Source organism: Anolis sagrei, chromosome 2, assembly GCF_037176765.1.
Source record: "Anolis sagrei isolate rAnoSag1 chromosome 2, rAnoSag1.mat, whole genome shotgun sequence".
Classification (NCBI taxonomy): Eukaryota; Metazoa; Chordata; class Lepidosauria; order Squamata; family Dactyloidae; genus Anolis; species Anolis sagrei.
In genome coordinates, this window is record NC_090022.1 from 193,322,402 (window position 1) to 193,453,613 (window position 131,212).

A 131,212-nucleotide genomic window follows, 5' to 3' on the forward strand; every position below is an offset into this window, starting at 1 on the left:
TCTGTATCAGATACTAAAGGTGATGTGGTCTATCCAATGCAATTTTCTGAATCAGTACCCCAAATAACCAAACCGAAAACTGATTCATAACCCTTTTGATACTAATGTTGGAGAGTGGACCCTGGTCAAAAAAAGGTTGGGAACAACTGGTTTTAAAAAATTGAGGACCCCTACTGTAAGCCTTAGAGGAGAGCTTTAACAAGGGCTGTTCTGTGTTGGTCTACAGGCAGACAGGGACAAGTGAAAAAGGCTGGAGAGTAATCATTTCTCTCTCCTTAGCAACAGCCAAAGACCTTTCTACTTTTGCCAAGGTCTCAGGTTGTGGACACAGCACTCCACCCTTCCCTTGTCCCTTGGTGGATATAATAAAGGACCACTGCCTTTTGCAAACGTTTATTGACTCAATTACTTCTGTTATCAGTTCTGACCTACGGTCTCCGCCCATTCACATCTCCCCCCCACCCCCACAAGCCAACCAGGGCAAGGCCTCCTGGTGCTTAGAAGACCACGTGGGAGCATTTCTTGTTATGAGCCCTCTCCTCAAATAGGATGAGAACGGGTGCAGCCTCCTCCCCACACCAGTGAGTGACGGAGGGAGAGGGAGAGGTGGTGGTGCAGGAGGCAAAACACAACACAACTAACATTAACTGGAAAAGGACAAGATGGGAGGTGGGGGTTAAGGCGCCTCAAGAACATGACATAACCGCGAGGTCTAAGGGGACATAGGGAAGGGGCCACACAGAAGCGAAGGATTTCCCACGCTCTGATGAACACAAAAAAGGGGTGGGGAGGCGGAGCATCCTAAAGGGGTACAAAACGTTATTCATGTTTTGAGTCACTTTAACCGTGACAGGAGGGGGAAGGAGGCGGGCCCTCCCCCCGCACTAACAGTCCGTGGCAGGCAGGTGAGTGGTGCTGGCAAGGAGACAGCTAGCGGATGGTGTAGCGCACATAGGGCACCTCTGTGTCGTCCCCACTGTCGTCGTTGCAGCACAACTCAAAGACCAGGGCTTTCACGTGGCGGCCAATCTTCTTCTTTGAAACTCTGGTAACTATCTCGGTCATCCTGCAGCAAAAGAGGATCAAAAAGAGCAGTGGTCAGGAAAAGGTGGGATATGTGGAGTCTCTCCTACACTCTGAGCCCTCCCCCACAAAACCCCAGAAACCTACGGCTGGTCGTGACGCTCCTTCAGCTTGGCGGGCTGCATAAAGAATGAATAAAGCATGGAGACACCCTGGGACAGCATTGTTATCTCCAGCTTGTGCTCCTTCTATGAAAGAAAAACAAGGATTAGAAGAACTTCTGCATCTTTTAAATAACCTGTGCCTATTTCTCCACTCCTAAAACTTGCAGCAGATGGTGGCTCTTGGCCTGCTGAGGTATGCTTTACCTTGAAATATGCCAGGAACTCACGTAGCGTCATCTCCTGTCCATCAGCTTGGATGCCCTGAACCTCAAAACGGTCCCACAAAGTCCATTCAGTGTTATAATACTGAGGAAGAGAAAATGAGGAATACAGGCATCAATTACAGAGGTATTTCTCAGGTTCCCTGGGAGGTGTCAAACCCATTTTCAAATCAGCCTTATGCACAGAGAATCTGTGGGTACAGGTGGCCAATTCTATATTTCTTAACTTAGTGGTGGGTGCTTTTTAGTTTTTACCTAATTTGGGTCCTCTGATGTTATTGAAGAACAACTCCCACCACTTTTGGTTATATCTGCCATGTAAACGGGAGAATGGGAATTGCCGTCCTACAGCATTTGTGGCTCTCAGGTTGGGGAAAGGTTATGGGACATTTTAACATCAGACATTTTAACCTTGTATCTAAATCCAAGAGCCACTATCCTGAGTAAGCAGAACTGCAGCCTGCCACATGACTGTATCCCAGCTCCCATCCGAAATATTCATGATGTCTAAGAATGAGGAATATAGGAGTTGAAATCCAGAATCTGGAGAGCAACACAAAATTACATGGCAAACTGGATTTGGCCCACAGGCTTTGAGCTTGACACATGTGCTGTATGTCCAAGTTAAATCCAAAGATATAGCACCTAAGTTGACACAGTGTGGAAGATCCTTTTCGTGTATGGTTTCCCCACCCGCATAGCAGAAAATACTTCAACAGTGACCTCAGTTGCACAATGGAATCCTATTGGGCTGTTACAAATGTGTAAACATCATGGTGACTGCAGTGACTACTGTCCTGACCCTCCGACCTCTGCAATTGCTCTCCAGTCCCTGGGCAACAGCTGCTGCCCTCAACAGTGGTCTACTCCCGTCAAACAGGAAGTAGCTGCCAGTCCCACCCTCTCCCATTGGTGATTTTTCTTGGATCACGCAGAAGCAGAGTCTCTCTTGCATTCTGGTTCACAGGGCATGAGAGTGGGAATGTCAGGCAGCTGCTTCCCATTCGGGACAGACCCCTAATGAGTGCAGTGGCTGTTGCTTGAGAAAGTGAGGACTGAGAGAACCACAGAGTTGGGAGAGACTACAAGCACCATCCAGTTCAATTCCTGGCCATGATGGAACACCCAATCAAGGCATTCCTGATAAATGGCTGTCTGGCCTCTGCTTAAAAACCTCCAAAGGAGGAGACTCTCATCACATTCCAAGACAGCATATTCCACTCCAGAACAGCTCTTACTTCCAGGAGGTTCCTATGTATCTGCTAAACTAAGTGCTATGTAGGGTTTACAAATACAAGACATTCCAAATACTTAACTATAAGTATAAGTATTTGGAGTTATAGTTAAGTATTTCAAAGTATTTCAAATACTTAACTATAGCTCACACATTTATTTTTAATATAATTTTTTATTTACAGTCTAAACAGAACTCAAAACAATGAACTTTTTACAAACACATAACCTCACCACCAAGGCCTGAACAAGTATAATTTCTTTTGCCACAAACAGTAAACAACCAGTAAACAAATACCATATCCAAAAGATTGTATTGTTTTTCCTTATCACACTCTAAAATATATTTAATGAAAACTGACCAGTATGAATCAAATTCTGATCTTTTAATCCCTCCCCCCAGAACACCCTAATTTCCATTGATAGTTTGTCATTGAAGGCTACGTTCCATACCTCCCCGTAGAGTAAGATTGATTACTATTTTCTAATTCCTTGCAATTATAAGTCTTGCCACCAGTTTTTTTTTTTTACCTTTCTAAGTTCAACTTTGTGGCACCCATTAGTAATGCTAACATAGCATCCGGGATGAGGGTTAGTTCTATAGTGTTCCCTGTTTCCTTAAATTGCATGAATAATAGATTTCTGGCTGTGACTTCTAAAATGTATATTCATGAACAAATATTTCTAATTTCCTGACTTTTCTGCAAAATGGGATTGAAGCAACTTTCAATAAATTTAAAAATCTGCCCTTCCATACTTAATTTCTAAGATACCACCACCACAATTCCAGACGAAACTTGCATGGAAAAAAAAGAATGCCTTCCTCAAATGAGCAGAACTAGTAAAGTAAGAACCAAAAAGGATGACATGCCAGAGCATCTAAGCGTGTTGCTGCACTGAGCTCACAACCAGGCATGGGGTACTGGAAAGTAATCTACATCAGAGAACTTTAGAGTCCTAATTGCCATTTGTCTTTCTAGCCATTTCCCTTTTCCAAACTAATAGGAAAAAAGATGAGAGGAAAAGGAAAATATTTTATCACACTTACCTTGTTTTTGGGGCAAGAAATAGGCTCAGAGAAACCAAAGAAAGGCAATGCCAGGTTGAGGAAGCCATTCTTAAAGGACTCCAGTCGTTTGTGACCCTGTATTATTTTATATAACTCCAGACACACCAAGCCGACTACAGCCGCCGTCGTTGTAGCGATAGCGGGGATGATTTTTCCTGCAATCAGCTTGCTCTAAACAAAAAAGGGGGAATGTGAGCCTCCTGGTTGGAAGAATTTCCACTCTCCCATTGAGCTCCCATCCTCCACAGCTAACAGGAGAAACCCTACCTTATGTCTGTCAGCAGGAGGAATATCGTAATTCTCCGCCCGCAAATTGGATGCAGCAACAATGAAATCCATGTGGAAATTTGTGTCATCATCCTAAAATTTAATCCAAGTAAAATAGATCTAATTAGATCAGTAGTATTCCCAACAGAATCAGACTTCTTCCAAAGACTTTGCATGTGAGCACCTTTGAACAGGTAAACATTCCCATACCACAAAAAAGAAGAGCAACATAAAATATTTCAACGAATTTTATTATTGTTTCAAAACTAATAGTCTGAAATGAAATACCAGGTGAGGGAAGAATGGAATCTGAGTTCTGTTGTTGTTGTTATACATCATCAGTAAAATTTAGCAATAAATTAATAAATTAACATGCCAGTAAAACCAAGCCGAGCCAGGAGAATCCATATCGCAAAATCCTAATTTCCTTTTCCTATTGATTGGCAAGAACCACATCTGGGCTCTGTTGTTGTTGTTATTATTATTATTATTATTAAAATCCTGTATAATAAGGAGATTATTTATCAGAGGTTTTTATTAAGAAATGCCTATATTTTTCAGTCACTCTCACTCTGTCCAACTATAATGAAGGAAAAAAGATGTGTTTGTGCTCAATTTATAGTGGATTTTACCACTTAACTTATAGCCGATTTCCTAGAGTATTCTTGAAGAAATGGGTTTGTCCTTTCCTTCCTCTGAAATATATCCTACAGTATTTGTTAACATTCCCCCACTCAAGCACTAACTGAAACTGGCCTGGCTTAGCTTCCAAGATCAGGTGCCTTAGAGTATTCAGGCCTCTGCACTTATTAATTTATTTTTAAAACATCCTTACCTTTTCAAAATCAACAGGAAACATCCTGAACTCTTGCAGTTGTTGGGGCCCTGGGAGTGAGGATTTTAATTCCTCTAGTCGACTATCATCTGGGGAATAGAAGAGCTTAGTTTTTAAAATGGCAACTATAACCTCCAGCCACCGTCCCCTTGACATCCTGTGGTGCCCAACTCACTGGAAATCCACTGGATTGGTTTGAGGCTCTAAAACTCAAACTATATTTCACCACCAATCTTTGGAAAGCTTGGAAAGAAAGCTTGGAAAGAAGCCTACTTGCTCGTAATATTCCACCAAGATAGGTAGACATTCCCCCCAATTTGAGGAAAGCACTGAATTCAAAACTAGACTGGATGATAGTGAAAGAAATTCTAAGAATCATTCACTTCTATGGATTAGGAATTACACAAGGTCCTCTAATCAGGCGGCCTTAATTTCCTTTTTCCCAACAAGATCTTCCAAGGAAGCTCATAGGATCTGGGGCAGATGTAACATCAGGGGCTTTGTTAGGACCTATGTATGAGTGTGCTGGAGGTCAAATGACAGCTGGAGCTGGGGTATGCAGAGCTACATAACAGTTTGCAATGGAACTTAGGCAAAAGTTTGTTACTTGCCACCCCTATTCTTTAGCAGCCCGAAATAGCCCCTTCAGTTAAGAACAGAAAGACCTTCCCTTCTGCAACCCTGTTTTTCACCCAGCTCCAGCAGGCCTTACCAACTGAGGCGTTGGCATTCTGCAGCTCCTGGTCGGAGATGTGGATACGAACACCAGACTTGGGAGTGAACTCTGGGATTTGTACTTGGCGCAGGAGCTCTGCTACAGCTGTTCTGTCCCTGGTGCCTGTGATCCCATACGTCTGTGCAAACAAGTTTGCAGCTGCCATCACATAATCCATGTGCAAGGACTGGGGAGGTAAACAGAAAATTAAGTGAGGCAGGCATATTTGAGTAAAACAGTATACGAACCGGTTACTGATCAATTATGATTGTCAAGTCTCAAGTTATAGGACCAAGGAGACCAGAACCAAGATTTGGGAATGTTTCTGCTTTGTGTTCAAATTCAGGTAGTCATCTTCCTATATCAGAGGGGGGCATTCGTCCAGGTGCAGCTTTTTGGGCAAGTGAGCCCTCTTCATAAATGTACAACAGAGCAAATTATTAGCAACAGTATGACCCAGCACCAGTAGCCAACAGTAATAAAAAGAACAAAAACACATAGACCAATGTTATCTTTTCCATAGGAGGCTTTTCTTTGTAGTAAAACAATATGGTTGCACTATTTACAAGAATAAGATTTCCATAACACAAATAAAGTTCTTTACACTTCCTTCTTTGCTTCCATGCTGGCCTTCTTTCTCATGCAGTTAAACAGCTTTGCTCTCAGAGCTTCTTCTCACACAAAAGTTGCACAGGAGCTTCACACAGTAGCTTTTTACACACAGCAGCCTTCACACTGGAGTTTCATCACTGAAGGCCTTCAACCTAGGGTTCCTTTTACAGAAGCTTCTCACACCAGGCCTTATACTGAGGCCTACCTCATACTGAGGGCTCTCTCAAACTGACGCCTCTCCCACACTGAGGCCTTTTCATACTGAGGGCTCTCTGAAACTGAGACAAACTAACACTGAGTTCTTCTCGGTACTGAGGCCTACTAATACCCTGAGGCCCTTCTCCTACAGATATCTTTCACAGACTGAGGGCTACTAAGCTACAGACACACCTGCTTACATTGAATTATGGCTTTTGCTGAGTCATTGCATCCCATTTAACCTTTTCGGTGCTTGACTTCCATTTTTGTAATTAAAAATACTTAGTTAATTTTTAATATTTCTGACACAGCTCACTAGACAAATTGCTAGGAGAAAGATCCACTAATGCTTGAAACTTGTTTAGGGGGTGTGGGTTTAAATTTAGAAATCCAAGCTAAATGTTAGTGAGTCTTTCCCATAGCAGTATCTCCAACTTCACCTGGAGGAATGCCCCCCTCTGACTAGGACGACAGCTATCAGACCTCAAACATAAAGCAGAAACATTTCCAAATATTTATCCAAGGTCTCCTTGGCTCTATCACTTCAGCCCTGAAAAACCGCAATTTGTAAGTAAGTAGTTAAGATCTGCAATTAATACGCTAAACATTTTTTTAAAAGTTTCTCATGAAGGTTTGCCCAGCTAATGGATTTCTATATCTCCCCAAGGTCCTTAAAGCCCTGTTCTTTTCCTTCAGAGCCTCCAGTTAATAGAACCGGATGTAGCCAACACCTTTTCAACAACAGACAGAGATAGAAACTAGTTCTTCTCCCTACTACCTGCTATCCAAATAGCAGTGCCAGCACTGTAATCTCTTTTTCATTGACACCATCCCAGTGCTTACATTGTTGCTATCAAAGGTGAGTGGGTGAGGGCATCGCTTTGGACCCGACCAGAAGAGGGTCCCTGAATTCGTTTTCTGAAAGAAAAAGGGAGGAGGTTACAACAAGGATAGCAGAACATTTTCCACTTTATCATCACAAGAAAGGGCCTTAGCCATCATATACTGATCTTTGCTGGGTCACCTGGTTGGGGGGAAAGTTATGCAGCAGCTGACGGATATTGTTACTGTATTGGGTGTGCCAGTGATTACAGGCCCAGGTTACGCAGTCAGCCCAGGACTTAGGTCGATCTGTCACCAAACTCTTGAAGACAGCTTCCAATACTTCCAAAGGCTGAGTGCCAGGCAGCTTCTGGGTCCGCTCCATGAACTTGGGGTCTCTAGAAAACAATGAGAACTGATTCAGTCCATTTCCTCTGCATTAAAACATTCCAAATTATTCCAGAATCAGCACAAATCAAAAACCCATGCCCCAAGCTACCTCTGTGGACCTGGGTGTATGGTATCACAGTCAATTCCACCAAAAGTAGCAATTATCAGCAAGTGTCAACCACAATACATATTCTATTGATGGACACAGCTAGACCCTGGTGAACTCTCAATGCAGGAGTTTACTTACGTGATGTACTGGTTGACATTCTCTGCGGGTTGTTTGAAAAGGCCTTCAAATTCATCACGGGCCCACTGACCACAAAGAGAAAATAGAAAGGATTTCAGCCACAAGACAGGGCAGCAGACTGTAGGTTTTGCAACAAATAGCTACAGCTGAATTGGTTGGTACCAAAAAGAAATAGACAGAAAAAGGGAACTGACAGCAGAACTGATAAATAGACACAGCATCATAATCTGCAAAGATGAAAAAGAGTATCTAGTTTGTTCCTTAGTAAAAGAGGAGGAAGGGATGGGTAACAGAGGAAAACAAAACCTGATCATGTCAAGACTGCTCAGACAAGAACCCACAAAGTGTCCTGATTTCTAGGTGTTACCACACCACCCCAAATTAATAAGGCAACCCAATCCTACACTGACCTGCAGGGTGTGCTCAATGGCATTGGGGAAGTTCTTAAGGGTGCAGATGGGGATGGATTTTTCTGGTGGGTCTTGGCTGGAGCTGTAGGACTCTGTAAGGAAGGGGATCACCACCTGGATGTTCCCTTTGGTCCCCAATGTCCCTGATTCCAGCAGGGGCTTACGGTAATAGACACAGCGGCGGTCCATGTACATCCCTAGCATACAAGAAAACAAGAGAGGATTAGGCAAGAGAACTGGAAACGGTCATCAGGTATAAGAGAACCAGAAGCCAAGAGCAGCCAGGCAGGAAACTGAATGCCTGACTATCCAGGTATATGAAGCAATGCCACTCTCAACAGAGAGGAGTAAGTTGACTAAAGGAATATCTCTGATCCAAAACTACAGAGAGCTATTCACAAACTACTTATAACAATATTTTCACTGTGTATCTTTGAGGAAAGAAGTCTATTTTAATCTTTTATTATTCTGTTTATCAAAATTTGAAAAACATTTGCTCTTGGTTTGAAAGTGTTATTTTCTGTTTAATTGTGTTATACTCCAGAAACTTTGTTTTTGTGGCTGCCAGAAACTATATTGGCAGATACTCACTAGCATCCACATTATCTAGTGCATTTGCCACTCCATCAAGGCTTTCAAAGAAGTCATCATCATAAACACGCTCGGTGTCTGGGCCAACACGGTCTTGGTGGCTTGTGATGTGGATGTTTGGGTTCATTTCCTTCACTGCTGCTGCTGCTGTGTCCGATTTCATTTTCTGGAGAGATAGAGGAGGGACATCACTCTCATGGGGAGAGAACTACAACATTGCAGCTACAAGCCTCGGTCCCATTACTGTTTTGTACTAAAGTTCACTTATAACGGCTGAAGAATCTCGCCAAACCCAAAACTATTTTTTGCAGGACTTACAGTAGGTTGATTAACTAGGAACTAGGAAGAGGCCAACATGTAAGGGCAGACAACTTCATACCATTATGCAGTCATTCCCAGAAAAGGCAAGTGTAGTTAATAGAACTAACCGTAACATCCCAAGGCCGGAAAAGAAACTGCCGGTTGAGGTTGGATTTCTCAATCGTGTCCATGTCAGTCACAATCACCTCTCCACCTGACCCACATCCAAGACCAATCATGGCAAAGTTCTTCAGCAGCTCACAGCCAATGGCACCAGCCCCAACCTGAGAGCAGAAAGGAGCAGGGATGTTAGCAGGATGCTGAGGTAGATATGCATGGAAAAAAGATGAATGGTGCTAGAACTCACCAGAAAGTACTTCTGCTGTCCCAGCTTAGCCTGCAGGTCACTGCCAAAGACTGCAATCTGCCCATCATAGCGACAGTGTTTCTGTGCATCATGAGAGAACACAGACCACAAGCTTTAGGCACCTCTACTTGTTAAAAGCACCTTGTTTGCCGTCCGCAAAGCAACTCCTACACAGTTTATATGGGTTCTTTATTCTTCTATATGATGGACAATACATTTTGTTTATCGTGGACAATAACGCAATTTGAATTTTTAAGCAAGAAAGTTGGCTTATGTGTAAAAAATAAAAATACTACTATCAGAAGCCCAACAGTGTAGTCAGTGGCTCAAATGCTACAATCTTGGTAAAGTGAAATTGAGATTGATCCTGAGCTGAAATTCTGTTTCAATTGCTTTACCAAGTTAAAGGTTAAGCTCTCCCTTGACATTAAGTCCAATCAAGTCCGACTCTAGGGGTGTGTGTGTGTGTGTGTGTGTGTGTGCTCATCTCCATTTCTAAGCCAAAGAGCTGATGTTGTCCACAGATACCTCCAAGGTCATGTGGCTGCCCTGGCTGCCATTACCTTCCTGCCAAAGCGGTACCTATTGATCTACTCACAGTTGCATGTTTTTGTACTGCTAGGTTGTCAGAAGCTGGGCTTAACAGCAGGAGCTCACCCCGCTCCCCGGATTCAAACCAACCTTTTGGTCAGCAGGTTAAGCAGCTCAGCAGTTTAACCCTCTGAGCCACCAGGGGTGCTTAGACAGCTAAATGTCTTTTCTCTGACTTAAATGGTAATAAAGGGGAGAAATGGGGGAGGGCATGTGTAATGGATGATACACATCTAAGGAATATATAAAGTGTTATTTAAAGTAAAGTAGCTTTTGGAATAATGTATATCGAGTTAAGACTTGTATGGCAAAAATCTGTCACCCCCCCCCCCCCATGCAATAAAGAGCATTTTATTGGGCACAGCAAAATGTAAAATATTAGAATTAAATGTAATTAAATGTATATATATAAACAATACAGCCCATGGCCACTCCAGCTTCTCCAATTCCATAGTGCTGTACTTCAATCACAGACAAACTGCACTATAAACTCTTCATTCATCATTCCTGAACAGCATACTTTTCTGCTAGTTCTAGCATGCATCTCAAATTGCACAAAAACTACTCACAGGGCTACAATTCTCCTCAGTCAGGGCATCCTTGTTTTCCTCAGGCAGGCATTCCAGTGCATCGAAGTAGAGCCACTGAGTGATGGGCATGAATTTACCTGAACATGCCTGAAGGAGAAAATGTGGAAGGAAAATTTCATACATTGTATGTTTTCACTGTTCAGCGTTTCCTTTCATTTGAAAATTGGAAGGATCACATTGCAAGCTAAGCCCATTAAGAGGCCCAACTCCTCTGTTACAGAGATAAGGACCCATCTTGGATTTGAATGGCCAAATCCAAAACTTCTGGTTGAGAGGAGAAAATAGTAACTTTATAGAATAGTATAACTTTATTGTAATTGTGCATCGTAAAACAAAATTAAAGGTCATCCCCAATCACATTACGTATTTATAAATTATGAAACAAAGCACCATCTTTCCACAGTGTAATCACTATTGCACAAGCCCTAATGCCACATCTGTGTGAAGCCAGAGTTCAATATTGTCACAGTTCTAGCATAAAAGCTCCGCCTATTTGTTCTTGTTTATACCAGCCTATACTGTCTGCCAGATGATAATATTTCAAAAAAAGAATATCTGGGTGAGATGGATCCTTAAGAATATTTTGAGCTTTCCTACAGCAGTGGGAATTATACAGTTCTTCCAAAGAGGGAAGAGGGCAATCAAAAATTATCTGGGCAACAGTGATATCCCTCTGAAATGCCTTCCTATCTACCACTGTGCAATTAGCAAACAATATGCACATGCAATAGATTAGAATACTCTCTACAGCACAGCGGAAGCTGACAGAGGAAAGAAAATTTGTACCCAAATTACAAGAGGAGATAAGAGTAACAGTTGCCACTTCTAGCTCCCGTTTAACCAGTTATTATTCCAAATATTCTGAAGAAACTCTGGTCTCACCTTCATAACTTCTTGTGCAGCTAATCCTCCAATGAAGGCATTGACGGGTGCCAGGTCTCCAGTGGCTTGGAAGGCCAATTCTTTGATGACATCCTCACTCAACTGCTCTTGCTTGAGGGGAGGTTTTGCTTGCTCATTCAGCTCTTTGACCAAAGTTAATACTTCATTAGCATCTGCCTGAGGAGGAAAGGAGAACAGGTCAGAAAAAGGACAGCAGAGAGTCTCATCAGATACAATGCTGAGGGAAGGGGCATATAAATGTCCTCAAAGGCATCCACACAGTTGTGGACTGGCATCTAAGATCAATGCATCAGTATCTATAGAAGACTCCAGCAATTGACAAAGAGAATTAACTCGTAAATTTCTGACAAAGAATACTGTATATACCGACCCGAATACAAGTCGAGGCACTTAATTTTACCACAAAAAACTGGGAAAACGTATTAAATCAAGTATAAGCCGAGGGTGGGAGATGCAGCAGCTACTGGTAAATTTCAAAATAAAAATAGATACCAATACAATTATATTAATTGAGGCATCAGTAGGTTAAATGTTTTTGAATATTAATATAAAACTGCAATTTAAGATAAGACTGTCCAACTCCATTTGAACCATTATTCTAACCTCCTTCAATGTAAATGTGCTTCCGTATCCTTCCAATAATAATAAAGAGTAAAATACTAAATGTAATAATAATAGAGTAAAACAATGAATGCAATAATAATAATAATAATAATAATAATAATAATGTAAAGTAATGCAATAATCTATATAAATAAAAATGTAATGTTTGTTTGTGGGATTAACATAACTCAAAAACCACTGGGCGAATTGACACAAGACACCTATCAGGACACAATTTGGACACAAGACACCTATCAGGCCAACAAGTGACCATCACTCATAAAAACACTGAAAAACACAGCAGAAGCCAAAAAACAAGGCTTTTTACAATGCATGCGCAAAACCCACATATACACACAAATATACAAATACACACACACACATATATACACACAAAACACATACACAGCACTGGGCCACAGCAACACATGGCAGGGAATGGCTAGTAATAAGTAGAGTAAAATAATAAATGTTATAATAATAACCCAGTAAAATAATAAATAACTTTGACTAGAGTATAAATTGAGGGGGCTTTTTCAGCCTTAAAAAAGTGCTGGAAAACTCGGCTTATACTCAAGTATATACAGTATGTTTGAAAGAAATGTGGGAGGGATGGTTTCACATTTTTACGGCTATAATCGTACACTTGATTTTGTGTGGGCAGTTCTCTTTAAGTCTCTAAGAGTGAGCAAGAGGTTCAAGTTCATGGCATAGTACTACAGTGTTTCTTCAGAGGACTTAGTCACACCCCATGAATAACAAAGCAAGGATTTTTGAATAATAATAATGATTATGATGTTCCTCATTCAGTGTGAAAAATTCTATTTTTCTAGATAAGGAAACTGAATTGGACACATAGCACCAAATCATATTTTTTTTCTTCTAATATTGGTACCTTAGTTGTGCTGTTACCCAGTTATCTCTCTGCCCTTATACTATCTTTTGGCTAATAGAAACAGAAGTGTTACAGTCAAACCAGATATAACTATCAGCATACACCATTTAAAGTATAATTAACACGTGCTATGGATGGGGGTGAAAATGATAGTGATTACAGTAGGAAGGGAATATGGCTTCATTGTTTTCCTATCATTTTATGATTTTGATGGCAGTCTACTTCTCCAAAGCTAATCACTTGTGAAAAGGGGAGCATTCATTCCAGTATAAACAGCAGCTTTGGGGGGGGGGGGATCATTTGGTTTGGAGAATGGTAAGAATGAAATAAATCTTTCCTCCCTTTGTGCTGGAGTTCTCATTATTCATTCTCTCTTCTTCCCTTTATCTCCCCTCATTTTCCACTTCCACCCATAATATAACTGCTATGTACATTTTTTTAAAAACGTTCAGGTTAAATGGAGAGGAAAATTTAACAACTACATTACATGTACCATTTGTTACTCCCTTTTCAAATTAAATCTGAATTGACTGCATTGTACAAGATCTATTTATTTACACAAACATCTGTATTATGTATACCAAAGTATGAAAAGGCTGCAGCTGTAAAGAGACCCCAAACAGGGGGGAAATCCTCAAAAGAAGCCAAACAGATGAAGAAAAACTTGCCTGATTACGGGGCTTAGGAAACCGTCCATGCTTCTTATGGAATTCCTGCAATCCCTGGAAACCTAAGTGCAGTTGAGCTGGTCGGTCAAACTTGCCAAAATCAGTGATAATGAATTCTGGCTCGGGCAGGGAGGAGCGCAGAGATTTCTGCAACAGAAGAGAAGTTGAGACAAAGACCCTTAATTATTGACATTCCCCAAAAAGCACAAAGATGCTTCATATAGTTTATATAGGTCACGGAGATCAGAACTGCCCCATTCACTATGATCAGCTGCTACTTTCTACCTAAGGCAATATTTTGTGCAACTGGGCCATGTGATGTAGTGTAGGGCATGTCTGAAGCTTCCATTTTATTCACATAAGATTGGATAGTTTCCTAAGTTGAAATGTAAAAGTTTCATAAAGGGCCAGTTCCAACATTTGTGCATGACAGGTTGTCCAGCCAAGACAAAAACTACCAAAGACACTTACAAAGCTAATCTTCTTTGGCATCTTGACCTGGGTGACAATACCACCACGCACATAGTCTGAAAAGTTGGAAGTATCACCAATGCTGAAAGTGTAGGGACCTAGAAAAGAAAACGAACACATACATACACCTATTAGATCTACAGCCAAAAGCTAGAAACAATACAGAAAAAGAAATGGTAGTGCAAAACTGTGCTATTAAGTTTGGACCGGGCTACACCGATTATCATCTTAATATTTGAAAATTTTGCGATGTCTGATTTGTCAACAGTCACAAAGACAGATATGAGAGGAAACCATTTGTTTGATATTTTCAAACGAGGCTGTGAAATTGTGCTTCTTCAGATAGTTATGTATTGCAATTCTCAAATTCTATCATCATTAGTTATGTTTCCTGGGCCTGATGGGAACTTAATAATAATAATAATAATAATAATAATAATAATAGTAGTAGTAGTAGTAGTAGTTGTAGTAGTAATAAGCTATATTTTTATCCTGTCCCATCTCCCTCTAAGGATTCGGGACAGCTTACAACAAAAATGGCAGCCATTCAATGCCAAAAAGTACATTATAAACTATTTATTTATTTATTTTATGCCCCACTTTATCTCTCCTACAGGAGATTCAAAGTGGATTAACATAAAAGCATTAGCATACAATTTAAAATATACAAATATGTAAACATCAAAACAGGATTAAATATAAACATTACTTAAAATACCCCAGTTAAAAACCATATATATAGCCCCAAGAGAACTGCAGGTCCACATATCTCACCTCCGTGCCCCCAAAATGGGAATGAATGAATTACTGATGACTAGGGAAAGAGACAAAGGGGGAATGCTGTGCCGCACATTGCAGAGAAATCATGGGGCAAGAACTGGAGAGAAGAATACTAAATGAACGGAGGAATTTTGTTTTTCAGCATTGAATTGTAATTCTAATTTCTTTCAGGATGCAGACAGAAGCCTAAGTGACAGAAGGAAGTTAAATTTTTATAGTAATTTGGGAACAGAACAAAGGAAAACGGGGAATATGCTGGTTACGAGCTTGCACTGGGATTAGGAAGGGGCTCTCATGGTGAGTGATGAAAGTCAATGGAAGAGTGGGCAGTGGTGATAAACAGCATTGACTGATTTCAAAATAATTGGTTTCTACCATGTTTGGCTCTACTGTAACCCATTCAGCATCTCTGGAACAGGGCTGGCTGCAATTCGAAATGAAAATATTTGATATTTGACATTCTCTCTGGATTCATGAAAAAATTACATCAAGCCATCACTATCAATACAGTCTTTCCAGACACTGTAAGGGGCCATATCCTAACAGACATCCTATTCTAGTAGCCTCCAAATTTTGCTCAAAATAGTTAAGGCACCATAGAAGTCTCACCAAGCACTTTGATTTCCATGGGTTCACAGCTGTTCAGCTCACTCATGCCTTCAACCTCAGTGAAGGAAACAAAATCCCCACTCTCAAAGCCATGTCTGGCCTCATCTAGACAGGTTACTTCTCCAGGGATTCCCTGTATGGAAAAAGCAGGATCTGTTAAAAAACACTGTAGGAGATAGTGTATCTCACATTAAGGAAAGCAGGGAATCATACCACAGGGATACATATTCCCGAGTCCAGACCCTCCAAAACATATTACCTTTGTAACCATAGAAACCATTGCACTGAGTGGCTGCTCCCCGTTGGTGTCCGTCACCACCATGTCATCACCAAAATCACAGAATAACTGGCTGTAAGGGGGGGAAAATAAGATGAGGGTACCACAATGAAGATCCTTCTACTCCCCCAGGAAGATATGCTGTTCTCAAGCCCCTTCAGCACAAATAGGTAGTGTAGAATATGTGTACTGGAATTATGAAGCAGGTAACACTATCAGACATAGAGTGAGAGCTTTCAAAGGAGATCCTATTGGAGAAGATGGGGAGACAAGGCTTTCACAGCATAGATAAGAGATGGAACCTCCTCTTACCCAAAGAGTCCTTTGGTATCTGCCACTACCAGCTTGATGTCCTGACTGTGGCAGAAGTCACCAATGCGCAATTGCTCCTCCAACGAGCAATTGGTGAGAACAACTACCTGTAAGGGAAAAGGAAATTCTGGAGTATTTGTTGTTGTTTATTCGTTTAGTCACTTCTCACTCTTCGTGACCTTCCAAAGGGAATCAGAGCAGTTTCCAACATGTAAGGCAAACATTCAATTTCCGGAAAGAAACCACACAGACAATTACATCAAGATAAACACATTAGACAATATAACACAATCTAATAAAACTTAAAATAACAACCAAAAGCATCAATAAAAATACAAAAAATATTCTGCAACACACCAAAGATAAAAAATATTAAAAATCCATTTCACTGTAACTCCATCAGTAGAGGTTCAACAAAACCAATGCCCAGGGTTACAAATGGACGTGACCAACTATAAAAAGTCTGGACATGGGATAGTGCGAATAGGAGATTCACAGGAATTTTTACGTTTTCCACTGCAGTGCTGCTTCAGAACTTTCTAAATGCCTAGGTAAGGGAATCACAGCTGGTCCCTTAAGTTGGCACTGATGCTTTCCCCTCTGCACGAAATGACCGACAACTTATCTACATGTCACACCAAAATTCATAATTTTGGCTCCAAAATCTACTCTCGACCTATACGTAAGTTATATATGGTACATACGCTCTGTAGAATTAAGCCCAGTCTAGCAGTAAGTTTGACAGAGTATAAAAGAAAATAAGAAGTAAAAGTTATGGACAAAATCCACTCGCAATGAGGTGCCATCTTGCTTTAAGGTACCTGGAAGTTGCTGAGGAAGTCCTCACTGAGAGGCCCAGTGTAGGCGGTGACAGGCACATAGGAGTTGAGCTCCATCAGTCGGGGTTGGGATAACTCAGCACGATTTTTCCCCAGGTCCTCTTCACGCAGGTAAAACTGAAGGAAAAGATGGCATCAGAGCCATGAGTTAGCAAGGCAACATAACGAACAAAGGACATACATCTAGGGTCACCTGAGGGAATGGAGAAGCATCCTACCTGGGAAGAGAGATCGGACCATTCAGCCACACCTTGATCATGGATCGTGACAGACTTGACGCCACCCAAGATGATGTTCTTGGCAATCTCCACCCCCAGTCCTCGCAAGCCGGATACCAGAATGTTGGCATTTTGCATTCGTTTCATGGCCTCATGACCCAACACGTATCTATTCAGGAAAAGTGGGAGAATCCCCAACACCAATGGGTTAATTTCTGAGTCTCAGAAACTGCTGACATTCCACAGCCACAGAAAAAGAACCACCATTACTCACTCTAGCCCACATGATGCTAATATTGGCTGACAGCCTTTCAACATAAGAGTATCTTCTTACACACCCCCACCACACAACCAATCATTCCTTCCTCTAGTACTTACAGTTGCCTTGAGTAAAGACCCTCATCAATGTCTGCTTCATTTCCATTCTTGGCCATACCCTGATAGAAAGAAACAGAAAGGAAGTTTACTAAAGTTTAAAAAAGGAGCCCTACCTCACAGATCTCTGACTACACCATGCTGAATGAGGAAAACAGGAAACGTACACAATGCAAGGGTTACTGTAGCTTATCTCAAGTCTGAGCATTACTTTAAAAATATACAAACTCATATTATTACAGTTCTCTGCTGTTAGCCACTAACAACAGAGGACCCACAGTCATTTTGAACAGAGATCCAATTAAAGCTGCTCATGGTCAGGGTGGAGTGTGATCAACTTAACCCCATTTATGGACCTTTCACTACTGAACTGTGCTTATCAATGCCTGAAAAGTTCATAAAACATCCTTCTGATTCTTTCAACAAATGGGACTGAAATGTTGTATGACCAGGCACTCAATCTGAATAATTTACCCCAAGTATGGAATTCTGGCTCTCCAGTTACACAATCTGTAGTTTTTCCAGCTCAAAAGGAAACCTCAGCTAGAAACAAAGGCAGATAAAAGCCATACAACTGCTATCTTCTGTCTTTGATTGACTAAAGAACAGTATTCTACTGGGCAATATTTCCCTGTTTGCTTTTTAAAAGCGCACTTGAAGGCCCCAGTAGAATAAAAGCAGATTGCCTAATTGATTAACTCCAATTTACTATGTCGCCAGAGACTGTCAGTTCCCTCGGAGCTTCTGCATACTTCTTGGGACATGAATTCATGTATATGCTATCTGAAATGTTTGTTTTCAGCTGATTCTCAGTGGGTCTTGGCACATTCTAGAAGGATGGGGAGGACAAACTATAAGTGCCAAGTCCATTAGAAACTGTAAGCAGAATAAAAGGCCTAGGAAAAGTGAGGGATTTGTGCCCACTAGGTGTCACTGAATTGCAACTCCCATCAACCCCCTGCAAAATAGCCAATGGAGTTGCAGCTCCATGATATCTGAAAGGTCAACGTAACCTCCACCTCTAGCCCAGAAACAGATTAGACCTATTCACAAGTGTTCATGTGCATTCTTTTAATTTCTACCAATGGCTGGCATTTTCTTCTTTGCACTGGGAAACAAGATAGCAACTGTGTTGTTGCGGGTTTTCCAGGCTGTATGGCCATGTTCCAGAAACATTCTCTCCTGACATTTGGCCCACACTGCAGAGGTTGTGAGGTCTGTTGAAAACTAGACAAATTGGATTTATTTATTTGTAGAAGGTCCAGGGTGGGAGAAAGAACTCTTGTCTGTTGGAACATTCAAGTGTGAATGTTGCAATTGATCACCTTGATTAGCATTGAATGGCCTTGCAATTTCAAGGCCTGGCTGATTCCTTCCTGGGGAAATCTTGTGTTGTGAGATGTTAGCTGGTCCTGATTGTTTCATGTCTGGAATTTCCCCATTTTCAGAGTGTTGTTTTTTATTTACTGTCCTGATTTTAGATTTTTTAAAAATACTATTAGTCAGATTTTATTCCTTTTCATGGTTTTTTCCTTTCTGTTGAAATTGTCCACATGCTTATGGATTTCAATGGCTTCTCTGTGTAGTATGACATTCTCTGATGTTGCCTAGTTTTCATCTGTGAAATGTTGGAGGGTATGGAATCAACTCCCAATCTCTTTTTGTCCTGTATTTCTGGATATACATTGCTGTCTCAACCAGTGTTTTAATTTTTTAATTCTATTACAATTGGCCTTGCCCATAGTGTTTGACTTCTGTGTCTAAACGTTGTGATTTTACATTGTTGATGTGTTATTTATAATTGGTTTTGTATTGTATTTTTATTTTTTATGATTTACTGCTGTGTTCTGTTATATTGATGTATTGTATTGCTGGGCTTGGCCTCATGTAAGCCGCCCTGAGTCCTCTTGGGAAGATGGTGGCGGGGTATAAATAAAGGTTATTATTATTATTATTATTATTATTATTATTATTATTAGGTTCTTGTGGGTTTTTTCGGGCTATAGAGCCATGTTCTAGAGGCATTTCTCCTGACGTTTCGCCTGCATCTATGGCAAGCATCCTCAGAGGTAGTGAGGTCTGTTGGAATTAGGACAATGGGTTTATATATCTGTGGAATAGCTGGGGTGGGGCAAAGAGCTCTTCTCTGCTGTAGTTAGGTGTGAATGTTTCAGCTGATCACCTTCATTAGCATTTGAAGGCCTGGCTGAGCCTGGGAAAATCTCTTGCTGAGAGGTGTTAAGATGTGCCTGGTTGTTTTCTCTCTGTTGTTTTGCTGTTGTAATTTTAGTTTTTTTAATACTGGTAGCCAGATTTTGTTCATTTTCATGGTCTCTTCCTTTCTGTTGAAATTGTCCACATGCTTGTGGATTTCAATGGCTTCTCTGTGTAGTCTGACATGGTGGTTGTTGGTGTGGTCCAGCATTTCCGTGTTCTCAAATAATATGCTGTGTCCAGGCTGGTTCATCAGGTGCTCTGCTATGGCTGACTTCTCTGGTTGAAGTAGTCTGCAGTGCCTTTCATGTTCCTTGATTTGTGTTTGGGCAATGCTGCATTTGGTGGTCCCTATGTAATCTTCTCCACAGCTGCATGGTATACGGTAGACTCGTGCAGAGGTGAGACGATCCCTCTTGTCCTTTGCTGAATGTAGATTTGTTGGATTTTCCTAGTGGGTCTGTAGTTAGTTTGTAGGTTGTTTCTTCATCAGCTTTTCTATGCAGTCAGTGGATCCCTTGATGTACAGTAAGAACACTTTTCCTCTGGGTGGATCTTCATCTTTACTCTCGTGGTTTGTTCTTGGTCTTGCAGTTCTTCTAATGTCTGTGGTGGAGTATCCATTGGCCTGTAGAGTCCAGTTTAGGTGGTTCAGTTCACACTTCACTTGGTGTGTTGGGGCCATGATCTTTACCCATTGCTCCTACATCAACATGATGCTAGAAGAGAGCCAGGTCCAGCTCATAGTTTGTAGGTTGTTTTTCATCAGCTTCCCTAGGCGGTCAGTGGTTCCCTTGATGTATGGTAATCAACCGAACTGTGGACAAGTCTACATAGGGACAGCCATGAATGCCTTCGACAACACGAGATAGCAACGACTTCATTTCTCCCTCTACCCATGGGATGACACAAAAAAAAGAGCAAGGGACTACACTGTATGCACAGTCTACAAGGGTCCCTGCAATATATATGCCTTTTTTGTCTCAACTTTCATTAAACAAGGTTCTTCGCTAATACCAAAATTAAGGCTTCTAGCATCAGGTCAGCTTCTCTTTTAAATTGATTTGTTTTACAATATTAAAAACAAGATCAGGGTTTAGCAGTATGCCCCACCAATCAAACCACGGGGTCTTACGTTGGCAGGCGCTTCGCGCAGGTCAGTCTGTACGGACTTGCCAGAGGAGCAGTTTGAACCCGTCTTCGTCTCTGATTCAGACAAGCGACGCTTCTTGGACAACGGCGAGCTGGACATCTGAATGCAGAAATGGCAAAACAGAATTGTAAGAATACAAAATCCAGTGACACAAATCCACAATTTGCTCATCTTGCTGTAGAATTTTGGTACCCGTGAAATATAAAAAACCTGTCATTTTATGTTAAGACTATTGGAGGTGGGGGGAAGGGGATCACAAAAAACATTGACTATGCCTCAAAACGGACCATGGTAACCGATCCTCCCTCCACTTATATTTCTTGTAACTAGACTTGTGCTGCCAAATGGGTTACAGAGCCTCTTCACTTCAAAGCAATACTGATAATGCTGATTTCTTGGGATTATTCATTGTTGTGTCAAAAGACTGAGTCATAATAGTTAACTTGATGTAATAGCAAGAAAACTAAAGTGATCAGCCTCATTTTAAAGCACAGGTCTCTTACATGTAACTTTTATCTGTTCACAAAAGAAATGCAGATTCTTTCATAGCCTTTTTGCTGTCTAAGGAAACCGAGGAAGTGCTAATCTGCTACTTCTCCATTGTACCTAAGTAGATGAAATTCCCTCCTTCCAATCCCTGCTTCACTGCTATGCCCATGGAGGCAGAGAGGAAACAAAGCTGGATCTAATCCCTCTCTTCCTACTGTCGTGTGCCATGTCCTACTTAGATTGTAAACTTGAGGGCAAAGAACTGCTAAAATAACAATTTGCAAACCACTCTAGAAGCCTTTCTGACTGAAGTAGGGTACAAATGCTCTAAAGAAATAACTAGTAACACTGCCTATTGTTTCTAAGAAGGGAATTTAATGTGCAAATGTTGTAAACTGTTGCATCAGAATATCACCGCTAAGAAGGTGACTCCCTACTGCATCTGAACCAGATGACCTCATGATTGGGTGTTCCTTCCCAGCAGGAGTTTTCCAGCTTGCTACAGAAAGAATCGAAAGTCAAGTAAGGAAGGGCTGGGCATGAGTCAGGCAGGAAATAGTCAGTCTGAGCTGGCAGGAGTTCGATTGCTGGGGACTTCCAAGTAATGGAGTAGTACACCGCGATGCCATTCAATCTAATTATGGATCTAAGGAGCTCTTCACAGTTCCCAAGGGAGATGTCTGTAAACCAGGGAGAGGAAAGGATGGTTCCAACTCCATTTTTGTGACCTCTCCAACAAAGGCCCTTCAATCTCCATTTCTTTTGTTCTGACTGAACCTTTCCCCTATTTTTTATTCTGTAGGAACACCAGAATCGTCACAAAATTCCCACCTCAACCCTGAAAGAAAATCTCAACCAATTCAGAAGTTGAATCAGAAGTGGTTCACAGCTGAAAATGGATCATTACAGAATGATCAGTTGACTGTTGCCCACCTTTACTATAGGAACTTGGTAGGATGACATGGAGATCATTAAGGACAGTGAATTTCAAATGGAAGATCAGGTCTTTGTTAAAATAAATCACATCTTCTGTGACATCAGATATGGGAAAGCTTGATCTAAACATATAGATATTCCGAAAGGCACTTTCCCCACCTATCTCAGTTACTCCCTAGGACAGGTCTGAGTAATATTGGATGGCACCCGGAACTAGTTTCCTACAGCAGTGGATTGTATGCTTCTGTCAGACAATAGGCTATGCTTATAGCAACAATGCTTCTGGTAGGATCTCCCATGACAGACAGACTTTTGCTCAGGGATAGGGTAAAATGTACCAAATAACTACTGGACAGCAGCACATGAGTGGTGGAGGATCCCCCAGAAAAAATGGCAGTGGCACTATAGTTAATACTGTGCAGGAGAGGTCCAATAAACCTCGTTTCTGCACAAAACTGTTTATAGGAACAGGAAATGTAAGCAAGGGGAGCTAGAAATAGTTAAACAATAAATGAAACATATAAACATTGCAATATTTGGTGTGAGTGTGCTAATGTGGACACAAATGGAACATTATCAGTCACACAGTTTTACCCAGGAAATTATAATCTAAGAAGAAATGGGGTGGCATCAATAGTAGGGGAGAGATGTAGCACAATCAAAGGCTATAATACAAAGTCCAACTGAGTAATATCAATCAGAACTCAGGAAAAAAATCATCAATATATCCAATTTCATGCTCTAGCTACAGAAGCAGAAAATGAAGTTATACAGAATAGGCAATTGGAATACAGAAGCATACAGAAGCATGAAACAGAGCATGAATACAGAAGCATGAAACAGAGCATGACTGGTTAGTGGTTTCAGGGCTCAAAAAAACCTAAATAAATACAAGTAAAAAGTAAATACAATCTAATACTACTACTAATAATATGATATTATAATTATATATTTTATGTCAAATGTAATATTACTAATAATATTACAGTGCAATGTTATAGTACAATGTAATATATAATATTAATATTAAGCTATTTACTTTTTACTTGTAAGCCACTCTGACTCCCCTTCAGGGTGAGAAGGACGGAATATAAATGTCATAAATAAATAAGTTACTCTAAACTAGCTCCACTGCCTCTGATCTGTTTTCCAGCACCAGTTACTGTGCTGATTTTGACCTATTATGATCTATAAAGCCTTATGTGGCCTAAGCTCCGGCCATCTGACAACTATCTCCCAATGTGAGCTATTTAACTTTTTTTAAAAAATGTGTGTTTAAATATCATTAATAGTTTAATTAGGTGTTACTGTTTTGCATTTTTATCATTGTAATCTTCTAAAGGTGTAAACTGACTTCAGTTCCAGTTTTGAGGAAAAAGCGGGATTTCAACACGATTATCACTACCATCACAACAGACAGGCGCTGTTTTATCTAGTGGACTAGTCCTTTTGTGAATTGTAGTAATTCAACCAGGCAGTAGCATGGACAGGTGAGGAAAAATCCCTGCTGTGTGGCCCCACAAAATAAGTGCTATGGTAAGAAAAGTAAACTTTATTTCTGACCATAAAACAGATCCACCATTCTGTATCAAAGCCAGTTGGTTGATTTACACACTGTTTGTTTAAACCCATCCACAAGTGCTGCATTCCTCCTTGGGATCTGAGACAAAGACAGATGGGAGAGCAGCCTGGATCCCAAACCTCCAGTGTCAGTCCTGCTCTTGCCCTCCCACAGCACAAACAACTGCCTGCATTCCTGCAGGGCTAATACAAACCCCTTTGCCTCACAAACTCAAGAAATGCGCATCCGTTTTGACAGCACCCGGCTGCTTTGCCATATGCTGAGTTTAAAATTAACTAGCATCTCTTTTCCTTGTGGAGCTAGCCAACGGTGACACAGCATGTTGGTGACAAGTGATTGCATTTCCTAAGCAAGGATGAAACTAAAATCTGAAAGACGTGTCAGCAAGATGCCAGCTTGAAGCACTGCCACTAGCTTCATGCAGCAAAGTAACCTAAAATCAGTCTTGCCTTGAGATAACAGGAAAGAGAAGGAGAGCAGTGTGTCTGGGTTCAGGGCACGCATGGCACTGAGGCTTAACCATCACATCTCAAGGTTTTGGATACAGCTAGAACCTTTTAAAAAAGACTCTGCTAAAGAAAAAGGCAAGTATCTGCCTCACATTAGGACTGGAAGAAGCTTCAGCTGGTATAGTTGAATGCTAAGAATGTTCACAAGCTCCAAACCAGCTGTACCGAAAAATTCAGTATGCCATAGTTGACCTCAGCTATCTGTGGAATCATATATCCTGTCTACGATAATGGCCTTGCAATAAAGATTACCATTTATTTATTTACTCCATTTATACTCCACCCTTCTCACCCTGAACAGTACTCAAAGTGGCTTACAAACTATGGCAAAAATTCAACATGGAATGGCGTCTGTCTTGATGACCCCTATTATTTCTGCATCACATACTTTCACAGTATAAATTTTTAAGTAGGCATTCATAAACCATTTGGGCTAACAATTCACCTTGCTTGTCATTGCCATCTTGCAATGTATGTGGAATTCATTCAACTTGAGAACATGGTAGGCTTAAACTAAACTAGGGCATTATGACTACATAGGAGCTTCATCACAGGGCTCCTTATACCAAGCAGGCTCACATGAATGAAGAAATGAACCCACAGCCTCTAGTCCATTTCTGTACACACACTGCCCCACTAAATCTACTTATGTAGTCATACAGGAAAGAAATATCTCAGGACACAATACATACTTACTGCTAGGAAGAGTTAGAATTATTTCAAATCATGAAGTAAAACACACATTGCCTAGAATCCTATTAGTGACATATACAAGCACAAGTCTATCCTTGCATGAACTGCCATTCTGTAGTTGAAGGACAGCATGAGGAATAGAAGGCCAGTGGCATCAAGCCTCAACAGATCTTGGTGGAAGATGCCACCAGTCTCTGCCTCCAATGGAGCATAACCAGATGCTTCTCTGGTCCTCCACTTTCTACCAGCAATTGAAATGACTACTGACCCAAAATTTGAGTATTACAGACTGTTAGTGAGGATTCTGCCTGTGAAACCCTTATGCCAAACTAGACAAATGTAAGTTCTTGGCAGCAATGTTCTAACTGTAAAGGCATACACCATGCTAGAAGCCAGTGCAAACTTAAACAAGGCTTGGCTGAGCTCATTTGGGATAAATAATTGGTACTGGAGTAATCAAACATCACCTAAAACTGTTTCAGTTCTGAATTACTTCTCAGATCATGTAGTGATAATGCAAGTATATCACCATTTGTACGTGACAGGTGAAGCCAGGCAAGTGTCTCTAAATGCTGGATGAAATTGGCAAAGATGTGTTGGTCTATATGACTTATTTACCCATTCAAGGTGGCAACTACCATGTTGTTTAATAAATATTCTCACCCTTTTCCTGAAAAATAAAAAGATGTGAGAATAAAGAGAAACCTTTCAGAAACTCTTCAGCAAGAATTTATTTATTATTTACTATATTTATATTCCACTCTTCTAAATCCTGAAGTTCTATAGAAAACTGAAGAAAGAATGTCTGCCAGCAATATCAAGAGAAGCCTACTCAATGGCCAAAGTATTAACCTACTTTATTGTTATTTTTAAGGATTTCCACACAGAATCAGTCAAACAGAACTAATAGGATTCATTTTACTAATCAAGCTATGGACTTTCAGTAGTGCACTACAAGAGCAATGAAGAAGACCAACGAAAGTGACATAAAGTATCTCTAGTTATCATGTTTTTGGGACATAGTGAAACATATTCACACATTCAGAAACATTCAATATACCATCAAGCAGGTCAAGACTTATTCTTCAAGCAGGCATTTGGAGAAAGTTAAGGGCCACGTTGCTGGGGAGGCTGTGGGTGGGAGGGATTGTGTGTTTTAAAATGAATTTTAATTGTATTTATTGTATTTTAACTGTATTTTAACCAAACACACACAGAACTGTTCGTAGGGGTTTTTTAATTTTTTGTATTTACTTTATTTTAAATGGATCAATGCGTGTGGCTGTTAGCTGCCTTGAGCCTCCTTGGGGTGAAAGGAGGGGTATAAATAATAATAATAATAATAATAATAATAATAATAATAATAATAACTGATGGGATATAACTCCCATGAGCCCCAGCTAGCATATCAAATATTGTGGGATGATGGGAGGTATAAGTGAAAAACTGCTGTAAAAGTTTTGAATTGTTCTTTATCCTGGTGGCTCCTGGTAATTCATGGATAGATAACGTTTCAATTAACAATACTAGCTAAATCACACCGCTTGATAATATACAGAAGGTCATTTGTACTAATAGCAAATACAGTAACTGGAAACTAAGAGAACTAGCTCTAAAAATCCTGATAAAATTAAAATTAGCATCAAAACGTTTTATTTACAAAAGGGCCATAGATTAAACTGAAAAAAACCCTTCTATCTATCCAGAAATTACTCTACAATATGAATTGTCTAAAAGAATTTGCCTTTAATTGGATCCGTGGTTCATCGTCACGATATGCCCAGGGTTACAATGGTGATGAGTGTGTGACAAGGACATAGCCCATTCCATTACTGCAAAGTTAAACCATCCTTTATGCAGGGACAATTGCAGCAAAACCACTGTTGTCAGCTTTTTGGTTAATAAAAACAGGTAAGTGGTGGGCTCAGCAATTTGTGGCTCAACCATTGTTTAAGAAGGAAACATCTCCAATGAGAATAGTTTGGCTAGCTGCATGCAGTGAAGTAAATGGATAAATTAATCCTTTAGTCGAGAACCAAAAAGGAAGCATTCACCTATTATAGGTTGAATACCCCTTATCTGAAATATTTGAGACCAGGAGAGTTTGGGATTTTTTTGGAAGGGTAGGGTTCTGTATACATGCACACACACCACAGTTCAAGTCTAAACAAACTAAACCTATATTGATGTTTCATATATACCTAATACATATAGCCTGAAGGTAATTTGACAAAATGTTTTTTAATAATTGTGTGCAAGAAACAAAGCAAAGGTATCACTACCATAACCATCCACGTGATCATTTTTTTTAGTAATTTGGATTTCACATTTCTGGATAAGGAATGCTCAATCTGTACTTTGCCAACTAACAGTGTATTTCTAGCAGGGCATTGAGAGGTGGAAGTAATTTAAAGAAAGTAAGAAATAATGCAGAAAGTTGCGACGTTTGGGGATTTTTGTCTTGCATCCTAAACAGTCTAACTGGTTAAGTAGTTTACCTATGAACCTTTGACACTAATAATAATAAGATTCCTTGATTTAAAAAAAAAACTGCAAAGAGGAACACATTCCTGACCAACTGCATGTCATTACTGATCTTCTATAGTAATTGAGAGTCACTGGGTGGTGTTAATCATATCTTAAAATATGACCAAAGGGAAGGTATGTGATTAATTCCACCGTACTGTATTAAGCATACAAGCCTTACTATCCCAAAACTCATGTTCTGGGAAGGCAGTCCTGTCAGTAGACTAAGCAGGCATTTTAAAAGCAGCTAAGAAAAATATGCGAAAACATGGCTACATTTGCTTGAACAGCCAGAGAAACGTTTACAGAATAGATGTTGTGTATGCTACCACTTTCACTGAAGGACATCACAGTCATTCTGCAGGAAAGCATTCCCAGTTCCCCATAGTATTTCATTCCCAGAAACTATTACCAGATAAATTCTAGCTAAGTGAAAATGCACGAGTTACAACAGCACAGTGTTGAACCCATACGTGTATATCAAAGTTTAGATGTTGAATGATCCTCTGACTCTAAACCAAGGTTTCTCTGAGTATATGTGGAGCCTAGAACTGAAGTTTTTATGTGGATACTTAAATTTACTGTCACGCTGAATTATTCTATTACTATGGATCTTCAAATTGACTCTGCCTTATAGTGATCCTATCATAGGTTTTCTTGGCCAGATTTATTTGGAAGTTTGCCATTGCCTTTCTCATAGGTTGAGAAAACATGACTTGCCTAACGTCCACTGATTTTCCTTGGAGAAATGACAATGTGGGCCTAGTCTCCAGAATCCTAAACCAACACTCAAGACAACACCAGACATGACTCTTATCCAGAATGAAGGTTTAGCAAAATGATTCCTGTGGAGGGCTGTGAGTTTACCTCATTTGGGTACACCTACTATCCAAGAAAAACAGAGTAAGAATAGCCCGGAAAACTCACAGCAACCCAGAGTAAGAATTTTCTTTGTAACAGTTGTAACCTAAGCAAATGTTTTGAAAAGGTAAGCAAAGAAAGAGGTTCAACTAGAACAAACTCCACTACTACACATACACCAAGACAGAATGAGATTACTGTAAATTCATCCCATGGTATATGGAGGATGTTTCCTGGCAACATGAATACCCAATCCTTAGAGGTCCAACACACCCAGTATATGTGTGACATTGGAAACTAGTGCATGAAAATTACTTGTTAACGCAAAGTAAAATTACCAATTAATGTGTGTAGTAATCAAAACACAAATTAAGTTCAGAATGGTAGAAATGGGCATGTATGAAAGGCATGTAGTAACAAATATTCATTTGAGTGTTACATAGAGACTTACTTTTCTTAAGATCAAGTTCTAAGCCAACTATCTGACAATTCAAAAGTGAAAAAGAAAGTCACTTAAGAAATGAGTCATGTAGATCAAGAAGGTTTGGGCATGCCACTCCAAGGCAGCACAAAAGGATCTTATAAAAGGAATTGAAAAATGGTAGAAACTTATTATGGAAGTGCTCTCTGAATATATCATACTCGATTATTAATAAAGCAATACATCAATCAGACCATAATCTTATGGCACAGATTGAGAATGGAAGTGCTATTATAACACAAAAATGATACACGTAATATTTGCTAAAATTAACATCGATATTTTTGAAGGAAAAATAAAACAAATGGCAACAGCAGAATGAATCATCCAACAGTATTAGTAGTTCTTGGACTTTCAGTGGTGTCCTTTAACAAAAGCCTGGGCAGTTGATCAGGGACAATTTCTTTAAAAGATTTCTAGGAGCTGAATTTCTGAACACAGGTTGGAAGCCATATATGTTTGTAGTAACATTTTAATTACTGGTAATCTACAAAAAAAGAAAACAAATACAGGAAAGCAAAGTACACTGGGATTTGGATATAGGCGAGAATATGCAGGAGTCATGTATCTTCCACTTTGAGGATTAAGGCCCCTTTCACATAGCTGCATAAAATCCCACATTATCTGTCTTAATATTCTGGGTTATTATGGCTGTGTGGAAGGGCCCTAAGAAATCAGCTAGTTTGTAACCCTTTGACCTATATTAAACACTGAATAAAATACCAAATTATTTATTTATGGCATTATCTGCTTTGAGCTAGAATATATGGGAGTGTGGATAACCCAGTTCAAAGCAGATATTGTGGGATTTTCTGCCTTGATATTCTGGATTATATGAATGTGTGGAAGGGCCCTGAGATATGAAAGAAAATGGAAGATGCTACACACTTGGAAGGCATATCTTAAATGGTTTGGATGTCCTCAAAAGGAAAACCATGGGGAGTGAAATCAGACAAGCAATTGTGAGCAGAGACCAGTTCTACAGGTTTATCAGTCTCTGCAATAAAATTCTAAATAGCAACTATCAATCTATGACCTTTGTTGCTTTATCACCCCCCCCCCCCCCAAACAACATCCCTGGCTATATGCACATAAGCAATTCCAGCTGAGATCAGCCAGAAGAACCATTAAATAATGTATAGAAAACTGCCAAGGAAGACAGACTTGAATTTGAGATACACGACAGAACCAAAATATTGGAGCCAGAAGCCACACCCAACCAGCTGCTGCCATCCTGAACACAAGAACAACTGCTGGCAAAAAGGGTTCACTTTGAACAGGACACTTTTCTAGTTAACCTCTTAGCAACCCAAGCAAGCCACAATTCCTTTCAGGCTGTATTAAAGCTATTCTGTGTCAGACAAACTGGGAATTTTCCTTGTATTTAACTGCTAGATTATTATTTTAAAAGGATAATGGCCAAATGGATAACACGCACTGATGGGAAGCACCTATGAGGAATTTTACCAGTTTTCAGACATTTTAATGTATCTTAAGAGCTGAAACAGTTTCTCATTTATAATATTGAATGGGACTTTTAAATTATCCTTATTTCACCCATTCTTCTTTCATAGAAGAATAGAAAAAATAAAGAGCCAATCCTGCAAATTCTCATGCCTTGAGCCTTAAAAGAGTTAGTTTCAACCCCCTACCAGTAAAGCTGGTTTCTAAAACAGATGCCCATTTACAGCATCTGTTCTTTCAGATCACAAATTCTTGAAAACAGCAAACTCCTGACAACACTATTACATAGGCCTGAATTTCTTTGTTGGGGCAGTTTAACAAGAAAAGTTGCTGGTCAGGTTTGTGAAACTTGTTATGTTTTAGGGACAGGAAATCCAAGGTAATTACTCTCCCTCATAATGCCGAGAGCCTGAAATACTGATCAATATGTCTTTACTGAACAAGGCTGGCTCACAGACCCAGCCATCAAAGAAAACAACTTTGTATGAAAGATGTATCAGCCTTATTAATGTTTTGTCAAAAGGGTTGAGAACTGACAATCCTCTGCCTCCTTTGGGTTTTTTTCATTCCTCCTTTCATAGGCCCCTTCCAAAGCAAGATGCCCCCCCCCCCCAGTCGTAACCAGTCATACCCCTTTATATGTTTTATTGTTGACCATGTTTTTAAATGTACATTTATTTCATTTATTTATATCCCGCCCTCCTCCCCACAAGGGGGACTCAGCGCGGTACATGTTAAGTGTCTTTGATTAGTACAATGCTGTTATTATTCCATATTATGTTTATTGCTGTAATGTTTTAGAATATGTCGGGCACTGAATATTGAATAAACCACCCTGAGTCCCCTGGGGGAGATAGGAAGGTCTAAACATAAAAGTTTATTATTATTAGTGCTAACATCCTTAACCTAAAATTGTCAGCACCCATGTTCCCAGTCTCGCCTTGCTCTGGAAAAAAAATATAGGAGGGAGGGTTATAGAAGCAAGGTATTCTGAGGACACGCCAAAGCAAACGCATATGAGGAGAATTGAGGCAGGAAGGCCGATTCTCCTTTGTTGGATGATGAAATGTGGCCAGCACTCCAAGGCTGCATCTAATCTAATAATAAATTTCATTTATTATTCCACTCTCCTCATACCTGAAGGTGGGGTTGGCACATCACAGTTTAAAACGTACAAATAAAACAGAATGTCATTAAAATAAAAATACATGGTAACATAAATGCAATTTGACACCATTTCCATTGCTATGGATTCCTGGAAGTTGTGGTTTGAGGAGGCATCCACATTCTTAGGCAGAGAAGGCTGAAGGCCTAGGCCCCTTCCACACAGCTGAATAAAATCCACATTGAACTGGATTATATGACAGTCTAGACTCAGGGCCCTTCAACACAGCCATATAACCCAGAATATCCAGACAGAAAATCCCACAATATCTGCTTTGAACTGGGTTATCCACACTCCCATATATTCTAGTTCAAAGCAGATAATGTCACAAATAAATAAATAATGTGGGATTTCATTTTATTCAGCTTTGTGGAAGTGGCCTTGGTGTTTAATATAGGTCAAAGAGTTATAAGCTGGCTGATTTCTCAGGGCCCTTCCACACAGCCATATAACAATATCCAGGCAGAAAATCCCACGTTTTCTGCTTTGAGCTGGATTATCTGAGTCCACACTGACATATATTCCAGTTCAAAGCAGAAAACTTGGGGTTTTCTACCTGGATATTCTGTGTTATATGGCAGTGTGGAAGGGCCCTGGGTTAACTAAGTCCACAATGCCATATAAACCAGTTCAGTGTGGATTTTAACCCAGTTCAAAGTAGATATTGTGGATTATCTGCTTTGATATTTTGGGTTATATGGCTGTGCGGAAGGGCTCCTTGTTGAACCTTGGCCGTTAAAGTGGTGTCAGGCACAGTGTAGATAATGGCACCAGGAAAGAAAGAAAAGAAAAAAAAACAATGGAGGGCAGTAGAGCAAAGCAAACAGAAGAGGTCAATATTTGGCAAAGAGAGATACACTCAATTGACAGGAAAGGGGAAGGACAATCCCTGCGAGGGACTAATTATATTATAATTTTTTAAAAAATCGAGCTCGCAATAATACCACGGAAGAGGGAGTCTACCAAGCAAGGAGAGGCAGCTCTATAAACTGGGTCTGAAGGCCAACACCACGACGCGGAGAGTCAGCGCGAGAAGCCTAGGCCCGAGGCGGTGGGCACAAGAAGGAAGAAGCAGGAAAGGCGGAAGAGGGGGGGCTGTTTCTATGGAGATAGAACCACCCATGGAAAGGTTCCCTAGTTTCTATGGAAACGCGAGGCGAGAGGGAAAGGAAGGCCCTGGCGGTTACCAATGAGGCTGTGTCAGGCCCCGCCGCGGCCGCTGCCGAGTCACTGCTCTGCGCTGCTGCTGCTGCTGCTTTGGCCGCTTCCTCCTCCGACCCGCACTGACACAAGATGGCGGCGGCCGGGCCCGGAACAAAAACCTCCTCAGCGCCGATCCGCTCCCAGCCAGGCTGCGGCTAACTCCGCCCCTCCCTCGGCGCCACCCTATTGGATTCGCCCACGTCCGTCACACCGCCGCTCGCTCGGATAGGCTGAGGGGATGGGGCGGGCCCGGCGGAGTCTCCACCCACTGACCTCGACGCCGGCTCCCCCCTCCCTTCCTCCCTCCCTCCACTTCATTCCCCGGCTTTACCAGGAAACCCTGACGTAGGGAAGCCACGCCCACCCCTCCTTATAGTGTGTACAAGGGGGCGGGGCTTGCTTGTGGCCACGCCCATTTCGAATTTCTTTCTGCTCTTCAGTAATTAGACTGAGGGCCCTTCCACACAGCCCTATATCCCAGAATACAAAGGCAGAAAATCCCACATTATCTGAGTGTGGACTCAGATAACCCAGTTCAAAGCTGATATTGTGGGATTTTCTGCCTTGATATTCTGGGTTATATGTCTGTGTGGAAGCCTTCCTTAGGGGCCTTCCACACAAACATATAACCCAGAATATTAAGGCAGAAAATCCCACAATATCACCTTTGAACTGGGTTATCTGAGTCCACACTGCCATATAATCCAGTTCAATGTGGATTTTATATTGCTCTGTGGAAGGGGCCTCAGTTTCCCTGAAGCTAGCTGGTGCATCTGCAGCGCAGAATTTTTTTAATATATATATTTTGTTTTATTGAAAGTACATATATAATACCATAATAACAAGGAAAGTGGGGGAATATTTTAGAGAAGACAGAAAAGTAGGAAATAAGGAAATCTACAGTGCAGAATTAATATATTTCGACACCACTTTAACTGCTATGGCTCAATGCTATGTAATAACTGAAGTTGTCTTTTTATAAGGTCTCTACCCTTCTAGGGGCCCTTCCAAACAGTCCTATATCTCATAATATTAAGGCAGAAAATCCCACAATATCTGCTTTGTGGAATATATGGCAGTGTGGACTCAGATAAGCCAGTCCAAAGCAGGCCTCTGAGCGTTCCAGCTGAAGGTCAGCTGTGACCAGCAGTGCTGCAGAATTTGAAGAGGCACGAACGGAGAGCGAAAGAGAGAAACATGCCAAGAGGAAGGCACGTCAAGCCAACCCCAACCAGGACCACCTTCCACCTGGAAACCAATGCTCTCACTGTGGGAGACGATGCAGATCAAGAATAGGGATCCATAGTCACCTACGGACCCACCATGGAGGATTATCCTACTCGGACAACAAGGGATCGCCTAACTAACCAACTACAACTACCCTTCTAGAGGCCCTTCCACACAGACCTATATCCCAGAATATCAAGGCAGAAAATCCCACAATATCTGCTTTGAACTGGAATATATGGCAGTGTGGACTCCGATAACTCAGTTCAAAGCAGATATTGTGAGATTTCTGCCTTGATATTCTGGGATATAGGGCTACTTGGAAGGGAGCCTCAACAAACTATAACTCCCATGATTTCATAACATTCAGCTGTAACAGTTAAAAGTGGCGTCAATCTGAACTAACTCTACAGTGTAGATGAACCCCAAGACTTCTGGGACCAACTCCGTCTTGGGCTCAACATATCCAAGTATTAACAAGATAACAATTCCTTATGATCAAATTCACTACCACTGGCCCAACAAGTCTAAATATAACAATTTTAGTGCCTCATATTTTTAGGTCAGCGTCTACCAGGTCCATACGCACCTTAATACAATCACAGGAAGCCTAGCAAGATCACAGGTATCACATAATCCATGCTTCTGAAAACTGATACCCCAAAGCACAAAACCATTCGTCGCACTTCATTCAGATTCTAGTATATTACACACAAAGGGTTAACAGATCCCTTCCCAGAGAGGCCTACGCACTGCAAGAGACAACTCATTAAAAGAAACTAGCATAGCATTTCCCTCCAAATCTGTAAAGCTAAGTCATAAGACACTGTAATCTGCATCAATTCTTTAGCACAGGAGCCCTCAAACTTTTTAAACAGAGGGCCAGATCACGGTCCCTCAAACTGTTGGAGGGCCGGATTATAATTTGAAAAAATCATGAATTAATTCCTATGCACATGGCACATATTTTATTTGTAGTGCAAAAAACACTTAACAACAATACAATAATTAAAATGAAGAACAATTTTTAACAAATATAAGCTTATTAATATTTCAATGGGAAGTGTGGGCCTGCTTTTGGCTGCTGAGATAGGGTTGTTGTTGTTGCTGTATGCTTTCAAGTCGTTTCAGACTTAGGTTGATCCTGAGCAAGGGCCAGCTAAATGACCTTGGAGGGCTGTATCTGGCCCCCGGGCCTTAGTTTGAGGACCCCTGCTTTAACGGGACATAAATCTACTAAAGTCAAGCCATGGGGTTCAGTCAACCAATCTTATTCAAAGGCATTACCCATTCTGTGATCAAACTGCAAACTATGCATTTTTAAACAAATACAGTTTCAAACCAGTACAAGTGCTGTTACGTTAATTCTTAGTTTTTTTAAAATTAATTAATATTAAGTACGTTCACACTGCCAGGCTTGCAAAAGCTAATTAATAGGACTGTAACGCAAATATGAAAGAGAAAGTTAAGACAGGATCAGCATTATACAGGCAGCCCCTGGGTTACAAACAAAATATAAAGCAGGGCAAAAATAAATAAGGTGGGTTCCATAGGCTTGTTCTTAAGCTGAATTTATATGTAAGTCAGAAAGTACAACTTCAGCCAATTTTTAAAGATTTGGAAAGCACAGGGAAGGGCTAACCGCCCTGAATCATTTATTTTGCTGTCTGTGTCCCTAATCAGAGGATTTCACTCCACTTTCTGTCCCTGTGATAACTGGATTTTTAATTTTTTTGCTCATTGTAGAAACAAGGATTGGTGAGAAAGCTTCAGAGAAGACTCCCTTTCCCAATAATAACTCTTTCAGGAGTGAATTTCCCTTCCTAGGAGAAGATTGCTCCCACTTCCTGTTGTCTTACGTATTTGTAACTAGGAGTCAATGTAAGTCTAATGTCTGCAACTTGTAGTGTATATCCAAATTTTCAAGTCATGTTGAGTGCTTAAAAGGGGAAAAATGAGGCACTGATTTCTGTGGACTAAGTATCTTTTTTAAAATTAGGTTTCTAGTCCTCATAGATGGGAAGATAGGCTTGAACACTCCAAGGCAACACTTAGTAAAAGAGTCTGTCTCAAACCAAGCTAGCAGACTGGTTCATTGGTGTCAATTTTATGGACATGTTTGAATTTCCCAAGAAGGCCACCATAAATGCCATAGCTACCTTTTGAAATTCCACTGTCGTGTTACATGTCAGCTAGGACAGGAGTAAGGACAGCAATGGGAAAGAAAATGTATAGCAAAGTTTCCCCGGTGTTTACCTGCTATAACTACAGGTATCTCCAGCTAAAAAGAAAAAAAAAAGCTAATCAATTACAAAAGCCACGGGTCAGGAAAACAGGGCCCTTCCACACAGCCATATAACCCAGAATATCAAGGTAGGAAATCCCACAATAGCTGCTTTGCACTGGGTTGTCTGAATCCACACTGCCACATATTCCAGTTCAAAGCAGATAATGTGGGGTATTATTCAGCTATGGAAGGTGCCTCAGACATGGCCCTTGTACCAGCAAGAAAACACTGGGCTACATTTCAGAGCTGTTGTATTACATGTGAAACACATTGCTGAGTTAGCAGAGTTTTTCTTAAGCAATGTTTTAATAGCAAATGCAATGCAACCTGAGCCCTGCTACATGCACAATAGAAGACCTTCTTATAGTAACACCAGAGGCACTCCAAGTGGCCAGCTACTGGTCAAAGGACATCTAACCAACTACCAAGCTTGCAAACTTTGTGCTTTGTTTGTTTGTTTGTTAAAAATGTAATACAACTGTTTGGTTTGCTCCTGACACGATAAATAAATACTAGCAAATGGTTCTTCTGTAACTGGAATGTGAGACACAGATAATTTAAACATTTCTTTTTCCAAATTGTTATTCCTCTAATTCTTCCGGTATCATGGCCACACCAGCTAGAGAATTCAGAGTATTATAATACCAAAAGGGACATTTTCCAAACTGTAGTCAGATCATGCAAAATGTTCGACAGGATGGCTACAAAAGGGGAAGTAAAATCAATTTTCTATTTCCTGCACTTCAGTGCCCCCTTGTGCCAGGCTGGGGCATTACCTTCAACAGGTTTCCCTTTAACAGTTTTTTTTTTTTGCTTGCTTTTAGTTTTCTGGCTGTATGGCCATGTTCTAGAAGCATTCTCTCCTGACTATACATGGTCATACAGCCCGGAAAACTCGCAGCAACCCAATGATTCCGGCCATGAAAGCCTTTGACAACACTTTTGTTTTTTTCTTCCCCAAAATTTTCAATCCTGATGCAAACCTAAAAGTTCAGAAGCATCCTTTTCACTGAGACTCAAGAGAAGAGATATCATTGTGTATGAATGGTATAGATATGAACATTATGGCAATAGCTAGGCTGGAGGAATACGGTATTTTACGGAGAGTATTGTGAACAGTCTGAAAATAACTCTAGTCCCTCTCAACAAAATAACACTATGAAACAAAATTTGAAAAATGTTATGTTCTTGGTTTGAAAGTGTTATTTCCTGTTTAGTCGTGCAGTTCTTTGAAAGTTGTTGTTATACTGCAGAAACTTCATTTTTGTGGCACAAACTATGCTGAATTAGTTGAGACTTTATGAGATATTGATTGAAAAACTATAGCAAAATGTGCTGCAGTATGTCCTGCAAAAACAATGTTTTTACAGTTTAATAAACTTTCCCCCCATGTTTTTAATAACAGAACCAATTAGGAAATTACATTTATAACCCAGGAACAAAAATTGTGTTACATAGGGCCCTTCCACACAGCCACATATCCCAGAATATCAAGGCAGAAAATCCAACAATATCTGCTTTGAACTGGGTTATCTCAGTCCACACTCAGATAATGTGGGATTTTCTGCCTTGATATTTTGGGATATATGGCTGTGTGGAAGGGCTCACAGTGTAATATGATGAAGGTTTTTCTGATACTTCTATTTTGACATTTTAGGACCCTTTGATACTACACAATCATAGATCCATGGTTCCACTTTAACTATTATGGTAACATAATAGGCCATCAAATGCAAACCCTGCTCAGTGCAGGATCTCTTACTCCTACCAGGATAGTCATCCAGCCTCTTTCTGAAGGCTCACAAAAAAGGGGACCCTGCTCTTGGCAATTGGCTCCACTGCCAAGACATCTTAGTGCCAATAAGCTCCTTCTAATGTTCAATCTAAATGTACCCTCCTGCATCTTGAAACCTTTAGACTTGCTCCTACCCTCTGGAACAGCAGAGAACAAACCTGATCCCTCTTCTTTATGGCAACCTTTGGTGTATTTAAAGAGTGCAACCACATTACCCCTTCATCTTCTCTAAACTAAACATGATGTATCGGCGGATAATGCATGCAGATCCCAGTAAGGTGGCCTTTTGAAGCTGGCAGATGGTAATCTTGTCAGCGTCAATTGTGTTTAAGTGCAGGCCAAGGTCTTTAGGCACTGCACCCAGTGTGCCGATCACCACTGGGACCGCCTTGACTGGCTTGTGCCAGAGTCTTTGCAGTTCGACCCTTAAATCCTCGTATAGTGTCAGCTTTTCCAGATGTTTCTCTTCAATCCTGCTGTCACCTGGGACTGCAACATCGACAATCCACACTTTGTTTTTTAACACGATTGTGAGGTCAGGAGTATTGTGCTCCAAAACTCGTGTCAGTCTGAATTTGGAAGTCTCAGAGGAGTTTGACGCGTTCATTCTCTGTAACTTTTACCGGCTTGTGTTCCCACCAGTTCTTTGTTGCAGGCAGATGGTATTTGTGGCACAAGTTCCAATGAATCATCTGAGCAACGGTGTTATGCCTCTGCTTGTAGTCTGTCTGCGCAATCTTCTTGCAGCAGCTGAGGATGTGATCTATTGTTTCATCTGCTTCCTTGCAGAGTCTACATTTGGGATCTGTTGTCGACTTCTGGCTTTGATGGCATTTGTTCTAATGGCTTCTATTTCTTCCTCTTCTTTCTCTTCTTCTTCTTATGTTTATATAAACCCCACTTTCTCTCTCCACAGGGAGATCCCCAGCAGCTCCTTCCCACAGCCTCCAAACACCCAATGTGCTCTTCTGGGTGGCAGCCATACCTGGGGCCAGAGTCATGTAGAAAACCAGGCTCAGTAAAATATCCCAAAATTCAATTCTGCTATCTTTTCCCATGATTCTCTTGCTAGATGGGAACCATGTTTTCTTGACAAATACAACTTAGCTGTATCATCCAAGCCCAGTTTTTGGCTAATAATGGCCACCAGAGTGGTAATTCTTAGTAGATTTTAATTGTATTGTTTTAAAGTTTTTAACTATTTATAATTATTGACTATTTGTTTTTATTATGTATATATTGAGGCATCAAATTGCTGCCAATTGGAAGCCGCCCTGAGTCCCCCCCCCCCCAGGGGGTTGAGAAGGGTGGGGTACAAATATTAGAAATAAATAAATAAAATATCACCTCTATATATGAGCTACATCAAAGCATAACTGTGTCAACAGCTTGTCTACAGGTAGGTAGCTCCCTCCATCTCTCAAAGAGATATTACACCTTGATAAGAGTGGGATCATCTTACAGCGCAGCACTTCAGCATAATACCTAGAGAGGATATTTGATCGTTGCTGGGTTTCTATACACACAGCAAGCCAGGCACTGGGAAAGGCAGTTGGAGAGAAATAGTTCTTTACATGAAATTGTTTCAGAACATAAGCTGCAAGAGTGCTTCTGGATGAGACTAGGGGCCCTTCCACACTGCCACATAACCCAGAATGTCAAGGCAGACAATCCACAATACGTTTTTTGAACTGGAATATCTGAGTCCCCACTGCCAAATGTCCTAGTTCAAAGCAGACGTGGGATTGTATTCAGCTATGTGGAAGGGGGCTACAAGTTACAAGAGGCAATATAACACTGTGTAACAGAATTCTTGTTCCTGGGTTATAAATGTCACTTTCTAATTGGTTCTATAATAAAAACACGGGAAAAGTTTATTAAACTGGAAAAAATTGTTTTTGCAGGACATTGTGCAGCACATGTTGCTATCGTTTTTCAATGAATATCTCAAAGAGTCTCAACCAATTCAACACAGTTTGTGGAAGCCACAAAAAACAAATTTTCAGGAGCTGAACAACTACTCCCCCCCCAAACCGGTGGCACAGTGGCACAGTGGGATCGAAAAGCTGCAGGTTCGAATCCGGGGAGTGGTGTGAGCTCCCACTGTCAGCCCCAGCTTGTGCAATCTATAAGTTCGAAAACATGCAAATGTGAATAGATCAATAGGTACTGCTCCACTGGGAGGGTAACAGCGCTCCATGCAGTCATGCCGGCCACATGACCTTGGAGGTGTCTATGGACAACGCCGGCTCTTCGACTTAGAAATGGAGATGAGCACTAACCTCCAGAGTTGGACACAACCTTTACATTTACTCTAGAACAACTAATTTCAAAGTAAGTATCACACAATTAAACAGGAAGTAAGTAGCACTTTCAAATTAGGAACATTTTTTTTTCATATTTTGTTAAATAGTGTAAACCCTTCTTATTTAGACAAGCATATAGCAAAGGATCATTTCTCTGTAGCATAAGATACGGATTTACTTTCCGTAGCAAGGTACATAAGCTAAAATAAAGGCAAACAACTCCTGCCATGAACTTAGGTGGCCTTAATCTAGCTACTGATATATCTATAGCGTATCTATGCTACTCAGAAACAATTCCAATAGAAGAAAACCCATTCCACCATGGAGACCCACTGGGTGACTTTGGCCAAGTCACCTTCTCTCCAAGGAAGGCAAAAAAACATCCCCTCCGAACAAATTTTTCCAAGAATATGCTATGATAACGTCACCTTGGATTGCGACAAGTTGAAGACGACTTCAAGGCACACAACAACAGTGCAGAACAAATTAGCAGCCTGATAGACTGACATTTAGTCATAGGAAGACACCCCAAGAAACTAGGACAAGAAGAAAAAGGGATCTGGCTGGACATAATAAAATAGTGTAAGACGCAGCTTCTTAGGCAGAGACTTTGTAAACTGAGGTAGGCCAGTAAATATAAATCTAGCTATATACATATATATCGAAGTCAAAGTATGTATGTATGCATGTATGTATGCTTGTTTGTCTGTTTGTGCCACAGAGGATGTGGCTAGGTGAAGTGGCCCTCTGTGATGTTGCTGGATTTTCTGTTGCTAGGTTTTGTTGTTTTCTTTTTGTGTGTCAGGAGCAACTTGAGAAACTGCAAGTCATTTCTGGTGTGAGAGAATTGTCCGTCTGCAAGGATGTTGCCTAGGGGACGTCAGATGTTTTCCCATCCTGTGGGAGGCTTCTCGCATGCAAAGATGTGAAGGATTTGCTTTTGCCCTCTATTAAGTCACTGGGAAAGAAAGGCAACACTTATATGTGCGTATTTCATAGACTCAATGCAGAAGAAGAAGGGAAAGAAAAGAAAGGAGAAGGGAGGGAGGGGAACAAAACTAAAAAGAGTGAAGAAAGGAAAGAAAAGAAAAGGGGTAAAAGCAGAGGGGAGAAAGAAGGGAGGAGAAATGAAGGGATGAAGGGAGGGAGATAATAGAGAAAATGAAGGGAAGAGGAAGGAAGGAAGGAAGGAAGGGAGGGGGGAAGGAGGGAGGGAGGAAGGAAGGGAGGGAGGGAGGAAGGAAGGAAGGAAGGAAGTGAAAGGTGCATATGAGAAAGCATGGGAATAAGAAAAAGAGAAAAAGAGAGAGGGAGAAGGTTATGAGGGAAATGAAGGAAGGAAAGAAAGGGTCACAAAGGGCCCACCATTGCCAGAGTGTTATCATTGAAACATAGTGAGGTAGGCCCTTTCAAAGCTGGAGAAAGGAGAAAGAAGGCGGCTGATGGCTCCTCTGACACCCAAGCAACATTGCGTATATATGCTAGGAATCTAATAAAAATAAAATCCTATTTTTCCACCCTTGCTACTTGCCCACCCTTCAAGGTCTTTTGTATGTTTGTTTGTTTGTTCTGTCAAAAATGTAATACAACTATTCGGTTGCCTGACACGATAAATAAATAAATAAATAAATAAATAAAAATACCCTTCAAGGAAAGGTTAACAGCCTTTCCGCAGCTCTAAAATGACACAATGGAATGACACAATGATTTCAGACACAACTGGAACTTATCCAACAACTCCAGAGTCTTTGATGAACAATGTCTAGAGACAGTCTACAATGCTCTGGGATCCCACTTATTCACCTAATACTTAAAAATCCCCAACAGCTAGGAAAAATTTGAGCATGAGCACTCTTTATCCAAAATTACAAAACCTAAATACTCCGAAATCCAAGATTGTCCATATGGGTGGGTGAGATAGTGGAAACTTTTGCTTTCGGATGGATCCATGTACACAACCTGTTTCATGCATAAATTTATGAAAAAAATATTGCACCAATTTACCTCTAAACTATGTATATAAGCTATATATAAAACATACATTAATTTTGTTGTTCACAAATGGGAATCATCTACAAGGCAACCCATTCTGTACATGAAAATATAGGCTTTATACATTCTGAAAAATAATAATCCAAAAACGCATTTTGGATACAGCATACCCACTCTATACTTGAAAAACTAAATCTTAATTTCTGTGTGGAAAATGTCATAAGCAAATGCACTTTTGTGCAGGGAGGAATCGGCCAGAGTGGGGGATTTGGCTCCTTTAGCAGTTCTTATGGCTCCTTGCTCACTAACAAAGGGAACACTGTGTGCAGGATCTTTGTTAAGTTTTGTTACAGCCTCAACAAAGTCTGAGCTGATGGAATTTGATGAGGACTTTTCCTCGTGAACTAAAACAATTTTGTGGGGAAACCTCCCAGGTCAGAGTAGGGATATTTATTTTTTGAAAGAACATATTGGTTTGAGGCGAGAAAAACTGTATAAGAAATTTAGTACAAAATAGATCAACAACTTGCAGGGCAGCAAAAGAGCTGCCGAAGATTTTCCTGAGACAGAAAAGGGTAATATGTCCCTGAAGTAGCAGGTGCAAGCAAAGAAAAACACTTTGTACTGGTCTGTATCTCAGTCTTGCTATGGAATTTGGAGAGAAGACGGGAGAACAAAAAGTCATTGGAAAGTGCATCTACATTATAGAATTAACGCAGTTTGTCACCACTTGAACTGCCACGGCTCAATAGTTTAGTGAGGTACCTGCACTCATTGTCAGAGAATGCTAAAGACCTTCTAAAAGAGCGTTTCTCAACCTGGGGATCGGGACCCCCAGGGAGGTCACGAGGGGGTATCAGAGGGTCACCAAAGACCATCAGGAAACAGTATTTTCTGTTGGTCATGGGAGTCCTGTGTGCCAAGTTTGGTTTAATCCCATTGTTGGTGGGGTTCAGAATGCTCTTTGATAGTAGGTGAACTATAAATCCCAGCAATTACAACTCCCAAATGTCAAGGTCAATTTTCCCCAAACTCCACTGGTGTTCACATTTGGGGATATTGAGTATCCATGCCAAATTTGATCAGATCCATAACTGTTTGAGTCCACAGTGCTCTCTAGATGTAGGTGAACTACAACTCCAAAACTCAAGGTCAATGTCCACCAAACCCTTCCAGTATTTTCTGTTGGTTGTGGGAGTTCTGTGTGCCAAGTTTGGTTCAATTCCATCATTGGTGAAGTTCAGAATGCTCTTTGATTGTAGGTAAATCCCAGCAACCATAACAACCATATAAATCCCAGCAACCATAACAACCATATAAATCCCAACAACCATATAAATCCCAGCAACCATAATTCCCAAAGAACAAAACGAATCCTCCCCCCATCCCCACCAGTATTCAAATGTGGGCATATCGGGGATTTGTGCCAAATCTGGTCCAGTGAATGAGAATACATCCTGCATCTCAGATATTTACATGATGATTCATAACAGTAGCAAAATGACAGTTATGAAGTAGCAACGAAAATAATGTTATGGTTGAGGGTCACCACAACAGGAGGAACTGTATTCAGGGGTCACAGCATTAGGAAGGCTGAGAAACATTGTTCTTCTTTGGAGTCCTTTAAACAGAGGCTGGATGGCCATCTGTCGGGGGTGCTTTGAATGCAATTTTCCTGCTTCATGGCAGGGGGTTGGACTGGATTACCCATGAGGTCTTTTCCAACTCTAGGATTCTAACTCCCATAATCTATAGCACTGAGTCATAGCAATTAAAGTGGTTTAAAAACTAATTTTAAATGTATCTGACTGGCAGCCACTTTCTACTGAAATATGCTCTGAAAAGGGAACGGGATGAGGAGCCAAAAGTTCAGCCCCATATTCCTTTCTAGGTTTGCAAATGGGGAAGCCAGGAGATAGTTCCACAGGGATGAATATTTAATTCAGGGGACGACGTACGTACATAGCCAAGCTGTACCCTTGGGGCATATGCAATGTTTTCTGACCGAGCGCAGATGGCACTCTGAAGGTATTTCGACACACCTGAGCAGCTCAGTCACAGCTGTAACAAACAACCTGTGCTAACCTGCTCCAACAGAACTTGTCAAGTGGGTCAGTTGCAAAAAAGGAAAGAGAATCAAGTGAACACGAGAGGAAAGCGAACCCAAGAAGGCGTTCAGAGGCTGTGTCACCTTCTCAGACCAGCTGCAGCTTTACGACTTTGCCTGAGGCACAGTTTGCAACTCTGTACCCACACTTTCTTGACCCACATATATTCACTTTTATACAACTTAGATCTTTAGAATCTTCTGGATCTTTATTCTTGCAATACAAGGACCTCCCATACCTGTATGACTGGTACCTATGCTTTTACCTATCTGCATCCGACTAAAAGATTCCCTGTTTAGGAATTTTCTACATCTTCCAGGCAATCCTATGGTATGCTTCTGCTGGAAGTTGACCCGAGAGTTGTATGAGATGACCTAGCAGATTCCTATAATGCAGTGGTTCTCAATCTGTGGGTCCCCAGATGTTTTGGCCTTCAACTTCCAGAAATCCTAACAGATTGTAAACTGGCTGGGGTTTCTGGGAGTTTATTAATTTGTTTATTTAGTATATTTATATACCGCCCCTCACAGCCTTCCGGCGACTTGAAGCGGTTTACAAGGCAAAAAATCAATGCCATCAAAAACATAGGTACAATATACAGTTTAAAAGGTCAACAACAATAAAATCATCACATTATAATAAAACATACTTCAATCGATATTCATTAAAACACTGTCCAGTCCAGTCATGTAGTTGTTCCCGTTATGATATCCATTACTCAGTATTCGCAAATGCCTGCTCAAATAGCCATGTCTTAAGATTCTTCCGAAATGATAGGAGCGAAGAAACCGATTTAATCTCCCTAGGAAGGGCGTTCCATAGCCGAGGGCCCACCACTGAGAAGGCCCTGTCTTTTGTCCCCGCCAGCCGCACTTCTGATGGTGGCGGGACCGAGAGCAGGGCCTCTCCGATGATCTTAAAGTCCTCACAGGTTCGTAAGGGGAGATTCATTTGGACAAGTAAGTTGGACCAGAACCATTTAGGGCCTTATAGGCTAAGGCCAGCACTTTGAATTGTGCCCAGTAGCAGACTGGCAGCCAGTGGAGTTGGCGCAACAGGGGAGTTGTATGCTCCTTGCGAGCCGCTCCAGTTAGCAACCTGGCAATTAGTCCATTGGACTAATTGAAGCTTCTGGACAGTCTTCAAAGGCAACCCCACGTAGAGAGCGTTGCAGTACTCTATACGGGGTGTTCCAACAGCATGGACTACCATGGCCAAGATAGATTTCCCAAGGTATAGGCGCAGCTGGCGCACAAGCTTTAACTGTGCAAATTCCAAAACACCTGGGGATCCACAGGTTGAGAACCGCTGCTATAAGGCATTTTTACTGAGGGCCACATCAGCCTTATGGTTGCCTTCAAAGGGCTGTTGAATCCATGGACGGAGAATCCATGGGCAGAGAGGGCCAACTATCTTTTTTTTTTTATAGTGGTCAGTGCTCTTTAGTTTTTATCCAGTTTGGGTCCTCAGATATTATTGAACAACAACTCCATCACTTTTTATTATTCGCCATGTGGATTGGTGATAATGGGAATTGCAACCCAACAACACTTGAGGATCTTGAGGTTGGGGAAAGGTTAAAGGACATTTTAAAGTGAGACAGCATATCCACAAGCCTTGTTCCTAAATTCAAACACCAGTATCCTGACTAAACAGAACTGCAACCATCCTGATGTATCACAGCTCCCATCAGCTCTAATCATGATGTCTAATTATGAGGAGCCTCACTCCAGTATTTGAGAGGGCCACATAAAATGACACGGTGAACTGGATTTGGGCCTTAAGTTTGACACAAAGGGGATACCTCTATAGGAATGTTCTTGGTCCTCCAACCCAGAAATATATCCCCTCACAGATACAGGGGTTGCGGTGCATACACACAATAATAAAAGTTCCTAGTCGATTCCATTTTGATTCCTTCCTGCAACATTTTGGCTGGCAATCTATGAACTACAACGGCGTGAGTTGGACTTAACTGCAAGTTTAGTTGTTCCCAGAGTCAGAATGCTGTTCTGACCCCTCAACAACCCAAATCCTCTCCACCCCCTATAAATCACACAACCCATCCCCAACACAGCCATATTAATGATGATGGAGAGCAGGGAGAAACAGCAGAGATATATCCAGCTGTGTTTTCTGTACATAGATATGTTGCAAGGATATCATCTGCAAGCCCCCGGTGGCACAATGGGTTAAACCCAAGGTCAGCAATTTGAATTGAGGGAGTGGGTGAGCTCCCATCTGTCAGCTCCAGCATCCCATGTGGGGGCATGAGAGAAGCCTCCCACAGGATGGTAAAACATCCAGACGTTCCCTTGGCAATGTCCTTGCAGACGGCAAATTCTCTCACACCAGAGGCGACTTGCAGTTTCTTAAGTCACTCCTTCACAAATAAAAAATAAATAAAAATCATCTGTTGGGATCTCCCTATATAAGCCTGCCAAGCATCTTCAGCTACCAAAAAATAGTTAGACATGTCCCTGCTTATCCCCCTTCTCCAACAGCATGGAAACAGCCATGTTAGGAAAGCTGCACTACTTACAAAATGAGTTGGGGAAGAGTAAGGAAGATATAGCTATGGACGTCATAAAATCTTAGAACTGGAAGAACACATCTAATCCAACCACATCATGCACGAATGCAGAATTAAAGCAATCCTAAAAGATACACATACAACTTCAGTTTAAAGCTCTGAAGACTGAGTGTGGACTCAGATAACCCAGTTCAAAGCAGATATTGTGGGATATTCTGCCTTGATATTCTGGGATATAGGGCTGTATGGAAGGGCCCTGGGAGTCCACCATCCTTCAAGGCAATCCATTACACTAGCAAACAATTCTTACACTAAATAAAGTTCTTCCTAATGTGTAGATGGAATATCTTGTAATGTGGATCCTTTGGTTCATGCTCTGGAGCAACAGTAAACAAACTGGCTCCATCTTCTATATCAGGGGTCCTTAAACTATGGCCGGGGCTGGATACGGCCCTCCAAGGTCATTTACCCAGCCCTTGCTCAGGGTCAACCTGAGTCTGAAACTACTTGAAAGCACACAACAACAACAACAATCCTGATGCATCAGCCAAAAGCAGGCCCACACTTCCCACTGAAATACTAATAAGTTTATATTTGTTAAATTGTTCTTCATTTTAATTATTGTATTGTTTTTAAGTGGGGTTTTTTTTGCACTACAGATAAGATATTTGCAGTGTGCCTAGGAATTCATTCATACTTTTTTCAAATTATAATCTGGCCCTCCAACAGTTTGAGGGACTGTGACCTGGCCCCTCTGTTCAAAATGTTTGAGGACCCCTGTTCTATATGGCATCCCGTCCGATATGTAAAGATATAGCCATGTGATACACATACATCTCCTAACGCATTATCTGGACTGCAAGCTCTAATTGATCAGCTACTGGAAACTAATCGTGTAATTATTCGTGTGTAAGCTTGAGAATGAAGGACACACAAGTTTGCTTTCCTTGGAAGCTACTGGGACTGACAGTGGGAAGTCCGCAGTTGAAGTAAGATCTCAGTCACAAAATTACCAAAGGGGTTTAGGTGAGCTATTGCTTCTTTCAGGTCCCTTTCCACACAGCTGAATAAAACCCACATTATCTGTTTTGAACTGGGATATATGGCAGTGTGGACTCAGATAACCCAGTTCAAAGCAGATATTGTAGGATTTTCTGACTTGATATTCTGGGTTATGTGGCTGTGTGGAAGGGCCCTCAGATTCATGCATTTCCCAACCATCTGCAATACAATAGTGGCAATATTAACGTACATACACAAAACAGCTTGTTGTAAAGGTAATGTTTGTGAAATGTTTCAAACATTATATATAGCCTGTGCACGTTTTAAGTATCATTATCATTGTAAGAGAATTTAAAAGAGGAAATTTTCACAATAGTCTTGCATTCTAAGCGTGGCCATGATTGCCCTTTGTAATTTCCAAATTGACATCTCCGTTTAGTAAAATGTTAATGGGGCTGACTTTATGGTTTTCAACTAGCTGCTATTGTGTGCCTTCAAGTTGTTTCTCACTCATGGCATGTTCAGGAGGGGTTTCCCATTGCCCTTCCTCTTGAGGCTGAAAGTGTATAATTTGATTAAAATCACCCTCTGGGCTGCTATGGCAGAACCCTGGTTTCTCAGATCACATGGTGTCTGATCTTGGAAGCTAAGCAACAAATACCAGATGCCCTGGGCAAAACCACATCTGAGAATTCCTTGCTCTTATGAACCTTATGAAATTCATGGGGTCAACATCATTATTGAACGGTTATTGTAGTAATTGTTTATTAATTGTGTAATGTGTTAGGTAGTTAACTGTTTTATATTGTAGCGCTGAATTTTTGCTGTTCTTATTTGTTATAAACCGCTGAGAGTTGCCTTCGGGCTGAAAACAGCGGTATATAAGCAGAGTAAATAAATAAATTATAGGCAAAGTATAAGTGTTTTGATGGTGGTGGGGGGGGAGTGTCATATGTCAAAGCTGACAGGCTGGATTTACACTGTGCTATAATCCAGATTATCAAAACAGATAATCCAGATTATCTGATTTGTATTATGAGTCTACACTGCCATATAATCCAATTCAAACCAGATAATCTGGATTTTATATGGCAGTGTAGATGGGGCACATACACAAACACACAAAACACTTATTTGCAACGACTATGCTACCCTTCACTTCAACGTTTACCACAATACTGATAATCACTCCCTGTGATTTTATTTATTCCCAGTTGTGTGTTTACATTTATCATGGAGTGCCTGTTTTATTTTCTAGTGTATGTTCCGGATAAAAAAGCATTCCCTAAGATTTTCCTTGACATAGAGAACACCTTTTAAAAAGGAGGAAACCGCGAAAATGAACAAAATCTGTCTACCAGTATTTAAAAGATTCTTAAAGTCAGGACAGTAAATAAAGAGCAACACCCAAATAGGGAAATTCCAAACAAGAATAAATCAGGGCCAGCTAACACCTCCCAACAAAGGATCCCCAGGCAGCAATCAGCCAGGCTTTAAAGCTGAAAGGCCATTATATGCTAACCAAGGTGGCCAATTGCAACATTCACACTTGCCTCAAGCAGACAAGAGTTCTTTCTCCCATCCTGGACATTATTCCACAGATATATAAACCTCACTTGCCTAGTTTCCCATAGATCTCACAACCTCTGAGGATGCCTGCCATAGATGTGTGTGAAACGTCAGGAGAGAATGCTTCTGAAACATGGTCATACAGCCCAGAAAACTCACAGCAACTCAGTGATTCCGGCCATGAAAGCCTTTGTGAACGCCTTTTAAAAATGTCCGCAGACATCAATACATTCCAGCCCTCCTCTGCATATTGTTACATCACTAGTCAAAACAAGTCCTACTGAGGTCCCTTCTACTATCCACTATCTGCTTTAAACTGGATTAAATAATAATAATAATAATAATACTTTATTTATACCACGCCACCATCTCCTCGAAGAGACTTGGGGCAGCTTACACGAGGCCAAGCCCATCAAATACAAATACAACAATACATCAACAAGCAAGCAAATAAAACAATATAAATATAAAGCCCCTTCTACACTGTCATATAAAATCCAGATTACCTGGTTTGAACTGGATTATATGACAGTGTAGACTCATATAATCCAGTACAAAGCAGATAATGTGGATTTTATATGACAGTGTAGGAGGGGCTTGAGTTTAAGGACACGAGTGTCAAGGTAAAACAGAACAAAACAAAAAGGAACTTTGTCCAGGGGACAGCCCGATTCGGAAGCTCTTCTTACAAAAAGAAGGAAACATTCAAAATGGGAAAGCAAAGAGTCAGTTTCTAGCCTCCTACATCCTGATTTATGTTTTCACAATGAAACAAAGTTGATAGAAATTATTTGAGTCACAAGCTCAAAATTCAGGGAGAAAAGGCACGCTTAGCCTTGAGTCACACAGCTCTGCCGTATCACTTTTCTCCAACTTCAGCAAGGCCCTCGTGGTCTCTTGAGATTACAAGTCAAGGAAACAGAGGCCCTGGGAAAGGATAATCTCATATTGATCATGAAAGCCTCACTCATTCAAGCAATAAACTCAAGTCTGTCCCACTTCAGTCAGAAACAGAACACCAATGCATGTCTATGGCGGAAAATGTCTATGACCAGCCACTGCCAGAAGGGACAGAGAGTTTCATCTATGCTGATGATCGTGCCATCACCGCTCAAGCAGGGAGCTTTGAGATGGTTGAACAGAAGCTCTCCGAAGCTCTAGGTGCTCTTACTGCCTATTACAGGGAAAACCAGCTGATCCCTAATCCATCTAAAACACAGACATATGCTTTCCACCTTAAGAACAGACAAGCATCATGAGTTCTGAGGATTACCTGGGAAGGAATCCCACTGGAGCATTGCAGCGCACCCAAATACCTGGGAGTCACTCTGGACCGTTCTCTGACCTACAAGAAGCACTGCCTGAACATCAAGCAAAAAGTGGGTGCTAGAAACAATATCATATGAAAGCTGACTGGCACAACCTGGGGATCACAACCAGACACAGTGAAGACATCTGCCCTTGCACTGTGCTGCTCTGCTGCTGAGTATGCATGCCCAGTGTGGAACGCATTTCACCACGCTAAAACAATAGATGTAGCTCTTAATGAGACATGCCGCATTATCACGTGGTGTCTGCGCCCTACACCACTGGAGAAATTACACTGTTTAGCCGGTATTGCACCACCTGACATCTGCCAGGAAGTAGCAACCAATAGTGAAAGGACCAAGGCAGTGATATCTCCAGCTCGTACCGTGTTTGGATATCAGCCACCACATCAACGACTTAAATCAAGAAATAGTTTTCTAAGATCTTCAGAAACACTCGCTGGAACACCCCAGCAAGCAAGAGTCCAAAAGTGGCAAGGTCAAACCCAGAACCTCAATCAATGGCTGATACCAAATGAGAGACTCCCCCCTGGGCACACAGAAGCAACAGGGCAACTTGGAAGGCGCTGAACAGACTGCGCTCTGGCACAAGATGCAGAGCCAACCTTAAGAAATGGGGCTACAAAGTGGAATCCACAACATACGAGTATGGAGAAAAACAAACCACAGACCAACTGCTGTAATGCAACCTGAGCCCTGCCATATGCACAATGGAGGACCTCCTTGCGGTAACACCAGAGGCACTCCAAGTGGCCAGATACTGGTCAAAGGACATTTATTCAACTACCAAACTTGCAAACTTTGTGTTTTGTTTGTTTGTCTGTTTGTTTGTTTAAAAATGCAATATAATTGTTTGGTTTGCTCCTGATGAAGTTCAACAGTGACAAATGCAAGATACTCCACTTTGGCAGAAAAAATGAGATGCAAAGATACAGAATGGGGGACACCTGGCTCGAGAGCAGTACGTGTGAAAGAGATCTTGGAGTCCTCGTGGACAACAAGTTGAACATGAGCCAGCAATGTGATGTGGCGGCAAAAAAAGCCAATGGGATTTTGGCCTGCATCAATAGGAGCATAGTGTCTAGATCTAAGGAAGTAATGCTACCCCTCTATTCTGCTTTGGTTAGACCACATCTGGAATATTGTGTCCAATTCTGGGCACCACAATTCAAGAGAGATATTGACAAGCTGGAAAGTGTCCAGAGGAGGGCGACTAAAATGATCAAGGGTCTGGAGAACAAGCCCTATGAGGAGCGGCTTAGGGAACTGGGCATGTTTAGCCTGAAGAAGAGAAGGCTGAGAGGAGATATGATAGCCATGTATAAATATGTGAGAGGAAGCCACAGGGAGGAGGGAGCTAGCTTGTTTTCTGCTTCCTTGGAGACTAGGACACGGAACAATGGCTTCAAACTACAAGAAAGGAGATTCCATCTGAACATTAGGAAGAACTTCCTGACTGTGAGAGCCGTTCAGCAGTGGAACTCTCTGCCCCGGAGTGTGGTGGAGGCTCCTTCCTTGGAAGCTTTTAAACAGAGGCTGGATGGCCATCTGTCAGGGGTGATTTGAATGCAATATTCCTGCTTCTTGGCAGGGGGTTGGACTGGATGGCCCATGAGGTCTCTTCCAACTCTTTGATTCTATGATTCTATGATACGATAAATAAATAAATATGGCAGAAAATGCCACGGCATTGATGTCCTATGCAGACCTAAAGTCCTGACTCCTAATCCTACCAGATACACAATCCAAGGCTAGGCAAATTTCAGCATCAGTGACAGGCATTCGGAAACAAAGGACAAGTGCGCATACAGTGAAACCCACAGCTTTTCCTGCTTCTCCAATAGCTCAATTTGTGCTGCCATTCTAGGGGCTGAGTAAACAAGAGGAAAACCACAGCAAGAATTTGGGGGAAAGGGGAGTTATAGGCACTTCAATGCATAGCTAGGCATGTCTCCGATCTTTTAGTATAGGTTTATGAAACTGACTAGGGTTTCTGGGAGGAAAATATTAAAAATAACTAATTTATGGTCTTCTTAAATTAGATGACTCAAATTAAGGAAGCTTAAGTGCATCGACACTATATAAGTAATGCAGTTTGATACTACTTTAACTGTCATGGTGTAGCTTCCGGTGGCGGAATGGGTTAAACCCTTGCGCCAGCAGGACTGAAGATCGACAGGTCAGAAGTTTGAATCTGGGGAGAGCATGGATGAGCTCCCTCTGTCAGCTCCAGCTCCCCATGCGGGGACATGAGCGAAGCCTCCCATAAGGATGGTAAACATCAAACAGCCAGGCGTTCCCTGGGCAACGTCCTAGCAGATAGCCAATTCTTTCACAACAGAAGCAACATTTCTCAAGGCGCTCCTGACATGGGGAAAAAATCTGTCATGGTTCACTACTATGGAATCCTGGGAGTTGTAGTTTGATAGGGCACCAGCACTTTTGGGAAGAGAAGAGATTGTGTAAAACTGTAACTCTCACGATTCCATAACATTGAGCCGTGGCAGTTGAATTGGTGTCAAAATGCATTCACTCTACAGTATAGATCAGGGGTCCTCGAACTAAGGCCTGAGGGCCGGATACGATCCTCCAAGGTCATTTACTCGGCCCTCGTTCAGGGTCAACCTAAGTCTGAAATGACTTGAAAGCACACAATAACAACAACAATCCTATCTCACCAGCCAAAAGCAGGCCCACACTTCCCATTGAAATACTAATAAGTTTATATTTGTTTAAAATGTTCATCATTTTAATTATTGTAGTTTTTAGATTTTTTTTTGCACTACAAATAAGATATGTGCAGTGTCCATAGGAATTCATTTATGTTTTTTTTTTCCTTTCAAATTACATATATTAGAAACCAACATTTTCTCATTACTTTATTTTCCAGATCACCCGACTGGGCCACAGCAATGCGTGGCACGGGACAGCTAGTAATTTATATAGATATATTACATATATATTACATGTATATAGATGATATTACAATATAATGGTATATAGTGCAGTTTGACTTGAATAGTCATGGCTCAATGATAGTGAATCATCGGAGTTGTTGTTTTACAAGGTCTTCAGCCTTCTCCGCCAAAGAGGACTGGTGCCTTTCCAAACTACAATTCCCAGGATCCCATAGCTCTTAAAGTAATGTCAGGCTGCATTAATTCTACAGTACAGATACACTCCAAACTACAGATTTTGAGGTGTGCAGTTGCACGCGTAGTGGTTGACTCTCCCTTATGTCTTCCTGAATGTCAAAATTGCCTTCAGGCAGCTCAGTAGAGACAGACACCCTTTGTTTTCTTTGCAAAGTGTCATGAAAATCCAAGGAGACCCCTATAAAGAACTCCAAGAATGATTCCTTATTCCAAATCATTCACAAAAGAGATGACACAACCTCTGAGGATGCTTGCCATAGATGCAGGCAAAACGTCAGGAGAACATGCCTCTAGAACATGGCCATATAGCCCGAAAAAACTTACAACAACCCAGTGATTCCGGCCATGAAAGCCTTCAACAATACATTGGCACAGGATCCTTCCACACAGCCCTATATCCCAAAATATGAAGGCAGAAAATCCCGCAATGTCTGCTTTGAACTGGGTTTCTGGGGCCTTTTCACACAGCCCTATATTCTAGAATATCAGGGCAAATAATCCCACATTACTGGAATGAAATCCCACATTTTCTGCATTGAACTGGAATATATGTCAGTGTGGACTCAAATAACCCAGTTTAAAGCAGATATAGTAGGATTATCTGCCTTGATATTCTGGGATATAGGGCTTTGTGGAAGGACCCATAGTAGACTCTCAGGGCGCTTCCAGACAGGCCCCATATCACAGGATCTGATCTCAGGTTTTGTTTATCTCAGATTATCTGGCAGTGTGGACTCATAATCCAGTTTAAAATCTGGGATCAGATCCTGGGACATAAGGGGTCCTTCCACGCAGACATATAGCTCAGAATATCAAGGCAGAAAATCCCACAATATCTACTTTGAACTGGGTTATCTGAGTCCACACTGACATATATTCCAGTTCAATTCAGAAAATGTGGGATTTTATTCAACTGCGTGGAAGGGCCCCTGGTTAACTGATACTTGGTTATGCCAGATCAATGAAGATTCTGGTTGCTTGAGAGTTATTATTAAAAACAGGCCAAACTATTGTTATTTATTTTATTATTTAGTATATTTATATCCCACCTTTCCTGACCCCGAAGAAAGGTGGCTTACAGCATGCCTTAAATACAATATACATCCAAACTGTATAAATAAAAATGTAATGTTCATTTGTGGGATTAACATAACTCAAAAACCACTGGACGAATTGACACCAAATTTGGACACAAGACACCTGTCAGGCCAATGAGTGACCATCACTCATAAAAACACTGAAAAGCACAGCAGAAGAGACTTTAAAAAACAAAAAATACATTACAACGCATGCGCAAAACCACATATACGCAAACACACATATACAAAAATATATACACACATAAAGCATATATACACAGACTGGGCCACAGCAACGCGTAGCAAGAGATGGTTAGTATACAAATAAATTAACATTTCAATTAAAATTTTAAAAAACAAGATTAGAAAACATTACAATTACTACTATAAACCATCCTATCTGCAAGAACAGTCCAGGCTGTTCCAATAGTCACTGCACATAATTCCATCTATTGCACTGTATTATTCACCAAAGGCTTGATCCTAAAGCCATGTTTTCACTCTTTTTCAGACTATGTCATAAACTCTGTATCGACATGATAGTAATATTGAAATACAGCCATGAAAATGAAACAGAGAGAAATAAAAAACCAAATGAACTTAAACAGACATTCCTACTAAAAACTGATTTTCTGGTTGCTTGAGAGTTTCAGTTAACAGAGTCTACTTCCCCTATCAGGTCCAAAGGAATGGCGTGGAATTCCTTACCTAGAATAATCAGCACTCCAAACATAACACACATATGTATTGTTGAAGGCTTTCATGGCCGAAATCACTGGGTTGTTGTGAGTTTTCCAGGCTGTATTGACCATGGGCCCTTCCACACAGCCCTGTATCCCAGAATATCAAGGAAATCCTACAATATCTGCTTTGAACTGGGTTATCTGAGTCCACACTCAGATAATGTGGGATCTTCTGCCTTGATATCCTGTGTGGAAGGACCCCCAGTTTCAGAAGCATTCTCTCCTGAAGTTTCGCCTGCATCTATGACGGGCATCCTCAGAGGTTGTGAGTTCTGTTGGAAACTAGGAAAATTGGGTTTATATCTGTAGAAAGTCCAGGGTGGGAGAAAGAACTCTTGCCTATTGGAGCTAGGTGTGAACATTTCAATTGACCAGCTTGATTAGTATTTAATGGATAAATGAACAAAATCTGCCTACTAGTATTTAAAAAAAAAACTCTTAAAATCATAGCAGTAAATAAAGAACAACACTAAAAAAGGGGGAATTCCTGACAAGAAACAATCAGGGCCAGCTAATCACCTTCTAAGACAGAATTACCCCAGGTAGTAAGAAGCCAGACCTTGAAACTGCAAGGCCATTCAATGCTAATCAAGGTGGCCAAGAGCAAACCACAGACCACCTACTGCAATGTAACCTGAGCCATGAGAAGCCTCCCACAAGGATGATAAAAACAACAAATCATCCGGGCGTCCCCTGGGCAACATCCTTGCAGACGGCCAATTCTCTCACACCAGAAGCGACTTGCAGTTTCTCAAGTCACTCCTGACACGACCAAAAAAATACAAACCTGAGCCCTGCCACATGCACAATGGAGGACCTTCTTGCAGCAACACCAGAGGCTACCCAAGTGGCCAGCTACTGGTCAAAGGACATTTAATAGAATACAAAGTCTGCAAACTTTGCGTTTTGTTTGTTTGTTTGTGTTTAATGCAATACAACTGTTTTGGTTCGCTCCAAACACGATAAATAAATGAAAGTGGACCATTGAAACCTGGACACTGACCTCAAGCAGACAAGAGTTGATTCTTCCACTCTGGACCTTCCACCGATATATAATAATAATAATTTATTTATCTGACCAGCCATATGACTATTTCAAAATACAACACGAATAAAAGACAGATATATAAACCTCTAGGACAGTGGTTCTCAGTCTGTGGGTCCCCAGATGTTTTGGCCTTCAACTCCCAGAAATCCTTACAGCTGGTAAACTGGCTGGGATTTCTGGCAGTTGTAGGCCAAAACACCTGGGGACCCACAAGTTGAGAAACACTGCTCTAGGAGCCCCCGGTGGGTAGGAGCCACCGGTGGTGCAGTGGGTTAAAGCACCGAGCTGCTGAGCTTGTTGACTGAAAGGTTGCAGGTTCAAATTCGGGGAGTGGCATGCGCTTCCGCTGTCAGCCCCAGCTCCTGCCAACCTAGCAGTTTGAAAACATGCAAATGTGAGTAGATCAATAGGTACCACTCTGGTGGGAAGGTAACGACGCTTCATGCAGTCATGCTGGCCACATGACCTTGGAAGTGTCTATGGACAACGCCGGCTCTTCGGCTTAGAAATGGAAATGAGCACCACACTCCAGAGTCGGACACAACTGGACTTCACGTCAGGGGAAAACCTTTACTTTTTACCAATATAAACCTCACTTGCCTAGTTTCCAACAGACCTCACAACCTCTGAGGATGCCTGCCGTGGATGTGGGTGAAACGTCAGGAGAGAATGCTTCTGGAACATGACCATACAGCCTGGAAAACTCACAGCAACCCAACAATGCACAGACCTCACAACCTCTGAGGATGCCTGATGTGGGTGAAACGTCAGGAGAGAATGCTTCTGGAACATGGCCATACAGCCTGGAAAACTCACAGCAACCCAACAATGCACAGACCTCACAACCTCTGAGGATGCCTGCTGTGGATGTGGGAGAAACGTCAGGAGAGAATGCTTCTGGAACATGGCCATACAGCCTGGAAAACTCACAGCAACCCAACAATGCACAGATCTCACCACCTCTGAGGATGCCTGCTGTGGATGTGGGCGAAACGTCAGGAGAGAATGCTTCTGGAACATGGCCATACAGCCCGGAAAACTCACAGCAACCCAACAATGCACATAGTGTGTGCATGCAGATAGATGCTCCTAAAATCAAGTCCTTTGGGGAATTCCAAAATCAAATATGGATTTCCCAAAATTAAATTAATTAAATATGCAAAAATTAAATATGCAAAATATGTCCCTTGTTCCACCCACTCGAGAAAGTGGGGTGGGGGGTGGGGAAAGGAACCCACACAATCCATCAATGAATGCATCTTTGTGGGTGCTCCTCTCCCATGACCCCCTACACCCCCATTCCCAAAATGCCCTTCCCCCTCCCCCTCCCCAGCCCCGCCCCTTCTTTCCAGGCAGGGAGGGGGCTGCTCCCTCTGCGCTCCCTCCCCCTCCCTTCCTCATCACCCCCTCCCATTCAGAGCAGCACCCCCTCCGGGTCTCTCTCACCCCCCCTCTGTGAGCCGCCTGCGTTCCAACTGGGGGTCCTTCTCCCGCTTCTCTGCCTGCCTGCCTCTCCTGTTGGGCTGCTTCTGCGGGCCCCGGCCGCCGCCTGCTGCTGCTGCTGCTGCGAGGAGAGGGTCGGGCGCAACCATTCCCCCACAGAGGGGTGTCCGCTCTTCTTGGGCTCCCCCTTGCAGCGCCGCGCTCTGCCTCCCCGCTAGAGAAAACCCTTCCCGTGCACTTGAGGACCACGCCGGCCCCTTTTGACCCCCACCATCCTTTGTCGGGAAGAGGTCCCCGGGAAGCAGAACGGGACGACTCAGAATACGACCTCCCCCCTTCGTCGAGCGGGAATGGTACGGCTCGGCTACCTGGGAAATGTAGTCGGCGGGCGGCTGGACCTGGAAGGGAGCACGTGGCTTCTGATGCGTGGGGAAGAGGCAGAGGCGTAAACACGTGGCTGGAGGCACACGCAGGGGGCGCCGATCGGGCCCAAAGCGGGTCTGGGAGCCCCCTTCAGGTTGGGGGTGCATTGATAAAAAACTCACATTATCTGCTTTGAACCGGGTTATAGGACAGTGTGGACTCGGATAACCCAGTTCAAAGCCGATATTGTGGGATTTTCTGCCTTGATATTCTGGGTTATATGGCTGTAGGGAAGGGCCCTGAAGTCCCATCTATACTGCCATATAAAATCCCACATTATCTGCTTTGAACCGGGTTATATGACAGTGTGGACTCGGATAACCCTGTTCAAAGCCGATATTGTGGGATTTTCTGCCTTGATATTAAGGGTTATATAGCAGTGGAGAAGGGTCCTGAAGTCCCATCTATACTGCCATGTAAAATCCCACATCTGCTTTGAACCGGGTTATATGACAGTGTGGACTCAGATAACCCAGTTCAAAGCCAATACTGTAGATTATCTGCCTTGATATTCTGGGTTATATGGCTGTGTGGAAGGGCCCTGAGGTCTCCTCTACCCTGCTATATAAAATCCACATTATTTGCTTTGAACCGGGTTATATGACAGTGTGGACTCAGATAACCCAGTTCAAAACAGATATTGTGGGATTTTCTGCCTTTATATTCTGGGATATATCTGCCTTGATATTCAGGATTAGCTGTGTGGGAGGGCCCTGAGGTCCCATCTACATTGCAATATATTATCTGCTTTGGGTTATAGGGCTGTGGGGAAGGGTCCTGAAGTCTTATCTACACTTCCGTATAAAATCCCACATTATCTGCTTTGAACCAGGTTATATGACAATGTGGACTGGGATAACCCAGGTCAAAGCCGATATTGTGGATCATCTGCCTTGATATTCAGGGTTAGATAGCTGTGTGGAAGGGCCCTGAGGTCCCATCTACATTGCCATATATTATCTGCTTTGAACTGGATTATATGAGTCTCGACTGCCATATCCAGTTCAAAGCAGACAATCTGGATTTTATGTGGCAGTGTAGATGAGGCCTAAAGGTGCATCTACATTAGAATTGATGCTGTTTTGCCCCATTTTAACTCCTGCCACTCAATGCTGTGGATTTATGGGAGTTGTAGTTTGGGAGGCACCAACATTCTTTGGCAGAGAAAACCGAAGGCTATATCTGCCAGTGTCTTGAGTCTATAACTTTCAGCCATGACAGTTTAAATGGGGACAAATTTACTTAATTCGACAGGATGCGTCTTTAATCTAAGAAAGTACGCTACCAGTTTATTTCCCTGTTAGGGTTCATCTACGTTGTAAAATGAATGCAGTTTGACACCACTTTAAGAGCCAGGGACCAGTGCTATGGCATAATAGGAACTATAGTTTTACAAGGTCTGATGCATTTTCTGTCAAGGAGTGCTGGTGCCTCACCAGACTATAAATCCCAGGATCCCATAGTATTGAGCCATGGCAGTTAAAGTGGCCCTAAATTGCATTCCAGTTCAGACATATCCTTAGACTAAATATCATTATTATTATTAATTATGCATTGTCTCCATGCTGCGCAGTCCTGGGAGTCATAGTTTTCCAAGGTCGATACCCTTCTCTTGGTGCATCTACACTGTGAAATTAATGCAGTTGGACCTTACTTTAAATGCCATGTCTCCATGACTTGCTCTTGGGAATTGCAGTTTCCCAAGGTCCATGAACCTTCTCTGGATGCATCTACACCAATGGTTCTCAACCTGTGGGTCCCAGAAACCCTAACAGCTGATAAACTGGCTGGGATTTCTGAGAGTTGTAGGCCAAAACACCTGGGGACCCACAGGTTGAGAACCACTGATCTACACCATGAAATGAATGCAGCTGGACCTTACTTTAAATACCATAGCTCTATATTATGCAGTCCTGGGAGTTATAGTTTTCCAAGGTCAACCCTTCTCTTGGTGCATCTACACTGTTGAATGAATGCAGTTGAATCTTATTTTCAATTCCATAGCTCCATATTATGCAGTCCTGAGAGTTATAGTTTTCCAAGGTCAGTGCCCTTCTCTTGGTGCATATACACTTTGAAATGAATGCAGTTGGATCTTACTTTCAATACCATAGCTCCATATTATGCAGTCCTGGCAGTTATAGTTTTCCAAGGTCTACACCCTTCTCTGTGGGGCAGCTGAGAGGACATTGCCACATTCCCCCCCCCCCCTGCTTCCGAAATTGAAGACACGTAACAGCTGACATTTCAAAGAGAGGAGGGATGGTGAGCAGTGCCTAGTGATTACAGTGTGATGGCAAATCTACTGAAAAAATGCTGAGTACAACTGAGTAACACGGATACATTTTACAGTGTGATGAAAGTAGGGAAATCATCAGTTTCATTTCAAAACTGAGTCAGACTGAGCTCTTCCAAACACTTCCTTGCTTCAGTGTGATGAAGTCCACAGTTTTTATTATTGCCAGTGCTGATGAGTCCCTCTGAACATTCGCAGCAAGTTATACTTCCATTAATTAGCCAACATTCTTCAGATCCAACTTCAAAGTACTTTGAAATCCCCAAGAGCCTAAACAGCTTGGATGAACAAGTGCCAGCCATTCAGATTTGCTGGTGAAATGTGGAGCTGGAGAACCTATCTGCTGACCCAGTTGGCATCAACAATTGCATTTTGGCTTCTTGGTAAGATTTTGTCCTATTGAAGCATACGATTTCTGTGTGTTCACTGTACTCTGTCCCCAAATCCTCTGCTTTTTGGCAAAGAGCACATTTTTATCACAAAATCAACCAATTAAACTATCAAAAACCTTTAAAAGTGCCATGCTAGAGAAGATCAAAGGGTCATCTTGGTCAACAGTGGCTAACCAAAGCCTCCCATGGGACGTCTGCCAGCTATTATAGCAAACGTACATAAATGTGTTATCTGGAGGGCAGCCCTGTACAGTAGAAGCACTCAGTTCATTTGGTCCTGACTGTTTGCTTCAGGCAAATTCAGGTTTCAGAGAGAGAGAAACATATTGGCATAAGGAATCAGCAAGAATTACTTTGAGTTGCGAATCAATATTACGGTAATCACTTTTCATTAAAGGATTAATGAAATCTACGCCCTACACCACTGGAGAAATTACATTGTTTAGCCAGTATTGCACCACCTGACATCCGCCAGGAAGTAGCAAGCAATAGTGAAAGGACCAAGGCAGTGACATCTCCAGCTCTTCCCCTGTTTGGGTATCAGCCAGCACATTAACCACTTAAATCAAGAAATAGTTTTCTGAGATCTACAGACACACTCGCTGGAACACCCCAGCAAGCGAGAGTCCAAAAGTGGCAGGCTCAAACCCAGAATCTCAATCAATGGCTGATACCAAATGAGAGACTCCCCCCTGGGCACACAGAAAACTGGGCGACTTGGAAGGCGCTGAACAAACTGCACTCTGGCACCACGAGATGAACAAGAATGATGAGTCGGCTTTGTTATCAGAAATCTTATTTGTCTTATTTATTGTTTTTGTTGTAGTTCAGCCTGTAATTTTGTTTCAGGATCAGGGTGCTTTGGATGTGGGGAATGATGTAAATGAGGTTCTGTCCTGGGCCCGGTCCTGTTCAACATCTTTATTAATGACTTAGATGAAGGGTTAGAAGGCAGGATCATCAAGTTTGCAGATGACACCAAATTGGGAAGGATAGCCAATACTCCAGAGGACAAGAGCAGGATTCAAAACGATCTTGACAGATTAGAGAGATGGGCCAAAACTAACAAAATGAAGTTCAATGTGGACAAATGCAAGATACTCCACTTTGGCAGGAAAAACGAAATGCAAAGATACAGAATGGGGGACAATGCCTGGCTCGAGAGCAGTACGTGTGAAAAAGATCTTGGAGTCCTCGTGGACAACAAGTTAAACATGAGCCAACAATGTGATGTGGCGGCAAAAAAAGCCAATGGGATTTTGGCCTGCATCAATAGGAGCATAGTGTCTAGATCTAGGGAAGTAATGCTACCCCTCTATTCTGCTTTGGTTAGACCACACCTGGAATACTGTGTTCAATTCTGGGCACCACAATTCAAGAGAGATATTGACAAGCTGGAATGTTTCCAGAGGAGAGCGACTAAAATGATAAAAGGTCTGGAGAACAAGCCCTATGAGGAGCGGCTTAAGGAGCTGGACATGTTTAGCCTGAAGAAGAGAAGACTGAGAGGGGATATGATAGCCATGTATAAATATGTGAGAGGAAGCCACAGGGAGGAGGGAGCAAGCTTGTTTTCTGCTTCCCTGGAGACTAGGACGTGGAACAATGGCTTCAAACTACAAGAGAGGAGATTCCATCTGAACATGAGGAAGAACTTCCTGACTGTGAGAGCCGTTCAGCAGTGGAACTCTCTGCCCCGGAGTGTGGTGGAGGCTCCTTCTTTGGAGGCTTTTAAACAGAGGCTGGATGGCCATCTGTCAGGGGTGATTTGAATGCAATGTTACTGCTTCTTGGCAGGGGGTTGGACTGGATGGCCCATGAGGTCTCTTCCAACTCTTTGATTCTATGATTCTAAGATGGCAATGGTTTGGTCAGTGATATTGATGCAGAGAATGACAGAGAGACACAAAGTGTAGTTTCCCATGAGAATGTTCTTATAGGGTATAGGGCTGATGATTTACTCCCTGAATTGCTCCCAGAGAGTTCCCAGGATTTGGGGCTTGAAAACAACTCGGCACCTGCAATAACTAATTAGCATATAGATAGACGGGTGGAAATTAGTCAAAACAGACGGGCTGAGCAATGCCTTCAGCATTCTGCCAGGCTTCAACAGAAAAATATAAGGGCCGCTCAAGGAAAGCGAAACCAGTTTCTGAGTGCTTGGAAAGGCTTAAAAGTTCTAAGCATGGAGAATACAGTCAGATGAACCATAGTTTAGAATCATGCTACGTTCTTGTCCTCATCTTATAGAAGCCTTGCTTGGAAGATTCATGCTTAAGATTTCTTGTTTCCTGGTTTGGTTTTTTGTCTCTTGTGATTACCTACCCATGCTTTGGATCAACGATTCCTGGTTCATTAGAGAAGTGTGGACTTTGTTTTTGGACTTTGCTGAACTTTACCTTGGACTAATTTTGTTCCTGCTTATCTTCTTACCTAATTGGATTTACCTATTCCTTTAAAGTGCCTTTTTTACTTTGCTGCTTTTACTTATCTCCAATAAAAGGATAGTTTTCCATACTCAATATGTGGTGTTTTAAAGTCAGAAGGTTATTCCTGTCCTGGAGTGCAACAGTTTTTGACTTGATTTGTTGTTTGTCTGTTTGTGGCATTGAATGTTTGTCATTTTGTTACTTGCTGGAAACCGCCCTGAGTCCCCTTGGGGAAATAGGGCAGATTACAAATGAAATATTACTATTATTATTTGATACACAACAAGATTAGTACACAGCAAACAAGATCACTATGCTGGCTTTTGTATTGAATCACATGTTGGACACTTCCCAAGTGTCTAGGACTGTGTGATGTATCAGCGAATGATAATGATGATGATGATGATGATGATGATGATGATTAAATGATCTGTCTGAAGCACCCATCGGAATTAGTGAATTACTCTCATCCCTCCAAATTAATCTTGCTGAAATCCAGGAGACAACTATAATAAGAGACTGTGCATCAACACTCCATACTGACAAAGAGAGAGGAAGAGTGGATATGATCTTCACTGCACGACAGCTCCAAGAAAAATGCAGGCAACAAAATCAACCTCTAGTTGGCATTCGTTGACCTTGCAAAGGCATTCATCACAGTGAATTGCAATGCGCTGTGGACCATCCCCTTAAAAATTGGATAACTTTATCAAATTTGTGAACATCCTGTGGCTCCTCCATGATAACATGATGGCAACAGTCCTGGAGAGTAACAGCTCCCAAAGTGACCCATTTAAGGTGGAATCAAGTGTCAAACAGGGATGTGTTACTGCCTTAACCTTATTTTCTATTTTCATCACCATGATTCTACATCTTGTTGACGGGAAGCCTCCCACCGGTGTAGAAATCACCTATTGGACAGATGATAAACTTGTATTTAACCTCAGCAAGTCAAAACTAAAGTTGCAACCACTTCTGTTATAGAACTCAAATATGCTGATGATAATTTACTCAATGGTCATTGAGAGGAAGACCTACAAGCTACTCTAAACATGCTGTAATTCTGTCAGTGATTGTACCTAATGCCAACGAGGAAGTAGATGTGGATGATGGGATTTCTGGGCCTGCTGAACCTGCGAGCCTGCAAGAGATTTTAAGTCCTGAAATTGAGCATTCTGTGTCTCCTGTAGTTAGTGAAGGCCACATTCCAGAGAGGGGCCCTGCTTTCTTTAGGGAAGTGAATTCAGAAGATGGAGAGGCTAATGAGCCAAAAGATAGGAGGCACAGCTTTAGTAAACTCTGAGCCGATTCTCAGACTCGCCAAAGGTCAATGTGCTTGTTATAGAAAAGGCTGTTACCTGTTTACAAGGGTAAACAGAATGACTTCATGGCCTTATTAGAGACACGAAAAGGATTTTTCAGCAGTTTGGTCAATGTTGGATTTTAAGCAACATCTTGGGTTGAGCTCTAGCCAAACTTTTCAAGGGACTTCTACTTTCATGTCTTCAGCTGTTCAAGTTTAAAGGATTATTCTGATATATATGTTGTATCCTGATATATATATATATATAATCATTCCTGGTTTTTGGTTCAACTTTTTATACCTTGGATTTTATGGACTATTCAATACTTTTGGACTTACTATTTTGTTTCTTACTATTTTGCTGCTATACTTTTTATATATTCTACAATAAACTGCTTTGCTGATTTATACTGTACTGGCATGTGGTGGTTAAGTACAGAGGTGCTCCTGCCTAGGAGTACAACGAAACGCCTTTGTAGAAGCATGTGAAAAGCTTGGCCTTTCACTGAACATGGAGAAATCCAAAGTGTTCTACCCGCAGGCACCAAACAATCCCTCTGTGATGCCAGTAATAAAGCTTAATGGTGTAACACTAGAAATGTTGACCATTTACTTTACCTAGGCAGCCACTTCTCCACAAAGGTTGACATTGACTCCAAAATACAATCAGAGCTCTGTGAGTGCAGCATTTTTTTCCGAATGGAGCAGAGAGTGTTTTGGGATCAGGACATTAATAGATACCAAGGTGCTTGTTTATAAAGCTACTGTTCTTCCAACTCTATTGTATCCCTGCAAAACATGGACTGTCTATGATCGTCACTCTCGACTTCTGGAACGATTCCATCAATGTTGTGGAAGAAGTAAAGACCACCAGCACTGAAACAATGATCCTCTACTATCAACTTTGCTGGACTGACCACATTGTCGAAATGTCCAATCATCATCTTCCAAAGCAGTGACTTTATTCTCAGCTCAAAAACAGAAACCAGAATGTTGGTGGACAGCAAAAGAGATTTAAAGATGGGAATAAAAAAATGTGGAATAAACACCAAGAACTGGGAAGCCCTGGCTCTCAAGCATTCTAACTGGAGGTCAGCTGTGACCAACAGTGCTGTGAAATTTGAAGAGGCACAAATGGAGGGAGAAAGAGGAATGTGTCAAGAGGAAGGCATATCAAGCAAACTCTTGTTGTGACTGCCTTATATCTGGAAATACAAAAGACCATGCAGATCCAGAATAGGTCTCTACAGTCATTTGTGGACCCCCCACTAAGACTCTTTCCTTGGAAAGCAATCATACTTGACCACCAGGGATCACCTATGTGTATGTAGGGTTCTGTCCATCACATAAATTAATTCTGTGCAACAATGCAAATGGATCCACAAAGTGTCAGGCCTGGATCAGTTGAAAACGGAGCAGGATATAGTGAGTTAAATGCTTAGTGTAGCGTTTTGTTGTGTGCTTTCAGTGATTTCTGACTTATGGTGACCGTAAGGTGAACCTATCATGGGGTTTTCTTGGCAAGATTTTTCCAGAGAGGAATTTCAATTGTCTTCCACTGAGGCTGAAAATGATTTGTCCTTGTTCACCCTGCGGTTTCTATGGCTGAGAAGGGATTTGAACATTAGTCTCCTAGAGTCCTAGTCTAACACTTAAACTAGAGTAGACCCAATGTATCAATTGAATTTACTTGTGTATTGATTTACTAAGTCCACTCATATTTTCTGTGGCTGCATCTACACAGCAGAATTAATGCAGTTTGACACCACTTTAACTGCCCTGTCTCAGTGCCATGGGCAAGAGCACTCTTTTGCAGAGAAGGCTGAGGAGCTTATGAAAATACAACTGACATGAGTCCACAGCCTTGAGCCACGGCAGTGAAAGTGGTGTCAAACAGCATTAATTATGCGGTATAGATGTAGCCTATTTAGGACTAACAATTGGATTAAGATCACTGCAGAGACATGGCAGGCCATTCTACAATATTCTATTAACTTGATTTGAGGAAAGGAGTAGATTTACAATGATGGTCAAGATGACTTCTATATTTGAAGCCAGAAGGATCCCACACAGACAGTGGAACTATGCCAAGGTGAACTCTTACCTGAAGGGTAGGAGCTGCTGTGGTGCAATGGGTTACACCCTTGTTCCAGCTGAACTGCTGACCTGAAGGTTGGCGGTTTGAATCCGCAAGGTGGGGTGAGCTCTCATTTGTCAGCTTGAGCTTCCCATGTGTTACCCACATGACAGTGAAGAATGGGCCTAATCCTGATCTAAAATGCTTGGAGCACCATGGCTCCAAGCATTTTAGATGTGAAAAGGATATCAAAGTATGTCCCTGTTTTAAATGCAGCTTGACTTAAACAATAATATTATCACCAGCACATGCACACAAAATTAATAGCCAGTAACCAGAGAAAGACCCTGTTTATTTTATTTCCCAGAGCTGCCCCGGGAGAGGGAAAGACAGCACCGGGGAGGGGCAGCTGGGAGGTTTCTGTATTAAAATAGCATCTTCATAAAACATGCAGCTGGCCTGGGCATGCATCCCTCTTACCCCATCCCTCCCTCCACAGTCCAGCAGCTGAGGTTGGGATCCAAACCAGCAGGGCAGCGATCCACCGCCAGAGTGAAACTCTCTCCAAACTGCCCTGCCATTACTGAACGTGAAAGATGGAGCTGCGCATAGTGGGGCAGAACAAGGCTAGAAAATGGATCTCCAATTCCTAGAGTGGACTCTCATCTGACTCATGCCTCCTTCTCTGGGAACAGCGCTCCATGGCTTTGTCTTTGTAATGTGTGCGATGGCTCCAATGCAGGAATGCTGGGCTCCCGAGGGAGAGGACGCTTTCCACTTCATGACTCAACCTCTATATTGTTTTGTGAGGGAGGGAGTTGTGGACGAAAGCCCCCTATGCCCCTGTGAAGCCACAGGAACAGAGGGCATGTCTAGTGTTGGTCAGTGGGCTTGTTGCTCAGCAAAGGGTGTTTGTCTGCATTGAGGCAAAGTGATCCTATATGGCAAAGAGCACAGATTGTGCTGGCTTTTAGGGAAAGGCCTAAAAAGGACTCCCACGTTCCTGCTAAAGAGTTAGGTGCATTCTCCGTTGCAGGGTTAAGGGCTGTACAATTGACAACTACCTATTCTTTGTTATCATGCTTTCTGTTTGCTTTGAGGGTATGGTTCTGTGTGCCTATACCTTTTTTTCATGGCCTTGGGCTTGTACAATAAACTCAAGATACATATCCTATCCTGCCTTTAATCCTCAATCCCTCCTTCCTAGATAGAATATCTCTCTCTATGTGGTTGATCAGTCCTTCTTTTCCACTTGCCTGTCCATCCACACCAGGCAGCTCCTGCTCCTGGCCCATGGCAGGGATCGGGGAAAGGGGTCAACACTGCTGTGGATCTCCCACATACCTTGCCTAAGCTGCTGCTCCACAGAGCCCTCCTCTTGCAAAGACAGGGCCTGTGGATTCAGCAGAGAAGGCTTCAAAATATTGGGTCGAGCGGGGGGAAGCATGAGCCATTATTCTGCCTTTTCAGCAGCTCCCTCTGTCTTGCTTGTCTTTTGTTCTTCCTCCTCCAGCGGGCACGGCGTCTCCAAACATTCAGCCGACCTGGGTGCTTCAATGGTGACTTCGTGAGCAACACTCATGGAGGAGCGGGGAGTGACAGGGAGGCGGCCGCTAACATCCGTGGCCCGGAGACGTTGCATGAAAGTAGTGACCCGGATGGCTTTCTGGAAGGAGATAGGTAATGTCAGAAGTTGTCAGTGGCTATGTAACCTAATCGTGGGTCTGGTAAACAAGACCAAGTGCTCATTGCTTAAATGTTTAAAGAAAAGGTAAAGGTTTCCCCTTGACATTAAGTCTAGTTGTGTCCGACTCTGGGGGGCAGTGCTCATTGCCATTTTTAAGCTGAAGAGTCGGCACTGCCTGTAGACACCTCCAAGGTCATGTGGCCAATATGACTGCATTAAGTGCCATTACCTTCCCGCCGGAGCAATACCTATTGATCTCACATTTGTATGCCTTCAAACTGCTGGGTTGGCAGAAACTGGGGCTAACCCTGCTTTCTAGATTTGAACCACCAATAGTTCGGTCAACAAGTTCAGCAGCTCAGAGGTTTAACCAGCTGTGCCACTGTTCAGATGTTTAAAAAATGAAACACAAATTTTGGCCCATAAGCCCCGCTGGAGCCATTGGGTCCAAGTGGCCCATAGAACTTAACACAATTGGAGTATAGTAATGCACTGGGGAAGGCAATGGCAAACCACCCCAGTATTCTTGCCAAGAAAACTAAATGGACCAGTACAACCAGAGACTGTCAGTATGCCATTGGAAGATGGGATTCCCAGGTCAGAAGATGGCCAACATGCTACTGGAGAGGAGCAGAGAATAAGATCAACTAGCCCCAGATGTGATGACACAGCTAGCTCAAAGCCGAAGGAAGGCTAGCGGAGGTGAACGATGAATCCGATGCTCTAAAGATCAACACACCATAGAAACCTGGAATGTAAGATCTATGAGCCAGGACAAATTGGATGTTGTTATTTGTGAGATGTCAAGACTAAAGATAGACATTCTGGGGGTCAGCGAACTGAAATGGACCGGAATGGGCCACTTCACATCAGATGACCACCAGATCTACTACTGCGGACAAGAGGAACACCGAAGAAATGGAGTAGCCTTCATAATTAATAAGAAAGTTGCTAAAGCAGTGCTTTGATACAACCTCCCAAAAAATGACAGAATGATCTCAATTTGAGTGCAAGGAAAGCCTTTCAAAAGCTTTAAAAACACTGCCATAGAACTCTCCTTAGTACCCAAAATGTGTGCAGGTGTTCTCAACAGTAGCAGGGAGAGTAACTGACAGTTTCTTGTGACAGATTTCCTGGAAGATACAGAGTTTGGAATTATTTCTACAAGTGCCTTAGGCTCCACTTACGGTGTACATTATTGCTGTCAAGTCAGTTTTGGCTCTTGGTAACCCCATAAATGAGAGACCTCCAAAACAACCTACTCAAATGTTGCAAACTCACTGCTTCCTTGGTTAACTCTGCCCTCCTCTTGTACGAATTCCACATCACCAAGCGTGATCATATTTTCTAAAAAGTCATGTCATCTCATGATATGTCCAACCTATGACAGCCTCAGGTTTCCCATTATGAGCAGAGTTCAGGCTTAATTTTCTCCAGGACCCAACCATCCCTCTCTTTTTTACAGTATCCACAGAACACTCTTTCAGCATCATGCTACAACTATGTGTATGCATTTGTCAAATGTTTTGATATGGCCAATGGGTAATCAGATTATTTGAGTCTCTTTCTTTTTCACCTTCTATTCTTCACACTCATACATCAAAACTGGAAATATGTCTATGGATGATCATGACTTTGGTATTCAATCACACATCTTTACACTAGATAAGGATCGTATCAAATTTCTCAATATTTGTCCTTCCAAGTCCTAGTTTCCTGATTTCCTGACTGTAGTCTGCACTGTTATTTATGACTGATGAAGGATATAGACATTCTGATCATTTTAATGTTTTCAACATCCACTTTTAACACTATCTAAAATGATTAATGTGGCCATTGTTTGTGTTTTCTTAATGTTCAACTGTAACTTTGCTTTTGGACTTTCTTTCTTAATATTCCTCAATAGTTCTTTCAAGTCTTTATAATTTTCTGCTAATAGTGTGGTGCTTTCTGCAAAGGTACCGTAATACCATACCACTGCCGTTATTCCCCGAACCACAGTGCCATTTTGGTGGAATAGGACTCACCCTCCACTTGGCCTTGGCGAAATTCTTCTCAATCTGGGCGCAGACCCCTTCCTTGAGGTTCTTTTCAGAAGCAATGTTTCCAGATATCCTAGTGGGAAAGACAATATAAAATAAGGGGTGAGAGTTCAGGAAGTGGGGGTGGAGGTGGAGAATTCTATAAATCAAGTAGAAACATTTTAGTGGTGTTTTTGTTTTAATGAATTGTTTTGCTTTTTTGTCTGTTGGACTTTCTGTCCCATATGTAAGCCGGCCTTCAGGGAGATGGTGGTGGAGTATAAGAATAAAGTAGTGGTAGTAGTAGTAGAAGTTGTTGTTGTTGTTTGAAACACATTATTATTGTTGTCGTTGTTAATATTATTATAAATAATAGGAGCAGTTTTCCAATAATGGAGAGAAAATTCAATATTTCTGCTATCTGATTTTGCTAGTCTTCATAGGTGAGAGTCTGGGGGAAAAAAGGGCTTGGGGATGGCAAGATGAATTTTGGAAGAGAAAGGTAAATTAGAAAAGGAGTCTGGATTGGGGATGAAGGAGCCCCTTCAGTGAAAAGATGGAAAAACAGGCTATCTATAATCCTTTGAACAGTTATCTAGACAGGAAATCAGATTCATAGCCATTACATGTACCCAGTCTCTGTTTTCAAATAACACTATGTAACAAAATTTGGAAAAAAAATCTGTTCCTGGTTTGAATGTGTTATTTCCTGTTTATCTGTGCTGTACTTAGTTTAATAGGACGACTGACCACTGTAGTTTTATATTTAGTGTATTTTAAAGTTGATGTGTAATTTGTGATATATGATATTTTAATGAATGTGTATGTTTTTATGGTTGTAAACCGGGCTGAGTCCCTCAACGAGGTTGAGAAGCTCGGTATACAAAACTCTGAAATAAATAAATAAATAAATAAAGTAGTTATTATACTTCAAACACTTCATTTTTGTGGATGTCACAAACTATATTGAATTGGTTGAGACTCAGTGAAATATTCATTGAAAAACTATTGCAAAATGTGCTGCAGGATGTTTCACAAAAACCAAAGTTTTTGCAGTTTAATAAATCTTTTTCATGTTTTTTTGATAGAACCAAGTAGGAAATGACATTTATAACTCAGGAACAAAAATCATGTCACAGGCTGTTAGCAGGCTGTTAGGAATTTCGGGAACTGAAGTCCAAAACACCTGGAGGGCCGAAGTTTCGCCATGCCTGATTATATAGAAGTAGAGCATAACTGCAGAAATATGAAACTATAACTTGACATATAAAGTAATTCAATTGGCAAGTCAGCCGGGGATTGAGGTATGAGCAGAAATAAGGAAATGTGTTTATTTACCCAAGGTCACTTGCTATTCTAACAATATAATATAATATATTGTATATACATATAATATTTATAATATTATAATGTAATGCAATATAATAATAATAATAATAATAATTAATAATAATAATAATTGTAGAGAAATGTTTATTATAGAGTGTTTATTATACTGTATTTAAACTGTATTTATGTATTACATTTATTGCCATGGCCTAACTGTGAGGGATAGGTTGCCATGGTAACACAGCCTCAGAGGAGGTGGGCGGAGTTTAAGGAATAAAAGGTTTGAAAGCGTCAGTTAATATTCAGTCCGGTGGATGAGACCCGGAGAAGAGCAGAGCCAGTTAAGGGCTCTGGGAAATAGCAGAGTCAAGAAAGGACTCTGGGGAAAGTAGTTTAGTCCGGTGGATGAGACCCGGGGAAGAGGAGAGCCAGTTAGGGCTCTGTTGTGAAGCTGTGAGAATTCAGTAGTTCTTAGAATTTGTGAATATTTCTTCAGCAAGAGAGCTGAAGGTGTTACCTTGTTAGATTGCTTAGGTTAAAAGAATCTAACAGAGGGGGTTTTAAGGATTGCCAGTAAGGAAAGACTGGTGATCAGTGGTTTGTTCCGAGTATAGGGCAAACAGTGTGGATATTCACAATAGGGAACTCTGAAGTAGTATAAGCACTTCACTAAGAAGGAGTTTGTAGAATTGTAACATCAGAAGCATGTATCTCAAACCAGCCATTTTGTAACATCAAGCCTTGTGCCAAGTTCAAATTCTCAAAACTGCAACAATTACGTTCTGTTAACAATAAAACTTGTTCTCTTTGTATTTCAAACCTGCCTCCTCCATTGCTTTTATGCTTGGTGCATTCCACACTACCAAAGTCACCTCACAACACAACTAAAGATAAACAGAGACATAAACCAGCGTCTCTAAACATATCGGTGGCAGCTTAATTGATATTGAAAAGAAGGTTCCTCACAGAATATTGGTGGCATTAAAGAAGATTAATACTTCTTCACATAATTTTGGTGGCATCTAGTGAGATTAGCGCTTCTTCACAATAATAATAATATGATATTATAAATATATATTTATATTACATGTAATATTACTAATAATATTACGATATAGTGGTATGGTGCAATATAGCAATGGTTAATGCTGATATGGTACTATGCTAATAATATATATTGTATGTAAAATATACCTTGTAAGCTGCTCGGAGTCCCCTTCAGGATGAGAAGGGCGGCATATAAATGTCGTAAATAAATAAAAAATAAGCAGGAAATCTAAGGCCTCTTCTACACTGTTTTATTAAATCCAGATTATATGCTTTGAACTGGATTATATAGCAGTGCAGACTCATATAATCCAGTTCAAAGCAGATAATCTGGATTATTTTATTTGATAACCTGGATTATATGGCAGTGAAGTATGGGCCTAATCCTGATCTCTAAAGCAGAAGTTAAATGCTCACACTTTTGTACCATATTGTCTGGCTTTTACACAACCGGATTAGATTAAAAATAGGTTCTAAAATGTTACAGGAAGACTTGTATCCAAGAGCCTTCTGGTGTGATTTTCTCTGCAGCATTCTTTGTTACTAGAGAGCAACAAAGTAGGACACGCTTCAGATTGTTCCCAACAGGAGTCCAAAAAATATATTTTTAGATCAGCTAAAGCTTGTTTAAGAACCTCTACTCTGAGGTGGAGAAGCTTCAGCATCCCAAGACTTTTGAACTCCAACTCCCTGCAATCCCAGTCAGCATGATCAACTCCCAGTCAACTCCCAGTCAACTCCATCATCTGTTTTTGCATGCCTGGAATCCATGTATCTGGCTAATGCAAGTGCAGAGCTAGTTTTCAGAAGACATAGAATCATAGAATCATAGAATCATAGAATCAAAGAGTTGGAAGAGACACGTTCCTCCAAGTAACTCAGAGCAGAATTTCCTCTTTACCCAGCCTGTCATTTTAGCCATATAACAATCGGGAAAATAGAGAAGAGTGATAGTAGTTCATCCCATATAATCCAGTGTATCATGGCTAAGAAGGGCTTTGATGCCAACCTCAGTACTCTTTCCACTACAGTACCAATGGGAGACTAATAAATTGCCCATTCCCCCCTTTCAGGAGGAATCCCTCTTACCAGATGTGTCCTAAAGCCTCTTGAGCTGTGATCCGTTGGTCCTGATCAACTTCCATAAGCCGTGACACCAGCTTTTTGGCTGAAAGGAAAAAAATACATTTACAAAAGACATAATTTGTTATTTCTTAGCCATATTTTCTTATTTGTTTTCTTATTTTCTATTTCTTTAGAGGACACAAGAGATTTATATTTAGATTCCATCATTCCTCTAATGAGCCCAAGTTGCATACACGGCCCTTCTTGCAAGCACTATGTCCATGCAACAACCCTGTAAGGTTGGTTAGTCTGAGAAAAAGCTGATGGGTTCAAGATCACCCAATGTGTTTCTTGGCTTATTGGGAAACTTGCACGTAGATTGTCCAAGCCCCAATTTACAACTAGCCATGATGTTCAATTCATTGGCTAGAGACCTGTTCTTGATGTGATCAATCAAACAAATTGGTAGAATTTGGTGTGTTAGAAGAGGACCAGTTAACACCTCCCAACGAAAGATTCCCTCCGACAGGAAGCAGCCAGGCTTTGAAGCTGCAAGGCCATTCAATACTAATCGAGGCGGCCAATTGCAACATTCACACTTGCCTCAAACAGACAAGAGTTCTTTCTCTTACCTTGGACATTCCACAGATATATAAACCCCACTTGCCAGTTTCCAACAGACCTCACAACCTCAGAGGGTGCCCGCCATAGAAGTGGGTGAAATATCAGGAGAGAATGCTGCATGGCCGTACAGTCCAGAAAACTCACAGCAACCCAGAAGAGGATATTGTTTATTGAATTTGAGAAATGTATGGGATAACTATAAGTCGATAGGTGACTTAAAGGCACACACATTATTATTAATCAGTTATTTCAATAAAAAGAAAGGCAAAGCTAAAGGGCGATTTGGGTCAGTGCTTTGTTTTTCTTACCAGCAGGAGAGATTTCATCCCAATAGGGGGAGTCAAAGTCATAATCCCCAGCCAGGATTTTACGGAAGATGCGGCGGTTGTGACTGTCACTGTTGTCATCATCTGCGTCGTCATAGAAAGGTGGATTCCCAGACAGGCTGTTTGGGTGTTAGAAGGGAAGCAGGTCAGCAGCAGAAAGCATTGACCCAAGTCACCCTGAACAGAACATATGATCCCTAATGCATGCCTAAGCCTAACTTTGCCTGAGATCTGACATCAATGTGTATATAATAATGATAATAATGATGATGATGATGATGATGATAATAATAATAATACTTTATTTTTACCCCGCCACCATCTCCCCAAGGGGACTCAGGGCGGCTTACATGACGCCAAGCCCAGCAATACAATACATCAATATAAAAGAACACAGCAGTAAATCATAAAAAATAAAAATACAATACAAAACCAATTATAAATAACACATCAACAATGTAAAATCATGATGTTTAGACACAGAAGTCAAACACTATGGGCAGGGCCAATTGTAATGGAATTAAAAAAATAAAACACTGGTTGAGACAGCAATGTATATCCAGAAATACGGGGGGGGGGGGGGGGGAGAGAGATTGGGAGTTGATTCCATACCCTCCAACATTTCACAGATGAAAACTAGGCAACAACAGAGAATGGTCAATGTTGTTAATGAGGAGGAACATACAAGCTAAAAAACGCTGCAGCAGTTTGCTTTTGCTCGACCCTAGAGGGAAAGGCAAGAACCTGGCCCCTTCTTTCCTCACTGCTGAGATAATCGAGTGCTAACTACCTTTGCACTTTGAACTCGGTTTGCAGGGGGAAAGTGCGAAGCGAAACTGGGACGTTTTAAAAGCAGCTGGAAAAGTTGGTGACAGAGGATTAATTGGGGCTCTCCTGCCACATTGGGACAATGAAAAGCTTTGTGATTCTGACCACAGAGAAGCAGCTTGGTTGAAATGAGGATGTATTCTCAAATGGAGCGCACCCATCTTTTCCTCTCAGGGTTCAAATGCTGCTCTGAGGGCCCTTCCAGACAGGCCCTATATTGCAGGATCTGATCCCAGATTTTCTGTTTATCCCAGATTACCTGGCAGTGCAGATACATATAATGCAGTTTAAAGCAGAAAACGTAGGATCAGATCCTGGGATAGAGTGCTGTCTGGAAGGACCCTGAGTGGCAGGTTTTGGAGCAGATCGCCAGTGCAAGAGAGCAGCCCTCTGTGCTCAATCCAAAAGGGGACTTACATGGATGTGAATAGAAGTAATGTTGGCTTTGCCACATTTACTCTATGGACTCCCCTTTGTATTTCTTTCCCCACCTCTCCCCAACAAAAGCAGACACACACGCAATAGAGAAACTTACAGAATAAACATGATAACTCCAACAGCCCAGCAATCGACAGGACGCCCATAGCGCTGCCGTGCAACCACCTCAGGAGCTGTAGGGGGAGAGACTTATGAGTCAGGCAATGTTATAGGACATTTCATTCAAGAGGCAGGCTATTATTTTTCTGCCACAGATCCTGTGCTTTTAATAACTGGCTGGGAGGTAGAAATTCAATAGATAATGCTTTATTTCATGGGTCCTCAAACTAAGGCCCGGCGGATACGGGCACTCCAAGGTCATTTACGGCACTCCAAGGTCATTTACCTGGCCCTCACTCAGGGTCAACCTAAGTCTGAAATTACTTGAAAGCACACAACAACAACAACAATAGTCCTATCTTATCAGCCAAAAGCAGGCCCACATTTCCCATTGAATTACTAAGTTTATATTTGCTAAAATTGCTCTTCATTTTAATTATATTGTTTTTAAGTGTTGTTTTTTTTTTTTTGCACTACAAATAAGATATGTGGAGGAATTCATTCATGTTTTTTTTTCAAATTATAATCCGGCCCTTCAACAGTTTGAGGGACTGTGACCTGGCCCTCTGTATAAAAAGTTTGAGGACCCCTGCTTTATTTGGTGCATCAACACTGTAGAATGAATGAAGCTTGGCACCACTTTAACTGCTGTGGTTCATTACTATTCAATCACAAGAGTTGTAGTTTGGTGAGCCACCTCTTTGGCAGAGATGGCTAAAGACCATGTAAAACAACAACTCCCATGATTCCATAGCTTTGAGCTATGGTAGTAAAGAGCTGGGTATGTTTAGCCAGCAGAAAAGAAGGCGGAAAGGAGACATGATGAGGGCCATGTATAAATATGTGAGGGGAAGTCATAGGGAGGAGGGAGCAGGCTTGTTTTCTGCTTCCCTAGAGACTAGGACGCCGAACAATAGCTTCAAACTACAGGAAAGGAGATTCCACCTGAACATGAAAGAGAACTTCCTGACTGTGAGAGCTGTTCAGCAGTGGAACTCTCTGCCCCGGTGTGTGGTGGAGGCTCCTCCTTTGGAGGCTTTTAAACAGAGGCTGGACGGCCATCTGTTGGGGTGTTTGAATGTGATTTTCCTGTTTCTTGGCAAATTGGGGTTGGACTGAATGGCCTACAAGGTCTCTTCCAACTCTAGGATTCTATGATTCTAGTTAAAGTGGTGTCAAACTGTGTTCATTTTATTAGAGGAAGAACTATTCCCCTTTTATCTTGGACTTTTGTGCAAGGGCATAGAATCTTTGCCAGGATAAAAAAATTTTCACGTCTACCAAGTTCCCAGTTTCTGTGGAGAGGTCATGACATCAATTTAGAGCAGTGCAGATAGAAGAAACTGAAACTATTGGGCTTCATTCCAGCACTGGGAACAGAAGCACATACATACCCAAATATTCAGGGGTCCCGCAGGGTTCGGTAATGGCACCGTTCTCAAAACGTGAAAGATAAAAGTCCCGCAACACCACCTTGGAGCGGTTGTTCTGGTTGTAATACATGAGATTTTCCAGCTGGAGGAAGCAGCAGCAGCAGGGAGGGAGGGAGGGAGGGAGGGAGGAAGGAAGGAAGGAAGGAAGGAAGGAAGGAAGGAAGGAAGGAAGGAAGGAAGGAAGGAAGGAAAGAAACCCAATATTAGGCACTAATCATTGCACACAAACAATAGCAAGACTCATTCGAGCATCACTGAAAGAGTGCTATCCCACACAGAAGCACGAGGGGGCAGAGTTGCCCTGAATATTTTCCACTTGGGATCCAGGATGCCTTCCTTACCTTGAGGTTGCGGTGAACAATGTGCAGGTTATGCAGGTAAGCTAATGCCTCCAACACCTGCCGGATGACATTGCTGGCATCTTTCTCTGTGTAGTAACCCTGATCGAGGATCCAGTCGAAAACATCTCCACCAGTAGCCCTGCAAGGGGACACAGCTTTAAATGTGGAATGAACTAGGAAAAGGTTAGTATACCCCATTTCTCCATTGGCATTACTGTACTTCAGTGGTTCTCAACCTGTGGGTCCCCAGGTGTTTTGGTCTACAACTCCCAGAAATCCCAGCCAGTTTACCGGCTGTTAGGATTTCTGGGAGTTGAAGGCCAAAACATCTGGGGACTCACAGGTTGAGAAGCACTGCTATAGTTGAAAGGTCTAGGCCTGAGTGACTCCAGAGCCCACATTTTGCTTTACGATGACATTCAAATCAAGGCTTTGTGACGTTATTTGGCTTATGGGCAAGGAGTGAGTGATTTTCTGAACCAGATATCTGATCTTCAGCAAATCTATTTGATTGTTTTAGCTCTGGAAAAAGGCAATGAGGTGGTAGAAGAGTGTTTGTGCATTGAAGGGGCAGCAGAGAGGTGGAGAATCTTGTCATTATTTTATGTACTTTCAAGTTGTTTCTGATCTATGACGACACTAAGGCAAACCTATCACAAATTTTGCCTAGGGTTTCCTGGGCAAGATTTGTTCAGAAGAGGTTTGCCATTCTCTGAGGCTGAGAAAGCGTGACTGATCTCCGATCACTTAGCAGGTTTCCATGGCCAAGTGGGGATCTGCACCCTGGTCTTCAGAGATGTGAGTCCAGTGCTCAAGCCACTACACCACACTGACTCATATTGTTGAACTATAACTAGGACTGGGGAAAATAGAAGGAAAAAGGAAGAGGGCAAGGGCAAGGGCAAGATGGATGGATGTTATCCTTGAAGTGACTGACTTGACTTTGGAAGAGCTGGGGGTGGCAGCCAACGGGGAACTCTGGCGTGGGCTGGTCCATGAGGTCACAAAAAGTCAGAAATGACTGAATGAATAAACAACAAAAAACTAGGCCAACTCAAAACTTGAGTCTAAAACACCTGGGAGGCCAAACGCTCCCAAATCCGTATTTGCATTGTACATGCATAAGGATTTGTGTCTGGAGGCCAAATTGGAAAGAGAAATAAATATTGCATGGCATACATGTCACACCCTTGAACTATCACCCTCAGTGCCTTTCTGAGTATGTTTAACTCACTGTTAAATTTAAGACAGTAATAAAAGTAGCAGTTGCTGCAAGCTTTAGGTACAGAAATGGAACTGGAAGAAGAAGAAAACATCTGATTTGAGACACAAAGAAGACAAACTCCAAAAAGTCAGCCACATTCCACACACAATACCATATTAGATACTCAAAAGCAGAGCTTACAAATTTCACTTTTATGGAACTATAACCAACACTTTAGGAGGAGCAATGATAGCTGGCATTTTTTGTTATTATAGGAACTGCAGTCCAAAAGTCACTTTCCCCAGCTTTGTCAAAGCAAGTAGCCCAGTTAATGAGACTGGCCAGGACTTGGCACAGGGAGAATGATCTTTTATTGCGAGTGGCTTGAAAGCATGAGGTGGGAGTGACCAGAAGGAACAAGGAACAGAAGTCCCCTAGCTGTAACAACTGTGAGAAAGAAGGAATGTCAACAGTTTTATTGTGCATAACATCTTACAATGCTGAGATTCCATTTTCCAAACAACCTCTACGGCTGTGCATTAATGCAGTTTGAGAGCACCTTCACTGCCATGGCTCAATGCTATAGTATCATGGGAGTTGTGGTTTTACAAGGTATTCAGCCTTCTTTGCCAATTTACTGGTGCGAATTACAGGGAGCGGTCTACCCCCCTGTTTAAAGAGCTCCATTGGCTGCCGTTTATTTTCTGATCCCGATTCAAGGTACAGGTTCGCCCTACAAAGCCCTGAACGATTTGGGACCCGTCTATGTTCATGACCACATCTCCTTTTATGAACCTACACAATCCCTTAGATCCTGTGGAGAGGCCCTTCTCTCGCTCCCATCCCCATCGCAAGTGCGACTTGGGATGAGGGAGAGGGCCTTCTCCGTGGTGGCCCCCCAGCTCTAGAAATTAGAGAAATTAGGCAAGCCCCCATCCTGGCAGTCTTTAGGAAGAGTTTGAAAACATGGCTATTCCAGAGTGCCTTCAATGAATGAACAATAATCCCTGATCTTGATCAAACCCTGCATAAATGTCTTCGGAAGCACTTTACTCTGTCTTCTAGTTCAATTAACCCCATTCCTTTGATCCTCTTGATCCACTACATGGCCTGCTTACCCAGTGTTTTAAACTTTTAATCCTTGCAATCCATCCTGCCCAATTACTGTGATTTTATATAGTGTGTGGTGTGTTCATTTATATTGTTTTTGTATTATTTTTATTTTCATTATATTTTACTGTTTGTATTTTATGTTGCATATTTGCTGTACTGTTGGGCTTGGCATCATGTAAGCCACCCTGAGTCCCCTTGGGGAGATGGTGGCAGGCTATAAATAAAGTATTATTTATTTATTTGCATTATTTCTACCCCGCTCATATCAGTCCGGAGGCGACTCTTATTATTATTATTATTATTATTATTATTATTATTATTATTCCTACCAAACAATAACTCCTATAACATTGGGCTACGGTGTTAAAGTGGTCTCAAACTGCATTAATTCTGTAATGCAAATGCACCCTAAGATGCAGGAGCCCTGTCCTCTTTTGCATACAATTACATCAGCTGAAACGGTGTTGGAATCAGTTTGGAAGGCAGCACCAAATGACAACTCCCAGGATTCAGTAGCATCAATGCAATCTGAGCTCTGCCACATACACAATGGAGGACCTTCTCACAGCAACACCAGAGGCACTCCAAGTGGCCAGCTTTCGGTCAAAGGAAATTTAGTATAATGCCAAGTTTTTAACTTTGTGGGGTTATTTTATATAAATTCTAACTGCATTCTCAATTTGCTTCTGACACAATAAATAAAGAAGTAGTATCGAGCCATGGCAAACCGCAGTTATTCAAACTACAGCAATTCAAATACAACCACATTAGCTGAGATGGGATGGACATCCGTTTGGGAGAAGGCACTGTTTGCTTGCCACCTTTTCCCTGGAGATGTGCCTATTTTTATCTTGGCCTATCCAGGCCTTGGCAAAATTGAAACTAATCCATCCTACATCCAGGATATAATTCCAACTGGACACATTCCCAGCTCACACACAGAGTAGGAAGCGGCACAAAACCACAGCAGGTTAATCTTATTGGTGGATTTTAAAGCGTACTCCCGCTGAAGTACAAAAGGTCTCACAACACAAAGACGCTGCTCTGGCTGAGAAATTGTTATATAAAAATGTGATGGTTGCTGTTCTCTTTATCACATATATGTGATTTTCTCCTTCTCTCCATCTCAGCCAGATAAGATGGATGGTTCTTGGCTCAATGTGGAGCTAAAAGGTACTTCTGTCTTCTATATTGTACTAATCCAACCAAACTGACACTTATATAGTCAGATGAGAATAAGGAAGACCTGGGTTCAAAGCTCTATTTAGCCATGAAGATGAGTAAGCAATCTTGTGCCAGTTATTATATTTCGGATAAATCTACATCACAAGGTTGTTGTGAAGATAAAATGCAGCAGGGGGAGAGATGATAATGCATGCCACCTTAAGATAAATGCTTAGATGGTTGGATGAAAGTATAATAAAATGAGCCTGTGTGATGTAGTCATTTGAGAATTGGACTATGATTCTACAGAACAAGGTTCAAATTCCTTCTCGGCTACGGAAACTCACTGGGTGTACCCATGGGCAAGTCACATACTCTCTGAAAATCACAATATAACGTCACCATGGGTCGAAAACCACTTGAAGTCACACAACAAAGCATAATTCAGACTAACAAAATGAATTTTAATGGGGAGAAATGTACAGTGCTACACATAGGCAATGAACAATAAAAATAAAACACACATATAGAATAGGTTATACTCATACTTGGATTGAAAACAGGAATCTAGGAAGGATGTGAAAGGGATCATGGAGTCTCAAGCCCCTTCCATTCAGCTGTAAGAAATCCACATTGAATTGGATCATATGGCAGTGTGGATTCAGAAAACCCAGTTCAAAGCAGATATTGTGGATTATCTGCCTTGATATTCTGGGTTATATGGCTGTATGGAAAGGCCCTTAGAAGACCATAAGATGAACATGAGTCAACAGTATGATTTGGCAGCTAAAAATACCAATACGATTCTGGGCTGCATCAAGAGGAACACAGTTTATAGATCGAGGGAAATCACAGTCCTATTCTATTCTGCCTTGGTCAGACCTCACTGTGTTCACTTCTGGGCCCCACAATTTAAGAAGGATATGGACAAGCTGAAAAGTGTTCAAGAAAGGGCAACCAAAATGATCAAAGGTTTGGAAACCAAGCCCTATGAGGAATGGGCAGGAGATGTTTAGCTTGGAGAAAAGAAGGCTGAGAGGGGACATGAGAGCCATGTTGAAATATTTGAAAGGATGTCACATTGAGGAGAGGCCAAACTTTTTTTCTGCTGCTCTGGAAACTAGAACATGGAACAAAAAAATTACCCTAAACATTAAGAAGAGCTTCCTGACAGGAAGAGCTGCTCGCTAGTGAAATATGCTGCTGCCTGGGAATGTGGTGGCCTCTCATTCTCCAGAGAACCACCACATTGAAGCAGAGGCTGGATGGCCATCTGTCAGGGGTGCTTTGACTGTGTATTTTTCATGGCAGGAGGGGATTAGTCTGGATGGCTTTTGCAGTCTCTTCCAACACCATGATTCTATGAAATAATAAAGCCTTTTTTTTCAATCACTGAAAATATTCCTGATCTGTCCATATTTGGGGTAAATGAGAAAATATTATATAATTATTGCTTCAGTAAAATAGAGTTGTGTTACATTATGTTTGATGCACAGTTTGCATTCCCGATCAGGCTTTTATGAAGACATCCAATTGCTTCTTGGATGCGTTTCCGACTGACACAATTGTAATACCTCCATCTCCTGGTGACACTTACAGCTCTTGGATGATGTAAAATTCCTTTCTTGTCTCAAATGTGTCAATCAGTTGCAGAATATTGGGGTGACTCACCCTGGAAAAAGAAGGCGAAGATGGGTTAGTTCTCCCTCCTCCCACTGGCCCCACGGCACCAGCCTGACCATAAATCTTCCCTCTCTCAGTGGCTCTGCCCGGTCCTTGATTCCTGCCTCCTTCTTCTCCCATGTGGAGTTCTTTCTCGCGTCGCCTGTCACCTACGAGTCTGGCTCTGTTCTTTGCACCCGGGGGACCATTTCTGCAAAGAACGAGTCAGCAGAAACCCCTGCCTGCCCCTAAGGCTTTCTCAATTATTCATGTCTGGCCTTTAAATCTTTAAAGAGGCTAAAAACAGCATTTATGATGTGGGGCAGATGAGGTGCCTGGCTTTGAAGGTAAGCAGTGTCACTTGCAATTTAGAAGATGCTATCTCCCTTTTGCCTTTTTTTAAAATAAAAAACCTCCAACAACTTTGTCCTTAACCTTTCAAAAGGCAGCTGTCTGGTTTACAGAAGTTGAAACCAAATTAAAGTGGGGGGAAAATATCAATGTCTTCTTTTCTTCTTGTAAGCACTTCTATGACAGGAGGATAGTTTTTGTGAGCTTCACAATCTTTATGCAATTGCTAAGAGAGACTAGGGATATTAGAGTTTATTAAAAGGTCTGGTAGTTATCAGTAAAGCTGTCTTGAAGAAGTGTGAAACCTTTCAATGTAATTTGACAAAATTAAAAATCAAAGCAGAGTTACAATCTCTGATTGGCCTCTAGGGATAGAAAAACAATCTGTCCTAAAAATTGCAGCTTCATATTTTTCAATATTTCACAGATGAATATTGGGACATGTATAGCTGAGTAACCGGGCTGGTAGCACAGCTGGTTAATCACTAGCAGCAATAAATCACTGCTGACTGAAAGGTGGCAAGTTTGAAGCCCGAGTCAGGGTTGAACTCTCAACTTAAATAGCCCAGCTTACTGTTTACCTAAGCAGTTGGAAAATAGCTGTGCTGTGAGTAGAGAAATTAGGGACCGCTTAAAGTGGGGAGGTTAATTTATGACACCATAAAAATGCCAGAGAGCAAAGAGGAAATACTATGATCAAAAGGCTTGGCATCATAGTGGATGAAGCGACATCTCCCCCTGTGGCCAGAATTGAGCAACCTCCAGGATCTGAACTAAAAGTGGAAAAACTGCTGAGTGACCTCTATCTGTCTGGATGTCTTGCATGTAAAAAAAAAAGGCATTGAATGTTTGCCGTGTATGTGTGCATTGTAATCCGCCCTGAGTCCCCTTTGGGGTGAGAAAGGCGGCATATAAATGCTATGTATTGTCGAAGGCTTTCATGGCCGGAATCACTGGATTGTTATAGGTTTTTTCGGGCTATATGGCCATGTTCTAGAGGCATTCTCTCCTGACGTTTCGCCTGCATCTATGGCAAGCAGCCTCACAACCTCTGAGGATGCTTGCCATAGATGCAGGCGAAACGTCAGGAGAGAATGCCTCTAGAACATGGCCATATAGCCCGAAAAAACCTACAAGAACCCAATAAAAATACTGTAAATAAATAAATAAATAAATGTCAGGATGTGGTCAGAAGAGCCAGGTGACAAGAGGGAACAAATTACCAGGGAACATTTGCAGATTTGACAAAAAATGTCCTGCCTCAATAGTGGAGGCTCCTTCTTTGGAAGCTTTTCAACAGAGGCTTGATGGCCATCTGTTGGGGGTTCTAGGTACTCCAGCAGAAAATGTAGTCCTTGTTGACCTGGGCAACGACCAATCCAGTATAAAATTTCTTTTTGTTGTCATCACCATGGTTTTGGGTTGTTTTTGTTATTGTTGTTGTTATTATATTTATATTTAAACCCCACTTTATCTCCCCAAAAGGAATTCAATGCTGCTTGACATAAAAGCATTCATATACAATTTAAAATATACAAAAATGCAAACATTAAAATTAGAATTAAACATAAACAGCACTAAAAAATTCATAGTTAAAATCCATCAAATACAGTTAAAAACCATGAGCAGTGTTCTCTCATGTAAAAATATTGTGCAGATTTTTAAAATTTGCATTTTTCCCATTGTTGCGCGGGTCCTGTGACCTTAATCCCAGCGAATGTAGAAGTATGACTGTAATCTCACTTATACTGCTCCACTGGTTTTTATTTCTATGGTTTCTATTTCAGCCCCATTTCCAGAAGAAAAGAGTGGCCCAGAATAATTGGGGCATTGACAATTTTGCAAATTTGAGTTATTCCTGAGTAATCTGAATATAGCTTCCTTGGATGGCCTATATTGTGATGAACTGTGGAGCTGGCACTGTCATTAAGCAAAGTGAGGTGGTTCTCTCTGGCAACAAATAGAAAGAATAGACATGTTGGATGACTTAAATATGTGTGCCAGACATCTTTACATGGTGGGTGGAGGTTGCCATCTTGTTTTTCACACAGATAGTGAAATGATTTGGGCTGGCCCTGGAGGATTGTCACATTTCTCCCCTCACCCTCCATAAACTGGAGCTTTTAATAGGAGAGAATTTCCCCATCAGGCAATGAAGATGAAAGCTTTTATTTGAAGATTCATTTCCATCTCATTGCAGAGTTACATAAGGGCACACCAGCCTTTGCCAGGAAACAAAATGTAGAGGCGGTAATCTTATGTTATTGTTAATTGCCATCAAATCAACTTCAAGGTATAGCAACCTTATGAATAATATACTGCTAAAACACCCCCTGTTACTAACATCCCTGCCAATGTCTTGCAGCTCAGGACCATAGCTTCCTTGAGCCTCTGTGAAATGTTTTCATGTGCCATATTTCATCGCATAATAGTTGCATTTTTTGTTGGAAAAAGGGGATGCGACTATTATGTGATGGAAAAAAATCTGTCTTTAATTAGTTTCAGGTTTGTTTGTTTTTTAAACCTGCCTTATGTCTGAGGCAGGAGGAGGAGGATCCCAGCCTCAAACAAAGAGTTCTGTTTTTGTTTTGCCTTGTTTTTGGAGAAAGGAGGAAGGAGGAGGGAAGGGAAAACCTGAGCTCTAAAGAGCTCCATTAAAAAAATTAACAACCTTGCCTTTGGAGTTTCTCCAAAGGGAAGGAGGATCCGAGCCCCAAGCAGCTGTGTTAATTACAATATTACATGCGACAATTACGTGAGGAAAGGAAAAGTATTGATTTTAGGACCCCAACAAAGGGGTGCAACTATTATGCAGTAGCAACTATTAGTCAGTGAAATACAGTACCTTCTGTATTTCTCAGGTAACCCATCTCTTCCTCCACCAGCTCTATGTTGCCGTGATTGCAAACTGAACATTTAGCTGCAAGGTGAACCATGCTTTTGTGACCATGAACCTGTTGTATGTCCTACCAGTTTGTTAACTACTGAAAAGAGACTTCAGGGAGTGTTATTATTTACAGAAGCACAACCTGATTCCTCAACATGCCAAAGAAACGCATGCATTTTCATGCAGGCAAAGGGAAGTAGTGGGCACACACTGGTGTAATGTGCACCACCACAACACATTGTGGGATACTTGCTCACATTTCATGGTGAGGGAGCCCAACATCAAATCATCTCAATTGTCAACTTCCCTTCCATTCAAACAGCAAGCAAAAATGAGAGCCATTTTAAAAAGATTCTGGCAATGCCCTGGAGATGCAATTCAAAAAGATATCTTGCATTTAATTTAAAATGGCGGCTCTCATAAGAGCCTGGAGCAAGCATCAGTGGATTCTGTTGAAAGTGCTGAGTGTGTATTCTTTCTCTCCCCCCCCCTCTCTCTCTCTCTGACACACATTCAGATGCACATGGTACTTACAGCTTCAGGATGAGGATTTCATTCTTGGCTGCCCTTCGCACCTTGCGCCCATCTTTCTTGAGAAACTTCTTGCAGATGTACAGCCTGTCCGTCTGGCGTTCGCGGGCCACACAGATCTCGCAGAACTCTTTCCTGTGGAACAGTAGAAGATAAAAAGAAACCCACTGTTACTTTAGAGACTATGTTATCACTAGAGCAAAAATCAAGCTAGCAGAATTTGTTGTTCCACAGTGGGACATCCAACTATTTGGTGAAACCAAGATGTCTATCTCCTTGTCCCATAACCAGAAATATAGTAATTTTGAATTCAGAGGGGTTGTTTGGTTATCATAATAGACTTCATAAACCTGCATATTGAGAAAAAGTAAGAAAGTGACAGTGGGGTCCAGCTCTTTCTAAACCTGTGAAAATCTGGATTTAAATACCACTCAGCTAAAAGGATGGGATTATTGGGTGACCTTGGGCTACTTGCTGTTGTGGAAATAAAGTCTGTCTCTTGGTGTGTCTACTGATGAGGAGAGCGATGTATGTTACCTTGTGCAGGACAACAGTAGAATGAATAAATAAAGACAAAACGCCACGGCAAAGTTAGAAAACCAGCAGTGTTGCATTAGGAATGGCAATTAGGCTGGCCTACATCACAGCCAACAGGGAATAGAGCTGGCTGTTCCATGACAGAATGAGATGACTGCCTCAGGCGACAGATTTTGGATACCACAAAAGGGCAATGAACAGAGAGAGCCAGCATGGTGTAGTGTGGTTTGAACGTTGGGCTTTGACTCTGGAGACCAAAATTTAATTCATGCTTGGCAATTTAAACCTATTTGATGATACTGGGCAGGTCACATTTCCTTGCAAAGGCAAACCCTCTCTGAATAAATCTGCCCAAGAAAACCCCAAGATAGGTTCACCTTAGAGTTGTCATATATCAGAAATGACTTGAAGGCAGACAACAACAACAAATGAACAGATAACTATTTAGCCAGTCAGCAAGCTGTCTTGGCCAGAGATATTAGATGCCCAACATGGAAATGCTGTGATGTGGTGCTTTTATTTCTCAGCTGCCAGGAGGCCTTTCCTTGCTTCCCAACTCTGCCTGGACATTTTGCAGCTCGTCCTTTTGTCAGCTGTTTGTCAGGCAAATTGGCTGACTAGGCAAAGACTGAAATGAGAACAGTCTCTAGCACCACTGCGACATGTTCATTGAGCACAGTGTGTCTGGTGCCATGGAGAGAGCCACTATAAGACAAGCAAGGGGTCAGAAGCAAGAGCAGTGGAAGAGCAGCCATAAAGGAGGTGCTGCAGAGGGTGTTGTGGCAAAAAGCAAAAGTGTGGAGTCACCAGCACTCCAACCTTACAGCATGGGGAAAACCCATTCAAAGCTGGAAAATCAACAAATGGTGATACATTATGACCAGCATATCTACAGGGGTTATGTTCCTAGATCCTCCGTGAATACTTGAAACTGTGGATAATAGCAAATCTTACATTTCAACTATACTTGGGTCAGAAGCATACCATAGAAATGAACTGTGACCTAGGCACCTTCTACACTGCCCTATATACCAGGATCTGATCCAAGATTATCTGCTTTGAACTGAATTATATGAGTCTACACTGCCAGATAATCTGCAATAATCAGATAATCGGTGATCAGAAACTGGGATATAGGGCAGTGTAGAAGGGACCCTAGAGAAGCTCACAAACACTATCAGGAGATATTTTTTGGAGTATGGGTACATGAAATCATGGATGGTGAATCTGTGAATAAGAGGTTATGCTGTATAATGAAAAGAAACTTCAGGAGAACTTCAGAATGTCATATTCAACCACAGGGTTCCCCTCAGAGAGGCACATAAGACCCTGAGCTCTGTTTTGTTGTCAAGCATAAAACCTGGATGCGCCTAACACTGAGCAAGGATCAACCTAGAGCTCTTTGAACATGGCATAGTATAACACTGGGAAGAGCATTTGGCACTGGCAGAGTTTGAAAGTCACCTTTTAAAATAATTGTAAGGACCCAAAATTTTGTTAGCTACCAATCCCCTAGAACTATAATTTTTGAATTCACTTTTTTTGACTCCCCCACCCTATCCACCGCCACCCTCATGTTACTTTGCAGTTGCTTGAAAAAGCAGCAAAAGGAATACACTGCCATCTCTGGGCAATATTTGTCCTCCCCTTTAGTGAAGCTTTACTCCAACAACCTCTAAACAGGTAAGATGAATGTGCCACATTAATTACACCTTTCTTATTGGCGAAAGAAGCAAATTTCAAGTTAATTCTTAGTTCTAAATGGTTTACTTCAAAACTCTAGGAAATAAATGTCACATGAATGGTTATGTCTAACTCTGGGAACGCTAAAGCATAGTTAGTTTGTTGATGTTTGGATACTGTAGCAGGGCATCCCAAACAGCTGGAGGAGAAATAATCAAGAGCTTGGATTTGTTACAATCTTGAACTTCATTTCCCAGAACATCCCACTCAGGATGTTCTGCACAAAGCATGGAGGCTGGAATATTTCAGGAGTTCAAGAACAAAAAGCAATTTTTCCAAACTCTGGATGCATTTCCCAAATAGTGTTATTATTCAGTTGTTTGCAGAATATTGGTGCATCTACACTGTAGAATTAATACACTACTTTAACTGCCGTGGTTTAGTGCTTTGTAATCATGGGAATTGTACTTTCACAAGGTATTTAGCCTTTTCTGTCGAAGAGTGCTGCCTCCCAGTTGTTGTAGGTTTGTTTGGGCTATATGGCCATGTTCTAGAGGCATTCTCTCCTGACGTTTTGCCTGCATCTATGGCAAACATCCTCAAAGGTTGTGAGTGCTGCCCCCCTTCCCAAACTACAGCTCCTAGGATTCCTCAGTATTGAGCCATGGCAGTTAAAGTAGTGTCAAACTGCATTAAATCAACAGTTTAGATGCGCTCTATGATGTTGCTCCCTGTGGGTGGCTTCAGAGACCATAGGAACAGTGGTAGTGGTTTCATGTGCGCCGCCTACTTACGCCCGCAGCAGTTGCCCGATTTCATACTTGTCAGTGATATCGGAGAGGCTGTTGTAGCTCTTTTCATCCCGTAGTCCAATGCAGCCAAACGGCATCCTGGGAGAAAGCAGAAAGAAAGATTATGATTTCTAGTCTAATAATTTTCCTGAGTCATTTTACCCACTCTTTGTGGGCAATGGGAGTGTATTTACGTTCTACAAATCTGCCTGAAACTTGGCCAACATCACTAAATTTCAGCTAGGTTGCTTTAAAAACAGTTCGGGCCCCACCTATCTTCGCGATCGCATCTCCCTCTATGAACCGGCACGAACTTTAAGATCTTCTGGGGAGGTCCTCCTCTCGCTCCCACCACCATCACAAGCATGGTTGGTGGGGACGAGAGAGAGGGCCTTCTCAGTGGTGGCACCCCACCTCTGGAGCGCCCTTCCTAGAGAAATAAGACAGGTCCCATCCCTCCCCTCCTTTCATAAGAGCTTGAAGACCCGGTGGTTTAAACAAAGTTTGAGAATGACTAGTTCTAGCTCAGCCCCAGATACTGTTGGATATGGCCATATCTTTTTCTACCAATTATCCATGTTACTTCCACCTATCAGGCCCTGGAAATAAACAGCCATAGACTCTACCTAATTTCCTGGGCCCTCTACAAATGGCACTTGCCTCGGCCCGGCCTTTTAAATTGCCTTGAACAGGCAGGATTATTTTAAATATATATGTGCTATTGTGATTATTTATGCTTATATTGTCTTGTCAATTTTATGTTTATGTTGTTTACTTTGTATGTATTGATAGTGCTACTTGGAAACAGGGAGATAGAGAGGTATATAAATAAAGTTTTGTTGTTGTTGTTTAAAAAGGTAAGCAGGTCTCTGTTCCTTATGTCTTTGAGTGACACCTAAACACCAGACTCCAAAAAAAAAAAAAAAACAAGTGGAAGGAATTAGCAGATTTTCTTCTTAATCAAAGGGTTGGATCCCCCATGTGCAGAATATGATGATATAAAGTTTTAGAGTTCTTTGAGCTCTGGGTCCTATGTTCCCTTTCTATACAGTTCCTGATGCTCCACGGAAACTTGAGACTAACAGGAGAGAGAAACTGGGTCTGTCGTGTAAGCGAGGTGCTCATTGCATTCATGACCCTTTCTCCTTTGAAAATTCCCTTCATGCCTCGTTAGCATGGCCTTCACACTCCAGAGACAGGGAACAGTTAGAGCGGAAGAATAAGCAATCTCCTTGAGGGGATGGGGACAAAACCCTTGAGTCCTGCCTCAACCCACCCCCACCCTGAAACTGCCCCTATCATATTCTTCCCTGATCCAGGAAATTTCCAGACTTTGCCAAGGTTGAAGGGGGAACGCAGAATCCTGAGGTTCCTTCATTCAGCAGCAGGAAACCTGACCATGTTTCGGCACAATTACCATACCTTCCCTTCTGGTATAGATTTAAGGGCGTTCTAAAAGGACAAAGACCACCAGCATTGAAAGAATGATCCTCCATCAGCAACTTCACTAGACTGGCCATGTTGTCCACATGCCCAATCACCACCTCCCAAAGTAGTTACTTTATTCTCAGCTCAAGAACGGAAAACAGTATGTCGGAAGACAGCAAAAGTGATTTAAAGGTGGGCTTAAAGCTAACCTTTAAAATGTGGCATCAACACCAAGAACTGAGAAGCTCTTGCTCTTAAGTATGCTCACTGGAGATCAGCTGTTACCAGCAGCAGCATATATTTTGAATTGATATGAATATAGCAGTGGTTGTCAACCTGTGGGTCCTCAGGTGTTTTGGCCTGTAACTCCCAGAAATCCCAGCCAGTATACCAGCTGTTAGGATTTCTGGGAGTTGATAGCCAAAACATCTAGGGACCCACAGGTTGAGAACCACTGGAATCTTCTTCTTCTTAGGCAATCTCTCGTTGTCCAAGTAGGATTGTCTTCCAAGATTGGTGTACTGGCGGTGAGTCCATAGGTGACTGTGGAGCCCTATTCTTGATCTACATCTTCTCCCACAGTAAGGGCATTGGTTTCTAGGTGGAAGGCGGTCCCGGTTGGGGTTGGCTTGATGCACCTTCCTCTTGGCCTTTTCAAATTCTACAGCACTGCTGGTCACAGCTGACCTCCAGCTGGAGCACACAAGGACTAGGGCTTCCCAGTTCTCAGTGTCTATGCCAGAATTTTTAAGATTGGCTTTGAGCCCGTCTTTAAATCTCTTTTCCTGCCTACCAACATTCCGTTTTCCGCTCTTGAGTTCAGAGTAGAGAAACTGTTTTGGGAGACGGTGGTTGGGCATCCGGACAACATGGCCGGCCCAATTGAGTTGATGGCGGAGGACCATCGTTTCAATGCTGGTGGTTGTTGCTTCTTCCAGCACACTGATGTTTGTCCGCTTGTCTTCCCAAGAGATTTGCAGGATTTTTCGGAGGCAACGCTGATGGAATCATTCCGGGAGTTGCATGTGACGTCTGTAGATAGTCCACGTCTCGCAGGCATATAGCAAGGTTGGGATGACAATAGCTTTATAAACAAGCACCTTGGTATCCCAAGGATGTCCCAGTCCTCAAACATTCTGTGCTTCACTTGGAAAAATACTGCACTTGCAGAGATCAGGCAGTGTTGTATTTCAGTGTCAATGTTGACTTTCGTGGGAGGTGGCTGCCAAGGGAGCGGAAATGGTCAACATTTTCTAATGTTACACCATTAAGCTGTATTTCTGGCATTGGAGAGGGATTAGCTGGTGACTGCTGGAAGAGCACTTTGGTTTTCTCGATGTTCAATGACATTGAACCACTGGAATAGGGGGAGAAGCATGCCAGGAGGAAGGCGTGTCGAGCAAACCCTTGTCAGGACTGGCTTCCACCTGAAAAATCAATGTCCTCAAAGTGAATCCAGACAATGTGGCTACAGAATAGGTCTTCATGGTCATTTATGGATCCACTACCAAGACTATACTTCTTGAAGATGATCATACTTGCCATGAGGGAAAACCCATGGAGAGATATGTAAGGGTGTAATTACTTTGAAGGCACCAGAATCCAGCTGATCTTGGAAGCTAAGTGGAATCAGCCCTATTAAGTACATCGATGGGAGAGCGCCAATGAAAACCATGCACTGCAAGCTATATTTCAGAGGAAGAAACTAGGAAAACCATCTCTGAGCATTCCTTGCCTAAGAAAATCCGATGAAATTCATGTCAACCATAAAGTAACAGGCAACTTGAGGACATCTATGCAGAAAAATATAGAATTGGAAGAGAAATACATCCCCCTATTGCACGCTTGACAGGAATCTCAGTTCAGAGAGACCTTATTCCAGAGATGTCATATTGAAATTAATGAGGCTTAAGTCAAGAGTAACATAACCCAATGGTTCCACTGATAAGTCAGTCTATTTAATATAGGAAATAGGGGCAAAGCAATGTCAGTTCTGGTAAGTACGTGGACAAGGATATTAATTAGATTTCTATGACAGGTGAATTGAAAGTTCACACATCAAGCCAACCAGAACCAGAACATGAAACAAAATGATACGATATGTAGTCTTATATAAAAGTCTTCTCCTTATGAAATATTTTGAGGAAAATAAATATAGGAACACACTTAATTAAAGTAGTTTATTCAGTACCACTATGTAACACGATTTTTATTCATGGGTTATAAATGTAATTTCTTAATTGGTTCTATCATAAAACATTGAAAATGTTTATTAAACTGCAAAAACTTTGCTTTTACGGGACATCCTGCAGCACATTTTGCTCTAGTTTTTCAATGAATATCTCATAAGAGTCTCAACCTTGTTTGTGTCAGCCACAAAAACGAAATTTCTGGAGTAGAACAACTACTTTCAATGCAAGTACCGCACAATTAAACAGGAATAACACTTTCAAACCAGAAACAGCATTTTCCAAATTTTGTTACATAGTGTATTTTTAAGAGGACATATAACTATTTTTTTCCATTTTTCTACAAAAAAAGATAAAATAGCTTTTCCTCCTGAAATTAACAGACAAGCCAAAGAGGAGTGTTAAATGACATATCATCCCCGTTAAGCCAAAAAGTCTCCATTTTGACCTTGTGTGCCATGGCTCTACAACATGGATCAGACTGCATCTCCAGTAAGATTGCTCTGTTCATAGATGGGCATTAAACAGATTAGGAGCCCCCAGTGGAGCAATGTGTTAAATCCTTGTACCAGTATGATTGCTGACCGATAGGTCAGTGGTTTGGATCCGGGAATTGCAGGTTGAGCTTCCTCTGTCAGCTTCAGCTCCACATGCAGGGACATGAGAGAAGCCTCCCACAAGGATGGTAAAATATAAAACATCCAGGTGTCCCCTGGGCAACGTCCTTGCAGACGGTCAATTCTCTCACACCAGAAGCGACTTGCAGTTTCTCAAGTCGCTTCTGACATGAAAAAAAAAAAGATTGGATAAGATTGTCATCTAATCTCTCTCTTTTTTACCTTGTTCAAAGAAATATAAAAAACTGTGGCTGTATTCCCACGGCCCATTATGGAATCTCAGGAACAGATTCACAGAATTCTGGCTCCAAACTTAAATAACCAGATATAATATCTGGCAGCAGCTGCATATTACCCTAGAGTAAAATGTTCCTGTTTTCTTTCATGGATGCGGTCTATTGAAATTCCTCCAAAGAAAACCAACTCCTGCCTGAAGCCTTTATTTGTTTACCTGCTTGTTTTATTCTCCTGGCTCTTTATTTTACGAAATGTGATATCATGTAGGCATATATTCATCGGTACAAAATTGGTAGCAAAATTTAGAAGGTGGAAAAGGGAAGAGATCCATGTTTACGCTCAATAGCAACCCACTTGTCATTTGCCAGATTTTTTTTAAAGAGGCCATGGCTACATCAGCCCTATGTTTTGGCAGCTTTTGTATTTTTGTTCCCCCCCCCCCCCCCCCCGTAATGAGCATTCTGCAGGCTATTAAGTAGAGTCCTAGAGATAGAGGAGTCTCCACGGGGCCATCAATTCCACCTCTCTGTTCAACGTAAGATCTCCAGCTACAGCATCCCCAGCAGGGAGCTGTCAAGCCATTTTTAAGGCATCCTGAGAAGAAAACTTCACCAGTTCTCTAAACAATTGGTTGCATTGCCACACCATTTTTATTGTCAGAAAGTTTCTTCCAGTGTTCATTCAAAATCTAGTATCCTATAGCTTCAGACCATTAGATCTGTTCTTACCCTTGAGGCAGTAGGAATAGGTCTGCCCCGTTCCTCTCTGTGACAGCCTTTGAAGTCTTTTAAAAAGTGCAATTATGTCATTCCTCCGCCTTCTTTTCACCAAGCTAAACATGCCCACTTCTGCCAACCTTTCCTTATATGCTTTGTTCTCCATATCATCCTCCTTCCTTCTCTGACCCATCCCCAGCTTGTCTATATCCTTATCCTTCTTAAAATCAGTGTCGCAGAACTAAATGCAGAACTCCAGATGAGGCCTGATCTGCGCAGAATATATTACGTTCCTCAATTTTTATTAATGCAGGGTAAAATAACATTCATCTTCTTTAGCACAGGATCATACTGCTGGCTCAAGTTCAAATTATGATCAGCAATAATCCCAAGGTCCTTTTCTTACACAGTACTGTTGAGCTGTGGGCTAAAAGCATCACATCCCACTTGATCTTGGAAGCTAGGAATGGTCAACCCTGGTGAGTACTTGGATTAAGAATACCAGTTAATACCAGGTGCTGCTTAGGACTTGTAGGAACATATACACACATACAGAACTGAGATATGGATCTTCCATCCTATATCTGTCCATATGGTTTTTATTGCCTGAATATAGAATTTAATTTTATTATTGGGTTTTTGTAGGTTTTTCGGGCAATATAGCCATGTTCTAGAAGCATTCTCTCCTGACATTTCACCTGCATCTATGGCAGGCATCCTCAGACGTTGTGGGGATGCCTGAAATAGATGCAGGTGAACCTCACAACTTCTGAGGATGCCTGCCATAGATGCAGGCGAAACATCAGGAAAGAATCCTAGAACATGGCTATATAGCTCAAAACACCTACAAAATCCCAGTGATTCCAGCCATGAAAGCCTTTGATAATTTTATTATTATTTTTCCAATTATCTAGTTTACATAGGTCCTTTCAAATTCTGTTTCTATTTTCCAAAGAGTTTGCCGCCTCTCCTACTTTTATGTTATTTGCAAAATTGTCCTTATCAAGTTTGCAGGATTGATAAGGAAAATAATTTCTTGAACAATAACAGCTTTTGGACAGACTTCTGAGGTGCTCCACTTGAGATCTCCTCCCAGTTTGAAGTGCAGCCAATAGCTATTGATGACTATTCTTTGAGCATAGTTTTCCAACCAGCTATGGATCCAACTGACAGTGCTTTAATCTGTTCCACATTTCATCAGTTTGCTAATCAAAATCTTATGGGAGACCTTATAAAATACTTTGCTGAAATCCAGATAAATGACATCCACAGCATTCTCATCATGAACTGAACTTGTGACCTGACTGAAAAAAAAGATATAAGATTAGTTTGGTAGGATTTGTTTTTGACAAGCCCATCTTGGCTCCTACCGATCACTGAGCTTTCATCAAGATACTTGCAGACAAACTCCCGTCTAATCTGTTCTAATTTTTCCGTGGTATTGAGGTTAGGCTGACCGCTCTGGAGTTTCCTGGATCTTCTTTTTTGTCTTTTTTGAAGAGAGGACAATATTTTCTCTTATCTGGTCCTTTGGAAGTTCACTCGCTCTCCAAAATGTCTCAAAAATAATGGCAAGTGGTTCAGAGTACATCAGCAAGTTGCTCCTTTCTTGTTTTGCCATTGTCAGCTCATTTTGAGCTTTAGCTTTCCTTATGTCATTCCTGCAACATACCTGTACTCTTCCTTGGTGATTTGTCTTTCCTTCCATTCAATATACATAGGTCCTTTTGTTTTCACTTCCATAGATATCTGAAGTTTTGTTTATTCTCACTTACTAATTTACTGTCACTTTTTATGTTGATCCCCATTTTCTCTCTCAGCTTCTCCTCTAGAATTCACATTCAGCTTAACTTTAGGCTGATATTTAAGCTATCATCTCCAACCCATCAAAATTTAATTTAAAAGCTTGATCAGATTTGAGATTTTACTACCAAATACATTCTTCCAAGCGTTAATGAGGCACAGCCCTTGTGTAGCCAGTGGTCCTCTCAGAGGTGAAGCCCATGGGACAAAAAGCAAAACTTCTCCTGTCTACACCATCTACAGACTTTTACTATTCCCCTGTCCCTGTGTAGTCCTCTACCTTTAGCTGGCAGAATGGATAAAAATAGGACCTGTGTCTCAGACCCACCAGTTCCTGACAGAAGCTTCATAATCAGAGGTGATATGCTCAAAGGTGGGTTTAAAATTCATTTAAAAAACTAAACATATTAGGACCAGAGAAACACAATGGAAAATATCGACCAAATGGTACAGAACCCCACTTAAATTAGCCCATATAACTAAATCAGTAGTTCCCAATCTTTTTTGACCAGGGACCACTTTGACTAGCGACTACTCCCCAACATTAGTATCTAACGGATTACAAAGCAGTTTTTGGTCAACTTTAGAATCAGTTTTATTATTTGGGGTGCTGATTCAGAAAATTGCATTGGATAAACCACATGAGCTCTAGTTTCTAATACAAAAAATATGCCATCCAGCAGTCGCCATCTGCTCGTCCACAGAAAACCATATTTAATTAGCCTCGGTACTATAATAGGGATTTGTGAGACCAGTCACTCTTGTTGCAACGATGTAGTAATGATGAAGCCACAGACCATATTATAGTTCTTTCGGACCACTGGTGGTCCACGGACTACAGGTTAGGAACCACTGAACTAAATCATTGTCAAATCTATGTTGGTACAAATGCAGCTAAATTGACTCTTTTATGCATATGTGGTGGGACTGTGACAAGATACAAAAATTGTAATAAAATAAAGATATGGATGAACAAATAGGGCAAAATGTAGAGATGAATAAAAGAGTATTTTACATTCAGAAAATTGAGGGCAAGAGCAGCACTAACAAATGGGCAGATATCATAAAGCATATGATAGAAGTGGCTTGGCCCAGAAAGAGCAGGAAAAATCGGAATTTAAAAAATGGTTTGAATGTTTACCAGACTGTATGCTCCAGGATTATATTTTTGAAAGGAGGATGAAATACACGACAGGCTGTTGTAAGAAGAATTGGAACTCGAAATGGGGAACTCTGATAACTACAGTAAAAGGAAAAATAAAATCTAAAGAACTAAATCACACTCTTCATGATTCTTAAAAATAACTCTTGGATAGGACTGAAATATCAATTCAAATAATACTTGAATTGGAGATACAACTGTTCCTGGTGGGCCGGAGGGGGAGGGATTGCTGGACACCGCTGGTTGATAAATTTGGAATTGGGATTGGTAAGGTTAAGTAAATAAGATACATTATATTGAGTGAAAATGTAAGTGGAATTTCATTTTTGAGATTGGTATTACTCTAGTTGTGTCTACAATTTTACACACACACACATATATGCTGAAAGGTGTTCTTGGTGGTAGTGGTCCTCACAGTAAAAAAGAGAAAGGATACTTGACAATGTTCTTCATTACTTTTGGCAGTTATAAGTGCACCAGAAATATAGCACACTTACTGATTCATCTTGTCTCTAAACTCCTGGTCTCCAACCAGCAGCATCTTTACTTTCTTCTTATTAAAAACTCTTCATTGACCCCAGCTTCCCCACCTTCCAGTGTATGGCTGAGTGGTTAGGCATTATGAAATATTTAAAAGCAAAACTGTTTAGGGGAAAACAATCAGCAAGGAAGTGCTCATGAACATGGTTTCTAGTGGGGGCATAAAAGGTTGGTTTTTATCTAGCAAAACAAACCTAAGTATAGAAACAAAGTGTGTGCTGTGTGGGCCGAAAAACTCAGGAAGAGATCCGGATCCGAGAGAGAAGTGGGTGCAGATGGTAAGGACGCTCAAGGCAAAAGGACTAAAATTAGTGGTGAGAGCTGGCAGTGGGTCACAAAAAGGAATCTATAGGATGGAAGGAGATTTTTTTTAAAAAAATAACTTAAATTACAGCAAGTGAAATAAGCTGAGGACAAAAGAAGTGGAAAGACAAAAAAAAAGAAAATGGGACATCTTAAAAGCACCTGAAGAAGTGGGACAACAGAGGATTGATCAAGACTTGAAGAGTGTCCTGTGAGTAAGAGCTGCTGAGAAAATGATTTAGTCCAAGGTAGTCTTGGAGCATCCAGCAGAAAGAAGAGATGAGAAACGAGATGAAGAGAGAAGCAATAGAGTGGCCCTCAGTTGGTCTAGAGGTTGTTCAGCAAGTCAGAAGTCCAAATAAACAACAAAAAAGGAAGAAGTAAAACAGAATTATAAATCATAGCAAGTTGAATGTCAGGAAAGCATCAAAGCCTCAAAATACAGCTAGTTGTCAATAAGAAAAGTTGAAAGTAATTAATCTGCCAGGGAATAGCTGAGAGCTTTATAGGTAGGTGACTCTGAAGACCCTTTTATAGAGTCACCTTGAGGTCACCATACGTTGGAAACAACTTGAAGCCACACAACAACAAGAACAAGAACAGCAACAGGTATCTTATTAAGTCAGCATCTCCTACTTAACCACCTCTGGGAAAAGTGTACACAGCCTCCTGCTGGGGGAGCAGGGTCCTTTGCCTCAACACTGGGGTTCTCAAACTCAGAAAGACCATCCTTATCAGACAATGCAGATTTCTAGCAATCTGTCTCCTCCTCTCTGTTTGACAAGGCTAAGTCATGGTAGAGGGTATGGAAAGTTACTATTTAGACTGAGGAATAATTTTTGCAATAGCATGCAAAGGCCATATTCAGTGTTGAATAATGCACTGGGTCATCCTACTCAGTTGAGAATGGTTTCAACACATCACTACATTCTCTTGTCTTAAGAGTGACTCTGAGTGCTCTGTTCCACCAAATGAAGATTGTGCTTAGTAGTGTCTCTAATTTTAGAGAAAGGAATGGGCAAAACCATCTCTAAGTACTCCTTGCCTAAGGAAACATTGAAATTCATGGGGTCATCACAAGTTGACAGGTGGGTTGTTGTAGTTGACAGGTGACTTAAGGCACATACACACAGATGGAGAGGGAGAATCATAGCTACTGATGCATACATTCTAACAGTCCTTATTAATCCTCTGTTACCCTACTTTTTCAGATGCTTTTTAAATGTCCCACTTTTCCTCTTTGTCCTCTGCTACTTACTTAAACACTATTTAATATCATGCTATGGGATGACTTAAATATCCTGGAGGCAACAGATCTCTCTAAGCATGGTCAGCCCCTGTTAGCATTCGGATGAGTTACCAGGTGCAGGTAGCTAGCTTAAAGGAAGCAACTTGCAAAACCACCTCATAGTATTACTTTCCTAAGAAAAACCTTATGAAATGAATGGGGTTGGCATAATTCGACAGGGGACCTGAAGGCACGTAAGCGTGCACACACAAGTTCAGCTCTAAGTAGCTATTAAGCTTCAGGAACTTTCTGTTCTTTTGCATCTGGTCATCTGGGGAGTAGAAATAGATGAGGTTCACCAACATTTGAGTAGGGGGAAAATAAGATAAAAACAGAATAGTCGGATGGGAGTGTGGCAGTGTGCTTTTGCGGGGCTAATTCAAAAAGGTTTGTCAGGGGTCTGGACTTTCTTCTCCCATCCTCAGAGTATACAGCAATCTTAGAGTGAGAGTGTCGCATTGAAAGGTGTGCAAGTGTATGCTTAATTTGCCATATTTAGTGTTCTTATGTGAATTATGGACTCACTAAAGCTGTAGTCAATGTCAGCTTAATGACATAACCATGGCCCATCCCTTGCGGCATCATAATGGTCACTGTGGGAGATATCAGAATGTTATCTGATAAGCCATGGTAACCGCCCAAAAGATTTATAGTTCACCAAGAGCTCACAAATATATATATATCCGGAAGCTCAGAGTTGCACAAGTTCAAGGCTTCAGAAGATTAAGAACAGACCCATCAGCAGCTGTACCCTCCTAAACTATATCTTATCTACTTTATGATTTCTTAAAATAATTTTTATTGAAAGAGTAAGATAATTTAAAATATATATATTAAAATGTGGGCCTACTTTATGATTTTTGTGTAACTTGCATCTTTCAGCTGTGTGCTGTATCTATTTCTTATATGAAATGTATCTAAACTGCTTTATAGAAATATATCCAAATATAGCCCAGGGAGAGCTCCTCCTATGTAGCCCTGCAGAAACAATCCCCTGAGAATAGAAAGGTTAGGCAAATCCCTCTGACTATTTCCCAAGCCAGATAACCATCAGGATTCATTGTGTGTATGTATAGATAGGTGATTTCCCTTGCCAACCAGAAAAGCAAAATGTTTGTGTAATTCACCTGAGGCTGATAGCCTGGTGCACCCTCACGGAAATAGTGGCTTGGAGTATGTTCATTTGTTAACTCTTTTATTGACAGCGAAGCCCTTGATTGCCCAAAATTGGCAACATTGTCCTTGGAAGGCCCATCCAGACAACACCTCAGTAAAAGTAAATTAATTCAGGAGAAAGCATGTAAACTCTGCTTTCTCCCAAACTATATTGATACCCCATTAGACCTGGGCCTAATGTAATGGGGTATTGGGCCTGTGGGGATGACTACTGGGTAGTCCTGGGACTACCCAGGGGTCAGTCCGCACAGCCCTCTTGTTTTCTGTGCTCCATGAGAAGGCATCCCCACCACACACCCCAAACCAGCCTTAAAATTAAAGAAAACTTACCAGGCCACCATTCCGCTGCTCTGGCAGTCTTCCTGACACATAGAAAGGATGCGCCAGGAGGCAGGGGGTGGGGAAGGAGCAAAATTGCACAGTCCTTGGTGGAAAGGTACTTTTCAAAGCCAGAATCCCATGGCCAACAACCTAGCCTCAACATTGTATTGAAGATTAAACAGAGCACCATTCTGTGTATATGTGGGAAGACACATGCTCTTTGGCATTTTCTTCCTTGTGTCTGGATCAGGATATTTTATTGCCTTAGGCAGAATAACAAATGGCAACCCACCAGAACAAGGTACATTGTACTAACAAAGCCAGCCAAGTCATTTTGGCACAAGAGGTAGGAAATCCCACACCACTTCTTCCCATCTCTGGCAAGAAAAATAATAACAAATGATATACTTATTTGGCACACTTTCAAATCTACTGCCTGTGATATTCACACCACTTTACTGAAGGAGGAGCAGCAGATATAGGCCTATATTTTTGTTGGGAAAGAGGGAGTTTGGAAAGACGGGTATGTGAGCCAGGGACACAGTAGAGACCATTTGGGAACAGCTGAAGGAGTAAACTTAATTGGAACTATCTCCAGTGGGCTAGTAGAGGTTGACAAATGTTCCTTTAAAAAAAGACTACAGCTCCTATGATATACCATCACTCTAGAGGATTCTGGGACCTATGGTCCAAAAATAGAATTTTCCCCAAGCTCTGGTTGCCAGCATGGATCGCTGATTAGCACTGCAACTTAGAGGTGCATTCAGTGTAATGTATAAAGCCTTATCTCTACATTGAATGAGCCCAGTTCCTAAATAGAAATACAAGCTATGATAAAGAGTACTAATAAAGAATGGCATTTTAGAGACTTGCTGTGATCTTAGTGAATATCCCTCATCCAAGGCTGCTATTTGCTTGAGGGATACTAAAGTCAGAAGAAGCTGTGCATTGCTGGATGGAAGAAGAAGCAGTTGAAAGGGCAATGAGAAGACAAAGATGAAAGAGGTAAAGAGAAAGCAGAGGGAATGAGAAAGGAGCAGAGAAAAATAGGGGCAATAAGAAGGCAAAGATGAAAGAGGTAAAGAGAAAGAGCAGAGGGAATGAGAAAGGAGCAGAGAAAAATAGGTATAGTGGTTTGACTGTTGGACTGGGAGACCAGTACTTGAATCCCCATTCAGTTATGGAAACCAACTCAATGACTTTGGGTAAGTAACACTCAATGCCAAACCTCCTCTGACTAACAAATTTTGCCAAGAGAGAGTGGTTCTGAGTTAGCTTTAAGATATACTACCACCATCACCTTTCACATAAGATTTGGGTACATAAGGTTTCGTTTTCAGTTAGGGATTTGATCAGTAAAGCAGATCTTATCTGTGAGTCAGAGGAGAGAGCTCGGTTTTTCCCTCTCCCAGTGTTTTTCTACCTGCAGCAGCAAGTCAATACTTTGATCTCCATGTAGAGTCAGTGTTTGACAGGAATGAAGAACTTTGGCCCTCCAGATATTGCTGAACTGAAAATGCCATTGTATTTCAGCATCAGCTGGGGCTGATGGGAATAAGAGTCCAATACCTCAGCAGAGCCAGAGATTTCATTGCTCTGCCATAGAAAGTGCTTTCCTTTTTTGTAGCTTAACTCCCAGAATCCCCCAGCCAGGGTGGTTGGTAGTTCTAAGCTCTGATTACAAAACCTTTCTTTCTTTTTAACATCTTCTTTCAATTTTGACAGAACTACAGCCATACATGATAAAATAGTCTGCACAGCCAACAGCATTAAACCAGGCTGTATTCCCCAAGTGGTCGTAATGCACTAAAAATCAATACAAAATGATTCTCTCACTGAGCATGTTGAAATTAATAAAGCAGGAGGAAAACAAACACCGTTAAGTGACTTGCAAAATAAGAAGATAGGATGGAAGAAGGGGATCTAAAACACTTTTATCAATTTTGTCAGATTCCCTGGGGTACATTAACAGCCCAATCTTATCATGCATGTTTACTTAGCACTCAGTCCCACTGGGCTCAACGAAATTGGCTTTTCCTTAACAAGTGCTCTCAGTATGGTAGCCAACAGGCCTTATCCAGATACAAAGAACCTGGGCTCAGGCATTAGTCCTATGCATGTTTCCCAAATGAGCAGATAAGCCTTATTTCTGAATAATTGGGATTTTACTGCAAGGTTCAACAAAATCAGGGCATTTTTTTTCGCAATCACATCTTCCACTGGCTTTACTGAGGTGCAGCTATGGAGAGGAATGAAGGCTTGCTGCCCAAGAAGAATTCTGCCCCCCCAAATATCCCAAACAGGTAGCATTGCCATTATTTAAAACTGAGCGTTTCGAATGAGAATTTATGCATCCAAATAAAAATATCAGGCAAACTTGTCAAGGGGATTTGATTACAGCAAAGTTTCAAGGTGTATACCATTCGTCATTGTCCCATTCTCCGAAATGCTACAAATTTTTGGAGAGAAAGGAAACGTCATTCATTAAGGCAAAATTCTCATTTGGATAGGCAGTGCTCTCATTTTGTACCACTTCCCTGGGCTTATTTCTGCATGAAGATTCCTGGATGGATGATGTAAGTCTCACTGACCTCTAAATATGTTATTCCTAAAGTGAGGGGATTTATCATACCCTCCACATGTGGCTGGACTACAGTTCCCACTTTGCAGACAATTCCAACTAGTTGGCCCACCACAAGGGTCTTCCTCCAGGGGCAAACCAAGAATGGGCAACCTGGAATTCCCTGAACAGACTCAGAAGTGGAGTTTAGCAGATCAAAAGACAACCTGGAAGAATTTTAGAAAGCTACAGACAAAGCAGTTGCTGTTGCCCTGGTCTAAAACTATCTAGCAGCTTGTGATCCCTTTATTTTATCAGTTTTAGATAAACTATTTTATGTAATGCTTTTGACATGAAATAAATAATTATAATTGAGCTTGGATGCTGAGAGTTGCCATCTAACAACAGCTGAGGAAGATTCACATGCACCTATCTCTGCCCTAGAAAGCGAATTTATAACTTTAGCCTCAATCTTTTAGCTGGATTATGTATCCTCCAACATTTCATAGGTAAAAATCAGTTACTGTTTCTACCACACACACAAGCACACTGACTTTTTCATACAAGTATAAATTATTTAACAAAGTAGTACCTACTTTGGCATTACTTCTTTAACATAAAATGTATCAGAGGCAGAAATAACATAGAACAGCGCTAGATTCCTAAACTTAAAAAAATAGAATAGTTCAACATGTTTCTAGCAATTTTTAAATCCAAAACTAACAATATACATGTCAAATGAAACAACCAGGACAAGTAAACCTTATATAACAAGACAAAATTATTGCAAACCTTCTGGATACTGCTTGAAAGCGTCTTCCAAAATACACTAAACTGCACCTTTCAAACCATTTCTGGCTTGTCAACACTAAGCCAAACCTATCATAGGTTTTTCTTGGCAAGATGTAATCAGAGGGAGTTTGCTTTTGCCTTCCTCAAAGGATAAGAACTTGTGACATGCCCAAGTTTGCCCAATGGGTTTCTATGGCTAAGTAGGGATTTGAACCTGATAGTCTCCAGAGCTGTAGTCTAACGCTCAAACTACTACATCATGCTGGCTCAAGGAGGTTTTATTTGCTTTCCCATTTTCCTCTGTTTTGTTCTTATTGCATGCTCAATAAGGGGTTTGGGAGGCACCTGCTATTTAACTTGCCTGTTGTAGACAGACACTCCCATCTAGAATAAAATTACTACATTAAAATGATGTGTTCACTTATCTCAAGTTTAATTGCATTGTTTTCTTCTGACAGGCTGTTTTGTCAGATGCTTTGTTAACTAGGTTATGTTTGTGCATCGAGAATCATTGGCTGAGATTCCCAACCCCCAGAAGATACATCACTATGCCTTGCCAAATGTTTTAGTCTGCCTACTATATTAATCTAATCTGTAGCAGCCTGTTCTCAACCAGTTTGTCATTTAAGTTATTATAGAAATGTGAGGAAAAAATGTAGGGTTAGATCCAGATTTCTATCAATGGATCTACTTTAAATATCATTAACTTTGGAGTGAACCTGTGGGTTTTAAAGTGCTGCAACACTTTTTTTTTTGCTGTTGTTGACAATTTTGGGAAAGTAATAGCAGCACAAAACACAGGAAGCAACAGCAGTGTGTGAAACATAAGTGGAGCAGAGGAAAGATGGTTATGTCCTACATATTCCTTTACTTTTGGAACATGCAAAAATATGTACATGAATACGTACTGAGGTATGGCATATATTTTTTAACTGCTGCAAAACACACAGTGCATGCCTACCCCTTCAATAGAACTTTCTGGTAACCGTTTACAAGGCAGGAGTAGAGAACCTATAGGTATTGTTGGGTCCTGTTTCCCATCAGCCTCATCATAATGTCAGTGATTTTTGGAATTATAAAACTTTATTTATATCCTGCACCTATTTCCCCGAGGGGACTCAGGGCAGCTGTACAGTAACAACTTTTAGGGGAATCACTGGTTTTCTATGGGTGTAGCTACAATGTAAAATAAATGCAGTTTGACACCACTTCACTACCGTGGCTCAGTGCTACGGAAATCCTGGAAGTTGTATTTTTATGAATTTAGCATTATCTGCCAAAGAGTGTTGGTGCTTCACCAGACTAGAAATCCCAAGGATCTATGGCATTATAACATGGCAGTTAAAGATGTGCCAAACATCATTCCTTTTAAAGTGAAGATGCATCCCATGAAGATGCATGGCCTAACCTCTAGGTGTTGTGCAAGACAACTCTCATTATCTCCAGCCAACAGGTATGTTCAGAAGCCACCAGGCTATTCTTGTGACAGAGGGAAATGAACCCTGGAAAAGGTTAATTCATCTGTCTTGCCATGTTCATGCTGGCTGAGGAATTATGGGTGCCATCATTAAACAAAGTATTTTTTCTAAACGCTGCAAGATAAGAACTATCCCCAATAATCAGGAAATATCAAGCCACAATGGGACATGATTATTGCATCCAAGTACTGATAATTCTACTGAATTAGAGAAGTTTTTCATAGCTAATAGATTATATGTTGCTTTACATTTTTGGATTGCAGCTCCCATCAATGCTTGCAAGTATGGTCAACCCTAGAGGGCCACATATTCTTCACATGCGCCCTACCATAGCTGCAAAATGACTTTTTAAAAAAGTACACAGAAATCAGAATATTGATGACTTAAGTACTTGATCCTTCTTTGGATATATAATAACTATGTTTCCTTTGTGCCCACAAAGCAAGAACAGGTGATGGCTCATTCCCATTTTTAGAATGACAAGCTGATATTTCCAGTATTATGGGTGAATTTATTGGATCGACATCCTGGCAGCAACATACTATGTGACGTGGGACAACATCCCTCTCTTCAATATAGGCAATGTACACTTTGACTTAACACTGGCCATTGTGAATGAAATAATCCCTCTTTTAAAACTAGGACAAGAAGCATTATTTTGGGTGCCACCAACACTGAAGGAAAAATTAACTTGTACTAAAAACAGGGCTGAGTGGGTTGGGATGAACTGAGGTTTAGGGCTCTGCTTTTATGAAATTCCTTCCAGAATTAAATTTATCAGATCCAGCACTGTTGATCCCTTTAGAACGGTACTGAAGATGTTCTCCGAAGGGACAGCAGAGCGAGATCTGAAAAGAAGAGTCGTCTGTAATTATTGGACTGTTGGGAGACACTAATTCATTCCAGATATTGCCTTTTTTTTTCTTTGATGCTTATTTTTATAGTTGCCTTGTTTTGGTTTCTTTTATTGGCTTTGTTCAGTGTTTATTGTTGTTTTTATATGGCCCAAACTTCACTGAGAGTTTTGATGGGCAGAAAACAAAGCATATGTGTATTACCAGATATAAAATAAACTAGCTTTTTCTGTTCGGGGTCAAAACTAATCTAGAGATGAACGTTTATTCTCCCTAAGCAAGTCCGCCTCTGAGTATTCCTTAAGAAAACCCTATGGAACTCGTGGGGTTGCCATAAGTTGACAAGCAAATTGAATGCGCATACATACAGAAGCAAGTCAGTATTACATAATGGAAGCAACAAAAAAAAATCCAGATGAAAGAAGCTGCAGAATAGAGGCCTTTTTAGTGAGAACACTGATATGAATTGTTTTGTTAAGGAATGCATGATAAGCAGAAATTTAGTGGATAAAGAGTTTCTTAACATGTAATGAAGGGAAGCGGGTAGAGTGGCTTGAGCACTGGACTCTGCAAATCAGGGTTCAGTTCTCAACCTGCCCATGGAAACCCTCTGGGTGACACTGGGCAAGTTATACTCGCTCAGCCCTGGAAAAGTCTGTAGTAGGTTCACCTTAAGGTTGCCATTAATTCAGAAACGACTTGGGAGCACACAATAACAATGAAGGGGAGCACTTTAACAAACATTAATGAACTGTGTTTTCTTTAAGTGAAACAATTGTGGAAGGGATCACTTCTTAAAAGAAAAGGAGAATCAGCTGATTTTTTCCTGTGTTTTGCTAAGACAACGTTGCCTCCAGATACCCAGGCAAGTTAGTGTATAGCTGCACTTAATCGAAATCTACTCTGTAAAGTCAAGTGAGAATAAGAGCAGCTCCTGTACCTTTAATCATTCTGTAGGAGAGGGATTTTAGCAAGCTGTCTGTTACCTGGTAGCACAACAACCAATACTTGCTGAAATTTCCTATTCTACAGAGTCATTAAGAGTAAAGGAGCCATCTCCTCCAGTTTCCAACCAGGCAATCCTACATTAAAGTACCATGTATACTGGTGGTTAATAAAACTGGGGAAGGGGGGGGGGGGAAGGCAGAGATAGTGGCTGGATATGTACCCATCTGTAGATGACAAGAAAATAGTGTTGCTGTGTGTGTAAGGGTGTATCTACACTGTAGTATTAATGCCATTAGACACTAATTGCGTTGCTATGAGTCAAGGCTAAGAATCCTGGGAGTTGCATCTTCATAAGGTCTTCTGCAGAGAAGACTTTGTGAAGCTGCAACTTCCAGGATTTCATAGCCTTGAGCCTTGGCAATGCAAATAGGGCAGGTGCCTCACCAAATTACAATTCCCATGAATCTATAGCCTTGAGCCACAGCAGTTAAAGTGGTGTCAAATTGCATTAATTCTACAATGTAAATGCATATTAAAGAGAGAAATTGGGAGAAGGAAAAGATAGAAATGTTTTCACCCCTCAAGGCCAAAATGAACAGGTGTAAAGGGGTGGGGATGAGACTTTTTCTCTCTGAAATAAGAATTCTGCCTGAAATGAAATTTTCATCCAGACCTCAAATGTCTAGCATTGCAGAGAGACATTTTGCAAAATAATGGCTTCAAACTACAGGAAAGGAGATTCCACCTGAACATGAGGAAGAACTTTCTGACGGTAGAACCCTCTGCTCCGGTGTGTGGTGGAGGCTCCTTTGGAGGCTGGATGGCCATCTGTCGGGGGTGCTTTGAAGGCAATTTTCCTACTTCTTGGCAGGGGGCTGGACTGGATGGGCCATGAGGTCTCTTCCAACTCTATGATTCTATTTGCTATTGCTGTTTGTTATCTCCCCCTACCTACACGTTTTCTTTGGACACCTGAACTGCATTTCTTAATGGTCATCTGACAGTTTAAGTCATTCCAGTGCTAGAAATTTTGGACGGAAGTTAACTTTCATTTTTGAGGAGAAGGATTCCTATTTGGAAGGTCAATGCCTTCCTGTGTTCTTCTTACAGCTACACACTTGCTGAAACGACCAGGAGACAGAGAAAGACGGACAGCCTCGGGGCACCATGGCAGCAAAGTGTCAGGTTGTCAGTTTTGGTTTCTTGCTTGTTTTAAACTAAAGGGAGAAGAGGGAGACCTTTGGTTTGTTAGCCTACAAAATAGAAAAGTCTTCGGCCAGTAGGAGCAGAAGCAGCAACAACAACAAGGCAGTCTTGAAAGTGTCAAAGATTGCTTGTATAGGAAATGTTAGAATACAGGCTGTCCTCAAGTTACAAACAAGATAGGTTCTGTAGAATTGTTCATAAGTTGAATTTGTTTGTAATCCTGATCAGGTCCTTTTCAAGGTGTAACTCCAGTAAAACACACACATGCCTGTTTTGGATAACATAGGGAAGGGTCTGTGCCCCTGTTCAGAAGATTGCGCCTCATTTTCTGTACCTGCAATCATTGGATTTTGAAAAAAAAAATGGCTTGTTGTAGAAACAAGGATTGGTGATATAGCTTAAGTGGAAACACCTTTTCCCCATGACAACTCTTTCAGGAGTGAATTTTCCTTCTGAGGGGTAGATTTCTCACACTTCCTGTTGTCTCACCCCCGTTCTCAACTATAAATCATTTGTAAGCCAGATGTTTGTAACTCAGGGACTGCCTGTATTTGAGTATTTGGAAATATTTCATTTGCCTGACAGGCATGGCTGCATTGACCATGGTAGACCCTTTATGGCAGCGGTTCTCAGCCTGTGGGTCCCCAGATGTTTTGGCCTACAAGACAGCCCAGAAATTTCAATTGGTACAATGGGCAGCAGCCAGGCTCCTAACTAAAGCAAACTATAGGGAGAATACAATGCCCCTATTAAAACAGCTTCATTAGCTGCCGGTAAGTTGCCGAGCCAAATTCAAAATGCAGGTGATAACCTATAAAACCCTAAATGGTTCAGGCCCCGCCTATCTTCGCGATCGCATCTCCTTCTATGAACCAGTGCAAACTCTAAGATCCACCGAGGAGGCCCATCTCTTGCTCCCACCACTGTCACAAGTATGGTTGGTGGGGATGAGAGAGAGGGCCTTCTCAGAGGTGGCCCCCTGCCTCTGGAATGCCCTCCCCAGGGAAAGAAGAGAGGCCACATGCCTCTCCTCTTTTTGTAAGAGCTTGAAGACTTGGTGGTTTCACCAGTCCTTTGAGAATGACCAGTACTAGCTCCAGCCCCTAGCTACTGTTCAGAATCTGGCCCTTCACCCCCACCTATTACCCCGGACAGTTCCCCAATAGCCCCAGGAAATGAGCAGCCACAGGCCTCACTATTACTATGGTTGGGCCCGGTTATTACCCTTTACCCATTCCCCTGGCCCCCCATGTCTTGCTTTGCACTAGCCAGGCCATCTCAAATCGTCTAGGCCCTTTCTGAAATTCCGGCCCTAACAGTTAATCTTGGCATGAAATAATAGGGTAGGATTTGTTTTAATGTACATGTTCTGTGTTGATAATTTTGTGCCTATGTTTTGCTTACTCTGTATGTTTTTTGTGTTTTTGCTATTTGGTAACTGCCCTGAGTCCCCTAGAGGAGATGGAGCAGTATATAAATAAAGCTTTATTTATTACTAGCTGTACCCACCATACGTTGTTATGGCCAATCTCCGTCCCTCTTTCTCTCTCTCTTTCTTTCTTTCTCTCCTTCCTTCCCTCCTTCCTTCCCTTTTTCCTTCTCTCCTTCCTTCTCTACCTCATTCCTTCCTTCCCCTCCTTTTTTCTTTCTCTCCTTTCTTCCTCCTCTACCTATTCTTAGACTGTAACTCCCATCAGTCGTCCTGATTGATCTGTCTACCTACTATCTATCTCTTATCTAATCTATATATCTTACCTATCTGGAGGATTGCTCGGAGTTGCAGTCCAGGAATAGGAAATAGGAAATATGTATGGATTGAGATGCTCTCAAAGAAATCCAAGAAGAAGCAAATTTGCAGCTTGGAAGCAGAGCATTTGGAGCATCCTCCTCTCCTAAAGGGGATGCTGGTAGCTGTCATTTTTGCATATGCGATGTATTGTCATTTAGCTTTTTGGGGGTTTTAAGTCCTTTCCATTGTTTTTTGGGAGGGGTTTATGAGTGATGGTCACTCCTTGGGTTAGTAGGTGTCTTGTGGCCAGATTTGGTGGCAATTTGTCCAGTGGTTTTTGAGTTAGGTTAATCCCACAAACGAACATTACATTTTTATCTAATAGACTAGCTGTACCTGTCATGCATTGCTGTAGCCAACCTTCACTCCCTTTTTCCCTCCTTCTTTCCCTCCTTCCTTCCATCCCTCTTTTTTTTACGTTCTTCTTTCCCTTCTTCCTTCTTCCTTCTCTACCTGTTTCTTTCATCCCTTCCTTTGCTCTTTGGTTCCTTGTCTCTTTCCTTCCTTCTCTCCTTCCTTCCTTCTTTCCCTCTTTCTCTCCCTCCTTCTCTCCCTTCCTTCCTTCCTTCCTTCCTTCCTTCCTTCCTTCCTTCCTTCCTTCCTTCCTTCCTTTGTATATGTGTCTTGTGTGTATATATTTGTGTATATGTGTATATATGTGTTTTTGTGTGTATATATATATGGTTTTGCGCATGTGATGTAATGCATTTTTTGGTTTTTTGGCTTTTAAAATCTCTTCTGCTGTGCTTTTCAGTGTTTTTATGAGTGATGGTCACTCATTGGCCGGATTGGTGTATTGTGTCCAAATTTGGTGTCAATTCATCCAGTAGTTTTTGAGAGGTTAATCCCACAAACGAACATTACATTTTTATTTATATAGACTAGCTGTCCCCTGCCACGTGTTGCTGTGGCTTAGACTGTGTATATGTGTTTTGTGTGTGTGTATATATATGTGTATATTTGTATATATGTGGTTTTGTGCATGCATTGTAATGTATTTCTTTACTTTTGGGCTTTTAAAGTCTCTTCTGCTGTGTTTTTCAGTGTTTTTATGAGTAATGGTCACTCGTTGGCTGGATTGGTGTATTGTGTCCAAATTTGGTGTCAATTCGTCCAGTGGTTTTTGAGTTATGTTAATCCCACAAATGAACATTACATTTTTATTTATATAGACTAGCCGTCCCTTGCCATGTGTTGCTGTGGCCTAGTCTGTGTATATGTGTTTTGTGTGTGTATATATGTGGTTTTGTGCATGCATTGTAATGTATTTCTTTACTTTTGGGCTTTTAAAGTCTCTTCTGCTGTGTTTCTCAGTGTTTTATGAGTAATGGTCACTCGTTGGCCGGATTGGTGTATTGTGTCCAAATTTGGTGTCAATTCGTCCAGTGGTTTTGAGTTATGTTAATCCCACAAATGAACATTACATTTTTATTTATATAGATTATAACTCCCAAAAATCCCATCCAGTTTCAACTCCAGTTTTGGGAAGTTGAAGGCCAAAACACCTGGGGTAGAGAACCGCTGCTATGGGGGCCTTCAAACCAAAGAGAAGAACCCAGAAACAATGGAAGGATAACCACCAAGAATGGCTTAAAGGATTACTCTCGGATTAGGCGTTTTGAGAGATGCCTCCCTTTCTCCTTTTCCTTCCTGCCAGAATCAGAGGCCGTTTTCCCCTCCGCTGCTTTCTGGTGAGACATCACACCATCTGCGGTTTGCCTGTGCAGACTTCCTTTCGATGCGCTCCATTGTATTCTGGACATTGAAGCAGAAAGCATTTCTCTGTTTCAGACGCTCCGCTGTCACATCGATTACACAACGCTTGCCGCCACTGTGTAAAGTTTCCAAAGTGGGTGCCGAGCCCCACGTTGTCGACTAGGGGGCACCATCAACACACTATCAGACAATTAGTGCATCTCGGCTGTGGGTTTTATCAGGGTGTATGTGTGTGGAAAAATGTGAGGGTTATGTCCACATATTATTGGGGTTTGGGACTGAGGGAGCATGTTGTGGGTCGTGTGCGCACAATATTGTGTTTCGGGGCTGAGGAAGAAAGCGTTTCCCTGAGACTGACAATTTTGCCGCCTTTGGAGGTGAAAAATGTATTTGCGTGCATAAAAAACACATGACGCGACCTGAGGGGGAAGGGAGAGAAGGAAAGAGATGTGAGGGAGAGGGAGGCAAGAAAGAGGGGGGATCAAAAGGGCTTCGGCTGTGGGGAAATAAACCGAAGATGACAGGCAATAGAGACGTATTCGAAGGTTCGCACAGGCAATCTCTCTGTGTAGGTGAGGGTCTGCTAGGAAAGGGTCACAGGCCTCTCAGGCCTCAAAAAAACAGGCCTCTGTGGTCTCAAAACATCCCACATTCTTTGTTCTTTGCCTCTTTCCTTTAGCCTCCAATATGGAGAACCTGTTGCTGACAGAAATAAATTCAAAGACAGAGAAAGAGGGAGAGGGGAAGTTATGGCAACCCTATTGTTGTTGTTGCTGTGAGTCCCCCCTCTTTTCCCCTCAGCCAGGTGTTGCCATGGCAACCCAGCAACAACTGCTTTAGCGGCATTAATGTCAGGTAACTTAGCAGGCCAAGATAGATTGGTTGGCCCCGCCACACCCAGCAAAGCACACACACACACACAACGCACACTCTCACACACATGTATATGTGTGCCCAGAGAGGTGCCACTGCAGGGAGGCAAAGAAATGTGCCGGCTGCATCCAGCTGTGCGGCTGAGACACAGAAGAAGGCACACAACCATTGGTAACCAAGTAACAAGCCGTGAGTCACACAGGCACAGCACCAGGGACACACAAACACACACACGCCCAACTATGTACCTGCCAGCCAAGCGGGAACGTATGTGGTAAAACCCAAATCTGCACAACATTCACATGTCCTGTGTGATACACACAACTACACAGCTGCCTTCCCAACACCAAAACTCACAATATTTGTGTGACACACACACACATATACATATGACGTCACAACTGCCTTCCTAACATCATGTTTGTGGCAAAACGCACGTCTTTACTATCTACAGGCACCACAGATGTATACACAAATACACACAACCCCACACTTACCTACCAGTGTGTATGTATGTGGCAAAACTCCGAACGTATTCTCCCCTACGAACCATCAAGACCACTAAGATCGTCTGGAGGGGCCCTGCTCTCGGTCCCTCCGCCTGCACAAGCACGGCTGGTGGGGACGAGGGACAGGGCCTTCTCGATGGTGGCCCCTCGACTTTGGAACTCCCTGCCATTAGAGATCAGAACTGCCCCCTCCCTCATGATGTTCAGGAAACTAACAAAGACCTGGTTGTGGAACGCGGCATTTGACAACTGATTTAATTCTTTGCCCACATGAAAGGAGGATGATGAATGGGATTGTGATGGTGTTGGACGAGTTGGCTCTTTTAACTGGGATGATAATGTTTTAACGTGTATAGTGCTGATATTTTAACCGTGTAATGAAGTGGCATTGTGTTGTTATTGTATATTTTTTGTATGTTAACACATGTTGTGAACCGGTCCAAATCCCTCTTTGAAGGTGAGAGGGTCGGTATATAAAACCTCGAAATAAATAAATAAATAAATAAAACTCACATCTTCACAATAATTACAAATCCCATGTGATATGCACAACTGCACAGCTGCCTTCCCAACACCAAAACTCACAATATTTATGTGTGATATACACACACATATACACATGACGTCACAACTGCCTTCCTAACATCATGTTTGTTGCAAAACCTCACATCTTTACTATCTGCAGGTACCACAGGTGTATACACAAACACACACAACTCCACAGTTACCTACCAGTGTGTATGTATGTGGCAAAACTCACATCTTCACAATATTTGCAAATCCCATGTGATATGCACAACTACACAGCTGCCTTCCCAATAAGCATTACACATCAAAACTCACAATATTTATGTGTGATACACACACATGTACACATGACATCACAACTGCCTTCCTATGTTTGTGGCAAAACTTACATTTTCACTATTTACAGGTACCACAGGTGTATACACAAACACACATAACTACATACCTGCCTACCAAGCGTGTGTGTATGTGGCAAAACCCACATCTTCACAATATTTACAAATCCCATGTGATATGCACAACTTGCCTGCCTTCCGAAGAACGTCTCAAAACCCACATCTTCACAATATTTGCAGGTACCACTGGTGTATACACAAACACACACAATGACACAACTGCCTGCTAAATGTGTATGTACATGGCAAAACCCACATCTTCACGATATTTGCAGGACCCATCTAAGCACAAAACTACACAGCTACCAGAGCAACATGTATGTAGATAGAAAACATACTTCTCAACAATATGTGCAGGTCCTATGTGGTGTTAGACACAGTCTGTCTAACACACACACCAAAAAAACTATATACCTGCCTGCCAAGCATGTATGTATGTGGCAAAACTCACATTTTCACAATATTAACAGGTACTACAGGTGTATACACAAACACACATAACTACATATTTTGTATGTGGTAGCCTGCCAAGTGTGTATATATGTGACAAAACTCACATCTTCATTATATTTGCAGGTCCTATATGGTGGACACACACATCCAACTACACACACACACTCATATCTATATATCTATCTATCTACATGGCAAAAACTACGTCTTCACAATCTTTACAGGTCCTGTGTGGTGTACATACAAACATATGCAGAGAAAGAACAATACACCTGCCTACCAAGCATACAGGTATATGGTTAAAGTCACATATTCACAATATTGGCAGTCCCCACATGGTATAAACAGACATGCACACACACCAAATCACCCAGCTACTTGCCAGTTTGTATGGACATACTTATCTTCATAAGATTTATGGTACCACGTGCTGTATACACACACACACCCAGGTGCATCCTGCACAACTGCGTACATGAAGACGCAGCCACATTAATTCTGAATGAGGTCTCACATAAAAACGCAATTTAAGCGCAGTTAGCCATAAACAAACATGCTTGGCTGCACAAAACTACCGCACTATGCACCTAAAAAGCATTTGTCCCGAGGCACCAAGATAGGGGAACGCCCCTCTCGTGTTTGCAGAATCGCAAAATGAACAAATATAATGTGAAATGTGCAGCTAGCCTGTCCCCTGACAAAACAGCAATGCAAACAGGGATACATTCAGAAAGAGAAAGCGTATAAGAAGCAGGTGGTTACATTTGATGAAAGTACAAATTGAATGTTCCATTATGCATGCTGTAACACACCACCCCTCTTTCTTTTCCCCTCTTTGTTTTACTCTCACATACATATGTATAGATATGTTTTCATACTACAATAGAGTCTTGGTTATCCAGCCTTTGCTCATCCAACGTTCTGTATTATCTAACACAGTCTGTCTTCCACCCAGATCCACCGCTGTTTCAATGAACTGCGATGTTTTGGTGCTAAATTCCTAAATATGGTAATTACTACATAATGTTACTGTGTAATGAACTGGTTTTTCTGTCCATTTGTTGTAAAACATGATGTTTTGGTACTTAATTTGTAAAATCATAGCGTAATTTGACATTTAATAGACTTTTCCTTAATCCCTCCTTATTATCCAACATTTTCGCTTATCCAACGTTTATGTTGGATAAGCAAAACTCTACTGTATTGAAAAAACATACATTGATACCCAGCATAGGGATACTCTGACTTTTTGTTTTTTGTGTCTGGGGCAGCATGGCCGGTGTTCAGAGATTGTGGGAGTTGTAGTGCAAAAGATGTGGAGGGTCAAAGCTCTCTGCCTTTCCTATCAGCAGAAAGTGAAGATCTCTTTACATTCGTATTTTGATAATTTTACCAAAAAGGGACTTTTAAAGCCTGCATATATTTTGCTTTTAAATCTGTGTCTTAAATGGTTTTAATTTTATAGATTTGTTAATACTGTTTTAAATGTTACCATTTTATTTTAATTTGTATTTCATTTTATGCTGTCTTGAGTCACAGCTTTGCAGTCTAGGCAGGGGATGGATGGATACACAGACAGTGTGATATCGTGGTTTGAGGACCCTTCCACACAGCTGAATAAAATCCCACATTATCTGCTTTGAAATGGAATATATGGCAGTGTGGACTCAGATAACCCAGTTCAAAGCAGATATTGTGGGATTTTCTGCCTTGATATTCTGGGATGTAGGGCTGTGTGGAAGGACTCTGAGTGTTTGACTACAATTCCAGGAAACAAATGTTCCTCGCTCAGCCATAGAAATCCACTGAGCAAGTCATACTTTCTCAGTATCTGAGGAAGACAAAAACAAACTGAAGAAATCTGGTTAAAAATGCTATAAGTGAGAAATTACAAAAGCAAAGACACATTGACTACATGGCAAATGCAACCTATGACAGAGCACATCCCTTCTAAAAGAGCCCATGCTGTCTGCCCATATGTTTACAGACACACATGTATTCTTCACAGAGGCAAACCATTTAGTCAGCACCATCTGCACCGACTAGCATCAGTGAGGTTCACTTACACTTGTATTTTGCAGTACAAAGGACACAGTGGACACATTTGATATAGAAAAGAGCAAGCAACATGGAGCCATAACTCTTAAGATGAGCATGTCCTGTCAATGGGCAGGATGGGATTTTAAAAAGAACTCTGTGCCACCTAAAACTACATCTCCCATTCCTTCAAGCCACTCATGGACCCTAAAATTCATTTCCAACATATTGAAAAGGCACTGGGGGGCATTTTTGTGGGTTGTTCCTCTCTGTCCTATAACCTTTTGACATTTCCTTAAAAATCAAGGTGGCAGTTCTTTTATTTTTGTATTGTAATATACATTATTACTATAATTATTTTATAAATTATTTAAAATCTGTGGATCATCTGAACATGTTGAAATTTGGTATACTAACATAGGAAGATGTGTTCTACCGCTGTAGCAATTTTCATCAGGATTGGTCTAAAACTGAGGGAGAGAGAATCCCCAGAAATTTGTCCAGTGCCAGTCCTATATTGCGCATGCGCGTCCACCATTAACGAAGCGATTCAGAAGTTTCTGAAAGTTCCGACTTTTTTCAGAAAAAATTGGAAATGACTTCCGAATTGAGCCACCAGTGGCCCCTAGATCCGAAATGAGTTTTGAACCATTTTTTAAATCAACCAAGCCTAGTCTGGAAGGCAACATGTTCCCCATCGAATTTTAGAGTAGTGCAGGAAAATTGCACTCTTTCATTTGAGACAGCCAATCCTCTTAGTACCATAAAGAATAAGTGAGTTGAAGAGATGGAAGAGATCCCTTAATCCAGCGCTTCTCAACCTGGAGGCTGGGACCCCTGAGGGGGTCGTGAGGGAGTGTCAGAGGAGTCACCAAAGACCATCAGAAAACACAGTATTTTCTATTGGTCATGGGGGTTCTGTATGGGAAGTTTGGCCCAATTTTATCGTTGGTGGGGTACAGAATTCTCTTTGATTGCAGGTGAACTATAATCCCAGCAACTGCAACCCCCAAATGTCAAGGATTATTTTCCCTAAGCTCCAGCAGTGTTCACATATAGAAATATTGAGTATTCATGCCAGGTTTGGTCTAGATCCATTATTGTTTGAGTCCACAGTGCTCTTTGGATGTAGGTAAACTACAACTCCAAAACTCAAGGTCAATGCCCACCAACCCCTTCCAGTATTTTTGTTGGTCATGGGAGTTCTGTGTGCCAAGTTTGGTTAAATTCCATCATTGGTGGAGTTCAGAATGCTCTTTGATTGTAGGTGAACTATAAATCCCTACAACTACAACTCCCAAATTATAAAATCAATCCCCTCCCCAACTCAACCAATATTCAAATTTGGATGTATTGGGCATTTATGCAAATTTGATCCTGTGAATGAAAATACATCCTGCAGATCAGATATTTACATTACGATTCATAATAGTAGCAAAGTTAAAGTTATGAAGTAGCAACGAAAATAATGTTATGGTTAGGGGTCACCACAACATGAGGAACTATATTAAGGCTTTTTGGCATTAGGCTATCTAGTCCAATCTATAGCACAATGGAGGAACTCCACTGAGAGCATCAAATCAGGCTTCAGAAATCCCATCCATTTTCAAAAGCAGGTTGCCCTATTGGTTTTGATGCTGGTGGTGATGGTCTGCCTTTCCAGAAAAGCAATCCTCAGCCTCTTCAAGCTCATAGAAGATTATTCAATCGTCTTTTGAATCAATCGCCCATTTTCCCCAGAAGAAGTGCTCTTGCATGCTAGCAGGGTGATAAATCTGCTCTATGCTTGAGTCCAGATTTTGGAGGAATTGTCTAAGGTACTAGATTCTGTCCCCAAAATAGATTTAGAACATTGAATAGTTCATAAAGTTTAGACTAAAATACAAAGTGGCTGACATGAAAGCAACCAGCTGTCACCTAAGACATTTTGAGGCTTCAAGAAAAAACAGTCAATGGACTTTCTTCCTCCTTACTACCACTTTTGTGGCCCAAAGTCCATTCTGTCCAAAGCCAGTTAGGTCGCTTGGTACCTAAGGCAGAAAGAAAATCACACAAGCCACTTTTTCTTGGAGGAAGAATACACTGGCATTAAATAAAGTATTTGTGAAATTGATGCCATTTTGTAATATCCCAAATCAGCTGCTCGAGGCAGCCATTTCATTCACACTAATGAGAAGCAGAGATTTACTCTCAGCTGTCCTTCTCTTTCCTATCCCTTTGGTGAAATTTTACACTGTTAAATTAATGCAGTTTGACACCACTTTAACTAGCATTGCTTGATGCTATGGAAAAACGGGAGTTGTTGTTTTATAAATCTTCAGATTTCTCTGCCTAAGAGTGCTGGTGCTTCACCAAATTACAAATCCCATGATTTCAGAGTGGTGTCATGCTGCATGGCTTCTACTATGTAAATGTACCTCTTGCTTTCACTCGTAAGAAAAATGCTATATTTTCATGGTACGAATACACATATATCTCACTGCTAAATATTGCTTTTTTCTACATTTAGATGGAAATATATGTGGTAACAAAACAAGGAAAATATTCTTTTGACTGATTTAGTATCCAAAGAGAATGTAGCAGACATCATTGATGAATGTGTAGGATCAGAAACCCTGTTTTAAATGTGTTCTAAAAATAATACTGTTATTTAATTATTTCTTTTTTTTACTTCTTTAACTTAATCTTAATTTTAAATTACTATAAGGCTTATTGAATTCCATCTGGGAGAAAATGTGTGTGTGTGTGTGTAGATATTCAATCAATAATTAAATAGAATTTTCTCACTAATCCCAATCCTACTTTTAATGCTTCTATTATCCATCTCCCATTATAGCCTAGCAATTATTATTGAGCCATAGTCTCTTCCCCCCTCTGATCTGCACTTGTCAGACCACACCTGGAATACTGTGTCCAATTCTGGGCACCAAAACTGAAAGATGTTGACAAGCTGGAAAGTGCCCAGAGGAGGGCAACTAAAATGATCAAGCATCTGGAGAATAAGCCTTATGAGGAGCAGCTTAAAGAGCTGGGCATGTTTAGCCTGAAGAAGAAGAAAGCTGAGAGGAGACATGATAGCCATGTATAAATATGTGAGTGGAAGTCATAGGGAGGAAGGAGCAAGTTTGTTTTCTGGTGCCATGGAGACTAGGATGCAGTGCAACAATGGCTTCAAACTACAGGAAAGGAGATTCCACTTGAATATGAAGAACTTCCTGACTGCAAGAGCTGTTCAGCAGTGGAACTCTCTGTCCCAGAATGTGGTGGGGGCTCCTTCTTTGGAGGCCTTTAAATGAATGCCGGATGACCATCTGTAGGGGGTGCTTTGAATGTGATTTTCCTGCTTCTTGGCAGGGGGTTGGACTGGATGGCCCATGAAGTCTTTTCCAACTCTATTATTCTATGTTTCATTGTATAGTGATCAAAGCTTGAAGGGTCTCCCTCACTTAAAGTTTTTAGAATGCAGAATCCATGCTGGCCAGGGAGTCTGGGTGTTATAGTCTAAAAAAAATGAATTTTTCATCCTGTGAGAATGGTGTTGGGAGTACATGCACCTTTTAGCTCCTGGACACCATTGTGATCTCTACTCTTTCTAGGCTCACAATCTTGTACGGCTTGAATCCACTGGACTAAATATTGAATCAGTTTGCTTCCATCTCAGGCTGAAGATGTATAGAAGATTGTATCCTAAGAGGCACAAGTCATTTGCAAGCACAAGGTCAATGAAATATGAAAGTCGCTGGGGCTAATCTAATTCTCTTCCCAAGGCAGCTCAAGGACCAGAAGAGAAGGGTCATTGTGCAGCACCTTGGGGAAATTCGAAATCAAACTGAACTTTAAGCAGAAAGAGAATATCCATCATTGAGGAAGGGAAGTCAGATCATGAGGGCACATCTGTATAGCTGCCCTGTCTTTTTAACACTTTTGACTCCTGCCTTCAGTACTTGATGAACTCTGCAGATAATTTCTCTTGGGTTTTCCTTTTGTTTCCAGCAAGCTTTTACCTTCCATTCTAAAAATCACGCTGATATTTGCAGCTACCCATTTTGTAGTTTCAGGCTTTTAAAAAGCCACTTCGAGTCCCAAAGCAAAGTATCAATCAATCAAACAAGCAAACAATGTTGCTTTCTACATAGGTTCACCACACAACCTTTCACATAATCACCATCTCTTAAGTGAAACATAAACAATTTCTCTTGGGAACATTTCAAGTGGGTCTGAAAAAACCGTGCACATACAACACACATTTCCTTTGTCCCACAGTAATTTCCAGTTTAAACAGCTTTGTGGGTTTTTCAGACAATCTCCAAACCTGCAAAGCTGCTTACCAGAAGCAAAACTGGGATGAGTGTAAGTGCTATAAATTATGAAGCTTCTTTCAAACTGATTCCAACTTTCTAGACAACAGCAGCATCCACAACAAATTATTCTCTTGTTTGCAAGCAGCATGGGATAATACTACTTGTTTACCTTACAAGATTTTTGTACAGGTTACAGAACCAATGCTACATGAAGCACTTTCGGTACCATGACGTGTGCTTAAAGCACTGGTATAAAGTGCTTGTAACCTCTACTGTTCACTATTTTTGTTTTCCAAAATCAATTTCTGGTCCAATTTGATTTCCATCCCCCAAAAGAATTTAGCTATCTAAACTTTAAATCCTCCCTTCTAGAGTTATCCATTACAGAAACCTGCAGTGACACACACAGACACAGACAGGAAGAGCTTATTTCCCCAACCTCTTATAGCATCGTAGTCCAGCAAGCTCAATTATGTGCACTTGGGGGGGCATGGATTTTGCAGCTTGTGCTTGCAGCAGTGTTACCATTTTGGGGGGGGGGGTGTTGGGAAGGGGTTAAGAAAAAGGCAGCCCAGGATCATTCTGCCTTATATAGTTTGTCTTGGATGAATTATCTGTGAATTGGATTGCTGTGAGTTTTCCAGGCTGTATGGCCACGTTCCAGAAGCATTTCCTCCTGACGTGGGTGAAATGTCAGGACAGAATGATTCTGGAACATGGCCATATAGCCCAGAAAACTCACAGCAACCCAATGATTCCGGCCATAAAAGCCTTTGCCAACATATCTGTGAATTCTACTCAACGACATGAAATGTTCTAATAGATAATTCACACATGAAAGAGAAGTGCAGCCTCACAGACACCTTGGACAGCACACCAATTGAAGGTAGAGGTTGCAATCATTACTTTCTGGGGTTGTAACTCCCAGAAGCCTATCTGGGATATTCTGAAAATGACATGGCCAAGTTCAGGTTTGAGAGGCCCTGTCCTGGACTCCATCTACATTGTAGAATTATAATGCAGCTTGACACTACTTTAACTGTCATGGCTCAGTGCTGTGGAATTCTAGTAGTAGTTTGGCGAGGCACCTTGCATAGTTAAAGCAATGGTATTCCCCGTAGTAACCTATGGATGTGAGAGCTGGGCCATAAGGAAGGCTAAGCAAAGGAAGATAGACGCTTTTGCTGGAGGGAAATTCTGAGAGTGCCTTGGACTGCGAGAAGATCCAACCAGTCCATACTTCAGGAAATAAAGCCTGACTGCTCATTGGAGAGAAGGATACTAGAGGCAAGGATGAATTACTTTGGTCACATAATGAGAAGACAGGAAAGCTTAGAGAAGACAATGATGCTGGGGAAAATGGAAGGAAAAAGGAAGAGGGGCCGACCAAGGACAAGATGGATGGATGGTATCCTTGAAGTGACAGGCTTGACATTGAAGGAACTGGGGATGACAATGGCCGACAGGGAACTCAGGTGTGGGCTGGTCCATGAGGTCACGAAGATTCGGAAGTGATTGAATGAATAAACAACAAGAAAAAAAAGTTGGTGAGGCACCTGCATTCTTTTGCACAGAAGATTAAAGATCCTATAAACTACAACTCCCAGGATTCTGTAGCACTGAGCCATGGTGATGAAAGTACTGTCAAACTGCATTAAGTCTACAATGCAGATGTGCCCATCTTTTAAGGACCACATATGTCTGTTTTCGACATAGAAACTGCAGCCCCATTGCTTCCGTCACCTGAAATGATCCCCTCCCTTGACCTAACGGCAGGACCAGCCTTGCAGACATGCGAACCATCACAACCTGTTTTTTTTGGGGGGGGGGGGGGTGATGCGTGGATGGAGGGTATGAGGACATGCAGAGCTGAAACAAACTTAGTGTTCTGGAGGATGATGTGATTACTTCCCTCCGCACTGCTGCTAATTTTATAAACTGTTATGATCTCCTCACTAAGTTGTCTCCCGCCATCCCAACGCTCTAACCTAAACAGCCCTGGAATCCAAAGTTTTTCACACTCCATATGTGGTGACGCATGTTCTTTGCGGCAGATAAGGCCTTGTGTTCAACCTCCTGGCTTCTCCTACCACGTCGGGCGCACTCTTAGCCAAAGTGTGAACGCAGCTGTACCAGGGCAATTGACAGTCAGCCTTTTGCTGTTTCTGGCGCGAACAAGCTTGTCGTTAAGCGTAGAGCCAAACAGTGTTTGTAGCATGTGTGGGTTACTGCTAAGAAGAAAGACCAGTGAGAGCAGGGCAAGGCTGTCCCTGCCATTAGGCAGAGGGAGGCAATTGCCTCAGTCTCACAGCAAATGCTGGACAGGGCATCAGGGCATGGGCAAACTTTGGCCCTCCAGGTGTGCTGGACTTCAACTCCCACAATTCCTAACAGCCCATGAGCTATTTTAGACCCCTGGTTTTTCCTCTCTTATGGAGGGCAGAGCAGTGTGTGTGAAATGGTCTGTCTTGCTCCCCTGAAAGTAGTCTCTTGTCCTTGGGCATAATGGAAGACACTTTTCCATCACAGAGAAAGAAGCAACATTCAAATGCTAGTCCAATTGATTTGGTGCTGTACATGCAATAGGAGGGGTGCCATCTTGTCCTTTAACTCTGGCATCAAAATGTCTGGATCCAGTCCTCTCAAACTAAGTGTTTTCTAACCTGCAATTAAGAAATCTTGGGCTAATGAGGATATAGGATTTATGTGGAAGGACTGCCTTTTCCTTTCCATTTCTGTAGTCAGAACACATTCTGCAATTTTAAATGCATTTCTTTTTCACAGGGATCCAATTGGTGGAGCAAAGTGCCAGTTAAAAACCTCAAAACCGGTTGACAAAGGTTGCATCCAGATTGAAGAAAAAGATCAGAAAGGTTTTGTTCTGGCTCTATTTTGGAGATCCATACATGTTTAATTTATCCCAGAATATTTTCTGTCAGCTGCTGGTACGATTGGAGACTTTTTCTACCAGCTCCCCAGGTCGGCTTATTGTAACTCGCTATAAAATCAGAAAGAATAGGAACAAAAGGTGGGATGTTTCAATAACTCTGTATGAGCCTATAGTCGGCTCATTCTCACTCTTGATTCTTGATAGACAAGACTCTGAGATCTGAGATAATTGGTAACACCCCCCCCCCCAGTTTAGTTTTTCCAGTATTGTTTTCTGAATGTAGAATGAAGAGCAGCCATTCAATTTTGGGGAGCACAGAAAAATGGAGGGGGGGGGGTCATTTTTTCTTCCCTCATTCCCAAACACAATCCACACTCCTTTTTGAGAAAGAAGTGAGAAGAGGCATGTGGTGGGGAGGGGAGGAAAAGGTGTGGAGAGCAAAATTAATTTTCACCTAGAGTGACAAAAGAGCTTAAGCTGGCTTGGAGCATGAATGAGCTCAGCGCCTACTTCCAAAACTGGCAAGCCTGAGTTCATCACAATCCTCAGAGAGGGAAGAGAGAAAGAAAAACGACAAACACGATCTTCTTTTATGTAGAAGGATGCTGTGTGAGACTTGCCTGAGATGCCCAAGAGAGTTGGAGGCATGCCTGGAGGATCGTTTGCTTCTTGGCAATTTGACAGGAGAAGACTCTCCTAATTCTGCTGTTGCCGATTCCAGGTAAGTGACCTGCACAGGTAGCTGTTCAATTCACCTTTTGCACAGCAGAAATCAATTGAAGTAAAGATCTCTATGGAGATGTTCCCACATTGCTTAAGTCCTAGTTGATGTGCAGAGAAGGAAAGTGGTGACATTTAAGGATGCCCTGCTGAAATTGAATTAATGTTAACATCTAAAGGCTTGGTGTTGGACCTGTAGCACAAAGTGAGTAGGAGTTGCTACTCAAAGCAGAATCCTGTTGGATTAGGCCAGTGGTTCTCAACCTTTGGGCCTTCAAGTATTTTGGATGTCAACTCCCAGAAATCCCAGCCAGTTTACCAGCTGTTAGGAACTGTGAGAGCTGAAGTCCAAAACACCTGGAGACAAAGAGGTTGGGAACCACTGGATTAGGCCAAAAGCCAGTTTGGTCCCTGTTTCCCACAAAGTCAAGGCAGATGCATCAGGGGAGCCTAAACGCTGAACATAAAGGCATTAGCCTTTCTTTGCTGCTAGTATTCAGTGATAGACTGCCCCAGGATATGGAGGTTCAGTTTAGCTATTATTTTCATAGTGACGAATAGAACCTTTGAAATGATTGCTTTTCATGTATCTCAAACTCGCCATAAAAGATACCTGTGCCAGTGACTATCCATTTCCTTGTCCTTGTGACAACAAATTCTGTGAAGCAACAATCGAGTGTTTTATTTTGTGTGTCATGAATTTGCTGCCAGTCAGTTTGCAGCTCCATTATTATGGAAAAGAGAGAAATCTCTCTTCCACTCTCTCTCTCTCTTCCAAAGCACCCTGTGATCTTATCCTCTTTCTGAGCGATGTTAATTTAATCCATGGGCTTACAACATGCATTCATGCAGCATAACACACACACACAGAAGGATGTGTGTGACACACACACACAGATTGTATAAAAATAATTTTGCAGCATATACTCAGGGTCATTCTCAACAGAGTGAGGCAGTTGCCTCAGGCAGCAGAAGCTGAGGAAGAGTAGCTCTAGGACTATTGGAGGGCTGATCCATGTGTCCCAGGTAACCTGGTCCTTGTGCCTCTTGGTTAGTCTTATCTCTTAAGGTGAGATGGAAAGTGGTCTCCCATCACCAGTGCTGAAGAAAAATACATCTGCCCCAACAACATCTACTGATTAAATAGGAATGGGAGTTGTTGTGTTTTCCAGATCAAGCAGCGAAATGGCTTGGGTTAGTCCAGAACATGCTCAAGTCCTCTTAATAGGCTATTGCTTTAAGACATTTCAATCTCCCTTGAACACACTTTTGTTTAGAAAAGCTGAAAAAGAGATTTGCTGATCCTCCTTATACATCAAGGATTTCTGACACACCGATTTGAATCTACACGGGGAAATTTTCAAGAACAGAAGATTTGTGTGGGGAATTGGGAGATTTTGGCTTTTTTGCATATCCAAAAGCTTCGGCAGTTTGAAATGAAGATGTTCGTGCACACGCACACACAAAAATGCAAATGTTATTTGATTTAATGACTCCATTAGATGTTATTTATGCTGCACAAATCCCACAGAGCTACAGCAGAAGCAGCAACAGCTTCTTAGAAGACAAGGTCAGTTTGGTATTCTGTTCTCCCCATTGCAAAATAATGTTATCGAAAGGTTGTTGGAGTGAGACTGGTGTGAAAGTCATGGGCAGTTAGGAGAGGTATAATATAGGTCCTTTGATAGATGGATGAGCAAGGAGAGTATGGGGTAGGGAAAAGGGCTCGCATTTTAACTATTGGGAACATGTCATGCATCTCCCAAAAGCTTCTTAACCTAACCTCAAAGACTAGAAATTGCCAGATGCGGAGCAGATTTCCCAGACACTCCTGCTGACTCCACAGTTCGGTTTTGTGATTGTGCTTCTGCAGTCCTTGGATAGTTCCAATTATTCTGGATTTAGTAATTCCATTTAGTTTGTAGTAAAAGAGTGCCTGGCTTTTCTACACAGAAAAAGCGATTTGCATGTACCATATTTTTTCTATGCTAAGATACAATCAATTGTAAGGCGCGGACTAATTTCAGTACCACAGCTGAAAAAAGAGCTTCATCTATTTCTCTAAAAGATGCACCCCATTTTTACAGATGTTTATATGGGGAAAATGTGAGTCTCAGAAACACAGAAATACAGTATATGGTAAATGTATGCCAAATGTTCACACAATGTAAACAGGAGCACACAGACAGGCACAGTGGGAAATTGAAAGTTTGTGCAAATGTGCTAGAAAGAAACACATAACTTGCTTGCATGCACAATCATGCCACACAGTGGTGCTCAAACATGTATGCCTACATCTGTCCATTCATAGGAGATGGGTATGAATGGCATGCACATAGAAATTTGCCCAGGGTATCCATCTATTAATATGTATATGCCCAAAGGCACACAGGCAATGCACTCCTACTAATAATAAGACACAAAATATGAATTAGTGCACATCAATGCACTTGTAGACATCCATGTAGCCGGTATACCTTTAACCAACGCAGAATAGTCAGCTTCCAGAATATTATCATTTTATCTTCCCCCTCTCTCACACACACTTTTGAATATGAACTACTTTTGCGGATCTCTCTCTCCCTCTCTTTCTTACACAAACACACACACACTTTTGTGTGTATACTACATTTGCCAATCTCTCTGTCTCTTTCTTACACACACACTTTTGTGTATGCATGACATTTACTGATATCTCATTCTCTCACACACACATACACACACTTCTGTGTATGCACTACATGTACTGATCTCTCCGTCTCTCTCACACACACACTTTTGTATATGCACTACATTTACTGGTATCTCTTTCACTGACACACACACACTTTAATGTATACACTACATTTGCTGATCTCTCTCCTACACACACACACACTTCTGTGTATGCACTACATTTACCGATCTCTCTCTCTTTCACACACACACACTTTTGTGTATTCACTACATTTACTGATCTCTCTTTCACAAACACACTTTTGTGTATGCACTACATTTACTGATACCTCATTCATTCACTCACTCATACACACACACTTTTGTGCATGCGCTACATTTGCTGATCTCTCTATTACACACACATATACACACTTCTGTGTATGCACTACATTTACTGATCTCCCTCTCTGTTTCTCTCTCTCTTACACACACACTGTTGAATAGACACTACATTTACGAATCTCTCTCTCTTCTTCCTCCTTCTTTCACACACACAGAGAGAAAGAGAGAGAGAGAGAAAGCTGTATTGTCAATTTCTACCTTTGTCTCTGTGTGAGTGAGACAGAGATAAACACTCAAATATGAGATAGTGAGGTTGTACAAAGCCACCAGTCACTTAAGTGCACCAATTACACCGAATGGATTATTAACGATCTTGTCCTGATTGTATTCATATGCAAAGTACATTTCTCTTCTGTCATCCATGTGGCCAGAGACTCTTACTTATTGCTCTCAATTAATACAAGTCAAGCCCGTTTACTTTCACAGTGCAATCTCTTGCTTCCAGTCCAGGAGAACCAGCCTCTTGCCACACATGGTCACGCTTATGCCTTTCCCTCCCTGGTCCCAAAGATATCCCTCAACTTTCCAGAAATCTACATTGAAGGGTAGAAATAGTTGCGCCAGGGTCCATATGACAGCTCGTATTACTCCCATTTCACCATGAAATCCCCGGGCACATTACCCCTGATCATAGACAGCATGCATTCCCGCACCACATTCTCTGGTCACAATCTTAGTGATGCCCTATCCTTGCATCCCAGCCTTAGTTCCTCCATCCTTTGGTTCCACTCCTGATTCCTGCCCCAAAGAGAGAACTCCCATCCCTTCACCCTCACCCATATCCTACCTGGGGAGGAGAGCTGGCTGTCCCTCCCCCACCTGGGGCTGTCTTGTCTGTCTGCCTGGGTGTCCACGTTACAGCTTGCCACAGGGCACAGACTCCTCGGCAGCTCGGGATGGCTTAGCCATGGCACAGGACTGGCTGCCTGCCTGCCTCTGTGCTCCCTGGCAGAGAGTCTGAGCTTTGCCTGCACTGGCAGAGAGCCCAAGTAGCGGAAGGCAGGGGCGGGAGCACTGCTGGGGGGGGGGGGCATGGAGGGAGGAGAGACCCAGAAACACATGGAGAGCCCAAGGCTGGGGACATGTGAGAGAGGGAGAAGGAAGTAAATAAAGAGCAAGAACATGCAAAAGGGGGAGATGGAGAAAACCTTTCAGAGCCATGCATGTCTTTTTACTGTGTGTGAGTAACGCAGGCATCCCCCTCCCCATTTGCACATGTGATGGTGGCATTTTAAAACATAGTGGCTGCTTACCTGCCTTCCTATGGGGCTGTGCTGTGTCTCTCCGGCACTACTGTCTCTTCCCTCTGTTGAAGCAGGCTTTTCTTTTGACTATGGGTTTCTATCAGCGTGTGGAGCTTTTATGTATTGGTAAGCATTTCTAGAGCTTCCCGAGGAAGCCTTCAGTTGGATTATCTTCGATCACAACTGCAGATGATCAAGGAGCACAAGACTGTTTTTTTTTTTTTTAAGTTGAGAGGTTTAGGTGGCTTCCCACTCAAAAGTGATCTATGTGTGAGAGCGAGAAATTTTTCATGTCTAAGGGAGAGTTTCTTGCCCCATTTGGGATCTGGAAGGTGTCTCATCTGCCTTCACAGTATCAGGGACTGTCAAAACTATAAGGAAGCTTTGTAAAGCATTGATGTATGCTTCTATAGAATGTATATTTCGCCTGAGCAGGGTTTATTTCCTATCCTTAGGAATAGAAAAAAGGTTTCTTTTAAAATAAGATTTGTGTTGTTGTGGCATCTATAAAT

The 131,212-nt window shown here is 41.6% G+C and overlaps 2 protein-coding genes across 4 annotated transcripts; both read right to left on the reverse strand.

Moving 5' to 3' along the window:
* Positions 1–377: 377 nt before the first annotated feature.
* UBA1 (ubiquitin like modifier activating enzyme 1) lies at positions 378–58,621 on the reverse strand. 2 transcript variants are annotated; one of them, XM_060762773.2, is made up of 26 exons: positions 58,490–58,621; positions 20,945–21,061; positions 17,599–17,657; positions 17,221–17,389; positions 16,985–17,119; positions 16,164–16,270; positions 15,834–15,924; positions 15,575–15,707; positions 14,186–14,283; positions 13,711–13,861; positions 11,528–11,700; positions 10,625–10,732; positions 9,465–9,545; positions 9,226–9,381; positions 8,798–8,963; positions 8,207–8,403; positions 7,797–7,861; positions 7,362–7,557; positions 7,181–7,255; positions 5,525–5,714; positions 4,813–4,901; positions 3,978–4,070; positions 3,690–3,881; positions 1,392–1,493; positions 1,171–1,271; positions 378–1,066 (listed from the first exon to the last, which is right to left on the reverse strand). In XM_060762773.2, the coding sequence occupies exons 2-26, from the start codon at positions 21,059–21,061 to the stop codon at positions 931–933; spliced, it is 3,180 nt and encodes a 1,059-aa protein (XP_060618756.1). In that variant the 5' UTR covers positions 58,490–58,621; the 3' UTR covers positions 378–930. The 2 variants fall into 2 exon arrangements, with proteins under 2 accessions (XP_060618756.1, XP_060618754.1); XM_060762771.2 differs by lacking the exon at positions 58,490–58,621 and adding an exon at positions 32,856–32,986.
* Positions 58,622–67,737: 9,116 nt separating this feature from the next.
* Positions 67,738–130,825, reverse strand: LOC132767618 (caM kinase-like vesicle-associated protein). 2 transcript variants are annotated; one of them, XM_060762770.2, is made up of 11 exons: positions 130,710–130,825; positions 90,571–90,666; positions 87,560–87,691; positions 83,723–83,797; positions 78,645–78,783; positions 78,265–78,385; positions 76,869–76,944; positions 75,488–75,624; positions 74,580–74,658; positions 71,121–71,208; positions 67,738–69,072 (listed from the first exon to the last, which is right to left on the reverse strand). In XM_060762770.2, the coding sequence occupies exons 2-11, from the start codon at positions 90,663–90,665 to the stop codon at positions 68,860–68,862; spliced, it is 1,155 nt and encodes a 384-aa protein (XP_060618753.1). In that variant the 5' UTR covers position 90,666; positions 130,710–130,825; the 3' UTR covers positions 67,738–68,859. The 2 variants fall into 2 exon arrangements, with proteins under 2 accessions (XP_060618753.1, XP_060618752.1); XM_060762769.2 differs by lacking the exon at positions 130,710–130,825 and adding an exon at positions 130,244–130,444.
* Positions 130,826–131,212: the final 387 nt, after the last annotated feature.

Bases quoted from the DNA above. Each gene is read 5' to 3' on its own strand.
- UBA1 (XM_060762773.2), bottom strand. From the start codon at position 21,061: ATGTCCAGCTCGCCGTTGTCCAAGAAGCGTCGCTTGTCTGAATCAGAG. The intron at 11,701-13,710 runs GTTTTTCTTCAT...CTCCTCAGGCAG, and splicing joins TAAGCCCCGTAATCAGGCAA to ATGCTAATGAAGTATTAACT. The intron at 7,862-8,206 runs GTCAGTGTAGGA...CTTTGTGGTCAG, and splicing joins CCATTGAGCACACCCTGCAG to TGGGCCCGTGATGAATTTGA.
- LOC132767618 (XM_060762770.2), bottom strand. From the start codon at position 90,665: ATGCCGTTTGGCTGCATTGGACTACGGGATGAAAAGAGCTACAACAGC. The intron at 87,692-90,570 runs GTAAGTAGGCGG...ACTGTTCCACAG, and splicing joins ATCGGGCAACTGCTGCGGGC to GAAAGAGTTCTGCGAGATCT. The intron at 76,945-78,264 runs GTATGTATGTGC...CTCCCCCTACAG, and splicing joins CGGGACCCCTGAATATTTGG to CTCCTGAGGTGGTTGCACGG.